General features: G+C 36.1%; 8 protein-coding genes, 2 long non-coding RNA genes and 2 pseudogenes across 11 annotated transcripts; 10 read left to right on the plus strand and 2 right to left on the minus strand.

The window, feature by feature from the left end:
- Positions 1-5,522: 5,522 nt before the first annotated feature.
- LOC113356806 (L-type lectin-domain containing receptor kinase IX.1-like) lies at positions 5,523-7,490 on the plus strand. The gene has a single exon (XM_026600033.1). It carries the CDS (start codon positions 5,523-5,525, stop codon positions 7,488-7,490), a length of 1,968 nt encoding a protein of 655 aa, XP_026455818.1.
- An 11,349-nt stretch (positions 7,491-18,839) lies between these two features.
- On the plus strand, positions 18,840-31,512 carry LOC113356811 (annotated as a pseudogene).
- On the plus strand, positions 26,388-26,780 carry LOC113334754. Its single transcript, XR_003352950.1, has 3 exons — positions 26,388-26,462; positions 26,581-26,625; positions 26,738-26,780. It is a non-coding gene; the product is annotated as an uncharacterized LOC113334754 (long non-coding RNA).
- A 6,461-nt stretch (positions 31,513-37,973) lies between the features above and the next one.
- Positions 37,974-40,004, plus strand: LOC113356822 (annotated as a pseudogene).
- A 9,724-nt stretch (positions 40,005-49,728) lies between these two features.
- Positions 49,729-56,377, minus strand: LOC113310939. The gene is made up of 4 exons (XR_003341473.1): positions 56,241-56,377; positions 55,480-55,549; positions 52,489-52,658; positions 49,729-50,365 (listed from the first exon to the last, which is right to left on the minus strand). It is a non-coding gene; the product is annotated as an uncharacterized LOC113310939 (long non-coding RNA).
- On the plus strand, positions 51,064-55,320 carry LOC113310931 (probable rhamnogalacturonate lyase B). Its single transcript, XM_026559749.1, has 15 exons — positions 51,064-51,240; positions 51,319-51,440; positions 51,574-51,624; positions 51,728-51,844; positions 51,932-52,051; positions 52,198-52,339; positions 52,474-52,644; positions 53,140-53,295; positions 53,408-53,514; positions 53,636-53,726; positions 53,809-53,950; positions 54,055-54,211; positions 54,417-54,533; positions 54,644-54,770; positions 54,897-55,320. Exons 1-15 carry the CDS (start codon positions 51,199-51,201, stop codon positions 55,143-55,145), a joined length of 1,911 nt encoding a protein of 636 aa, XP_026415534.1. The 5' UTR covers positions 51,064-51,198; the 3' UTR covers positions 55,146-55,320.
- A 3,878-nt stretch (positions 56,378-60,255) lies between the features above and the next one.
- Positions 60,256-62,078, plus strand: LOC113334761 (ethylene-responsive transcription factor ERF118-like). The gene is made up of 3 exons (XM_026580966.1): positions 60,256-60,347; positions 60,446-60,632; positions 60,740-62,078. Exon 3 carries the CDS (start codon positions 60,912-60,914, stop codon positions 61,896-61,898), a length of 987 nt encoding a protein of 328 aa, XP_026436751.1. The 5' UTR covers positions 60,256-60,347; positions 60,446-60,632; positions 60,740-60,911; the 3' UTR covers positions 61,899-62,078.
- A 17,758-nt stretch (positions 62,079-79,836) lies between these two features.
- On the plus strand, positions 79,837-87,546 carry LOC113310944 (probable rhamnogalacturonate lyase B). 2 transcript variants are annotated; one of them, XM_026559768.1, is made up of 16 exons: positions 79,837-79,947; positions 80,503-80,727; positions 80,808-80,932; positions 83,094-83,144; positions 83,254-83,373; positions 83,500-83,619; positions 83,895-84,030; positions 84,210-84,380; positions 84,697-84,858; positions 85,342-85,448; positions 85,535-85,625; positions 85,718-85,859; positions 85,954-86,110; positions 86,193-86,309; positions 86,783-86,906; positions 86,996-87,546. In XM_026559768.1, the coding sequence occupies exons 1-16, from the start codon at positions 79,924-79,926 to the stop codon at positions 87,239-87,241; spliced, it is 2,118 nt and encodes a 705-aa protein (XP_026415553.1). In that variant the 5' UTR covers positions 79,837-79,923; the 3' UTR covers positions 87,242-87,546. The 2 variants fall into 2 exon arrangements, with proteins under 2 accessions (XP_026415553.1, XP_026415560.1); XM_026559775.1 differs by lacking the exon at positions 79,837-79,947 and adding an exon at positions 80,091-80,396 and having other exon boundaries at positions 86,996-87,241.
- A 16,947-nt stretch (positions 87,547-104,493) lies between these two features.
- On the plus strand, positions 104,494-107,341 carry LOC113356833. Its single transcript, XM_026600061.1, has 10 exons — positions 104,494-104,552; positions 104,695-104,745; positions 104,856-104,975; positions 105,092-105,211; positions 105,435-105,570; positions 105,797-105,938; positions 106,023-106,179; positions 106,262-106,378; positions 106,712-106,835; positions 106,941-107,341. Exons 1-10 carry the CDS (start codon positions 104,494-104,496, stop codon positions 107,055-107,057), a joined length of 1,143 nt encoding a protein of 380 aa, XP_026455846.1. The 3' UTR covers positions 107,058-107,341.
- Positions 107,342-108,288: 947 nt separating this feature from the next.
- On the plus strand, positions 108,289-112,040 carry LOC113310967. Its single transcript, XM_026559794.1, has 7 exons — positions 108,289-108,635; positions 109,050-109,135; positions 109,253-109,372; positions 109,543-109,773; positions 109,895-110,019; positions 110,198-111,084; positions 111,543-112,040. Exons 1-7 carry the CDS (start codon positions 108,564-108,566, stop codon positions 111,813-111,815), a joined length of 1,794 nt encoding a protein of 597 aa, XP_026415579.1. The 5' UTR covers positions 108,289-108,563; the 3' UTR covers positions 111,816-112,040.
- Positions 112,041-112,538: 498 nt separating this feature from the next.
- LOC113310959 (probable rhamnogalacturonate lyase B) lies at positions 112,539-116,713 on the plus strand. The gene is made up of 17 exons (XM_026559787.1): positions 112,539-112,681; positions 113,160-113,312; positions 113,420-113,447; positions 113,528-113,618; positions 113,719-113,843; positions 113,959-114,009; positions 114,095-114,214; positions 114,314-114,433; positions 114,538-114,673; positions 114,749-114,919; positions 115,021-115,182; positions 115,280-115,386; positions 115,484-115,574; positions 115,662-115,803; positions 115,892-116,048; positions 116,127-116,367; positions 116,468-116,713. The coding sequence occupies exons 2-17, from the start codon at positions 113,192-113,194 to the stop codon at positions 116,711-116,713; spliced, it is 2,109 nt and encodes a 702-aa protein (XP_026415572.1). The 5' UTR covers positions 112,539-112,681; positions 113,160-113,191.
- A 24,954-nt stretch (positions 116,714-141,667) lies between these two features.
- On the minus strand, positions 141,668-143,827 carry LOC113334771 (trihelix transcription factor GT-2-like). Its single transcript, XM_026580975.1, has 2 exons — positions 143,369-143,827; positions 141,668-143,108 (listed from the first exon to the last, which is right to left on the minus strand). Exons 1-2 carry the CDS (start codon positions 143,740-143,742, stop codon positions 142,115-142,117), a joined length of 1,368 nt encoding a protein of 455 aa, XP_026436760.1. The 5' UTR covers positions 143,743-143,827; the 3' UTR covers positions 141,668-142,114.
- Between the last annotated feature and the right edge of the window lie 352 nt (positions 143,828-144,179).

The raw sequence follows: 144,179 nt of genomic DNA on the forward strand, positions 1-144,179 counted from the left end.
ATAGAAAGGAGATTTAGCTCTTATACAAACCCTTTCGCCTTTATCACCATTTTATGTACCATCTTCTTCCTCCATTTACATCACCTTGTTGTTGAATTCAACCATTATCCAGTACGAGCCTTGTTAATATCAATGCATAAACCACAATCAGTCCGTAGGAACAAATTCTCATGAAGATGAACTTCGGGAATTTTTGGGCGCGAGCTATAAATTATAGTAGATTCTTAAAAATAATCCAGAAAATACAAATTCCGTCAGTTACACATGTACTGTAATATTCAATAAGTACTTCGTCAAATGAAATAAATAATGTGGATTACATATGTGTACTCAGCAATTACACATGCATATAGCTTGTGTAATCAAAAGGTACATGCACCTGACTTCTGTAATCAAAATTTGAACATCCATATAGCATGTGTAACTAGAAGCTACACATGCATATTTTTTATGTACCTGCCAAGTATACAACTATCAAAAAACAGAGAATTATCCCTTTAAGCGATGCTTTTGGATAAAACTAGCCAGTGCCAGTTAATCTCTTGGATTAGTCAGCTGCTTGCTTTGGGGACGCTACAATGTTGGTATCAGAGCTCACTATTATATCTTATATGGGAAACAATAGAACTAGCCAGTGCCAGTTAGTGAAATAGATTGGTTTAGAACTGGGTTGGGTTTGAGAGATAAATCTTAATCACTAAAAACTATCAATAACTAAAAGATTTGTTTGGTGTATTAAATTTGTTTGCTTATTTATGTTTATATTTTTGAAGTAAAATTTTTAGGTGACACCAGTTGTGATAGAAGTTTAGTGATTCGTTAATATTAGTAAGTTAAGATTTTGTTAATCCAGCACTGGGGAATACCAAAGGTTGTGTTTTCTCTGTTCGTAGGAAGACATTGTTGGGATGGGCCAACCTTGACAGGGCAACTGCATTCAGTGCTGACCGATCATAGAAGTTTGGTTTAATTCTTTAGTAAACTTATAGATACAATTTCACCTAGAAAGATCCGGAGGATTCTTCCTTATAGTTAGAAACACATATGTTATAAAATAGAAACTTGTGAAGACAGCTTAAAGACTAAAATTTATAGTTTTCCATTATAAATATTAGTATAAGAAACTTAGACTCCCTATCTGATAGAATTTAAATCGGCATAGTTGAACCTAGTGCCACAAATTTTAGTTATAGAAAGCCATATAGGTTTGTGGTATGTTTTATTTTATTTGCGCTTGGATAAGAGATATTATTATTCTATAAGGTGGAGAGTTTTGAAAACTAGAAGGATGATTCGATTTTCGAGGACGAAAATGTATAAGGTGGGGAGAATATAAGGACCCTCAAGCTCGTCAACGCTATTAGAATAGTCGAGTGACGAATTATCCGATAGTAACTCGACTAGTTTAAAACGAACGTTAATTAATAGAAATTAATCTAACAACGATCTAGATACAAACCTAGTACCGTTAGATAGAACTCGAGAAGTTATGCGGAATGGACTACTCGAACGTGTCATTCGGACACCAGACAAAGAAGATATTACTTGATGAGTATGAAGGGAAGATTAGTCAATTTATAGACAAACCGACTTGGCAGCCCTTATCAAGAGCTTTCTCATTGGCCTTATCACCATCTGAATCGAGCAGATAAGCTCATTCTTTCTTTTCCTTCTTTTCTCTTATTCTTCCTTCTGTTTCTTTCCTTCTCTTCTGCCTGAGTTTCTGATGAACGCAACAGACGCTGTTGAGATGGTCTTGTGATGATAAAGATCAAATTAAGTATTAGGTGTTGCTGCTGGTGTTGACGCGGTGATTTAAAAAGAGGATAATTAGAGATTGAGGTAGTAAATCACAGAGAAGCATAATTTAAGGGTTTAAGGTTGGTTTTATGTGAAATTAAGAAGTAAAGAGAGTTGTTGATGGATGAATAAGAAGAGGGTTGTTGTTTATTAGCCGTTTTTGAGTTGTTCTGATGATTGAATCAAAGTTAGGGTTTTCATAAGGGTTCAAAGAAGAATCTGAAGATGAAATTGAGAGTTTAAATGGAAGACTTGAGATGGGTTTTGATCAGGTATGAAGTATAATTATTGGTATAAGTTTAATTTTGATTTCACAGGAATTAGGGTTCCTCATGTTCTTCCCCAAATTGATTTAGTTAGGGTTTCATCTACTTGAATCTGTTTAAGTAGAATTGAGTAGGAATTCAAGAATATTATATGGGTTTTGTGTTAATTGAAATAGTTAGGTTGAAATTATAAGGGGATTTAATCCGAGAATTAAATTAGAGTTTGAGTAAATGGGTCTGTTGTTAAACTGATGCTGAGGTTCTGGTAGAACAGAGAAAAGATATAAGAGGGGATCGAGTGCATTTGAATCAATTGTGAATGATTTTTAGAATGTAAATGATGTCAATTTGAGCCTGAGATGGTCATGATGGTGCAACGTCAATGTTAATGGAAGTAGTGATGTTGTTGTTGGAGTTATGGCAGAAGTGAGGCTATGAAGTACAAATTGTAAGAGTAATTGCAGAACTAGTGATATTGATGGTGCAGATGCAGGGTAAATGTAATTGTGTAAGTGAGATGGTGTTAGTGTTTGGTATTTGAGTGCATGACTTGGAGGTGGTGATAGTAGGTTGTGCTGGTGGTTTGTAGTGGCAGATGAAATAGAGATGAGTTTGAATATATATGAGTGATGATTGTGTGAACTGCAGTTTGTGGTACTAATGATAAAATGAGGGTTGTAACTAATGATGGTGTGAAAAGAATGGGATTGTAGTGCAGTTCAAGGGATGAGCTGAACTCAGTGTTATTGTAATATGTGGTGGTGTTACAGTTGTTGGAACTTGAATGCTAATATGATGTATGAAGATAAGTTGAATCTCTGTGAGATATCATTGCTATTGAGGCTAGGAGGATATGGTAGAAGTTTAGTTGAATGTGAAGAAGTTGTGGCTTAATGTTGCAATTGCAGGTAAAGCTTAATTACAATTGTATTGAATTTATAGAATTCTGTTATTATGGATTATTTGTGTAATGATCAAATGAATAGAATCAGGTTGTGTTCTTGAAGCTGTAATAGAATTAGGATGTTAGTCATCCCAATCAAGCATCTGACTGACTTACCTTAGCTGATTTACCTAACTCAGATATCTGACTGAGTTGAATCGGTATAGACTCACCAAGTTCCCCGTTTAGACCCGAATTGACTCAGTGACCGATTCTTGTGTGACTTTGACCTTGACTGTTAACCTGACTTTAGACGTTGATTGTTAGTTGACACCATTGACTGTTAGTGACCGTTAGTTGACTCTGGTGGACTGGACCTTAGGTTAATGGGCTGGAGTAGTGGACTTGGGCTTCAGGCCAGTTTTATTAATTAGACATTTTGGACCTCTTGTGGTCCGAATTGGCATCCGGTTTGTTCGACATAGTTGTAGATGTTCATTAATTAGACTTAGCTAATAGACTATAAAACCAAACTAATTGAATTAGTAAACCTTAGATTTACTAAAGATAGATAAATAAAAGATGTAGAATTTTAAATGAGCCTTGCGTGAGCCTTTTTAGCTAGATTCTTCGACTGCTTGTGTGATTAACAATTAGTCTATATTGGCAACAATCAATTCAACGGATGAACCAGTGGATCGTGGATCTCGAGGTAGGCGTGACTTGTCATCAAAAGAGGTGGGAATACTTTTAACTCTTTTGAAACAATTGTTTGTTTCTTTTACAAAAATTTATGTTTAACAAACTCATGTATTGTCTGTTCGTGCTTTTCATGCATTGTTTAATTTGTGTTATGATTGTTCTGTTGATTCTTTGAATCTTTCCATGAATTGGAAAGGACTTGTAATGTTGTCGTCATTATGATTTGTTATGGGAAAAGATAATTTCCACGTGTGGTATATAGGATACGCTCCTTCATATTTATATCTACATGAATTCAGCTTTTATGCTTATTAGGTGTGGAACAACCCGGCATCAATATAGCTATGTAGGTGTGGAAGAAGGAGTTTGTCCATATACATGTTTGTGCATTTCCAGTGACTTTGTCACTTTGATGTTTGGGAAAACATGAGTTGTTTTCCAAATCTTGCTCATGATTTCTTTAAAGTTAAATGTTGTTCCTGCGGGGCACCCCTTTTAGGGATGATGTGCTCACCCATTCCCACTTTCAGTTGCAGAGACAGATCAGAGTTACGCAAATGAAAGCTCGAGGAGTTGACTCCGTTAATTAGTTAACTTCTGTTATGTCCATTATGTTTGTCTATTTCTTTTCGCAAACAAAATAACTATTGTATATGTATCATTTGCGAGAAGTTCTTTTATATATATTTCTGAGCGGGATTAGTTTTGGGATAAGTTTTATAGCAGATTTCTTAATTGATTGTTTAAATAAATGATCTAGATTCTTAGTACCTCTTTGTTTAGTTAATCTTTTGGAATAGACAGCGCTCAAAAAATAACCTTAACGCTGTTTGGTTCAGCGCTCTGTTTTTAAGTAAACATTTCCATTGGACGGAGGAACGTATAAAGTAAGGAAACTAAACTTGTTGTCCCCAAAAAGAAGACTATGTCAGCGAGTCAGTGTGGTGATTTTTTAATGGTCCATGACCATGATATACATATGAGTCCTATATACACGTCATGGCCTCTGAAATTTGGTGATTAAAAAATGTGAAAGAAGGAGAGTAAGCACGTGAAATGGAAAGAGGACTCTGATTTTATAGCATGTCATTGGTTGATTATACTTTCCATGATATTTATTGTTCTAATATGCAGGAATATAAAGAGTACTGTGACGGAGAGAAGTTAAAATACAATACAATTTTGAGGCGTTGTTTGGTTCAGCACAGTCATCTAGTTGACTGGTCAAACGTTATACTGTTCAGCGCTCAGCATTGTTTTATTTAATGATTAGCTGTTATATTAGCACTGCCATAAGACTTAGAAGATTATTCTTGTTGATATGGATTGTCAATTTAACTGTTAGATTAGAAGACCATAAGACTTAGCCTTAGAGTCTGGTCTGGTCAATGTTGAGCAACTAGATAGCGAGCAACTAGATAGCGAGCTGCCCATTTATTACGATCCTTAGAGTCTGGTCTGGTCAATAAAATTAAGCAGTTTTTGGAACTTTTCGAACATACATTTATTATACATCCCCCAGTGGTCCCCAAGTCTATCAGCCATTGATTTTTTTTCTTTTCCCGTAAGAAGAATTTTATTTGAGGAAAATATATGGAAGATTCAAGGAAAGGCTTTTTCTTTTCTCGTACTGATTTTTCTCCTTTCACACAAAAAGAATTATTTGACCCTTCAGGAGTGATGTCAACAGATTGACGTGCATGAAAGAAATCAAATGCTCTGGCTCTCCAATCTTTCATCATGCCTACTATAAATCTATCACTTGCTCTTTTGAAAGAAATTCATTCATATAACCAATGGGTTTCAACTGCAAAGCATCAACAAACTATCATCTCCATTCTTCAATATTATTCTTTCAAATCATCACGATAATGTTAGTTCTTCCTAAACCTACAAATTCGATCTCCTTTAACTTCCCAAATTTCGCAAACAATGATCCACGAATAAATTTCCAAGGAGATTCAATCAGGAATGGTAGCTTCATTGAAGTTACCAGGAACAACGCTGGCCTTTACAAAATTAGTAGTGTAGGCCGTGCCATTTACTCAGAAGCTATACAACTTTGGGATGCAACCACTGGAAGGATGACAGATTTTGAGACACACTTCTCATTCATCATCGATGCACATAATGCGACTATGGCTGGTGATGGTATGGCTTTTTTTCTTGCACCTTTCGGGTCTATACTTCCTCCATATTCTTGGGGTGGCTCTCTTGCCTTGTTGACTTCGAACGTATCGCAAAAGAATTTGGCTACCAATCAAATTGTTGCGGTTGAGTTTGACACTTATAAAAACACATGGGATGCAAGTTCAGATCATATAGGTATCAACGTTAACTCGGTAGTATCTGTGGCTACTGAGCCATTGGCACATCGTAGTATAAGGGACGGAAGAAAAGCTAATGCTTGGGTAACTTATAATTCTGCTACAACTAACTTGAGTGTTCTTCTAAGTTATGATGAAAAACCCATTTTCATTGGGAGTTGGGAGAGTTCTAGTTTGTATCATGTTGTTGATCTAAGCAAAGTTCTACCAGAGCAGGTTACAGTTGGATTTTCAGCCGCCACCGGCGTGTGGTTTGAAGATCATAAAATCCTTTCTTGGAAATTTAATTCCACTTTAGAACTTATCCATAAAAGAAGAGACAATAAAACTGGTGAAGGACAACCTGATATTAATGGAGAAGGTAATAAAACTGGATTGGCGGTTGGTCTTGGTGTTGGCTTTGGTGTTTTCGGATTTGGGATTGGTTTTGTTTTGTTTATCTGGTGGAAGAACAGGCACAACTCAAGGAAATTTCCGGATGATGCAGGAAATAATGCCGAATTTTCTATGAACGATATATTTGAGAAAACAACAGGACCGAAGAGGTTCTCGTATAGGGAACTGGTTAACGCAACGAATAACTTCGATGAAGGAGGAAAACTTGGAGAGGGAGGATTTGGAGGAGTTTACAAAGGTTTCTTGAGCGACATAAGCTTGAATATTGCCGTCAAGAAAATCTCGAGTGAATCAAAACAAGGTAAAAGGGAATACCAAGCGGAAGTACAGATCATTAGCCAGTTACGACATAGAAATCTGGTTCAGCTAAGAGGCTGGTGCCATGAAAAAAAAGAGTTACTTCTTGTATACGAGTTCATGCCTTACAGGAGCCTCGATAAGCATTTATTTCGAAGAGAAACTGTTCTCACTTGGGATGTCAGGTACAAAATTGCTCTTGGTTTAGCTTCTGCATTGTCATATCTACACGAAGCAGGGGAACAATGTGTAGTTCATAGAGATATCAAATCAAGTAACGTAATGTTGGATACATACTTTAACGCCAAACTTGGCGATTTCGGTTTAGCTCGGCTTGTTGATCATGGGAAAAGATCAGAAACAACCAAGGTAGCAGGAACAAGGGGTTACTTAGCACCAGAATGTTATACCACAGGTAAATTTAGTAAGGAATCAGACATTTACAGTTTCGGAATCGTAGCACTTGAGATTGCTTGTGGGAGGAAACCAGTGGAAACAGATAAGGTGGATCTAGTAGAGTGGGTTCGGGGTCTTTACCGAAGTGGAAAGATTATTGAAGCTGCCGATGAGATATTAAAATTGGAGTTCAATGAGTTAGAAATGGAACACTTATTGGTTGTAGGATTATGGTGTTCTCATCCTGATTCTGAATTAAGACCTTCAGCTACTCAAGTGATTAATGTTCTTAAATTTGAATCTCCATTGCCTAAACTTCCACTCGAGTTACCGACTTTCGCATATCAAGTTCCAGCAGCACCATCTGTGCCTAATCTTTCGTCATCAGCTGGTCTTAACAATAGTTCACTCACGGGGAGATAGTTATCTAGTATTATTGCTCTAATGCATATGTGATTTCTTTATTACTTTGTTTAATCAATTTAATTTAGTATTCCCTCCGTTTCTGAAAAATAGGCGTGTATGATTTGCACAAAAATTGAGAAATCCAATCATTGTAACCACTTTTTCATGCTTTTCCTAATCTATCCTTTGCTCTCCACACGTTTCATATGAGCGAGAGAGAAAGTGGAGAGAGAAGTGATCCATTTTTTGTATTAAGAGAGAAAATGGGGGGAGAGAGAATTGGTTTCTCTACCAGTATAATATGAAACTCATAATATTTGACTTTTCACATGCCTATTTTTTCGACATACCCAAATAATGAAACAAACCTATTTTTTAGAAACGAACGGAATAGTATATCACTTGACTGCATTATGTTAAATTGGGGGCATTTTCTATACGTTTTAGCTTGGGCGTATGGGTCTGGGGTATTGATAAAATCATAAAGTCGACTGACTATCAACTTGCGAATTCGGTCACCGGACAACATCAAGGGGATGCATGATTTTTAAATGTTTTACGTGCATCAATCCAGTTTGATTATGAAGTTAACCAAAGTTTCCATAATTTAACGTATTTTTTTTTTGTTTATTTTTCTTCAAGAGAAGGTTATATTAAAAGAAAAAAAAGAGAAAATTGTGTACATCTGATCACCCACACATGCGTGCTTCCTAATTGCTCCAAACGAGATTAGAGGTGAAAAATTTAAGAATATCGGGATTGGAAGACCAAAGGACTACTAATTATTTTACAAGATCAATACTTTCAACATTACATTTCCGTCGACCACCAGACACTCTCACATTCCTCTCCTTCCACAAAATCCAACAAATTGCTTAATGAATAATTTCGGAAATAGTTTTACCTCTTCCGTACATCATGTCCATAGTCCAAGCTTCGAAAAATGAAACAACATTCTCGGCATTGGCCATGAAATCTTGAAGCTTTAATAACATAGTCCAAAATCTCGAATGAATAAGAGCAATGCATAAACATGTGACCAGTGGTTTCTTTTTCGCGATCACAAAACGTACTCACCTTCTATTCGGGTACCTATATGAGTACAGCATATCTCTTGTTGGCATTGTTTCGTGAAAAGTAACCCAAAGAATGACGCTTGTACCTTGTTAGGAATGGTCCGCTCCAAAGATGTCTTTCGTAGTTGCAGGTACTGTATTCTCCAGACAATACTTCATAGCATCTGTGGGTGCTAAAATTCTCCATAATATTCACATCATCTTCACCGGCTACCAGCGTAGGTACAACAGTATCACGTCTCAGCAGGTCCCATTCAAGTTTCTCGTTAGCATTCAGTTTTCTCTTGAAAGTGAAGTTCAAACTCCCATTCACAATCATGTCGTCTATGGAAGTTTCTTTCTCCTTAGTTTCTTGAAACACAATTGGAAATAAGTTTTGCAGGCGTCCCTTTTCTGACCATTTATCTTTAAAAACCGAGTTCCCCTTCTGTTCTCACTGTGAATTGAGCCAAGTCATGAACTGTAGGACCTGATTTACCACGTTCTTCCACTGGCTCTGGCTTTGTGGATTTTTATCTACATCCGGCATTAACAACTCGTTGTTCTTTTTAAATTTTTGGTTCACAATCTTCCTCTAGAGGTTATTCTTGTTTCTTGAGAATGTCCAAATCCACTTAACTAGCAATGATTTATTGGTTTTTCTCAGATTTTTACACCTAATACTCTATTCTCTTTAGGGTACTAACTTTTTTCAAGAGACCCAAACACTCCTTTTCTTTCTTTCCACTGCGCCCTACAAAAAATTTGGCATGATCTTCACCATTCTTTTCTCCATACTCATGGAAAAATGAAATAAAGATAAATAATAAATAAGTAAACTCGCAAGACAACTCGTGATTAGAACAAGTTTTACCATTCTTCACCATTATTTTCTTCATACTTACCTGCTTTGTTTAATATTTTTTTCTTTCATGATGCCAACTTTTTCTCCATTCTTTACAAAACATGTTCCTATACTATAGTACCACGCCAACCTTCACCAATTGGCATTCCTAGGTATGTGAAAGGAGACTTCTCTGTCTTACATCCAAGCTATTTTGACAACACCTCAATCACCGCCTCTGCTCTCACACTAGTCATAGTACTTTTATCCAATTCAACTACATGTGAGTAATAGATTCAAAAACCGTCAATTAAAGAGTCATCTAACTTCTACTACACTTGCATCTAAGAAAATCAATGTATCATCCGTGAATTGAAGATGCAAGATAATAGTACCATGATCCACAACTTGAAACCCGGAAAGATGACCTCTTTCTACAGCATCATTCATTAACTTGAAAACTGAAATAATATATTTATTAGGGTATTAACGTAAAATTAAATACTTATTTAGGGTTTGGGAAATATTAAGTGACTACTAGAGAAAGAGGGGACCGATAGAGGAGAAAAACATGCTGCTGAGATCTATTCTAAATTACGCATAACGATGCTATCAAGCAATAGTGATATTCCTGGATTGGACTACGGACATCAAGAAGGAATTTAACGGATGTGAAGATTGGTACTCTTTATTGGGGTAAATTTCATTTTCATCCATCCTTACACAATGATGATGCTGATGTTTCCACCGAAAAGTTCTTACCTAAAGAAGAATTTTATAAACAATATAAACAGAAGAAGATGCCTTATATGTGAGTACTATAGTATATCTTTACTCATAAGAAGAATATCCAAACAGGGATGTTGAATCAGATGATGAAGATGACGGATATGACGAAGATTATTCAGATGAAGACGGTGAGTGAGAAATAGGTATAGCCGATTCAACACCAACAAAAGAAAAATAAAGAATTTGGCACGATTCAAAAATGTACAACTCTTCCTGACTGGAAAAGTGGAAAGGTCGACATTGATAGAAGTACTCCTAGTCACCTAGTGTGTCTCGTGATGATAAATGGCCATACAAGGATGAATGTGTTGCTTCATGGAAAGATTTGTATGTGCTACAATATCGGACTTGGATTAATGTGTATAGTTACTTCAAGAAGGACAAAGGCTACGAAAAGTATGGAGTTATTTTACTCAATGCTTCTGCGAAGCTAATCACTGCTTCAAAAAAGTTCTCGAATGATGGAATTTTTTTTATCAAGTATGGGAATTAAGGTTGAAGTCACACTTTCTGAGAAACATGAGCATTCTTTTTTCTTTTCTTTTTTTTTTGATAAAAACTAATAATTTATTGCCTCATTTAATGAGAATGTGGTTGATCTTTAGCCAAAAGGCTATAGACCTCAAAATTGAAGGTATCATAAGCTTCAACATTTGAAGCGTTTTCTCTAACTGACTTAGCTATATTTTCAGCTACCTGATTATCATCGTACTAAAGAAAGATATATAAGTTATAATAAATAAAACAAGATTTTAGACTTAGTCTAATTCTATTCAGCAAATCTTAGCCACATGATTCAATAGCAGATAACAGTTGTACATCTGAAATAACAGAAATTTCTTGTTTCCTGCAGTCTCAGCTTGGTACTTCGCTTCTAATGCATTCCATAAATCAAAAGCATTGAAGTTTTCCTTAGCATTATAAAAATTATACATTGCATCATCTAAACAATTCATAATATGATTTTTAGCCATATAATTTTGTCCGTTCCAATCATCAAGTTCAGCTTCATTTCCATCTTCATTCATGGCGGCATCAAAAGGAGTCACAACATAATGATCCAACTCATGGCAACTCAGGAAAAATAGCATTTTGGATTGTCACCTCTTAAAATCCTTTCGGTTGAACTTTTGTGGTCTTTCAACATCATTTTTTCCCATTGTTACAAAAATATTATCGTGTTAAGATTGTTGGAACTGCAACAATGAAATACTGAAAAATGATGTTAAAATTAAATTTCTAAAAATGAAATAAAACACTCAAATATTTAATTACACACTGAGGACAGAGTCACCTTATCATCAAGCTGTCCTTAACACGATAGTTCACCGGTACGCCTCAAAAATGAGTGATGCCAATACCCTGTGATGAAGTCGTATCCAGGATAAAACTGTCTGTTGCAAGTACTATTAGCACTACAACACTTGCCCACTTACGAACTCAACAACAAAGCTCAGGAATGTAAAAAATCACACACAGGAGAAAGACAACAAGAAGAAGGAGCTTCTTCTAGACACCCTTTAGAATGAAGAAATCCATTTGCTTTTATAGGCAGTGAAAATGAATTTGACATAAATTGTATTTGGTAACTTCCCTCATTGAATATAAATATATTAAAGGAATTAAAACCTTGTTTTAATTTTAACAAAAACAGTAGAACTTAAAATTTGTTTTAGTTATAAACTTATTCAAATAATACCTTGAGAAATTAAAAGCTTGTTTTATCCGTTTAGGAATTAAAACTTGTTTTAACTTTAATCTTGGTTAACTCATGCATGTGCATATATGCACTAGGCATGGAAAGTGTCTCATGTCCACCCATATTTGCATTTCATTCACTCATAGAAAATGAGTAAGCATCCTTAGACCTTTAGGTCATTAGATCAATTCTAACCGAGACATAAAAATTAAAACATATTAAAAATACTCATTTTCTCCAACAGAACACTGGTTAGAGGCCACTCTTATGACACAATAGGTCATGAGTTCGAACCTCCCCGAACATTCATTTTTCATTCATAATATTGGAATTAATGCCACATGTATTGGAATTAATGCCACATGTCCGAGTTGTAGGGGGTGGTCAGAAGACCCACAACCCTTGATTTATCTTTATCTTGATAAATCCTGACCACTAACAAAGGCAAACTTAGCCTAGCTTTGTTTTGTACTAATGACGAGGTCAAGGCTTATATTATATGAGACGCGCATAAATTCCAAGTGGCAAGTGCGGTAACGAACACCAAATTGTTTAATTATTATTCTCTACCCCAGTAAGTCTAAAGTGGCCCATTGTTTATTTTCCTTCTTTTTTTCCCCTTTTATGTTATTTTTTTTCCGGAAAATGGGTCATTTGTCCAAATATTTTTAAAACATGGTTTTCATGGACGAGTAAAAATTAATATGGGTGAAATGGACACCAAAAAAAAATAGCAAGGATGAAACTGGATTTATCTTGGCTTGAACTTAAAATATAGCGAGGATGAATCTGGATGCATCCTGATGTAAATTAAAAATAAGAAAAAATATTTGAAAATGGCTGGGATAAAACTGTTTACCTCCTGGTTATTTTTGCATTTTTGTCCATTTAGACAGTCAAATTTATTCTATTGTTACCTTCATCAACTAAATGCCCTGGTTTCTTGCAAATTTGACATGTATCTTGCTGAGAAGAACCACCAAAATAAGAACGAGATGGACCACTGCCATTGTAATTAGGTCTGAAATTGGGATTGAATCCATTAAAAGGTGGTCTAAAATTACTTACCCAGTTGTGATTGAAGTTGCCTCCATTATTGTAGAAATTATTAAATCCCTGAGATCTAAGGAACCAGAATTATAGCACGACAAAAATGCTTTAGAATCAGCCCCAAAATGCAATGATTTAGTCTTCGCGAATAGAATAATTTCTTTACTTAAAAGTAAATTATGAAAGTATTTAATATCATTTTATCTTACTTTAACAGATGTACAGAATGCATCGTATTCAGAAGGAGGACCATTCAGAGTCGTAACAACGATCTCTTCATCACTAACAGATTCACCACAAGCAGATTCATGATCCGTGATAAGTTTGATTTCACTTACATAAGTGTTGACAAAGGTAGATCCCTTTTTTAAACTAGATAGCTTGGTTTGTAACTGGAGTGTGTGAGCAGTGGAAAGAGATCCAAAACGTTTTTCAAGATTAGTCCATAGTTCAACTGATGTTTTGCAACAGGCAACATGTTAGATTATAGATGCTGATATTGATCCATGAAGTAGGAGAAGTAAGGTATGATCCTTATCTTTCCATTTGATATATGCTGGATTTACTGTATTAGGTTGAAGAAATTTTGGCGGACAAATCGATTCACCAGTAACGATTTCTTCGACATGAAATTTCATCAAAGCTTTGCAAGTGAAACAGTTGTTATCCTGAAGCTTGAGAGGGATAATGTTAGATAGAGTATGTAGGGGAACATTAATGATAGAGGAATTTGAAGTCGCCATTACCAGAAGAAATTGAAAATAAATTTTGATTGGAATTGGAAAATTGTGACAGACTTTGTATGATCTTGATTACTTATTAAGAAGATTGGAGTTTAAATCTTCAGACTCTGAGCGGAAACAAGGCTATGGATCGAGGATGAAACTGAGGTTTTCACCTCTGATGCCATAACAACATAGAGAATAAGAGTCTTCATTACAGAATTAGATAAGATATACAGACGTAGTTAATGCAGGTGAGAATGAGCAGTCACCAATGTTAAATAGTAACGCATCGCCTAGGGCAACCTAGGATCCATGCTTAATAAGTCATGGGCAATCCTAATCTTGCAAGCCGGTTTTCGAGGTTAGTTAGGCCCGAGGATTTCTAACATGGTATCAGAGTCAGGCCTCTCTCAACCCACCCATGTCCATCCGTGTGTCCGTGATTTCCGTATCACCCATCAGTGTAGCCAGTCAGCGGCCGTTGTGGAGGTGTTAAATAGTACCACATCGTCTAGGACAACCTAGGATCCATGCTTAATAAGTCATGTACAACCCTAACCTTGCAAGCCGGTTTTCGAGGTTAGTTAGACCCGACAATTTCTAACAACCAACACACAAGACAAATAACAACCAATACATAGACTGACATGAGACAGCAGATGACACATCAGATGTCAGAGCTGCTGTTATTGAATCCTTCTGTCATATTGGCAACTTACCGTTTTTATGTTTCCTTTTTTTAGGATCGGGTGGGTCCTCCAGAAGAAACAAAAGGATTTGGGTGTCATTATACTTACATCAGAAGCCAAAAAACTTAGCGGCATACACATAATTATTCTTCACTGTTGCCGGCCTCAACAAGAAGCGTCTCTACTCTCCGAACTCAACCATATTAAGCAGCAAATTCCCTAACCAGATTTCAATTCCCTGCACCAAGAAATGTCTCCTAATTCTCCATCATTTCACTTCATAATCAGCCCAAAACTACTCCAGAAACAATTTTCAGTTACTCATCTTTTCCTCGTACTTTGCCGAACATAGTATGCTCCGGATGGGGTTGTAAATCGGGTTAGGCTGTAGGCCAGCTATCGAAAAAGCCCATCGAGCCGGGCAGGCCAGGTAAAAACACATATTTTGGAGTCCAAAGCCCGCCCAAACCTATTCTATTAAGCAGACCACGCAGGCCAACAAGCTTCAAGCTTTTTGTACTTTGAAAGTTGTGTTATGACTGAATTAGTTCTTCTTTTGAATTTGGAGATTGAATGAAGTCTAGTTTAAGTAATTAATCTTCTAACTGGAAAATAAAAATAAGAATTTTAACTCCAAAAATAACTGAACCACATAACAATTTACTCCTTAAGAAATTTCAATCAGATACCAGTCGGGGTTGTTTGGGCAGATACCAGGCCAGGTTATTAAATTGTAGGAAGAACCCGAACCTACCAATATGAGCTAACCAGGCTGGGTTGACCACGACGGGCCGTAACAGGCTTCGGACTCATGTGGGTACAAGCAGGCTCGGGCGAGTAAAGGGAGGCCGAATATTCTCGGGTGTTATTTACAACCCTGGCTCTGAGGATGCATTCCCTTCAACTGATAATGTCATTCAGCAATAAGTCACATATCTACTGCAAATCATCAAACTATAATTAGAAGCTGAAAACACCAACCTAAAATCTCAAAAACCATTGACAAAGTGATCACCACGAAACTTTCGTTTTTTTGGAGATTTTTTTTCTTTAATAGCCCACAACTAAAAAAAAATGTAAATGAAAGTGTATAAATCTTTAAGCTATCAAAGAAACCTATTATAGGGGCTCCAAAAATTTGGTTTTGAGGGTTCTTATTTATAATAAAAGTGCAAAATTATCCTTTGATAACTAACCTAATTACTTAACCTAAACCTAACAAAAAAAGAAAGCCTCTAAGCCGAAATAAAAACACGGCTTCTGTTAGAGCATTGCTCGGTCGAACTCGCATGCGTTGCTATCTCAAGCATGTTTGTCAATGTTAGTGATCTTTACTATAAGTCTTGATTTCTAGTCTACTATAGCTAAGTCTCGGACTAGGATAGTAAGTGTAGTTGAGCTCAAGGACTCCATGGCGATTCATCAAACAAGACGAAGATCTACCCAAGGAACCGGTGGAACTTCTCGACAAAAAGGTATGTGGAGACTTGAACTTACATGTCACTCAAAAGTCTATTTATTCTATCTCCTACTCTTTGAGACAAAAAGTCGTATGCTATATATATATACTATGATTATACACATTTCGTATTTCGAGCCGAGTATACCTCGCCTATCTATATCTCGAAATATGTGTTGGTAAGCTTTTCGCTTCGACCAAGTTTATCTTTACCTAGTGACGAAAGTCATGATATTATTCAATCACTTTGAAAATTGCTTTGACCAGAAATGGTGTAACAACTATATAACGTCCTCTAAGAATGTTTCAATGATTGGAATGAGAGTTTAGATTACATAACCAATTGTGGACATAAACATTGTTGTGGAAACACAGTTATGTATAAGTCTTATTCCTTGAACCAAAGTTTTCGAACTTTGTTGATGAAGAGAACCGAAAGAATGGCAAGTGCCAAGTCCGCGAACTCAGTCCGAGAACTGCCGAATTTCTCATCCCGAGAAATTCTGCTGGAGTTGAAAAACTAGTTGCATGAGTACCAGTCGGCGAACCCAGTCCGCGAACTGGCGGAAGGTCTTTTGTCGAGATTTTCTGCTGGAGTTTGTAAACTCTGGCCGATTGCTTAAGTCCGCGAACCTAGTGTACGAACTTGAGAAGGTTATATATCTAAAGATGATTTCTGAACTTAAACTTAAAAAGACTAAGGAATGTTATTTGCAAACCATTGTCTATAAAAGTTCTTGAACCGATTCAAGTGAATCAAATCATCTTTTCTTCAATTGTGTCTTGTGTAGTTACAGAAGATTTCCTTGCAATTGAACAACTCTATAACTAGTTCTATTGAGTCATTTGAAATAGTTATGGTGAAGAAGAACATGGTTGATATGAAATGCTCATATGGCTAACCTTTTGGTTGACTATTGTTGAACCAACAATGTACACATTTGGGTACGATTAACAAACCTAGAAGCGTGCATTTCATTTGTGTCAAACAAGCTAAGTTTTTGATCTAACTATTGAGAAATATTAGCTTGAATCTAAATCAGGTTTTCATCTAATGGTGGATATTGATTGCTTTGTTACCAAGGAAAAACCCTTATTTGAAAGACTATATAAGGGGATACCTAGCAACTCTGCAAAACTAATCCCCACACCTTATGTGTGATACTCACTACAAGAAAATATGGCTTTGGTGACGATAGTTTTTGCGGTGAAGAATATTTCATCGCTGAAGCTTAGTTATTGTGACCAAATTAATTTTTGTCACTGTTGTTCGGTTTTCAGCAACGAGACTCGGGTTTCGTCACTCATATGTTTTTAGTGACCTTATTTAAAGACGAAATAATGTCTAGTCACTAATGAATTTTTTGTGATTATATATGTTTGTCACCATTCAATGCTATTGTGATTATGCTTAAAAATTGACATAAAATCTTTTTGGTGATAATCTATAAATTTCTTTACAAAAGAAAAGTTTATACTAACAAAATTAATTCGTCACTAACTAATTTTATAATGACGAAACTAAATGTTTGACGCTATATTTATTTTTAGTGAGCATCAACTTGTTTGGTTGCAAATATTTATATAGTAACAACTTCTAATCGTCACAAGACAGAACATTTGCAACGAACTAGATTTTGTCGCTTTAATCATTTTCAGTGACACTATAACTTCACCGCAGTTCGTGATTTCAGTGATTACTGAAATGTTGTCACAAAGATTTCTTTATGGAGAGAATAAAAATACGTAGCTGCTAAAGAATAAGTTTTTGGTAACAATATATTTTATCATGTAAAACATAATACTTAAAAATAATGTAATAAATTAGAGAGAATCAATTCACTTGTCATAGTAATTTTTCATTAGGGGAAACATACAAGTCGTCATTTTTTTACGTCGTTTAATGGGAAAAGATCGAAAAGAATGCTCTAGACCAAAGATTGATTCTATAAGATTGAATCAAAAGTGTGTCGGGTGCAACGACGAGCCTTCCTTTTCCCGGACAACAATTCCGTGTTTTGCCATTTCCAGTTTGAACCGGGGAAACTTGGCAGGATCACCAGTTGTTTGAGCACTTTAAGAAAAGATCACCATGCACAAGGAGAACAGAAAAGACACAAAAATCACATGAAGAAACTGGATTCCCAGACTGCATTAAAAAAAATTTGAATTTGAGACAAAGAATATTGTTGAAATCCAACCAACAACAAAAATAACTAATCCCTTTGTTCAAAAAAAAAAAAACAATCTCTGAATCATTGAAAGATAAAGAGCTGATGTTCTAATCAAAATAATTATCAAACCAAACAACTATTTTTAAGTAAATAAAATGCAAATAGCTTTCTGTACACTTCTCCGAATTAGAAGGAAAGCCGGACTGTGAAAATGCCAATCCACTCGCAAGCGAGTGTAGGGTGATTGTTCTGTCCCTTACCCCGTTACAATATAAGTCATGGACCAAAATACTTCTCCGTGAGAGAGATGCGTTGATTGAAAGACTCAAAGTGATGCATTTCTGTTAAGAATAATTCAGTTAGAATTAATACGTGTCGCTGGAAGATTGGGACTGGTTGTACGACCGCGTGTTTTCCAGTGAAAGTTTCAAGGTATTGTCTTTATCATCTTCTTCTTTTGGAACATGTTTTTAATTGTAGTACAATATGTTTACGTAAGTTGTTAATTTACTTTTGTTTTATTTAAAATTTGCAGAAGCGCTCTGCAGCAGGTGCAAAAGCACGAGAAGTTGTTCTGTTCAACCATTGTGGAGGTTCTAAGTCACATATGGTCCATAGGGCGGAGGTGGTTCCTTTATGAATAAGAATATGATTTTCTCTTATAGTGATGTTTAGTGATGTTTGTTCATATGTATAAATTTTTTAAGTCATTTAGAAGCTTATGATGAAATGTGGAATGTGATTGTCTAATGTTTACTTTTTTTCTGTTCCAACATCAACTCACTTGTTTTTCATTTCCTGTGTAAAACAGAAACGGAAAGCTGGATTCGAGGAAGGTGAAATTTAAACATTCTATGACACCCATACATCTACCAATAAAGAAATGGGCGAAGTTCTTTGGATTTCTGATGAAGCTCGCATCAAATGGGTGAGTATTGACAGTATTAATGTTACAATTTGTGTTGTATATGTCTAAACCAATAGGATTCAGAAACACACCACACCCAGTAAGTTTTTGTAATCTCTTACTTATACAATTTTATATCACTAGAATTAACCTACTGTTTTGACATTCTGGTGCAGTTGCTAATTATTCTCTCTATTATGCATCTCTATATAGGAAACGATGATTGAGATAATGCAGCAAGGCAGCGAAGCGGGAGCTATACCACCCACTGAGGCAGAAGTATGTGCTCAGGTTTTAAAGAAAAAGCAAAGACGACGTCGTTCTGCGACCACTGTTTCTAACAATGAAGGAGTTCATGAAATGCTGCAAGCGCAGGCTGATAGAATTCAAGCTCAGGAAGAGAAAATACGCGCCCGGAATGAGGTTATCAAAAAGATGAAGGAAGGCAGCGAAAATGTCATAAGAAACATGCAGGATATGATGATACGTTCTCTCGGGTTGAACAATATTACCGCTAATGAAACTTAACAACATAATGTTTTAGTCTTAGTATAGTTTTTTATCTTTTCTAGTAGTGATGTTTATTTATTGGTAGAGTTTATTTATCAAGTTTTTTCTAGTTTGGATTTTGTCTAAACAATTTATTTTAATGGGAAATTATTTTTTATTCAATTTTTTGTGACGAATTTGTTTCTTCACGATAAGTATATTTTGAGACGAACAAATTTCACGGCTAAAACTATTTTATGTGACAAATTTGTTTCTTCACGATAAGTATATTTCGAGACGAACAAATTTCACGGCTAAAGCTATTTTAAGTGATAAAATATTTTCCTCGCCAATGATACCTAGAGTGACAAAATTCTTCATCACAAAATTAGTGAACAGTGTCAATTTTATTTTCTCACAAAAAGAGAGTTTTGGTGGCAAAAAGACTTATGTCGCTAATTAAAAAATTCGGTGACGATTTCTTAAGGACGTCACATAACACTTTCAACGACTCACTATAGGTGATGAAACTTTTTGCGCCGCTGAATTCTTTTTGCAACGAAGAAATTGATTTTCGTGACACAATATTTTACCACTAAAAGTGACTTTTATTGTAGTGACTAATTTGCGTGCTAGAGTCGGTTCTCCTTTAACCTTTGGTTTTCTTCTTCTAAAACCCGGTTAAACGACTTAAAGACTTCATTGGGATTGTGAAGCCAGACCGATACTACTTTTATCGTAGTTGTGTGATCTGATATTGCATCTTCTGTCGTACGAGTACAATCATATTGGTTGGCTTGAGATTGATATCTCCGATAGGCAAGATATAAAAAGTAATCACAAACATCTTCGTCTCATTGTTCGTGATTCCGTAACATCTTGTTTCGCTACCATACGATTAATATTGTTGTGAGGTGATTGATTAATCTAGGTTGTTCTTCGGGAATATAAGACCAGATCATCAATTGGTTCCTATTCACCTTGATTATTATCAAAAGACGGAACAAAAACTTTAGGATTTTTCTGTGGGAGACAGATTGATCCTTTGATAGAGTTGTCTGTGTGAGACAAATTAGTTTATTATCAAAGCCTGCGATTTTGGGTCGTAGCTACTCTTAGTTGTGGGTGAGATCAGCTAAGGGAATCAAGTGCACAGTATCCTGCTGGGATCAGAGGCGTAGGGAGTACAACTGTACCTTGGATCAGTGGGAGACTGATTGAGGTTCAACTATAGTCCAGTCCGAAGTTAGCTTGGAGTAGGCTAGTGTCTGTAGCGGCTTAATACAGTGGGTATTCAATCTGGACTAGGTCCCGGAGTTTTTCTGCATTTGCGGTTTCCTCGTTAACAAAATTTCTGGTGTCTATGTTATTTCAGTTTTCGCATTATATTGTTTTATCTTTATAATTGAAATAATACAGGTTGTGCGTTTAGATCATCAATTAGCATAATCCAACCTTTGGTTGTTGATTGTCATTGATTGATCCTTGGACATTGGTCTTTGGTACCGTCCAAGTTATTCATTGTATTTGATTAGAACTCGCAGGATCTGCTTGAGTACATCAAATCAAGAGAGAGATATAAACTCGTTGATATAATTTTAATTGATTGAGTCTTGTTGATTCTCTTGAAAGTATATTCGAGTTTGTCCATACAGACTGCTATGCGAAATATGGGGTGGTGTTGTTAGACCCCCCGCCTTTTCAACTTCTTCTTCTTCTTCTTTTCGTCTTCTTCTTTTATTTTTCTTTCTTCAACGATGATTATCATCTTAGCCAATAATAACTTTAATTACGTATGAATTGAAAAACCCATCCTTCGGTTTTGATTTTTGATCGATGAATAGATTAGATTTGATTATACAAGGTATTTAGAAAAAATTTACAGTTGGGAAACGATGAACTCCCAACTGTATTTATGGCATACAGTTTGGATTTGTCTGTGATTGGGAAAGCACTAACTCCCACTCTTATGTAAGGTTTACGGTGGGGAAACCCAACCATATTTGAATTTTGAAGTTTTTTTTTTCAAATTTTCTGAATCGTAAGTTACCTCGGATCTGTCTACGGTTGGAAAAAGATGAACTCCCAACTGTAAATTCAGTTTTCAAAACAAAAAAAGAAAAAAAAAATTGATCTTTGATTTTCAAACACTAATTATAAATCTAACTAATTGGCCTGATTTAGTCACTAGTATTATTTAGTTTAGTTAATTTAATCATTGATAATAATTAATCGAGGGCATTTTAACAATTAGCATAAACAGTAGGATATGGGAATTTGTAGATTACTATTTGATGACATGATTTTGTCATTTTGTGATCCCTCTAAACCAAAAACTTAGCGCCCTATAATAGGTTTAAATTGACTTTTTCTTGTAAAATTGCATGCATTATATGACCTAATCTTTTTCTACGTCAAAATGGAAGAGATGGGACAGAAAAAGCGGCAGATGCATCAGTAATGATGGGGAAAATAACAAATAAATATAGGGAAAATAATCGTTTGGTCCTTTTTTAGGTGGTCCCAAGTCAGTTTAGTCCTTTGAGAAAACGCATTTACTGTTTGGTCCATAATTATTTAAAAATATAAAACAGACAATAATACCTTTCCATATTAATTTTTACTTATTTTCTTGTAGCAGTTCATTCTGTGTGATGAACCATCAAAGTCCATTCTTACAAATGAAAACCAAATTAAATCTCATATGAATGAACTTCATTATTTCATTAAAATTCTGCAAAAATTTCGTTATTAAGAACAAAAAGTCAGAGTTCATTCGTCAAATGAACTCCTAATAAAAACCTATATAAACCAGAGTTCATTTCTGGAATGAACTCCTGATAAAAACCTATATAAACCAGAGTTCATTCCAGAAATGAACTCCTGATAAAAACCTATGCAAACCAGAATTCATTCGTCAAATGAACTCCTGATAAAAACATATAAACCATAGTTCATTCGTCAAATGAACTCCTGATAAATGTTCATCTTCTTCATCATCTTCATCGACATCAACAGCAGCAACAACATCAAAATCTTCATTAACAAAAGCAACATCAAATCGCCTTCGTCATCTTCATTTCAATCTACATCTTCTTTGACAACAACGGCAACAAAACAGAGTTCATCTTCATCATAAAACAGCAGAAAAACAGAATTCATCATCTTCATCTTCAACACGAGCAGCAGCAGCAACAACATGAGTTTCTTATGAAGACGGCATTGTTACAGCAGCATGAAGAAATCAAAACAAATTAAAACACATCCAGAAAAAGAAAAAAAAATTCAAATCTACTTTCACCTTCAAATCGTCTTCAACAAAAACAACATCTTCGTCATCTTCTTCAACTTCAACACCATCATCTTCATCAAAAAGAGAAAGAAAACACAAGAACAGAAAGTATATATGAATCTAGAGAGGAGACAGAAAAGAAATCTGAAAATGATTTCTTTTTTGCTAATAAATCCTATATATATTTTTCTGATAGGGTATTATTGTCACTCCAAGATGAAAATTACGTCATCCATGACGTCATCCCGCGTGGGTATTGTACATCCTACGACCAAACGATAATTTTTAGGACCAAACTATAATATATTTTCCCAAAAAGGACTAAACAAACACATGACTGAGTCAACTGGACTAGACTCTCTCTAATATATTATTCCTAGGACTAAATGGTATTTCCTACATAAATATATAGGTAGCTGACAAATCAATCACAGACACCCACAGTTAGTCGCCATAGGCCCATCGAAAAGTTAAGGCTAGGGTTCTATAATCCTATGATTTTTATATGAAATTAACGCAGCTTGATTAAAAAGAGTCGGCGGAATTTCTTTCCATTTTTCCCTGCAGGTGTAGCAGCGTTGATATTTGCAAGTGAAGCCCAACCAGAGCCGGTAGGCCAGCGGCTACAATTGCTGACAATAAATAGCCTAGACGTAAAACTTCTGTAGTGAGGGCCAAAACAAGTGATTGTTCTTGTTCCTGACGTGAAGAAGATGAAAATAATTTAGGACCAAATTTATGACTTTGAATTCAATGAATTTGTAGTTTACGCGTAGAATCTCGTTTTAAAATATATATTTTTCACTTAGTAGTGAATAAAACACTAGCAAAGGAAACGTATATCCACTGCACTATAGCTACACATATTAACAGGCATCCTCATTTCTATCCAGTTTTTATTCCTCCCTAAACTCAATTAGCTTCATCAACCATGGGATTCTTCTCTCATTTCTCAATCTTCTGCTGCGCCATGATATTATCCATTCTTCCGAGTGGAACTACTTCAGTTTCTTTTAACTATCAGAATTTCACGACAAACAGTCTTAAAATCAACTTAGAAAATGATTCGTACTTGTAGAATGATGTGATCGAACTTACTAAGAATGAAGCTGACGAAAATCTTAATAAATTCTGTGTTGGTCGTGCAACTTATCCAGAACCGGTACAGCTTTGGGATGCAACCACCGGAAGAGTAACGGATTTTAATACAAGATTCTATTTTAAAATAAGAGCTGTTAACCCGGCTCCGGTATGTGGTGATGGTATGACTTTCTTTCTTGCACCTTTCGGTTCTAAAGCTCTTCTAGATTCCTATGGGTTAGCTCTTGGCTTATTTACTCAAAAGCAAGCTGAGAGTTTGGTACCCGCAATCAGATTGTTGCGGTGGAGTTTGACACGGTTCAGAACGCATGGGATCCGAGTAACAATTATGTTGGTATCAACGTTAACTCAATTGAATCTGTAGCGAACATCACATGGAATACTAGTATGACTGATGGAAGAACGGCTCATTCTTGGGTAACCTATAACTCTACTTCGAAAAACTTGAGTGTTTTTTTAAGGATTATAAACAGATGTACCCCTATATTTACACCCGACTTAACTATGTACCCCCGGTTTTTTTTCCATTTACAAATATGCCTCTGTTGGATGTTTTCCATCCAAAAACGTTAAAAAAGTCAATTTCTCGGTCACATGTCAATTTATCTTGACCGAGATGAGAAAATGATGCCACGTATTTGTGAAAATGAGGCCACATGTTTGTTATAATTAAGTATTACGTGTCACAGATCTCGGACACACATCTAGGTCTAGGAGATCCCTAAGATATCTGATGGTATCAACTATGTAACTATGGTTTTTCTGCCAACACGTGTAGTTACTTTGTTTTCTCCGCCAACACGTGTGGGCTTGCTGGACCAGAAACGAAACACGTGGATGTGTGATGACCATAGATCTGAATTTCAGCACATCTCTATGAAAATTAACGGTATTCGATGGAAGAGTTTTAGATGAAGATTGGGGGAAAATAAGAGAGAAGCGTCATAATCTCGTAAAACCTTTCTTCTTCTTCCCTTTTTTCCTCTCTGTTGCTCTTCCCCCTTCTCTGTTCCTCTCTCTTTTTCAGATAGAAACGTCGATTTTCCACTCTCTGTTTGTAAACGAGTAAGTAAATATGGTGAAGTTAAGACGCGGAAAGAAGAAGGAGAAGAAGAAACCAGAAAAAGAAGAAGAAGGAGAAGAAAGGTAACTGAAAAACATCATTGGGTTCTTCTGTGTGTTCGATTGATTAAACTTTTTTCTAGGGTTTCTGTTTTTTTTTTCGATTTTGGGTTTGTTTGTTTGATTTTGGGTTGCTGTAAATGTTTGATTTTAGGGTTTTCAGTTCTTAAGGATATGGGTTTTGTTTCTGCAGTAATTGATGATTGGGTTTCGATTGTGTGGATTGATTAAAGTTTTTTGAATAGATTTTAGGGTTTCTGTTTTTTTGAAGTTTAAGTTTCAATTGATATTGTGGTTTGAAATACAGTCAGTAGCAATGAAATGAATCCTAAAAGCATCAATTCTGCAACAACAAATCAAAAAATTACAGTCTTTAAGACCCATTGGGTAGAATCGAGTAAAGAGATGATAAGTGGTGGTTTACCTTCTTTGATTTTCATTAAAGCTTCAAAAAGAGGCCTTTGATTTTTCCTCTTCAAATGTTGTAAATCGTCAAAAAACCAAAGACAACAAATGATTTATCATCAAAAAATATCAGTGGGTTTCCATTAATTTACGAAATTAAGCTAAAAAGAACGAGAGACATGCATTCAAATAAGGAAAACAGTGGGGGAAAAACAACATGAGAATGGAAATAAGATGAGAGTAGCTACCTGTATTGGTCATGTTAGGACTATATGTCTCTAATTGGTTGATTTGTGAGGTTAGTTTGAAGTAAATGATCCTTGTATATGTATGTTTGAGCTAATACTATGTATTCATTTGGTGCAGACCTGAAGTTGAAGATAAGTTTCCTAAGAGAGACATAAAGGTGAAGGTTATGAACACTGTGATGAGTTTTGAATTCAAAGGGTTGGCTAGAGCAGATATGGGTCTCCTTCAATTGAAAGAAAAGATCAAGCCCCTACTTAGATTGCATCCTAATGAGGAAGTGGATTTAGTATGGTATAGTGACCCCTGTTTACCAGATTCATTACTTATTGAAGAAGAATTTTGGAGGTTTTGGGATAATGCAGAAGTACATGAGAATTGGACTACACTGCATATGCAAGTTATCATTCCACATGAGTATTCTGAAGGGTTAACAGAGGTAGCTATTCCACACAAGTATTTGACACCAACAAAGTCTTCAACACCAAAGAAACCAGTGAGCAAAACCAAGCAAATTCCTACAAGAACAAGTCTTAGACTATCTAAGAAGAAGAACCAAAGTCAGGCAGCGAACAAGAAGTTATTCATTGACTTAGATAAAGAAGAAGTATATGTTCCTCAATTTACACAACAAACACAGTCTAGTGTAGCTGCTAACATACCTGAAGAACAGTTTGAAACATTTAATCCTGACTTTTGGTTTGAAGCAACACAGGCAGCAAGCGTTGTTGAGGATGATCAGTATGTTGTACAACTTCCAAATGAAGAACCTGATGAGTGTCACCCTGAGCAGGATTTATAAAACTTCAACTGTGGGTATGATAATGAAGAACAACATGCAAAGGACTATGAGGAATTTTTGATGAAGGCTGCGGATGGTGGCTTGGCAGATAATTTTGATGATCCTAACTTTGGTGAGGTGGAGGTTGATAATGACAATGAAGGTAATGTTCTCTTTTCTTGGGTATTTGATTGTTTGTTTTGTTTTTGTTTTGTGTTTGTTATAGTATCTCAAGTATCTTAAAAATGAATTTTGTATGGTTGTTTTGTGTGTTGTTTCAGAGGATCATTATGGGGATATAGTGAGTTCTGATGGAGAAGATGAAGGTAATAATATGCTTGTTTAATTTGTTTCAGTTCATTATTGTTAGTTATTGTATTTTCAAAACAAGTTAAGATGAAGGTACTGACAAACACAATTTGTTTGTTTGTTTTTTAGGTGGACAAGAACAAGCTAAACCAGGTGGGCCTGAATGTAATGCACCTCACCAGTTTAATGGACCTCAAGCTAATGAGCCCTGTCCCACAGCAGAGTTCGAGAAAGAATATGCAGAGCACTTTAGGCAAGAAGAAGAGGAAGACTTGTTCCAAGAGGAGATAGGTGAGGAATTTAATCCTACTAAACTTGTAGTTGGTACCAAATATGTTAATAAAAATGAATTTAAGAAACATGTTAGGCATTTCTGTGTAATAAATGGACATGAATTTGTATGGAATAAATGTGATAATAAGCAACAAAGAGCAGTATGTGTTAATTGTGAGAAGACGGAATGTAAGTTCTTTATATATGGTATCAAGCGAAAAGGTGAAGGAGACACCTTTACACTCAGAGGGTATAATATACAACACAACCACCAAGGTCGTGGAGATGGGTACAACAGAAGTGCAATTCCTCCTTATGTAGCTGATTGGTACATGGAAAAAAGAAAGGAGTCAGGTTGTGATGCAGAAATACCTTGTCCATATGACTTAGCAGCACAATTTAAAAGGGACACAAAGGTCACCATTGCATACCATACTGCATGGAGGGCAAGGGTTATGGTGTTGGAGAAGCTATATGGGAGTTATCAGAAGAGTTACCAACAAGTTCCTAACTTTTGTGAAATGGTTAAGGTAATGTTACTCTTATCTCTGACATTATTTTTTCTTGTTAGTTGTTTTTGCAAATAATATTCATTTTTTTATTCTTGTTAGTTATTAATTCTACTATGTTGTATGCAGAGGAGAAACCCAGGAAGCCATTGTTCTTTCTCATATGGCACTCTAGACAATACTTTCCTTTCTTTAACCATATCATTTGCTCCTGCAATAAAGGGGTGGAAGGCTGGCTGTAGAAGGGTCATTGGCTTGGATGCTTGTCACTTGAATGGAAAGTTTGGTGGTGTGATGCTATGTGCAACAGGTAAATTCTTCTTTTTCTTCACTTATACATTCTTGTAATTCAATTTATATGTCATTTTGGATTATAATTCACTTTTTATATGCAATCAGGTCTGGATGGTCAGAATGGCTTAGTTATGCTAGGTATAATGGTGTGTAGGAATGAAACCATAGAAAATTGGAAGATTTTCCTTGGAGATTTGAAGCCTCTGGTAGATGAAGATGGTGTGCGTATCTGTTTCATCTCAGACAAGCAAAAGGGAATCTTGGAGGGTGTTGACTATCACTTTCCTTTTGATGAACACAAATATTGTTTTAGGTATAATGTGTATGATTTCAGATTACTATTCCCTTTTTTCTTTCTAGATCACTTGTAATAATCCTATAATGTATTTGAATTTACATGTGACAGGCACTTGCTTGCAAACTTCAAGAAGACCTACAAGAGTTTTAGTTTGCAGAATCATCTTTGGAATGCAGCTAAATGTTACAAGAAAAAACATTTTGAGGTAATGCATAAGCACATTTCACTTGTTTAAGTATATTTCCTCAAAATTCTTAAGTTATGTAACCATAAGCATTGTTTTTGTGTTAGGAACATATGGCCAAGATGAAGGATGAGAATGTTGATGCTGCTTGGTATCTCTTGAAAGAAGAAAAACCACAAACCTGGTCCAGGTCCCATTTCGAAAAAGACAGCAAATGTGAGCACCTTAATAATAACTTTTCTGAGTCCTTCAACAATATGGCAAAGAAGATGAGGGATAAGCCCATCTGCAAGTTAGGCCTGATGTATGGAGATCTGGTGATGAATACTTGGTATAAGAGAAGAAATGAGTCTGCAAAATGGAGAGATGGTGACATAGTTCCTAAAGCAATGAAGTTGATAGAAAAGATGATAGCTTTGAATCCTAATTTTAAGTTGGTTCCAGCTGTGAAGTACAAAATCTATGAAGTGATTAGTGTGCATGAAGCAGTTTTTATTGTGGATCTTGAGAAGAAAATTTGTAGTTGTTTGCAATGGGAGTTAAGGGGATTTCCATGCCAGCATGCTGTATGTGCTTTGGCTCCAATGAGACCTAACTGGGCTGAGTTAGTTTCCTAAACTTGAACCCCTTTGTACATTTTGGTTTGTATTACATTTTTGCTTGGACATTGTTTAACCAAAGCCATTTTGTTTTGTTATATATTGTAGGTACTGTAGCCCTTACTACACAGTGGACTACTACAAGAAGACATATGCTCTTGAATTCAATCCACTAGAGGGTCTAGCTGACTGGATAGAGGTACATTTAATTTTAAATATTTTTTGTTTAAAATATATGTTTTGTCTTTATTGTTTGTTGTGCAATAAATCAGGGTAATAAAGTAGATTCCTTTAGGGTTTCATTGTACTAGTATAACAGCCTCCACAAGTTTTCTAACTCTTATCTTCTTCTTCTTCTTCTTACTTCTTTGCAGCCAGAAAAACCAGAAATGATGAAGCCACCAGTAGACATTAGAAAGCCAGGCCGGCCAAGGAAGAAGAGGATATTGTCATATGATGAACCAAGAGGTCAGAAGAAGGCTAGAAGATGTAGTAGGTGTAAAAATGAAGGTCACTACTCATCAACTTGTGTTGGTGGTCCAGTTGGAGGAAATCCTAAGGGATTTAAGCCTAGAACATGTGTTGATGGCACAAAGCAGACAACAGTTGAAGCTCCACCAAAGAGAAAGTACAAAGCTAAAGCTGCTGCAAATTCTGGAGGTGCATCTGCTGCAAATTCTCAACCTTGTGCTAGCAGATCTAAGACGCAAACAAGCGTTGCTCAATCTTCCCAACCAGCTGCAACATCTTCTGCAAAATCCAAAGGTGTCATGAGAAAGGCAGGTGATGAATCTTGTTCTCAGCCCAGTTTCAGTCAGCACAACACCCATGTTGGATCTGTTAGCAACAACATAACCTTTACAGCTCCAAACCCAAAAGGAAAGAAGAGAGCAAAGAAGTATATGAAGCTTTAGATGTACCTATTTTATGTTGAGTTGTGTTTATGAGGACTCTATTTTATATTTGAATGTTAAGACAATTTCTGGAATGTTATGTTAAGACAGTGTAGAGTTACTGAAATAGATAGTCTTTTATTACTATTGCAGTTACATTTGCAGATTTTTCTTGAATTCCTTGCATACTTCATATACTATTGTTTCTATAACTATTGCATCTTACACAAGTTCAATTTGAGTTTGGAATTACAATTCTCTTTGGAGCACTGTTGATTGTTAAGGGACCAGCCACGTGTACACAACTTACGTGGAAGAATAGACGAGTTGGCAAGTGAGTTGGAAGATTTAACTGTTGACATGGAGGTTAACTTTCCGTTAGCCGTTTTTTCAAAAAAACGGTCAAAACAGGAGTACATTTGTAAATGTGAAAAAAACGGGGGTACATCTGTATGCGCCCAAAAAAACAGGGGTACATCAGTATTTCACCCTTTTTCTAACTTATGATGAGAATCCTGTTTTCATTGGGAATTCAAGTCTATCTCATATCGTTGATCTAAGCAAGATTCTACCTGAAAAGGTTACTGTTGGATTTTCGGCTTCCACGGGGAGTTCGATTGAAATTCATCACCTGCTTTCCTGGCAATTCAACTCTACTTTGGAAATTATGGATGAAGGAAATACTGACCAAATCATACCAACAGATATTACAGAAGGGAAAGGTAATAAAATTGGATTGGCGGTGGGTGTTGCTGTAGGTTTGGGTGTATTAGGTTGTGCACTTGGTTGTGGTTTGTTCATTTGGTTCAAGAAAAGGGTCAGCTTAAAGAAGAGTACTGATGCATTGAGAGCAGATTCCGATGTGCCAGTGGATGATGAATTTGAGAATGGAACGGGTCCGAGGGATCATATGAAGACCTGGTTTGTGCAACGAGTAACTTTAACGAAGAATGAAAACTTGGACATGGAGGAGTTTACAAAGGGTTTTTAAGTGATCTGAGATTGACTGTAGCAGTTAAAAGGGTCTCACAAGGTTCGCAGCAAGGAAAGAAAGAGTACCAGTCAGAAGTGAAGATTATTAGCCAACTACGACACAGAAATCTAGTTCAGCTCATAGGTCGGTGCCACGAAAGAGATGAATTACTTCTTGTGTATGAGTTCATGCCAAACCGTAGCCTCGATAAACATTTATTTGGAGGGGTAAATGTTCTCACCTGGGAAGTTAGGTACAAAATAAATCTTGGGTTAGCTTCTGCATTGCTGTACTTACATGAAGAATGGGAACAATGTGTAGTTCACAGAGATATTAAATCAAGTAATGTCATGCTGGATTCACATTTTAATGCCAAACTTGGTGATTTCGGTTTAGCCAGGCTTGTTGGTCATGATGTAAGTTCTCCAATAACGGTCTTAGCCGGAACCATGGGTTACTTAGCACCTGAATGTGCTACTGGTAAATCAAGTAAAGAATCTGATATTTATAGTTTTGGAATTGTTGCACTTGAGATTGCTTGTGGGAGGAAGCCATTCGAAGAAGTTAGGGGTGTGTTAGTAGATTTGGTTTGGGAACTCTATGGAAGTGGAAAGATCGTTGAAGCTGCCGATGAGCGACTAAATATGGAGTTCGATAAACAACAAATGGAACATCTGTTGGTTTTAGGATTATGGTGTTCTCATCCTGATCCTGCAACTAGACCTTCCATTTGGCAAGTCATCAGTATTTTGAACTACAAATCCCCAGTGTCGAGTCTCCCAACAAAGTTGCCTTCTCCGGTATATAATTATAGTGCGCCACGACTAAATATGAGTAAGCATGTTTATGCTTCAGATTTTGGTGATTCCTCGAATTCGTAGACAGATATTAGCAGTAGCTGTTCCACGAACACCAATTTGTCTCAGATGTCGAACAAACTCCTGTTAATTAATTATTTCTTGTCAGACTATTTCTTATATTCTTCTTAATCTTATACTCTAACATTTCAATAAATATATATATTTGAAAATTTCAAGAACTCAAGCAACAAGTTTTTCCATTGGGTTTTGAGTGTAAAATAGAAGTTTGAAGAATAAAAATGAGGATTTGGTGATGATTTCTTATAGAAAACCCATTGGCAATTAATGGATATGTGAAACACTTAGAGCATGCATGCATGAAGACGCCGAAAACGTGCTCGGTTTATAAGGGAAAACATGTAGGAGTGAAATATCGCACGATTATAAATTACGTGATATCAACATAGTCATGAGTAAAGTGTGAAGATCTACGCGAAGCAAGTAGAGTTTGCGAATGTAACTGATATATGTGTGCGATAATAGCGCACGGTCATTCCGAAATAAGGGGAGATCTTAACTGTCATCTACTATGTAATACCCTATATGAAGGGTAGACTGGCCTTGTGAAAAGGGAGATCTTTTAGAATCCTTGGTCAAGAAATTAGGAGAGAGAAAGTCTGTGTAAAATAAACTTAGGGTTTCATATCATCTTGTAATTGGGTGTAAGATCTTCATATAATAAAAAGATAATTTCTACCATGATTACCTAGTAGTTCATAGATTCTTACATCTTGTGTAGTTGTGGGATTTCCTGCAACTACATCTGACGCTAGAAACAGGGATGAGGATATATCATGTTGGTGAAACTATAGGAATTTTGAAAACTTAGATCTGGAAATTTTGAAGAAAACAAACAGAAAGAAAGGAAAATCTATGGAGACAGTAAAAATTGTGAAAATTCGAGGAAGAGATAGAAATATACAATGTAATTCTATAAGTAAAGTACCGGTTTCCGAGGCGGATTTTCAATCAAAATTAACAGGAAGATTACATAAACGAGATTACAACGGAAAGAAAGTAGAAACGGTGGATAAAGAATCTCCATTAAAATAATGGGAAAAAAGAGAGATAACATTTATATCGGATGAAATCTCGGAAGACAACTTGAGACGAACAAATCCATTAGTGGTCACATTAACTGCTGAGCTAAAACAAAATGATGAAGAAATGAAGGAATCAGAAGTATGGGCAATTAATAGAACGTTGGTAGATACAGGAAGTGCAGTTGACATCTTATTTTATCCAAAGCTATGGGATACAAGGATGCATAAATGACGATTCCAGCTTATAATATACATGGATTTAACAAAGCAGTTACAAATCCAAAGGGAGAGATAATCTTGCGAATATTGTTGGGAGAAATAGAAACGGATGTGAAATTATCTGTGGTTGATATAGAATCGACCTATAATATGTTATTGGGAAGACCCTGGATGCACACGATAAAAGTTGTGGCATCAACATTACATCACTGCATAAGATTTCCATCTCCGAGTGGGATAGGTGAGATCCAAGGGGATGTTGATGATGCGAAGTTCTATAACAAGATGTATGTAAAGAACTATGAAGAACGTGCGAAGAAGCGAAAGAATCGTTGGAAAAGGGCGAAAGAGTTACAGAAAGAAGAAGAATTTCGCATATATATGATCAGAGCGAAAGAAGGAAGAGGGATTCCGAATGAAATACTGGATGAAGAATGAAAACCGATTCAAGAGATAAAAGAACCAACACCTATGGGAGAACCAAAACCGAATTTCATTGCAGCAGAACCTATGAAGGAAATAAATGTCGGTACGGAAGAAGAACCAAAGATATTGAAAATTGGAACTAAGATGGGTAAATAAGAAGAATAAAGAACAGTAGATATCTTGCGAAAGTATAATGATGTCTTCGCATGGAGTATGGAAGAAATGCCAGGAATCGACCCATCTGTCCCATGTCATAAATTGGATATTAAAAAGAGTGAAAGACCATTCAAGCAAAGAATAAGAAAGATCGCAACAACACATCATCCGCAAATAGAAGCAGAACTACAAAAAATGTTAAAAGTACGGATTATAAAGCTTGCAAAGTATCCAGAATAGATAGCAAATATGGTGGTAGTACCAAAAAAAGAATAAGGGGATCCGAATTTGTATAGATTTTACCGATCTAAATAAGGCATGCCCGACAGACAGTTTTCCATTACCAGATATTCCGCAAATGGTAGAATCTGCATCGGGAAACAAAAGGGTCTCACTAATGGATGGATATAAAGGTTACAATCAAATTCCTCTAGCGCAGGAGGATCTAGAGCATACAGCTTTCTTTACACCTAGAGGATTATATTTTTATACAAAAATGCCTTTTCGATTAAAAAATGTTGGTGCGACTTATCAGAGGATGGTGGAGAAAGTATTCGCAAAGTGGATATATAAAACATTGGAGATCTATGTAGATGATATGCTGGTAAAAAGAAAGGAAGCAGAAGATTATTTTAATGATTTGGAAGAAATTTTTGAACAAATGCAAAGATTTAATATCAAAGTAAATCCAGAAAAGTGTCTTCGGAGTGTCTTCAGGAAAATTTCTGGGTTATATAATATCACAAGAAGCAATAGAAGTTGATCCAGATAAAGTGCAAGCAGTCCGGGATATGCCACAGCCTGTGACAATAAAAGATGTTCAAAAATTGAATGGATTAATAGCTTCATTACAAGATTTATTTCGCGTTCTTCAGATAAATGAAAACATTTTTTCAACATACTAAAAAAAGGAACAAAATTCGAATGGACGGAGGAATGTGATAAAGCATAAAATATTACTTAGTGAACTTATCAATTATGCAGAAGCCAATACTGGGAGAAGAATTTTTGTTATATTTGGCGTCAACACCATATGCTTTAAGTGATGTTCTAATACGTTCGTATCATGGGGTGGATAAACCAATTTACTACATAAGTAAGACATACAATTCAGCAGAGAAAAATTATTCAAAGATCGAGAAATTAATTCCCGCACCGGTTTATGCTTCGTTCAAACTTCGCATTTATTTCCATGCCCACAAGATTAAAGTGTTAACTAAAGTACCAATAGAACCTACAATGAAGAATTCGACAAAATTCGGTAGAATTGAAAGATGAAGCGCACAGATAGGGAACTTTGAAATCAGTTATGAGGTATTGTCATCACCAAAATCACAAGTTATCGTAGAGTTCCTTGCATAATTTCCATTAGAAGAAGATGAATATGTTGAAGAAATGATGGATGTGGACGAAGAATATGGGAACCCAAAAGATCTATTAACAGACCATAATCCAAATAGATGGGAAATACTAGTGGAAGGATCATCTAACGAAGATTGAAATGGAATTGGAATTGTCTTCATTTCACCGAACGGTGTGCGAATAGCTTATTCATTCAGATTGAAATCCGCATCAACAAATAATTAAACTGAATATGAAGCGGTAGTGCATGCGTTGAAATTGGCAATTGAAATGCAGAAAAAAGAAGCCAGAATAACTAGTGATTCACAATTAGTAATTCAGCAAATAGAAGGAAAGTATAGTACAAATGAACCGTCTTTACAAAAATATAATAAGTTGGTATTGGAATTAGCATCTCAAATCAACAAAGTAAACTGGAGAGATATAGGTAGAAAAGACAACAGATTCGCAGATGCACTAGATTTTATCCCATCCATGTTGGTAGATCCTGTCGCGCGAAATCTAAAAATCCAAACACTCTATTGGCCCTCTGTAAAGAAGCAAGAAGAAGAAACTTTAGCTGCAATGGTGGTAGAAAATATTGAGGACGAACAATCAACTGAAGATGGAGAATTGAACTTCATTCGTACTTAAAGGAAGGGATTGTACCAAAGAATAGATTAGAGGCTCATAAGCTAAAGAGTCGTGCTACAAATTATGAATTAAGGGATGGAATTTTATATAAAAGATCATTCCTTGGGCCTTCGCTTAGATGTCTGACGAGGAAAGAGGGTGAAGAAATATTAAAAGCATTATATTATGGGGATGTTGGAAATCATAGCGGGGGAAGATCGCTTGCACACAAAACAAAAACACAAGGATATTATTGGTCGTATATGCATGAAGATGCAAAGAGAGTATCAAGGCGATGTGAAGAATGTCAACGTCATGGAAAGAAGATACATGCACTTGGAGCGATGTTAAACAATTCAGTAAATGCATGGCCATTTGGAAAGTGGGGCATAAATATAGTTGGTCCGTTCATACCAGGATTCACAAAGAAGATATCTGATTATCGCAACGGATTATTTCACAAAGTGGCCAGAAGTGAAAGCAATACAACATATTCGGGATAAGGATATATTTACATTCATATTTGGGAATATAATTTGCATATTTATGATCCTATCACAGTTAGTATCCGATAATGGAAAACAATTTGAAGGAGAAAATATAGGAATGCTACTTAATGCATTTAAAATACAATGTGGAAAATCTGCTCCTCTATATCCGCAAAGTAATGGGCAAGTAGAGGCAACAAACAAGACAATCGCAGACAATCTGAAGAAGAAGCTAATAGGACATAATAAGGGATGGTGCGAACAAGTACATAATGTGGTATGGGCATATAGGACAACAAGGAGAGAAGGGATGGTGCGAACAAGTACATAATAAGGGATGGTGCGAACAAGTACATAATGTGCGAACAAGTACTTATAAATTCTATTCTTTAAGGGTATAATTATTAAAACAAATTAAATATAATAGTCTCACAAGTCATACGCATGAATTTGACAAATTTTATAAATTTTAAAAGTTTTTCGAAAGACCTACACAACAATCGTAAATACAAATATCAAATATTCGTCTTTCTAGAAATTTTTACATCTTAAATGATTTTCAAAATTTTCTTCTTTTTTTATATTGTGCAGATATTATTCATATAATTTTTCAGCACTATTATTCACCATATTTTTTTAGTATACAGATATTATCTATAACGTTTTTTATTGTGCAGCTATTATCCATTCGTAACAGTAACTGTTTCAGGTTCATGAGAATAATTAGTATAATTGAAGACCCATGCTTTCTAGGGTAATAAGTATAATTAACCACACAAAAAAATCCATAATTTTTTTAGTGGGAAACGACTAGATAGGCAGCTTAAAATTGGCATAATTGAAGATCCATGTTTTCTAGGGTCATAAGTATTACTAACGACTAGATAGGCAGTAGGGATGTTCATGGTCGGTTTTGGTTCGGTTTCTAGCCAAACCAAAACCGAAACCAATACTATTGGTTTCTAAAAATCTAAACCAAACCAATCCATTAACCATTGGTTCGGTTTCCAAATGGTTCCAGTTGGTTTCGGTTTGTCCCAGTGGTTTTTGGTTAACCAATAATTATGTAAAAGCAAAAAAAAAAACACAAATTTACAGATATAAAAATCATAGTTGCCAATAGTAGTGGTTTACACAAATTTACAGACAAAAAAAAATAAAAAAAATATCAAGAATAGTTAAAGCTTACTCTAATTCTAGATATCAAAAGAAGATATATAATATATCTTAATTTAGTTATTGACAAATAAAAAAAAAAAAAAAAAAGACGGGAAGAAAAAAGTCGAGTAGCAGCGGCTGTAGTTGGCGGTGGAGAAGGGAGGCGACTTAGAGAAGGAGAAAGAGAAAGAGGGAGAGTATCATAATGAAATATTAGATTTAGGGTTTCTATTTATCCTCTAAATCAATGGGTAGAATCTAATACTTGTAAATCAACGGTAGAAATTAAGTTTAAAAATTAATCGGTTTTCCAATGGTTTTTGGTTCGGTTTTAGAGGTCAAACCAAACCAAAACCAACATTATCGGTTTTTCACTTTCTACACCGTAACCAACCCATTAGGAAATGGTTCGGTTTGGTTTCTTTCTAATTGGTCTGGTTTGGTCCGGTTCCAGCGAAAAACCGAAACCATGTTCAGCCCTAATAGGCAGCTTCATTAGCTTTCGATACGCCCGCGCCCGAGAACTTAATGAGTAGATAGATAGCTTCATAAGCTTTCGATACGCTCGTGCCCGAGAACTTTTCCTTAGAGTCTGGTCTGGTCAGGTCAATGTTGAGCAACTAGATAGGCAGCTTCATTGGAGATTCTGTATTTAGACAGATAATATTTTTGGTGGGCAGCGACTAGATAGGTCGCTGCCCATCCATTACGATCCTTAGCGTCTGGTCTGGTCAATAAGTTTTTGGAACTTTTCAACATACAGCCCCCAGTGGTCCCCCAGTCTATCAGCCTTTGATTTTTTTTTTCTTTTCCCGAAAGAAGAATTTTATTTGAGGAAAAAATATGAAAGATTCAAGGAAAGGCTTTTTCTTTTCTCGTACTGATTTTTTTCCTTTCACACAAGAATTATTTGACCCTTCAGTAGTGATGTCATCAGATTGACGTGCATGAAAGAAATCAAATGCTCTATTATAAATCTATTACTTGCTCTTTTGGAAGAAATTCATTCATATAACCAATGGGTTTCAACTGCAAAGCATCAACAAACTCTCATCTCCATTCTTCAATATTATTCTTTCAAATCATCACGATACTGTTAGTTCTTCCTAAACCTACAAATTCGATCTCCTTTAACTTCCCAAATTTCGCAAACAATGATCCACGGATAAATTTCCAAGGAGATTCAATCAGGAACGGTAGCTTCATTCAAGTTACCAGGAACAACGCTAGTCTTTACAGAATTGATGGTAGTGTAGGCCGTGCCATTTACTCAGGAGCTATACAACTTTGGGATGCAACCACTGGAAGGATGACAGATTTTGAGACACACTTCTCATTCATCATTGATGCACATAATGCGACTAGGGCTGGTGATGGTATGGCTTTTTTTCTTGCACCTTTCGGGTCTATACTTCCTCCAAATTCTTCGGGTGGCGATCTTGGCTTGTTGACTCGGAACATATCGCAAAAGAATTTGGCTGCCAATCAAATTGTTGCGGTTGAGTTTGACAGTTATAAAAACCTATATGATCCAAGTTCAGATCATGTCGGTATCAACGTTAATTCGGTAGTATCTGTGGCTACTGAGCCATTGGCACATCGTAGTATAAGGGACGGAAGAAAAGCTAATGCTTGGGTAACTTATAATTCTGCTACAACTAACTTGAGTGTTCTTCTAAGTTATGATGAAAAACCCATTTTCATTGGGAGTTGGGAGAGTTCTAGTTTGTATCATGTTGTTGATCTAAGCAAAGTTCTACCAGAGCAGATTACAGTTGGATTTTCAGCCGCCACCGGCGCGGATTTTTAAGATCATAAAATCCTTTCTTGGCAATTCAATTCCACTTTAGAACTTATCCATAAAAGAAGAGACAACAAAACTGATGAAGGACAACCTGATATTAATGGAGAAGGTAATAAAACTGGATTGGCGGTTGGTCTTGGTGTTGGCTTTGGTGTTCTCGGATTTGGGATTGGTTTTGTTTTGTTTATCTGGTGGAAGAAGAGGCACAACTCAAGGAAATTTCCGGATGATGCAGGAAATAATGCCGAATTCTCTATGAACGATATATTTGAGAAAACAACAGGACCGAAGAGGTTCTCGTATAGCGAACTGGTTAAAGCAACAAGTAACTTCGATGAAGGAGGAAAACTTGGAGAGGGAGGATTTGGAGGAGTTTACAAAGGCTTCTTGAGCGATACAAGCTTGCATGTTGCCGTCAAGAGGATCTCGAGCGAATCAAAACAAGGTAAAACGGAATACCAAGCGGAAGTACAGATCATTAGCCAGTTACGACATAGAAATCTGGTTCAGCTTATAGGCTGGTGCCATGAAAAAAATGACTTACTTCTTGTATACGAGTTCATGCGTCACAGGAGCCTCGATAAGCATTTGTTTCGAAGAGAAACTGTTCTCACTTGGGATGTCAGGTACAAAATTGCTCTTGGTTTAGCTTCTGCATTGTCATATCTACACGAAGCAGGGGAACAATGTGTAGTTCATAGAGATATCAAATCAAGTAACGTCATGTTGGATACATATTTTAACGCCAAACTTGGCGATTTCGGTTTAGCTCGGCTTGTTGATCATGGGAAAAGATCAGAAACAACGAAGGTGGCAGGAACAAGGGGTTACTTAGCACCAGAATGTTATAGCACAGGTAAATTTAGTAAGGAATCAGACATTTACAGTTTCGGAATCGTAGCACTTGAGATTGCTTGTGGGAGGAAACCAGTGGAAACAGATAAGGTGGATCTAGTAGAGTGGGTTCGGGGTCTTTACGGAAGTGGAAAGATTATTGAAGCTGCCGATGAGATATTAAAATTGGAGTTCAATGAGTTAGAAATGGAACACTTATTGATTGTAGGATTATGGTGTTCTCATCCTGATTCTAAATTAAGACCTTCAGCTACTCAAGTGATTAGTGTTCTTAAATTTGAATCTCCACTCGAATTACCGACTCCCGTATATCAAGTTCCAGCAGCACCATCTGTGCCTAATCTTTCGTCATCAGCTAGTCTTACCAATAGTACACTCACGGGGAGATAGGTATCTAGTATTGCTCTAATGCATATGTGACTTCTTTATTTCTTTATTGAGTCAATTTAATTTATTACTCCCTATGTTTCTAAAAAATAGGATTTGTTTGGTCTGCACAAAGATTAAGCAATTTGATCACTTTTTCATTTTTTTATTAATGTATCTTTTGGTCCCAACTCATTTCAAATTAGAGAAAGAGGAGAAAGAATTGATCCTCTTTTTGTATTAAGAGAGAAAATGAGGACCGGAGAGAGAGAGAGTTGGTCACTCGTGTATATTAGTAAAATCATAATATTTGATTCTCCGTATATGAAAATAAATCTATTTTTTCGACATACTCAAATATGGAAACAAGCCTATCTTTTAGAAACGGAAGGAGTAGTTATACCACTTGACTGGTTTATGTTAAATTGGGGGCATTTTCCATGCGTTTTAGCTTGGACGTATGGGCCCGAGACATGATAAAATCATTCAAAGTCGACTGGCATGATTATCAACTTGTGAATTCCGTCACCGGATAACATCAAGAAGATGCAGAATTTTTAAATGTTTTACGTGCATTCATCCCGTTTGATTATGAAGTTAACCAAAGGTTCCACACTTTAACGTATTCTTTTTTTTTACTTTAAGAAAAGGTTATATTAAAAGATAAAAAAGAAAAGCGCCTACATTTGATCATTCACACATGAGTGCTTCCCAATTCCTCCAAACGAGACTAGAGGTAACAAATATAAGAATATCGGGATTGGAAGACTAAAGGACTATTAATTGTTTTACAATATCAATACTTTCAACATTACATTTCGTCGATCACCAAAAACTCCCCCATTCCTCTCCTTCCACAAAATCCAACAAATTGTGTAATGAATAATTTTAGAAATAACTTTACCTCTTCCATACATCATGTTCGCAGTCCAAGCTTCGAAAAAATGAAACGGCGTTCTCGGCATTGGCCATGAAATCTTGAAGCTTTAATAAAATATTCATAAATCTGGAATGAATAAGAGCAATACATAAACTGACATGTGACCAGCGGTTTCTTTTTCGCGATCACACAACGCACTCACCTTATATTTGGCATCGATTCGTCGAAAGTAACCCATAGAATGACGATTACCTTGTTAGGAATGGTCCGCTGCCAAAGATGTCTTTCGTAATTGCAGGTACTGTATTCGCCAGACAATACTTCATAGCATCCGTGGGATAAAATTCTCCACAATATTCACATCATCTTACCAAGCTACCAGCGAAGGTACAGGAGAATCACGTCTCAGCAGGTATCATTCAAATTTCTCGTTAGCATTCAGTTTTCTCTTGAAATTGAAGTTCCAACTCCCATTCACAATCATGTCGGCTGTTGAAGCTTCCTTCTCCATAATCGCTTGAAACACAATCGGGAATAAGTTTTGCAGACGTCCATTTCTGACCATTTATCTTTCAAAACCGAGTTCCCCTTCTGTTCTCACTCTGAATTGAGCCAAGTCATGAACTGTAGGACTTGATTTACCATGTTCTTCCACTGGATATGGCTTTGTGGATTGTCATCGACATCGGCATTAACAACTCGTTGTTCCTATTGAACTTTCGGTTCACAATATTCCTCTAGAGGCTATTCTTCTCTTGAGAATCTCCAAATCCACTTAATTAGCAATGATTTATTGGTTTTTTCTCAGATTTTTACACCTAATACTCCATTCTTTTTACGGGTACTAACTTTTTTCAAGCTAACTCCTACTATACTTGCATCTAAAAAAAGTCAATGTATCATCCGTGAATTGAAGATGCAAGATAATAATACCGTGATCCACAACTTGAAACCCGGAAAGTTGTACTCTTTCTAAAGCATCATTCATTAACTTGAAAATTGAAATAATATAATTATTTAGGGTATGGAAATTAACGTAAATTTAAATACTTATTTAGGGTTTGATAGAGGTGTAAACTGGGTTGTGCCAGCACGAGCACAGCCCAACGCAGCACGCTAAAATTTGAGCACAGCCCAACCCAGCACGGCCCAGCCCAGTACGGCCCAACACTTTAGTTAAATGGGGCGTGCTAGGTTTGACTAATTGACACAATAGCACAACACAACACGCAGCACGGATAAGCACGTGGCACAGCCCAGCACGTTAAGAAAGCATGTCATTACGTGTACAAATATACCATATAACAAGGCGTAATACATCACATTTTTTGTATATTTCACAAAAGAGTCACTATTCTAGCTAGTTTTTAACATTTTATGCTGCCTTATTTATAACAACACATAAAATACCTTAATATTTGGAAAATATATTTCAATATCGTTGTTACAATGTCTTCACCCATATTTAACTAGAACATTAATTTACATGACAATAGTACAATTTTATATTTGATGGGCTATTTCTTTTTATTGAATAAACTTGTTAATTTTACTTGAAATAATTTCAAATTATATGTTGTCTAATTAAATTCTTGTGATAATGTCCGACTTAGCGTATACATTAAGTGATTTCAAATTGTTTATAGCACATGTGCCAGCACGGCACAGCACGACACGTTTATTCGTGTGTTGTGCCCGTGGGCTGTGTTGTGCCTAGATTTTGACTAGTAAAGCACAGCACGGCACAACACGTTTAAATCGTTGGCACAGCACGGCACATAGCACGTGAAGCACGCGACTTCGTGTGCCGAGCTGTGTCGGGCCGGAACGTTTTATACCTCTAGGGTTTGAGATTTATTAAGTGTCTACTGGAGAAAGGGGAGATCGATAGGGGAGAAATACCTGCTGCTACTGAGATCTAATCTAAATTACGCATAACGATGTTATCAGGCAATAGTGATAATCCTGGATTGGACTATGGACATCAAGAAAGAATTTTAACGGATGTGAATTTGGTACTATTTATAGGGGTAAACTTCGTTTTCATCCATCGCTACACGGTGATGATGTTGTTGTTGCCACCGACAAGTTCTTACCTAAAGAAGAATTTTATAAAAAAATATAAACAGAAGAAGATGCCTTATATGTGAGTATTATAATATATCTTTACTCAGAAGAAGAATATCCAAGAACGGATGTTGATTCAGATGATGAAGACGACGAGTATGACGAAGATTATTTAGGTGAAGACAGTGAGTTAGAAGTAGGTATAGCCGATTTAACACCAACAAAAGAAAATAAACAATTTGGCATGATTCAAAAATGTACATCTCTTCCTGATTGGAAAAGTGGAAGCGTCGACATTGATAGTAATATGGAACAAGGTAAAAGAAAGCAATACTAGATTGCTATAGTATTGCTATGTATAAGATAATTATGCCACTGCTTAAGAGATTGAACAAGAGCCAATAACTCTAATTCATATGTAGACCATTTCTTTTGTGCATATGAATTCTTCTCACTGTAATATGCAATTGGATGACCCTCCTGTGATAATACTGCACCAATACCAACAACAGATGCATCACAATCTATTTCAAAAGGATTTGAAATTCGGAAGTGCAAGAATTGGTGCCGCACAAAGCTTTTCTTTAAGAAGAATAAAGCTTTTATCCATTGCTTCCGTCCACTCAAACTTCTCCTTCTTGAGACATTCAGTCAAAGGTGCAGAAATAGAGCTAAAGTTCTTCACAAATCTTCGATAGAAAGAAGCCAAACCATGAAAACTAAGAACATCACGAATAGAAGTAGGAACTGGCCAATCTTCAATTGCTTGAACTTTAGAAGGATCGACATGAATACCATCAGTAGAAATCACATATCCCAAAAATGTTACTGAAGAAGCCATGAAGGTACACTTCTTCAGATTAACATATAAAGAGTTGTCAGCAAGAACTTGAAACACTTGTGAAAGATGTTGGAGGTGTTCTGGCTCACTGCGACTAAAAATTAGTATGTCATCAAAATAGACAATAACAAATTTACTGAGAAAGGTTTGGAGAACCTGATTCATAAGTCGCATAAAAGTACTATGTGCATTAGATAACCCAAATGGCATGACCAGCCATTCATATAAACCTTCACGTGTCTTGAATGTTGTTTTCCACTCATCTCCACCTCGAATGCGTATTTGGTGGTAACCACTACGTAAATCCAACTTAGTAAAAATAATAGATCCCGACAGTAAATCAATCATATCATCAATACGCGGGATCGGAAATCTATAAGGAATGGTGATGCGATTTAATGCTCTGCAATCGATACACATCCTCCATCCATTGTCTTCTTTACTAACCAAGAAGGCAGGACTGGCACAAGGACTGTTGCTAGGTCGTATCAAACCCTTTGTAAGCAAATCATTTACCTGTCCCTGTAATATTTCATGCTCAGCAGGACTCAAGCGATAGTGTGCTTGGTTTGGTAAAGAGGCTCCAGGAATAAAATCGATGCAGTGTTGAATATTCCGTAAAAGAGGTAATGCAGTTGGTAGTTCATCTGGAAATAAAACATTATATTGAAATAATAAGGGCTTCACCTTTGCAGGCAACTCAATCATAGGCTTAGAATCTTCATGGGAATGTAAAGAATGTTGTGGGTGCAAAGAACGAATAACAGTGGCTACGACATCATCAGTCTGCGCACAAGAGTTTAAAGTGGAATTGGATGGACTAATAACCTTGGTTTTCCCATTATGAACAAAAGTGTAAGTATTCTCGAATCCATTGTGAATCGCGTGAAGATCGTATTTCCAAGGTCTGCCAAGAAGAAGATGGGTTGCCGTCATATTAATGACATCACATAGAACTGTGTCTTCATAACCCACAAAAGAGAATGACACATAACACTGAAGAGTAATCTTCTGTGTGCTAGAGGCATTAACCCATCCTACAGTGTAAGGTTCTGGATGAGAAGTTATTGGTAGTTCAAGCTTCTTAACTACGTGATCATCAATATAATTATCCACACTGCCACTATCAATTATCATCTTGCAGATTTTACCCCCAATATAACATCTTGATTTAAAAATACTGTGTCTCTGAGACTTGCATTGTTGAGTAAGAAATAAGGGACGAATCATCCCAACAAACTCGTCGTCATCACCAGGTGAGTCTTCATCTTCGAACTCATTAAGCGCACCAGTGACTTCATTAATGAACTGAGGTTCACCAATCAAAGCATTGAATTTCCGACTATCACTAGAAGTGTGCCCCGATTGCTGACATTTATTGCACTTATCTCCACGAAATTTTGTATAAGCATTATTAGCTCGCTGTTGCGGTGGAAATTGTTGTTGCCTGTCATGAAACCGATTCCCTGTAGTAGGAGGAGTTGGTTGCAGAGAGTGAGACTGCTGACCCGGCTGAAGATCAACTGGATTGGCTAAAATAGGTGTATCCAGAGGTGGAGTATAAGGCACAATATGGCTAGGTTGTCGATGTGAATGGCTAACATCATCATAAGGAGGCCTGGGAATATTCAAAACAGTATCTGGAGAAAAGTTTTGAGATGAATTGGTACCCCTGTAAGTATTTTGATAACGCCCTTGTCTGGATGGATAAATCCTAGAATAACGAATAAGACGATTTTCTATCTTAATAGCTTGCTGCACAGCTTCGACCATAGTAAAAACTGAATGAGTCATACCATTTTGTATTAATCTATTCAGTCCCTCAATGAATCTTGCAACTAACTGTTCTTCATATTCTTTGAGTTGATTTCGTGCGACCAAATTATAAAAATCTGACACATATTCTTCAATAGTTCGTGCCCCCTGCTGAATGTTTTGTAATTTGATGAAAAGTTGATTCTGCATGGTTTCAAGCTTGGTATCTCTTAACCCTAATTTGTCCTCCATGGACTTCTCAAGATCTTTAGTAATTTTTTTTGCCAAAATCTCGGTATGAGATTTGATGAAAGCTTCGATTGCTGCTAGAGTAACTGGTTGAGCAGTCATATTTTTTTTTTTGTTTTTTATTTTTGTATACGAAAAGGAACTAAAAAAGGACTGAAAGGTGTTGCGGAAGCGATGTAAAGGATCAATCTATAGGATGAAAACCTAAAACTAAGCGGTTGATACCAACTAATGTGGAACAAGGTAAAAGAAAGCAATACTAGATTGCTATAAGCAAGAAGAGAAAGATAAGTTTTGTGTTTAATAATTTGATTGAGTAATAGATAGCTCTTACAAGACTTAATCTATCCTTTATATAGGCTTGAAGAATAACCAAATTAGGAAACAGAAAACTAAAAGGAAATCTAAAAGAATCCTAAAAATAAGAAAGACTGAAATTAGGAAACCATGGAAGCCAAACCTCTAAGCGGAATCTTCTGGAATTGTAGTATGCCCTGCATCAGATAGCAGCACTCCTAGTCACCTAGCGTGTCTTGCGATGATGAATGGTCGGCAAGGATGAATGTGTTGCTGCATGGAAAGAATTATATATTCTATAACATTGGACTTGGATTAATGTGTATGGTTATTTCAATAAGGACAAAGGCTACAAAGATTATGGAGTTGTTTTACGCAATTCCTCTGCCAAGCCAATCACTTCTTCAAAAAAGTTCTCCAATTACGGATTTTTTTTATCAAGTATGGATGGGAATTAAGGTTGGAGTCGCACTTTCTGAGAAACATGGGCGTTTTTTTTTTCTTTTCTTTTTTATTGTTAAGAATAATAATTTATTGCCTCTATTGATGAGAATGTGGTTGATCTTTAGCCAAAAGGCTATAGACATCAAAACCGGAGGTTTCATAAGCTTCAACATTTGAAACGTTCTCTCTAACTGACTTGGATATATTTTCAGCTACCTGATTATCATTGTACTAAAAATATATATATATATAAGTTACAATAAATAAAACAAGATGCTAGACTTAGTCAAGTATACGTACACTGTACGGACCAATTCTATGCAACAAATGTTAGCCACATGATTTAAAAGGAGATAACATATATACATATGAAATAACAGAAACTGTATTATTACAGTTGTTTCGGTTCACCTCCTGTAATTCTTTACTTTATGTTGAGTCAATAAGTCTATATATAGACCGAGTCCTGTGACTTTGTTTTTTTAACTTTGTCACTTCAATAACTCACATTTCTTACACGGTATCACATACCAAAGGGGAATCTTGAATTCCTTCGATATTATTAATTTAACTTTTTTCAATCACCATTAAACCTGCAACTAACCCTATCAATGGTAAGAACTATTCAAACAACTACTGCTTTTTCTCCGGTTGTTAACACCATAATCCCAAACATCAAAAATTCACATCTCTTTCCACCATTATCTTCACCGCAACATCATCAACAACAATCTTATTAACCTTCTTCTTCTACTCAACCACCAAAACCACTACCATCAACACAGCAACGTTCTCCTTCACCTTCACAGCCTTTAAAACACACCACATCGTACTTCACCTCAACAACAACATCAACAAAAATAATTTACCAACAATTCTCTAATTTTTACTTTCAACAACCACAACTACATCATTTACAATATTTTTTTTTAAAATCAATTTCAATTTCATAGTAGATTTACAATTCCTTTTCAGAATATTTCAAACTTCATTTATGGAAAACTTGATGGATCAAAATAACCTTATGTGGAAAGATCAGATCTTATCGATTCTTATTTGTACTAATCTTTATGGTTTTGTTGATGGATCGGTTCCTCCTGAGACTCCTATTATGATGATTAATCACATTCAGATTCCAAATCCAAATTATCTTGAGTGGTTGCATATTGAAAAATTTGTTGGATCTTGTATCAATGCTACTGTCAATCGATCTTTTTCTTCCAAACTTCTTGGTAAACAAACATCAAGAGAAAAATCGCTGCATCTGGCAAAGATTTTTAGTGACCAATTTCTTGCTCAAAATTCTTTGTTGCGATCTCAACATCATTCTATCAAGAAAGGTTCTTCAACGATCTATGATTTTGTTCATCAAATTAAGACAACTGGAAATTCTCTTGCAGAGATTAGTGAACCAGTTCAAGACTCAGATCTTGTTATGTACAGTCTAAATGGTCTAGGTCGAGAATTTATTCATTTTGTTGTTAATTAGTGTTCAAAACAGGGAACCTCCATTATCGTTTCGGAACTTTGCTCTCGTCTTATTAGTCTTGAACAATTTCTAAAGGAGCAAGATTCAGATTATTTCTCTTCTCTAGTCTCATATCCAACACACTCTGCTTTCTTTTTCAAGAAGCTGAATTCATCTTCTCAATCTCATTTCCGAAAACCTTTACCTTCATTTAATCTCTAATCCAAAAAAGTTCATTCCTAAAATGAAGACCTTCTTCTTAAAAAAAATAACTTCATTCTTACAGAGAAAAGAGCTTATTCTAACAAATGAAGCCTTAAAAGAAAAACTGCATTCATTTACATTGCTCTTAAAATTCAAAAAACAAACTAATCAACAAAAACTTACTACAATGCATAAATGTAAACATGATTAAAACACATTAGATTTCGTTAGTTCACTAAACTTGATGAACTAATGGTAGGAATTGAAAGAGATCCACGGAAATTACTCCAAATAAAAATACAATCAGAAAAAAAAATTTAGTATGAAAACTCATTTGAAACAAGAAAGATTCCGAAAATCACTTCAAATGAAACTCTGCCCAAATCAAAATCTTCGTAACAAAAATCAATTCGTCTTCAGCTCTGTAATTCAATCAATCTTGGAATATCAAATCTTCGTAAATCAGCTCTGTAATTCCAAATCAATCTTCGAAAACCAAATCAACCTCGTAAAATGATGAAAAATCATCTCCATAAATCAAATCGGTCTTAGTAACGAATTTAATCCGCTATAAATCAAATCAATTTTCATATTAAAACAAATTCGATCTTCATAACTCTAGAAAAATTAATCTGCATCAGCAGAAAAAATATCAACAGCAGTCGGAGGTAGGAGAGAGAAATAAACTAAAGTTGATTCTGTTCTTTCTGGTTATATAAGGTATTGAAAGGAAAATTTAGTTACGGAAAAAGTATATTCCGCGTGGGTGGACAAAACCCTTAGACCAAACAGTAAAAAATAATTTTAAAATGGACCAAACAGACAGTTGACTCGGAATGAACTCTAATATATTATTATTCTCATGACTAATTGGTATTTCCTACTTTTGAAAATTGGTGGGAAAGTGACTCCAGACCTAAACTATAGTTAAAGTTGGTCCTGTACGTTTGAGCTTTTGAAAATTCACGGCCGGGCCATGACTTTGTGTGGCAGACGCTACCGGAGACTTAATATGTGATGTCTTGAAATTTAGAAATTATACTATGTATGACGAGATCAAAGATGATGGCTGTGTTATATTAAATGAGATTGCTAACATGATCCCGTGTGGCGTCTGTTAGAATTGGGAAATAAACATGAAATTGTTTAATTCTCAACTGGTCCAACGCCACCAACAAGACGCAAGTTTTTTGGGCCCGTAGTTTTGTCTTAGTTGCTGCTTGGCCATTTTTATTTAGGATAGTATTAGTGGGATAGGAGCAAATCTATTGAGAATCTTATCAGCACTAATAAAAAGTATGGAATGGCAAGTTTAATGGCGGTTAAGTTGGATCATTCAAAAAAAAATTATGGCATGTTTAAAGGTTTCATAAAGATAGCCTGAAATTCAAACTAATATGCAAAGGTTTCGTAAAGATAGCCTGAAATTCAAACTAATATGCCAATCCGGAATAGCTCCAGAATGTGTTACAACTTACAACATGATGGACAAGTAAAGAATCTGGCGTAAACAGAGATTATAAACCAAGGTGTAATCAAGAACTTCAACAAAGCAAGCAATTCAAGTACTAAATCAAGAAGCAACGTTGCCTAATTTACCAGGGAAAATGTGTGCCAGTGTATTATACACCTCCCATGGAACTGTCAGATTTTGCATACAAGAATTATACTGGTTATTAATTCTTCCATGGCTTCTTCCACAAAGTCGCTTTTAATGAATACACAAGAACTAAAACTCATACACAAAAACTGTAACTCATAAAATGTGTTCTTGAGAATATTTGATTAGGCTGATTAGTGGTACCAAAATTTGTGTGATTGTATTATTAACATAGAGAGAGATAATTAAATCTTTATGTTTTGGTGAAGTAACTCTGTTCTTAAACCTATTTCACCAACCTTGATACCGGCTTCCTGGCAACATTTGTTCATCATTCTGCAGCATCCTACGAGATGAGCAGCTAGACTGATCAGAGAATATGTCTGGACAAACAGTTATGTTCTGACATGTATGTTCTTTTCACTTAAGGGAATCAGATTTGGCCGGTTAAACCACATCTATTCTCTTCTTTGTTGGTTGTATGATATTCGTGGAAGGCTACGTCAGGATCCTTCTGGCTTTGGAGTCTTCATCAAATTATAGACGATAAATTGTTATGTTGAGACTTTCACCGAGTTGCCTGGACATCAAAAATAAGATAAAGAAAGAGATAAAAGAACGGTTAGTTACATTGGAGGTAAATAGATAAGGAAACACATACTGAAAAATAGATACGGAAACACATACTGGAAACATAGAAGTTTTTAGAGAAATTTTTTGGTTTAGCCGACTAATCTGACTCGAGTTTGAGTCAGGATAAACTGTCGGGCACAAGTAATTCTGACTAATCAAACAAGGAGCAGGTTATATTTTGGAAACTTCATCAAAACAATGGGAAGGTCATAAGAAACTACATATCGAAACACTATGACCCCCATTGTTTTGTGTCAGCTAAGAGCCTCCTATGACTCATATACAACGCCAACGGTTGCCACTTGTTTCTTGAAGAGTCAAACAAAAACCTTTGACTATCAAAGAAAAACACACCTATAAATTTGAAGAGGTTACAGAGTTGGTAAATAAATCTCAAAACCCTGGAAAAGAAAAGAAAAAGGAAGTGCGTGGTCCATGAGCATCCAAATCCACATCTAACAAAATCTTGCAAGGCAATATATCTCTCCCAAAAGCTAAGGTTAGTGCACTAAATTAGGTAATTGCTAAGTAAAGATAACTACTTCACACCCAAATATAACAACTCATCAATAAATAGCTGATTTCTAATTTAAGTAAGCAGAAATCTTTTCCTTAAAAATTCAACATCAATTATAGCAATTCAGATATGAACGTATAAATAGAAATTTGTACTTGAATAGTTATTAAGTATACAGTTCTGTGCACTCTTGCAGTATAAGCAGAGAATTTCCAAAGACTTTTCGATACTAAAAGAAAGCAAGAATTCTTTTAGCTGAACCAATGTCACCTATATGCGTTCAGCTGAACCAACAAGATAAGCATGTACATATTCCAAAGGATATTTCATTTTCATATCCAATTCTCATAATGTTATATTTAACTGAATCATGAGTTTTGCAGGTGGTGTTGGATAATGGAATTCTACAAGTTACCCTATCGAATCCTGAAGGAATTGTTACAGGAGTACGATATAATGGTGTTGATAACTTACTTGAAACTCAAAATGAAGAAGTTAATAGAGGGTATGTATATTGGTTTAGAATCATTTCACATGCTTGAAAAGCTTATAGATTAATTTCGTTGGCCAACATAACCAAATTCATTCTAATATACAGAAAACTAATTGAGATTCTCTATTGGTATTAAACTGAGTAGGTATTGGGATCTCGTTTGGGGTGGACCTGGAGGTAAAGGAGGATTTGATGTGTAAGTTTCCTCTGTTAAGATTAAAGAATCCTTCTATCTTTCTTTAACGACAACAATGATCTTCTCACTGCATTATATCATCTTCCTCTGACAAAAATTGCAGAATAAAGGGAACAAGTTTTGAGGTAATACAGGAAGACGAGGAACAGGTAGAGTTATCATTCAAAAGGACATGGGACGCATCCCAAACAGATAGAGTTCCACTAAACATAGACAAAAGGTCTATATCTTCTTCCCATCTTAAACTGATTATAAAACCCTAGCTTGCCATATTCAGTTGATTAATCAGCTACTCCTGTCCCCTCAGGTTTGTTATGCTGCGAGGTTGTTCTGGTATCTACTCTTATGCAATTTATGAGCATATGGATACTTGGCCTGCTTTCAGTCTAGCTGAAACCAGAATCGCCTTTAAACTCAGAAAGGACAAGTGAGTACTCTTAAGCATAGTTTTCATACTTAACTACAAACTGGGAATCAGATTCAGGGTGATTCAAGAGCTAACCTTCAGTCAGGAATCTGATTACTCATTTGAAAAGTTCAAATCTTATTCACAATGGGGGTTACTATGTACAGGTTTCACTACATGGCTATTGCAGATAACAGGCAAAGGGTCATGCCCATGCCAGATGACCGTCAGCCTGGTCATGGTCAACCACTGGCTTATCCAGAAGCTGTTCTTTTGGTTAATCCTATCAACCCTGACCTGAAAGGGGAGGTACTTATACTGAAGACCCTAATCTATCGACGGCAGAACACTTGTAGTATACACATCCAAGTTTGTGTAATTCATAAGCCTGACAATGGTAATAAATATACTATTAAGTAACCCTATTATACTACATTGAGCAGGTTGATGATAAGTACCAGTACTCGTTCGATAATAAGGATAACAAGGTTCATGGTTGGATATGCTCCAACCCACCTGTTGGTTTCTGGCAAATCACACCAAGTGACGAGTTCCGAACTGGCGGACCTGTAAAGCAGAACCTTTCTTCCCATGTTGGACCCACGACTCTCGCAGTAAGTATCTACCGCTGCACAGATTGTAGTGTACATTAAAATGAATTGATAGACTTTATGACAATGAAGGATTCATCAACAAAAATAATAAAAAAGTTCTACAAGTATCATGCCCATAGTAAAATATGAAAACATAATCTGCTTGAAACACAACTGTCAACATCCAAACGAAGTTAATGCAAAACAATTGCTGTAAAAAAGCTTGCATATTTGCCCTGAAAATATGATAAGGAATTTGACAATTTTAAATCACATATAGAACTAACTATTGCATCAAAATAAACATCACAATCTGAGCGTCAGGGTAACACATCTTTGTGACTGCACCAAATTGTACCCAGCGTTTAAAAGAATTAAATAAAGTCCAAACCCATCTTGGTTCAGGAAAAGAAACAGAAAATTACTTAATTGCCCCAACCTAAAATAACCTTAAACAGGTTTTTCCTAGCTTTGAAAATTGTAATAAGTATCTGAATCTACTTCATTCAACTTCAGATGTTCCAGAGTGCACATTACACAGGGGATGCTCTAAACCCAAGAATTCAAGATGGAGAGCCATGGAAAAAAGTTTTTGGGCCTGTTTTTATCTACCTCAATTCAACGTTTGACGACGAAGATCCACTCTCACTTTGGCAAGACGCCAAAGAACAGGTATCAAATTATTTATAGTCCAACTTGTTTCCCTATTTTATAATATTCCAACTTCTAAGCTAACTTAAATTATGTTGAACACAGATAATCATGCATTTTACGTGTTTTGTAGATGTTGATTGAAGTACAGAGTTGGCCATACAATTTCCCAGCTTCGGAGGACTTCCCTTCTTCTGATCAACGGGGAAATGTTAGCGGCAGATTACTAGTCCATGACAGGTATAACAATACATGTTATTAACTGTTACTCTATAAGGAAACCAATTTCAGATTCGCAGTTGAACCAGTATATTACTCTGGGGCCTATATATTCCTTTTATAATTTGACACAATCTAATAGGTATGTTGATGAAGAGCCCACATCCGCCATCTCAGCATATGTGGGGTTAGCTCCACGAGGGGCTGCTGGATCATGGCAAACAGAATGCAAGGTAATCTATCAAAGTCTTTTAACTTAAAGAAAATTATTCTATTTACGCATGCTATGCTAATATCTGCTTACTTCAACTTCAGGGCTACCAATTCTGGACAAGAACTGACGAGGATGGGTATTTCTCGGTGTTTGACATTCGAAATGGAGATTATAATCTTTATGCCTGGGTTCCTGGGGTTATTGGAGATTATAAATGTGATATGGATATAACCATCACACCAGGTCTTTAATACATATACTTTCGATCTTTTCATTCTCTGGTTTGATAAATTACAACCTATAAACAACTACCTAAGTTGTTAACTAGTATTACTATGTAAAATCAGGATGTGATATCGACCTGGGTGATCTTGTATATGAGCCTCCACGAAATGGTCCTACCTTATGGGAGATTGGTATTCCTGACCGTTCTGCTGCTGAATTTTATGTTCCAGATCCTAATCCTAAGTACATCAATAAACTTTTCGTCAATCACCCCGACAGGTAAGCTGTTTAACCGTTTTATGTCATAATTATATACATGCTGGTTAATAAAAGATTCCACATCATTTATGTGAGCCCAAATACAGGTAGTTTTCATCAAAATGCATAACAAAGATTCTCATATATATTCAATTAAATACAAAAAAGGCTAGTTAAACACAGAGCAACATTCTTAGAATACTAAATCCTTAACTTCTATGGACAGGTTTCGACAGTATGGATTGTGGGAGAGGTACGCAGAGTTATACCCTGATAAAGATCTTGAATACACAGTTGGTGTCAGCGACTACCGAAAAGATTGGTTTTACGCACAAGTTACTAGGTATGATGCATTCATTACTACATAAATATTAGATTCAAACTGATAATATTCAGATTCGAACTGATGACTCTGAAAGATAATCTAAATCTTCGTCTGTGTTTGCATTACAGGAAGAAAGAAGAAAAGGTATATGAAAGCACCACATGGAAGATTATATTTAAGCTCGACAACGTGGACAAATCAGGAACTTATAAGCTTCGATTAGCAATTGCATCTGCAACATACGCCGAATTACAAGTACGAAACGTCAACAGCAGAACAAAAGCTTTGTTTTTCAATTATTCTGGTTATCCATTATCCATATTATTTATACTATGTTCTGCATGTGACAATTAATATTCATGTTGCAATTGGATTTATAAGGTACGAGTCAACGACGAAAAAGCCAATCCACCTCATTTCACAAGTGGGCTAATAGGGAAGGACAACTCAATCGCAAGACATGGAATTCATGGATTACATTGGCTGTTCAATGTGGATGTTACAGGCTCTAGACTCATTGAAGGAGACAACACCATATTTCTGACTCAGCCAAGATACGGCAGCCCCTTCTTTGGAATTATGTACGACTACATCCGCTTAGAAGGGCCTCCTCCAACTTCTATATGTTAACTCGTTCATAAACATTAAGTGACTCTCCATGGAACAAGGATTTAGTAAGAACTAAGCATTAATTTAGCTTACATGTAATTCTGTTATTTCATTGCAATTACTACACTACTCACGGGCTTATGTACTTTATAATAAGAAAACCCTTAGATTTAAGATTCATAATCATATATATATATATATAAATCATTAACATAACATCAATGCTTAATATGGTTATTATTCTGAGGGTAGTACGTGAGTTCCACAAGTGGACCTCCATTATGTTTATCACAATAACCAAAAATTTAAAATTGGAATCAGAATTTAGCACTCAATAATAAATGATACTACGTACCACCTGATATCAGAAACCCATCATGCCAACCTTCCATACTTGCAGAATCTATGCATAATTCTGGAACAACCTAATAAATGAACAAATTATGAGTATACGTATCAAGGCATGAAGAATTCTCAATATATCTGAAACATAAAAAGATTTAATCAGAACAATGGACAAAACGTAATTCATTCTCTATTATCACGCAAAGCTCATTTTTACTTTGCCAAAACAACTGAAATGTGAAGATACTCTCAACAAATGTTGACATTTATTTTCAAATCAGGCAATCAAATCTTCAAAACCCAAACCGTTTCTTGTTTTCCCTTTCATATGAAACCTTATAGCGACATTTCAACATAACTTCAATCCAACCCTTCTCTCATTTCCTCAAGGACTAAATGCTCAAAAATCATAACAAGATAATGACAGGAAATCAACATTATAGGAAGCATTATTCGAAACAATGTCCACTATCAAATCTGTGGACACAACGTTCAATTACAATTTGCAATTTGATTTAGCACAAAAATGTATCAAATCTGTGTCCATAGTAGATCCAATGTTTATATTATTGTCTGGAATCAAATTCCAAGTTCAATTACAACAACAAAAATGGAGCATTCTTCAGATACACACTTGAGAGAAACCCAAAATCATACTAATTCAAGACCAAAACCAGATCTCATACCTAGATTTCAGTTTTTTAAAATTGAAAAAAACTTTAAACTAGGGTTTCAAGCAAAAAGAGATACTGAGATGATAAACCAACTAACCGGTCAAGATTGAGAGAAGATCGAGCTTAACTCCATCCAGCAACACCGATCGCGGCTTCTAGGACTCAAGAATAGAGAACAGGAAACAAAATGATGAGATCCCCAGATTAGATACACGAATGGGCCGGTCGGGCACTTTAGATGCCAGACCGGGTCAAAACGGTGTGTTGGGGTGGTAAAAAATAATTTTGATTGAAATTAGTAAAAAACAAAAGTTAAAAGTAAAATGGTAACTATTCTATTTTTGATGCGTCCCAAGGAGGCTATATGACCAAGACTAGAAGACACTAGGTACGATGAGCTAGAGCTCAGTTATAGAGTCACACAGTTGAGCTGTGACATGTACATGACTTTAACGCAACAAGTCACTGTTGGTTCCAAGAATGAGTTTCTTTTTTTTTTGTTTGTTTTTTTTTTTTGTGGTAATCCAGGACTCGCATTACTTGAGTCACAAGAGTGGTTTACTTGGGTCCCAAGTAGTTGACTTAGTTCAAAGGTCCATTCATTAATGGGTCATGCGTCATATATATGAGGCCCACGATTTCTTATTGAAGATTAGGTTAGCAATTTCTAGTTTTTTGTTTTTTCTTAAGGTTTTGTTAAGATAACACTCAATCATTGCATCGGGAAAGTGCAAAAACAAATTAAAAAAAATGAGAGATAGTGTAAATTTGCATTGGAGATTGTAAAACTTCACTCTCGATAAATACACATTTGGTAGATTTATGTTTTATTGCATTCTCCAATGCAAATTTGCACTATTTCTCATATTTATTTTATTTATTTTTCACTTTTCTGATGAAATGATTTGGTGTTATCTTGTGCATGGATGTAAAAGATAACAAAACCCTTCCAATTTTGATTGACAATAACAAAAAGGAAAAAAAATGTTGTCACAGAATTTAAACTTGAAAGAACATAGAACTTTTATTCTTTGGAGATAAATTACATCTTTTTTTAGGTTTAAGTTTTTTTTATAGAGACTATACGAAGTAAATCGTGGTTACTTATATATGGGTTACGAACAACGAAGTCCATTTCAGATTTTGGCTTGTCTCGGCTGTGATTGAGACAACTTTAACTCGAAGAAGATCCTCGATGAAATTTTGGAATCTTTATTTCCAATTTCTGTATTTATATTATGTATGCCTAGTATTTTGCAAAATTTATATAATATGTTAAACTCGTTAAGTATAAAATAATAATACAATTTTTAAGAAAATATAAAAATAGATTAAAATTTTTTAAGTTTTTAAGGTTTATTAGATTTTTCGTTACCAAACTTTTTATATGTAAAACTCGTCTCGGCGAGATTGGATGCATCTTGGTAAGCTTCTCGGTTAAATTACGTGTCTCGGAGATTAAAAGACATGTCTCGTCTATGGGATGAAACCAAGATTCCAGGTAAATCGTGGTCGTCTCGGCCAAGATTGTATATATATATTGGTCGCACAAACATGAGCCCAAGAGTTTACAACATTATCAAGTTTAATACTTTACAATACCAGAATTTCAGGTGGCAATTCGGTCTAATGGTTGTTGAGCTTGAGATGTGCCGCCAAATTAGGCTTTACTTTTTTTATTTTTTTGTTTACAAAACTGTAAATAGAATTGGAGGAATTTTTTGACTCCCGATGAATCTTAATCATTCTCGATCAGAAACATAAGCCACCATTTGCGTTTAAGCATGCTAAATACATAATAATTTTTTGCTTTTGACAATAAAAATGATCCAGAATACAATATTTACCGTATGAGTTATATTAAAAATCTATCATTATTCCTCTATTCGTTAGTTATAACTAGTTTATATTGTACTTCAACGATTACTTCTCCCACTCTATGGGCTTAGAGCTTGCACTACTTTAATAGATTTCTACAATTTCTACTTCGATAAGAGTTTGTCAGGTGTTAACTAATACACCTCTTAGATCTAACTTCCATGAGCATTGTTGGTCTATATCCTTCAGTTATTTTCGCATGACCAATTTTACCCATTTATATTTCGATAAGAGCATCATTTTCATGCCCAACAACTTATATGTACCTTGTTTCATGCAAAAAAGATGATTATAATCGCATGGAACTGTCAGGACATTAACCAACAAACAAGAATTCAACACCAAATTAAAAGGTTTAGTATTACTTCACAAGCCAGCAATATTATTTTTTTTCTGAAATTTTCTCTAATGAAAAATCACATGAACATCCTCGCACAATAATTATAGTTCCGAAATCATCTGGTTGTCCTTAAAATTAGAAGGCGATGAGGCTTATACATAATGTGAAGAACAATCTCAACATATAAATTATATTATAGTGACAAAGTTATATCCCTGCGCTCGTTGCTCCGCCTCGCCCTAGTTTTGCATTGGCATCTACGACCCACCACACCGGGATGCAGGAAAGACTTATGGCACGATTTCCCAATAATCTTTCAACACCAACAAAAAAAAGGAGCGATCAAGGAAAAAAAAGAGTTCGATGAGTGATTAGGGCAGACTCAACCATTCCTCAATACGATAGATCAAACGAGCAGATTCATAGATTTGGGATTTCAAGCGATCCATTCACCTGGACAAACAATCAGTAATGAATGATAATGTTATGGAATGACTAGATCGGGTTATTGATACATGTAGATATTGTCGACGAACCAAAAAACATAAAAAAAAAAAATACATCTTTGGATTTCTCATCCACAACTCAAACAAGCGATTGAATCAGCAAGGATCCAACATCATGACATGAAACTTTTATTGGACCTCCAACTAAGATCATTACAAGAAAACAATTTTTTACTAAATGTGACAAAGAAACTTTTAGCCACCTTCCGACAATGATCAAGAAATCAACGACCCTTATAAAATTAGCAAAACAGCCAACACCAGAGTGTTATCCGAAGTTGAAGTAACTTAATGTACTTGCTAATTCGGGAAAAACCACTCAGAAGTCACCATGTGATCCTGCTTTAGTGTCATGCAACTTATTGGTAGCAAAGATCCAGAATTCAGTGGTTGTAATTGCGTGACAACACCACCACATTTTTCCACACGAAAGAAACTATATATCGTGGTTGCAACAACATATATGCAGTATCATCAAAACGATTGGGTCATGTTGTTGCCCATCTCATGCTCGACCACTACATTAAGCAATGCAATTAGAAATTAGATGAAGACTTACTTCTTGCAACAATCACTATTAGGTTAATAATCACATTTTTCTCCTAATTTTGCCACATGGTCTTAAAAATTATGGCTGACATGTTAAATTGCTAAATCAGACATATATTTGAAGTTTTTCTATATAAATTATATAGTTAACACGTTAAAATATAAATCAGACTTCCATTTTAAATTTTTTACAAAAGAGACTCTCCAAATTTTCACAGATTCTTTCAAAAAAAAAATTAACATGTCAACAATAATACTCTTTCTGTTTCGCCAAAAAAGATATCTTCAGTTTTTCCGGAAGCAAAATTCATTAAATCTTTTTAATAACTTGTAGTTGCTTTCTCAGCTTAATTGTGCCGCAAAATTGAACTTATGACTTTTCGATCTAATTAAGCCGAAAAGTAACTTTTCAACCAAACACAATAAATAAACCGCGGTAAATTCTGCCTCTGCTAGTAAAGAGTCTTGTGTAAATAAATACGGAAACTAATTAGTCTACACTGAAATTACTTAAAAAAGGGGATTTGTTAAGATTTTTAAGGAAGAAGAATAAATCACTTTAGATTCATTTACTTAGTTTCCGTTCCTGCAGGACCAAGAATAATTCCATCTTTGATTTTCCTTAATAAACTAACAAAAAAATAAATTCAATCACCGGAATTAACACGTTTTAATTAAATTAAATATTCACAAAATATTAAAATTTACCACTGAGCTCTTGACAAACGTGCATAAAAGCTGTACCGAAACCGGCTCATTAAGTAATTTCCACAAAAATAAATTCTTTCTTTTTATTTTCGAGAATTACTAGCAATATATTTACTTGATTTGGGGCAAGAGTAAAATTCTCAAATACACAGTGAGAAGAGGAAAAAAGGTAGAGTGACTGAGAGAACGAAAGAAAGATCAGCAGAAGAAGAACAGTTCAGAGGTAAATTTCCCTTCTTCTAGTTTATGTCTACTCTTTGATTTCGATTTCTGGGTTTGTTTCTGTGATTTGTTTCATCTAATTTTTTCGATTCTCTCTAGGGAGATTTTTACAGAGAAGAATAGTAGGGGATCGATTTATGTCGTCTAGTTCTTCAATTGATCTGTTGTTGATTTCATCTCTGGTCATAATCTCCTTCCTCTGTTGCTGTATTTGCATGCAATTCTGCTCTCTTCAACCAACGAAAATAGAGTTTCAAACAGCTTCGATGCGTTTGAGATCAATACGGTATGTGGGTTTTCTTTTCTTGATTTGGTTTCTACAAAAGTTTGATTTTTTGTTTTGATTTTGGTTTCGATGATTTTTGATGATGATGAAATTTGGGGGTTTTGCAGGACTGGTTCTGGCGTACAATATTTTGGGGTTTATCACTTAAAACGATTTATACTCAAGAAACAATTTAGGATTTTCACCTGATACTACTAGTAAAAAAGGTTTTTGTTCACTTGATTTTGATTGTCTAATTGAGGATTTTATTTTGAAGATTTTTGTGATTTTGTAAGATAAATGGCTGCACCCCTTAGGAAGATTTTGAGGTTGGAGAAGAATTCCTGTACTAGAAGGGGGAAGAAAAAGAATGTAACTTTTGCGGAATCTGTTACCGCGAAACCACCACCGATGAGAACAATTAGGATTATCTGCCGGGATCCTGATGCTACTGATTCTTCTTCAGACGAAGAAGAAGTAATTGAGAAGATGAAGAAGGGAATTAGGAAATTTATTCAGGAATTTAGAGTCCCATTTCCTAAACCAGCTCCAGCTCCAGCTCCAGCTCTTCAAGCAGCTGATGAGGAGGATAATGGTGGTGCTGTCCCATCATCATCAACAGCCCTTAAGAGAAGCATACTGAAGAGAAGAGTCTTCAAAAAGGAGAATTCTTCTACTGCTGACAGTGCTACTACAACGACTGGTCCTAAAAAATTCAAAGGAGTTCGACAGAGGAAATGGGGTAAATGGGCTGCAGAGATTAGAGACCCTATTCAAGGGGTCCGAAAATGGCTGGGTACATTCGATACAATTGAAGATGCTAAGGATGCTTATGACAAAGCTGCAAGGGAATTTGAATTGCAATTAGAAGGTATTGTCCTCCCAGAGAAGAAGAAACATATCAATAGTGAAAGAGTGCTAAGGCAGTGTTGCAGTCATCAAAAGCCTCCGGAATCAGTTGATCTCCAGCTATCGCCATCATCTGTTCTTGATGTTACTTCTTCAGCTGCAGCAGGTAGTAATTCAGTCATAGCCACCGAAGAAGAAACAAATTTTATTCGGAAAGAATATTATAAGCAGGAACTTGGTTTTCAGATGAATGAAGAATCACCCATGCCTTGGTACTCCTGTGGCGCGGATGGTCTTTTGTATGAAGATGGGTTTGAAGCATTGAATGATGTTCCATTTGAACCTTTTGACTCCTGGAATGATTTCGGAGGATTGGAAAATGGCGGGTTTCCTGAATTGGGTTTTGATTGTTTCAATGATGGGGAGCTTTTCATTTAAAACAATAACAACTAGGACTTGATAGGATACTCTCTAGGGGATTTTTCTGTGCTGTTAGAGCTGTCCCGAGTTCGTTTTTCTTATTTGTTACGCTGTCAAGTTTAAATTTGGTGTGTTTAGTTAAATTTTCCTAAATCAGTACCTGCACACCAAAAACTGGAATTGATTTCTTGTTATTCACCGATTTTGCCAATTTTATCTAGAGATTTTTGATGTGCATTCCGGTCTGCCACCAAAATTCAGCATCCAATTTGTAGAATTAGCTACTTGGCAACCCAAAAAAGAGAAGATCCAATGTACTTGGAGAAAAAATAGTGACTATTTTCCCATCTGATAACTAATTTGATGCTAAAGCTAAAAAATTGTAGTTCACTACAAATCAGAAAACAATGTACAAAAGCTCTCTTCATCTGCCGGAAGAGAAAGAAAACAGTGTTGAAGGTCTATTATCGATGAAACCAGATTAAGACTCGCAAATACGAAATAAACATACGCATACGGAAGGAAGAGGATATTTATGGATCGTTGAAGCTACACTTTTTGTTGAATATTATGCCTATGCATAGGCAGGTTTAGCAGTGAATGTAGTTCCTACATGATCGATCATTATCCAAAATTGAAAATACGTACAACTCAAATGTGATGTACATAATTCCTCTTCAATGGGTTCACGATGCTATGACAAAAGATTCATTTACGAACATTCAACATTAATGAATTCATCCACTGCTTCATAGCCGATAATTAAATATTGTAATGACAACCGTGAAATCCGCATTCACAGAGAAAGAGTAAATCCGCATTCAAATGTAAATGTGAAGAAACACTCTTGCAGTTCTTAAGTTACCTGTCATATGAGATTGCGTCATTAGCTATTCAAAGAAGAAGAAACGAATCAACTATGACAAAAATTAAGGTAGAATTTTTTAAGTAAAAAAAGGTTAAAGTTAACTGTTGATGAAGTATTGATCAATAAGCATATATAATTAAGAATTTGAAGAAACAATTTGTGTGCATCTGAAAGTGTCATCGTTAATTTCCTAGCGTTTGAATTATTACTCGATAACACGACATACAAAAATTTAGATACTTCCACAGAATCTCAGGAACGAAAAATCTCTATACCTTGTGAGTCCTGAAAGGAAAACGATTCGAGTATTGTTGGAGTACCTCAGAGTGCCAACCATTTTATCGTTACAACTTGCGGAACTTCCAAACTCTGATTTTTTGACATCGTATATAGTGCTCACTTACCCTAAACGCCTCTGTTCGTGTTGTTCTTCCTGATTCCAGAAATCACCCGCAATTAGCCAAACCTGAAGAAACCTATCCGAAGATAAACTTCCCCTGAGAGGTGTAAAATGGAACTATGAGTTTTTTTTTTTTAATTTTCCTTTTCTTTTCGTTCTTTATGGAATCATCCCAATAGAATCAGGTTAATCACCGATATCTAAAATTGATCTTGGTATCGCTTCCGCAAACCCTACCTTTTGTTTCTTCTTTCAGATAAACTCTGAATCGATATGTATTGCTGTAACTTTGGATATCTTTGAACGGCCATCATTTTATACAAATTTGACTAAGAGGAATGTCTTTTCGGAATCTTTCTGTAATACCCAACATTACTGTCTTTCCACAATCAGAACAAACGTAACGCTTTAGTTTCTTTTCGGAAAAACACTTCAGAATTTGTTGGCAAATATGGTGTCTTCTCGGAACAGCAACGATTCGTGTCTTGTCGTCCACGTGGCTTACTCACACTGGTGAAAATTATGGTTCCTCCACGTCAGCAAAATCATTCTCCTTTATATTAAGAAGAATTTTCCGACCTCTCTAACAAATACTAAACGGGATCAAACTCTGGACTCAAATTACTTATTCAAGAAAAATTTACACGTGCAAATATATGTTATATGCTAATAATGTATGTCCTGACTTTAACACTTCACTCATATAAAAGATCATATTAACATAACAATGTTCCGACTGATGCAATGGATGGGTGGTTCGATGTTCTCTCTTTCAAAAGGACCTATAATTGTAAAGATATGGGCCTTGTAAGTATTTGACGTGCATGAGAAGCGATATCCATCTAATGCATATTCAGTGCCGAGGATATTTCCGTCATCTACCGTAACTGATATATTCTATATATTGTATTTTGTTTACCAAATTAACTAGCTAGCTTGATTTTAGGTTACAAAATCAATGGCCTCGTCCACTGAAACCAACTCTCTTTACAATCAATGGCGCAAAACTGATGACCTCTTCTCTTCATGGATTAATTCTACCTTGAAAGAACCAATCCTTGCTGGTTTGGATACCGCTGGAGAAGCATGGAGTTCTCTTGAATCATCTTTTGCTTCCAAGAACCACGATGCTCGAAATTTGCAGCAGCTGCGTATCCAATTACATCATATGCAAATAGGGAACTCTACCATTACTGACTATCTCTCTAAAATCAAAAATATTTCGGATTCGCTTGCAGCAGCCTCCCAACCTGTTTCTGGTCTTGATCTGGTTCTCCATGCCTTAAGGGGTCTTGGTCCAGAGTATGATGGTTTTAAGATCGCAATTACTGCTCGTCCTTCGCTTCCTACCTTTAGTGAACTATATGATCTTCTCTTGCAACAAGAGATCCAGATTGATCACGATAATCTTCAACGCATTCCGCCTCCATGCGACAAACCAGTCGGGGAAGAAGAAGAAACGGAAAAGCAGAAGAATGGAGTCCCGTTTACTAAATCAGCTTCATCTATTCTTAAAACAGCTGATCAGGACAATGGTGACGTTCCTAAAAGCATAATTAAGATTACGAGAAGGGTTGTCAAAAAGGATGAAAACATCAATAACGTTACTTCTTCGGTAGCCGCAGCTTGTGATAAAGTTGCTGCAGGTAGTAATTCACTCATAGCCGGCAAAGAAGAAGTAAAAACAAAATTCAAAGGAGTTTTGCAGAGGAAAGGTGGTAAATGGGCTGTAGATATTGTTAGAGAAAATGAGTTTATAAAATAGTTTGGTTTTTGGAAGTTAGGATCTATTGGTCACTAAGGACATTAACTCATTTTCACTATATGTGAATGAACCTTTAGTCCCACATAGGGAAAACTAAAGATGATACCTCTCCATAAGTATTGAAAATTTTGATATTAGAGTGGCCCTTGGGTCATTACACTACGGGTTAAGTATACATCTACAACTGGAGATTTACAACTCTTCGCTAAACATCGTAAAAAGTCATATGTTTTACAACTGGTTTCAAAGGAAGAGTTGTCGTATATCATCACTGCCAACCCTTAGGAAACAAGGGGTTTCGCTAAGAAAACAAACGACAACTCCTTAAGCAAAAAAGTTGTGACGACATTTAGCCATAACAACTCTGTTTCATAAAGGTAGTGACTAAGCCTATCACAATTTTCACAAGAGTTGTTGAAGAACACCAAAATATGATGATGAAAAATAGTGTTAGAGGGGATATTCGAACATGAACCTACTGCATGGAAGTCTGGCTCATCAACCATCCTTACAGTTCACAAGTTTTGTTTTTTTTTTCTTTTTTTTTAATAAAAAAACGTATAACGAAGTAAAAATATAGAATGTTGGAAAAAATGAGATTAGAAGGGAGATTCGAACATGAATCTACTGCATGGAAGTCTAGCTCATCAACCATCCTTACCGTTCACAAGTTTTGGTTGTTTTTTTTTCTTAATAAAAATGCATAACAACACTTATAAGTGTTGTTGAAGTAAAAATATAGAACGTTGGCAGAAATGAGGATGGGGGGATTTGATCCTCAGCCTCCTACATGAAAGTCTACAGCACTAACCATTCCTACACTATCACAAGTTCTATCATGTTTGTGGTTCTTTAATATACTAATTTTAAGACAACCCTTTATAAGAGTTGTGAAACAAAATATAATGTCCAAAAAAAATGCTCAGGTGACTAAGCCGCAAAATATTCTGAAGGAATCTTACTTGTAAATGGATGGATTCGTCGTTCTTACCAAGTTTCCGACTTAAAGTAGTCCACTCACGGCCAGGTTTCAATCTCGGAGCCTGGTTTGCATACAATATGGAGAAATAGGGTTTGTTTAAGGTTTCGTAGAATATTCCGAAGGAATCTTACCTGTAAATTGATGGATTCGTCGTTCTTACCAAGTTTTTGACTTAGAGTAGTCAACTCGCAGCCAGGTTTCGATCTCCGAGCCTGGTTTGCATGCAATATTCATAAACAGGGTTTTTTTAAAGGTTTCGTAGAATATTCCGAAAGAATATTACCTGTAAATGAATTGGTCGTTCGTAACAAGTTTCTGACTTAGAGTAGTCCACTCCCGGCCAGGTTTCGATCTCGGAGCCTGGTATGCATACAATATGCAAAAATATGGTTTGTTTAAGGTTTCGTAGAATATTCCGAAGGAATATTATCTGTAAATGGATGAATTCGTCGTTCTTACCAAGTTTCTGACTTATAGTAGTCTACTCCGGCCAGGTTTCGATCTCGGAGTCTGGTTTGCATACAATATGCAGAAATACGGTTTGTTTAAGGTTTCGTAGAATATGCCGAATGAAGCTTACCTGTAAATAGATGGATTCGTCGTTCTTACCAAGTTTCTGACTTATAGTAGTCAACTCACGGCCAGGTTTCGATCTCGGATCCTGGTATGCATACAATATGCAGAAATAGGGTTTGTTTAAGGTTTCGTAGAATATTCCGATGGAATCTTACCTGTAGATCGATGGATTCGTCGTTCTTACCAAGTTTCTGACTTATAGTAGTCCACTCCCGGCCAGATTTCGATCTCGGAGCCTGGTTTGCATACAATATGGAGAAATAGGGTTTGTTTAAGGTTTCGTAGAATACTCCCAAGGAATCTTACCTGTAAATGGATGGATTCGTCGTTCTTACCAAGTTTCTGACTTAGAGTAGCCCACTCGCGGCCAGGTTTCGATCTCGGAGCCTGGTTTGCATCTAATATGCAAAAATAGGGTTTGTATAAGGTTTCGTAGAATATTCCGAAGGAATCTTACCTGTAAATGGATGGATTCGTCGTTCTTACCAAGTTTCTGACATAGAGTAGTCCACTCCCAGCCAGGTTTCGATCTCGGAGCCTGGTTTGCATACAATATGCATAAATAGGGTTTGTTTAAGGTTTCTTAGAATATTCCGAAGGAATCTTACCTGTAAATGGATGGATTCGTCGTTCTTACCAAGTTTCTGACTTAGAGTAGTCAACTCACGGCCAGGTTTCGATCTCGGAGCCTGGTTTGCATCTAATATGCAGAAATAGGGTTTGTATAAGGTTTCGTAGAATATTCCGAAGGAATCTTACCTGTAAATGGATGGATTCGTCGTTCTTACCAACTTTCTAACTTATAGTAGTCCACTCCCGGCCAGATTTCGATCTCGGAGCCTGGTTTGCATACAATATGGAGAAATAGGGTTTGTTTAAGGTTTCGTAGAATACTCCCAAGGAATCTTACTTGTAAATGGATGGATTCGTCGTTCTTACCAAGTTTCTGACTTAGAATAGCCCATTCACGGCCAGGTTTCGATCTCGGAGCCTGGTTTGCATCTAATATGCAGAAATAGGGTTTGTATAAGGTTTCGTAGAATATTCCGACGGAATCTTACCTGTAAATGGATGGATTCGTCATTCTTACCAAGTTTCTGACTTAGAGTAGCACACTCGCGGACAGGTTTCGATCTCGGAGCCTGGTTTGCATCTAATATGCAGAAATAGGGTTTGTATAAGGTTCGTAGAATATTCCGAAGGAATCTTACCTGTAAATGTATGGATTCGTCGTTCAAAGCTTCTTGGTTCATAGATTGTATGCCATTATACCAAGTTTGAAGCTCGAATCGACATTGATCTTCATACTTATCGATTTTGATGATGTATCATGCTAAGTTTGAATTCAGAACCCTCTCAGAGCTTCTTGGTTCATAGTTTGTATGTTGTTATACCACATTTGAAGTTCGAATCGACACTAAGCTTCATATTCATCAATTTCGATGATGTATCATGCTACTAATGTGAACTAAAGCTACTTCATGACCTGTATGACTAGTCGAAATTACTTCATGACCTATCTAACTAGTCGAAATTCAAACCGGAAGCACAAAGAGAAAGCACAAAAGCACAAAGAAACACACCAATTATCAAATTCACTTCTTAGTTTTCAGCTTCATTCTTATATATTTTTTGGATTTTTTTATATCAGAATGTCGATAACAATGTCCTAAATTTATTAATATTTTTTTTCGATTTTTATGCATATCGAAAGTTGATAATTAAACCGAATACACGAGTTTAAACTAACACAAAGAGAAACACACAAGTTTCTCAATCCGTATGAGCATCTTAAAATTAATCTACACCGTCCCATAATTTATGCAATCCGTATGACCTCCTTATCTACGGTCCAGAGTATTTTGAGTTATCTAAACTAAAGAAGGGAGAGAAAACCTCTACTCGGTCTCCGATTCACCCAGCTGGTGGTACTCCGTGACTTTGCTTACACTGTGGTTCACGTTGGCATCAAACATGAATGCTTCTCCCTTTTCCTATAAGTAACGCGTTTTCACGGCTTCATGCTACAAAAACAACATAAAAGCTTAGTTTGTTACTTAAAAATTGAAAAAGAGTGGATTATGTCGAATTAATCATAAATATACTTACAAGTTGTTGATGGGACAATCTATTTATGGTAGCGTGCTCGATCCGAAGTTTCATTTTTAGATACTCAACCACCGCATTTAGGATGATGTCGTGTCGTTGCTCGATTTGTTGAGCAGTTCTTCCTTTCGGGTTACCGTAATCGTGAATAAACTTGTTAAAAATCTTCAACCACATGGAATCCCGCGTGTTGTTATCTATAGTTGAAGGACGAGTTTCGGCGTATCATGCTTGGGTGATTGCTAAATCTTCCTCGGAGTCGAACGATGCCATTTGTTGTATGTGGGATTAGGTACTATACTAAGCAATTTATAGACGATTATTATAGGGTTTAGGGTTTATAAGTTAAGAGGCTCAAGGAGATATATAAGAACACACGATTTTTAGGCCTTTGGGTCCAAGTATTAGCTCTTTTTATATAGAGATAAACCTCAACGACTAGTTTTTTTGAAATCACACAAACCCCGGCATTGAATTAAATGTGACATACAAAGTCGGCACCAGCTCACGGTATGGTTTAACGTTAGATGTTTACGCCGGTACTAGGGCATTTCTTCATAGAGAAATATGGAACCCTTACCGGCATAGTTGAACAACATGGTTCAGAGCCGGTACCAAGCACCGACATTGCATATATAATTGCGACCATGCCGGTGGTATTGAGTTTCAAAAAAAAAAAGGCTAGCTTTTGAAAAATAAGACCGTTGGATATTCGTTTCCATATAATATCCCCACCCCACCCCACCCCCCCCCCCCCCCACCCCCCCCAATTCCATTGGAAAAATCTACACAAAGCACCCACCAAATAAAAAAAATCCTTCTTTCAAGAAAGCAAGCACAAAAAAATAGATCAATCTAGCACGGTTAAAACTTCTCAACCGATGGGAGATTCATCATCAAGCTCTAACTGCAAAGTAAGTAGATTCAACATTATCAACTATATATGGACAGTTAAAATCTTCTCTACTATGACGTATCACTAATATAATCTTCTCTTACAGAGTCATCATTGCAGCTGTCAAATTTGCAAGTCACCTTCTCATCTAGCAATGGATTGTCCTTTTATTTATTCAAAGTGTAGAAGCTATGATGGGACACGCCGGTTTTGGATTGCAAAAACTGATGATACTGAAAATGGAAGAATGTTTCTAAGGTGTTTGAATTACCCAAAGTGCGACGAGTTTCAATGGTTTGACAAAGCTGTTGCACTAGCACAATCAAAAGAAAACCACAAGGGCCAATGCAAGCCTATTGATGGGTGTGATGGGTGTTATATGAAGGGAAAGGAATATGTTGAAAGAGAAGACGAACCAATGAAGATTGTCCTTGACACCCCCATTCCATACGATGTCTTCGAAAATATTTGCGAAAGGCTCAAAAGATCCGCAATTGTTGAAAAGGGATGAAAATAGATTATGAGATCATCTTTAACAAAGTTGCTCCATTCCATGTTTTTTAGTATGATTTAATTTAAAGTTTCAAATCCAATGTAATGGATTACTTAGGAGTGAAATAAAATAGCATTCAGAACAGATTTATAATCAATACCAGCATTGTAGATTTATCCGAACCAATGCCGGTTTTATGGAATAACTATCAAAGTGTAAGAAAACAAGAATTCCGGCATAGATTCAATAAATATTCTAATGCCGGTTTTATGGAAAAAATAGCAAAGTGTTATAAATACACAGAGTTCCTGCATAGATACGTAAATACTTTCGCGCCGGTACTGTCCAAATTCTATACATGAACTTGAACCCTTTCATCTCCTTGTTCCGGTATAGGTTTACGAAAATATATGAATGCCGGTATCAGTGGAGGCATAGAATTATAATTACATTTACATGCCGGAAGCTGTCCCGACACTGTATAACCTAGATGTTTCTATGCCGACAACTCTGGTGTAAAGAAAACTTGCAAAGAAAACGTTTCACTAGAAATCTAAACATGTTCAACATAAACCAAACAACTGAATTGTGATTAAATGGTCTTTATCACGGTATCATAAACCAAAATTAAACCAAACAACTAAAGAGTTCAACCGAAAACAAGTTACAAATTGTTCAAAACATAACAAACACCATCCAAATAACGAAACACAACTATAAAGTTCATCACTAGGTCATTTTCTTCTTGGCAACAGGAGACTTCCTCGTTTTCCCAAACAAAGATCTTGCATATGGGTCTTCAATTTTATCAAGATTCTCCACCACTTCCTTCACTTCTTCATTGGATAGCCCCTCTCCTTCGTCGTACTTGCAACCTAACATCTTCTTCAACTTGCCAAGCCGACGCCTCTAGTTTCATACATCAAACACATAATTAGTATATATATGCTAATATAAGATTTTGTGTACATTAAACGACTAAGCAACTAACAATACTTACTAGAAATCCAGCGGTCTTATGAATTTTGGCCATTGTAGGCGGTGCCTCAGTAGGATTTGGAACGTGAGGGTTTTTCTGGGGTGGAACTTCGACATCTTCCGGGCGCACGACAAATGGATGTGACCATTCCAAGTAATTATCAATGTAGGCGGGATCAGCTTCATCATCGTTTTTCACAAGATCCCAATTAGTAGCATCTACCAAACAACGTGGTTCCCTATCCCTCCAATGTGTTGGTTCTGGAATTGGATCATACTCTACCCTGAACCTTGTGGAAATTGACATAGACACAGTAAGGTCAAGCGCATACCTTTCATGAGAGGATGTCATGAATAAGGGTAATTTCTTATATCCAAGTTGCCGCATCACACGTCGAGGGTCAGCCATAACATATCCCTTTGGGTGGAACAAAGGCCCATTGTAAAATGCAACGTTATAGTACCTCAAACATTGGCGGTTTTCTCTAGCCTCCCTTTAAAGGTCGAACACAACATCTTTGGTAGTCATCGCATCCAGAGCCAATCACATAGCTATTAGTCGACGATTGTTACCGGGCTTCGGATGGTTGTTGAACTGGAATCTCTTGGCTCTAGGATCCTCGGGGTCATCAATGGGTATAATCTTCAAGAAGGGGTTGCCCTTGAACAATTTTGGGAAATGTTTATAATACCACACCTATACAAATGTGAAATGATACATTTAAAAATCAGTAAATTTTGTTTCTAAGTTCATCATAAGGGTACATAAGAACATAAGTTTAAAAACAAAATTACCTGGTGTAGAGTGAAATTCCCGAAAAATTGGTTTGTAACCGCCTTATAGGCCCTCCCCGTCATCAAATGTGCCATTACCACAGTGCCCCAAGAATAGTTAAAAACCTCTTCCAACGGATCCAAGTATTGAAGGTAGTTTGCACTAACCCTGTTGCCACTAGTGTCAGGGAACACCCTAGTTCCCAAGATGAATAACAGGTACGCAGCGGTTGTATAACGAATCTGTGCGGGGTCCCATCCATCCTTGTCTTTTCTCTACGCCGTGCCTCCAAAGGTCTTCTTAAGATGCGTCAGCTTGATGGTCTTTGTCCTACTATTTTTAGATACATAGAAGCTTTCCACAGAAGTTTTGTAGTCCCAACCCAACAACTTGTTAGTAAGAGCGTGCAAATTCGACCATTCTAGCTCCGGACAATGATCTTCTGCAATTGATTTGCCGGTAACACTCAAGCCTAGAATGTTTTGAGCATCATCAGGGATCAAGGTCATCTCGCCAAACGGGAAGTGCATGGTATCCGTTTCACCATGATACCTTTCCACGAAGCAATTGACTGTCACAATATCCGGCTTCACATAATTTTCAACCAAAGGATATAGACCAGAATCCTTTATTAATGTTTGGACCTCTTCACATTGCTTAGACAAATCCCAATGAGAGGCGGCTTGGTTTCGGAAACAACGCACAACCTTCTTATGATCCTACAATTAGGAGATAATATGATTAATAGGTTTTATATAAATATAAAACAATACATATGCACGAGATAGAAATTTTTACATAGGTTTGATAGATTGTACGAGCCCAAGAGTCCTTGTAGCCAAATAGATTCCCCGGATCAAAAGAAGTTGCACCCCAAATTTTACCACGATCAAGGTCAGGTATCATGTCATCAATATGAGGAAGGTGTAAACCTTTAACTTTTACTCTGCCTGTGCCCTTGCCTTGTGTCGGTTGTTGACTTGACCCAACTTGTTCCACTACCACTTGACTTGGATCAATCTCATTATCTTCCTCCTCACTTTCCTCTTCATCTTGATCGTCTTGCTTCTCTTCCTCATCTTCCTCCTCAATAGCTCCGGCAGATTCACGGATTACGATTTTACTACGATCACGACCACTCTCCCAAATATCCCCTCTTGTCTCAGCACCCAAACACTTTTTGTTATTCCCTCGAGGAAGCAGAGACTGATGAGTATCAAGACCATCCTTCCTTTTTTTCTTAGTGACAACAACTTTAGCTTTTCCTCTGTTAGCCTCCTTTGCTTTGGCTTCCTTTGCTTTAGATCTATTTCAAAAGAAGCACGAAATAAATATAAGAAAACTAACCTTCATTTCTAATACCGGCATAGACCCAACATATTTCGGCATAGAATCATCACTACTAGCATACAAATCGAACATGCCGGCACACGGTTCCGGCATTGAGAAATAGTTATCGAGGATGCTGGTACACTTTGGTAAATTCCTGGAATACAAAATACAAGTACCAGCATAAACGTAAAATAAAAAACCCACGCCGGTACCTAATACCGACATTGAAAAAAAATATCGAAGATGCCGGTACTATTTTTGAAGTTCCTGGATAACAAATCTCTGGTACCGTAATGGAATATAACCAAAAATGTATGCCGGTACACATAACAAAATCATACGGTTTTCTGTTTATTAGAAGCTCACTACCGGCGTACTCGTAGAACTTCAAATAAATGCCGGTACTGAATTAAGAAGTGGTATTCATCCTAAAACTGTGTTCCGGCGTGGTCTTCATCCTAAATCGAATGCCGGTTCTCGTTCTCGGTGTGGTATTCATATTAAATTGAATGCCGGGAAGCAAATTTACATCTTGGCTTTTGTTGCAGCGAGTGTTTGATTTTTACTTTCTTTTCTTTCTTTTTATCGGTAAATAATTTTGATGCTAATAAGTTTGCTTTATAAATGAGAGATTGAGAGTAGATTTTTTCTACATCAACGATATAAGCTCCAAATTTGAAAGCTGGGCATCGATCCAAATGAATCTAGCAGCATAGGTAGTTGGGATGTTTTTTCAGGCAAATAATAAACTAGTACAACCGCTGCCACCACGGGAGGGCCGACCGAAGAAGAATCTGAAGATGGGGTATGTCTGCGACTATTTTCGTCCCGTTTTAGAAAAATTGATATTTTTGTCTTGTTTCAGAAAAAGTGATACTTTCGCTTAGTTTCAGAAAAAATGGTATTTTCGCCTCGTTTAAGAAAACGAAAAATGGGTCATTTGTCCAAATATTTTTAAAACATGGTTCAAATGGACGAGTAAAAATTATTATGGGTGAAATGGACACCAAAAAAATAGCAAGGATGAATAACTTAAACTTAAAAAATAGCAAGGATGAAACTGGATGCATCCTGATGCAAATTTAAAATAAGAAAAAGTATTTGAAAATGGGTAGGATGAAACTGTTTACATCCTGCCTATTTTTACATTTTTGTCCATTTAAACAGTATCAAAATCTAAATGTCCTTTTCACCCAGGAATTGTTGATTTTGGTCTTTTTAACCATTTTAGGTAAGAAAAAGTCATACTTTCGCCTTGTTTCAGAAAAAGTGATACTTTCACCCCGTTTCAGAAACATAGTGAAAGTATCACTTTTACTCAAACGGAGTGAAGGTATCACTTTTCCTGAAACGGAATGTGAAAGTATCACTTTTCCAGAAACGAAAAATTAGTCGATCCATAAACCAAAATATGGTTGCATGATGTGTTATGCATCCTATGTGGTGGTTTGCATAATAACTATGTATTATTTTTTCGAAAATTGTGTTTAAAGTGAAAGTATCATTTTTCTTGAAACGGAGGGAGTAAATACATTTTTTTTGAAGCATATACATACATTTTATTAGTTGCAACGGAAAATTAGTTGATATATAAACCAAAATAGGCTACGTAAAGTATTATGTGTTCTTTGTGGTGGTTTGCATAATGAATATACATTTAATTTTCTAAAATTGTGTTTAAAATGATAAACCCTTCCGAATTTTTCGTAAAAATTCTAAATTTGATATTGTTGTTTGTGCTCGTTTCGTAGATTTTTTTATAACCTTTCAAATGAGATAAAATTTATAAAATTCCAAGGCATGGATTTTTAGATATGTTAAATTAAAGTTTGCTTTCAATTATACCCATAAAGAAAACTAGGATACATAAAGAAAACTAGGATACATAAAGAATTATATGAAAAAGCTTCACCAGAAAAAGAACCCACAATTGAGGGATACTCTCACAAATTGGGGGATACTCAAAAAAAAAAAAAACATTATGAAGTAATTGAAGTGCCCCATATCCAAATAGCTCTCTTAATGGCTAAATTACCCTTGAGTATCCCCAAACAATATATTTTGATTTTAATTTTAATCTTTAGTGTTAGTATAGAGATTAGAGGAAAAAACAAAAGAAGAATTTTGGAAGCACTACCGATTCATGACATGCTAAAAAAAACAACAACAATTGAGTCGGTATTGTGGTATTCACCTTACAACGCAATACCGTCTGATTAACTGCCGGCATTAAACTCATTATGAGAGCAATATCGACCGAACTGTCGATATTGAACTCATCAAGAGAGCAATGCCGACTGAGGCGATGTTACTCAATGGTGCAACAAACACACAGAGTCTGAACATCTCTCCACTCTACTCATTCTAATTTTACAACCTACTATCTTCTATTTATTTTTTCATCCTTTTGTGCCCATCGCAGCAGCATGACATCAAACTGAGAGATTGGAAAGTTTTAGTCGACAATGCCGACTGTAGTCAATTCCATAGAAGTGCGTGTAATTTTGACACAATCTCACACAACACATAAAGCCAACATCCGTCAGGTTCGAACTTAATCGGCATATTGGAAATTAAGTGCTGGTATTGCTAAAATTTGGATCGGCAACATGACTCTTAACATGCAAAATATTCAAATAATTTAATTTCAATCAGTATTGGATTCAACCTAAAAAAACAAAACCGACAGCTACAGTCGGTATTGCGCTCATCTACAAAACTTATTTCCAGTTGCATTCGATTTGTGTTTGAAAACTTGTTTTGCCTTATTTCAGGCAGCAATTCCAATTTCAGATCAATAGTCGCCTTTTGGTGTTGTTTAGTTCTCATTTTTGTAAAAGAAGAAGAACGTATTAATCGTGAGGAAATTAACCGTGAAGATTAAACAAAGAAGTTATGGAAAAAGAGAAAAAGGGGAAGAGAAGAGTCGCCAGTCAAATGGTGAAGGGGGATATTAAAAGAAAATAAGCCCTTAGCTAAAATTATGTCCCATATAACCTTGAGTATCACCAAATTCAATCTTTTAATCAAATTGAACATTTTTGTTAGGTTTCAATTTAGAAAAAGTGACCATAAAAAAAACTCCCTCCGATCGGCCGGCTCAATTAAATGCGCATTCTACTGTCACTGACATGCATTTATGAAGATTTAAATGGGGCAAGTCTTGTGTGATATAGGCTGAGTCAATAAGGTCCCCTATCCAACTTAATTTGGTCGACCGGCGGTCAATTTCATCTACCCCATGCAAAAAATGATAAGCTACAAGAATTAATATGGCAATTCTAATAGTGAAGCTTTTGTCAATCACTAAAAATTCAAACCACTCTTTACGTTCCATTAGCAAACAAAAATTTGTTATAAATTAGCCATGAATTCATTTCACCTTCAACTTATTTTTATCCTCTTTTTCTTCTCTACTCAATTCCTCTTAGTTTACTCATGGGTGTCATGAGAATGAAAGAAATGCTCTTTTGAATTTCCAATCATCCCTTCCTTGTCTTGTCCCTCCAACTCTTTTGCCTTCATTCATCAAAATTGTTATGATTGTGGCATGGAGTTCAATCAATAACCCATACATAAATCTCTCCTTTGATGTATGTGGATTGCACAAGAAAGGTAAAATCTCTCCTTTTCCTATTGAACCTTAGACATCTTGATATCAGTTTAAATGATTTTTAGGGTTCACATATCCCACGCACATCGGTTTAAAAATCTCAAAAAACTCACTTTCTTATTTCATTTTCTTCGTTCTCTGGCCTGAGTACAACCCAGTTCAGCAACCTATGTTCTCTAGAATCTTCTCGATTGTGACAAATATATTGGAAGAAGGTAAATTCACTACTTTACACAAATATATTCCTCATGGCGTGCGCTGAAAATGAACTAACTGTAACTAGAGGTGGGCTAAGCACAATTTTTTTACAAACCTTAACAAAAATTTATTGGGCCGGAAATATAAACGGGCCGTTTCCTGGATTAGCCCTTTTAACAGGTTCGTCTTTTTTTCTTCTAATGAACTATATTATTTTGAGGGGTAGGGGGAGTACTTGTAAGGGCTGACAAGATGACAAAACAGGGTCATGCAATAGTAATTTTAATAACTCATCTTTGATAGTGGCTAAAATGTTTTTGATTAATTTGCATTAATAAATTTAGTTAACTAAACGAAGTGGTTAGATTAAATTTGTAGTTCGTATTAATAAGGCTTGATTTTTTTTTGTTGAAATTTCATAATCATCTACAGCTAGGATTCAAGAGTAACCGACAAGTAGTAAAATCCTACTTATAGGATCACTACGATTAGGAATTTATTTTCCAGCAGTAAGTGGAAAATTTCAGAGTCATCACGGCTAGAATTTTTTTTTTTTCTGGTTGTAAGTAAAAAGATTTAGGATCACTACGGCTAGGAGTTCATTTTTCCAACCGTAATGAAAAATCAAATCTAAGTCACTGCTGAGAATTTTTCATTTCCCAGTCGTAATTGTATAACTATCTAGCATATGACTGGGAATTTAGAGATATTCATTTGTGGATTCCTAAAACTGATTTTTTTGTTCTTTTTTATTGGTAAAGAAGTTGGTGTTAGGAGTTTCGAAATTCGAACTCAGTTCACTGGTATCATCGCCCAATAATTTTACCACTGTACTACAGTGACACTGGCCCTAAAAACAGAAATTTAAAATTGAATTTTGAACAATCTAACCTATATATATAAGCAATTAAAAACAAGAGAACATGGTGGGTTTTCGATCATTACCTAATATAATTACTTCAAAATTTTTTTACCTAATATAAGTCGATTCGATTTGACCATGAATCGTCGTTTTGGAAAAAAAATTGAGCGACAACGAAAAATAGGCCCAAGAAGAAAAGGAAAAGAACATAATTTAGGTTTTTTGTTTTCTCTCTGATAATTATAGATTTAAAAAACGAAAAATATTTTTTTGTTTTACTAATACTATAAATGACGAATAATTATCTACGGATTAGAAGACGATAAATATTTCATAAAATTGGTCAATTAACCCAATAATAAGAATTCTTGGGGTGAAAAGGACATGTAAAATTTGATACTGTTTAAATGGACGAAAATTAAAAAATAGACAGGATGTAAACAATTTCATCCTACCCATTTTCAAATGTTTTTTCTTATTTTTAATTTTACATCAGGATGCATCCAGTTTCATCCTCGCTATTTTTCAAGTTTATGCCAGGATGAATCCAGTTTCATTCTTGCTGTTTTTTTGGTGTCCATTTCACCCAAACTAATTTTTACTCGTCTATTAGAATCATGTTTTAAAAATATTTGGACAAATGACCCATTTTCCATAAATATTTAACCCGAAAAGAAAAGAGAGGAAGAAAGTGAAAAAAAAATTGAAGGTCGATTAATTAATTAAATAAAACATATCACTTCAGACACGATGCATATTTAATACGAAAGTCGAAAGCATATCAAATTTATCTATCAAGAGAAATAATTTACTAGTAAATGTACTTTTTTTTTAAAGATGTTCAAATGCACGTGGAGACACTAAATCAACAACCCTATCACAACCGGAGCGTAGCACGAGCTGCGTAGTGCGTACTAGATGAAAATAGAAAATAAAATACGTCATATTATTTGTACTTAAAAAAAAAAGAAGGTAAATTGAACTTTAAATACATTTGTATTATTTTTATAGCCAAATTATCCCTCAGTTATTCATGTAATATTTCTTTAAAAATAGGAAGGAATAAACAAGAAAGGGAATTATGTCTTCACTTTTGCCTTGGCTTCCGGTGTTTGCTTTACGATTTTTCTTTTTTTTGATCGGTAAAATTTTTGACGTTAACGAATTTCCTATACAGTATTATCATTTCCTATACAATACTATCATTTGATTAGATTTTTTTAGGCCAAGAGAAAATTAGATGCACATGCAGTTATGGGATTTATTAAATGGGGCTGCTAGTCTTGTGTGATATAGATTGAGTCAATAAGGTCCATATCCAACTTAATTTGGCCGACCGGCCGACAATATCATCGACCCCTTGAAAAGAGAAAAATAAGCTACAAGAATTGAAATGGCACTTCTAAGTCAAGCTTTTTTCAATCACTGAAAATTCAAATATTTGACTGAGTTCCATCATTTCTTTCTTATACAAGTCAGTCTTCGCATTCTATCATCAAACAAAAATTTGTTATTAAGTAGCCCTGAATTCATTTCATCTTCATCTTCTTTTTCTTCTCTAGTCAATGAAAGAAATGCTCTTGTGAACTTCAAATCATCCCTTGTCATATTCATCAAGGTTGTCGTGATTGGCATGGAGTTCAATGGTGCCATGACTCTTACATGTCATATCAATCAATCTCTCAGACAAAAGTCGTGAGATTGCGCCGCCAAGTGCATCAACCTATCTTCTCTAGAATTCCTTGATAGATGGACAAATATATTAAAACGAACAAACTTAATGAGGAAAGTGATTTTGAGAAACTAATTTGCATTCTGGTCGGGTGAAATGTACTTGACTTCCAGTTTTGAACTGTTAATCCATGCTCTACCCAAGCACATGATTATGTTAATGCTGCATCCCCAGTTGTACGGGGTGCATGCAGCTTACAAGTGTTCCTTCAAACGGCTGTGTTCTTGACGGCCATAAAATTAGTAAAGCCATAGTAAAGACTATTTTTTCTATCTGATAATAGGCTCATAACTAATTTCGAGCTAAAAACTGCTTTTTACTAATAATATAGGTGCAATAATCATCTTCAGATTAGAAAGCGATCCAAATATTTAACCTGAAGAGAAAAGAGAGGAAGAAAGTAAAAAAAAAAAAAGTACTGAAGGTCGATTATTGAAGAAAAGAAATTAACATTCACAAATCAAAAATATGAACGTACACGAAAGGAAAAAGGTATTTGTGATTCCTCTTCTTATTCTTTCCACCAAATCCTTTTCATTTTTGCATTTCGTTTTGTTTTTTCATATACTATTATGGATCATTGAAGCTACATTCCTACACTTTTGTTGAACATAAATGATCTTTGAGTTTAATTGAATGAATAAGTTCTTTTGAGACTGGTGGTAATGCATGGATATGCATGGGCAGGTTTGAAAATTTATCGTAAAAATAAATTTCCTATGATGAAAAAAAAAAAAGAAAAGAAACTTAAGTTTAGGTAATAAGAAGGTTTTTCATTGTCTTTGTTTTCTTTATCCCTCTCTTCGTACACAAAATACAATTAGGAAGCCAGACGATAACCTTCTTTGCATGGGCTGTACAAATGAATCAAGAAGAAAGAAGACAATCATGTTTGCAATATCTGTAGGCTTGTTGATTCTCTATCCTTGCCATTCGATTTAGTAAGAAAATCAGACATTTTTTTTCCTCGCTTGTGATCATGCACCAGATAATAAATGTTCGTGTATATATATGTCGTCTGATTTGATGTGGGAATTACTATCACAGGTGAAAGCGATGAAGAACTCTATTGATGCTTACGTGCAATATCCATATTCTTGGACGAAGAAGAAAAACTCAGGTGTGGTATTATGGTGGATGGCATTTCTTTCCGTCCTTTCATTATCTATCACATCGGTCGAAAGTTTGGCAGCAAGAAACTTTCCGTCTGTGGCAAATGCTAACGTTAAGGGATCAAACTCAGGACTCAAATTACTCGTTCAAGGAAAATATGTAGGTACCCTTCACTCGAAAAAAAATCATGGTAATTAACATAACATTGCGACTAATGGACGGGTTCATTTGCTTGACAGGTAGTGATGGAAAACAGTTTTGTTCGAGTTAACTTATCCAACCCCGATGGTCTAGTAACTGCTGTACAATACCACGGCATCGATGCTAACTTACTCGAGATTCGCGATACCGAAGACAGCAGAGGGTAAACATAAACATTTATGCTTTCATATATTCTAGCATAACAATCAGCCACAAACTTTCTAGAGGCTCTAGCCTGAGATAAAACCGAATTTTTAACTCTTTCAAAAGAGAATTACAAAAGTACGGGCCTCACGAAATGAATTGGGCTGATATCCCCTTTTTGATCAGACCCATGTATATATAGATTCTCCATGGACCATAGCGCCTTGTGCTCGGAGTCTAATTTTGTACACATTCCTCTACAGAGATTATATCTGACATGCTCATTTGATTGGTTGATCAGTTAACTGCTGTGGCAGTAACACAGATACGGCTGGTGTTGATGCGGTTTAGTTGCCGATTTATAAAACGTAGAATTTCAATGCTCTTTAAGTTAGAATTTCTAATAAGATGTGAAAACAAAATCTTCTTTAAAATGTTTTGTAGTACATATCATCACTCATATTTTTAAAGGATCCAACTATTCGAGATAGAATTTTTCTATCTCGAAATTTAATTATCTTCTATGGCATCAAATATCAGGAAGTCGTAGCGATGTCCAATGATACTGACATAAGATTTATTTAAAGGTTCGGAAGGATTCTTCAACAAAGCTCATATCAGGATTACTTAATTTCACAGGATTGAAAAACCTCTATAAAACAAAACAAACCTCAGCACTACTAAATTGGTAACCCCCCATAAAATTTTGTAACCCTTTTAGCAACGTCAAGAATAGAGTTTGAAACACCAGTACGGGCTGTGCCGCTGTGGAAAAGCCCCATTTCATTTTTCTCCGAAAGGACCGAAACTCTCACTAGAAAATCTTTACTTTCTCTCCTTTCCCTTACTTTGAAAATCTTCTCTCAAATCCTATAATCTTCTCTCAAATCCTATCAGAGAAATCCTTGTGATGGGTATCTGTAATTTGGTGGAAAGGAGTGATTCTCATGATCAGATTTCTTCGTCTTCTCTGCGGGAAAATAAAAGTAGTACATGGGTTTTTGGGGAAACCCCATTTCTGGAATTTCTTGAAACACTAATAGGATGAGCGAAGGGTTGGTTGTTTAGTGTGTGAGGCTAATTTCAGAAAAATTAGGGCTTTCCCCATTTTTCTTTAGGGAAATGATTGCGGTGCTACATTGAATTACCCTAGCAAAGTAAGTGAACTACCAGCTAATTTCCCCCCTAATTTTACTATTACTAGAATCATTGAATGTTCTGTATGTTTCATGTTGTCATTCAATCAATTTGAATTGTAGTGTAGTTCAGTATACAGAAAGTTATTGATTACCTGTTTTAATTAGACTGCATAGGCTGTTGTTTCGTATACCTATCCTTACTGAAATGTCCTTAGGCACACGATTATGTATGTTGTTTAGGATACATTGGACGATTAGTCTATAATTGATTTTGATGCAACTCTGAAGCAATTAGTCTTGGGTATGTAGTTGCTCTTTGTTAATTACGGCTTAAGGCGTAGAGAATTTAGCGATATCACCCACAGGCATGCACGACTCTCCGAGTTATTCCTCCAAAGGGTTACCAGTTCCTAAATCATTTAGAGACCGTTCTCAATTAAGGTAGTGGGTAGGCATCACTAAGTCAAGGTATCTTGTTAATTAACTGATCATTATCATGTGTCGTTTTCCTGGAAGCCTGGTAGCTTGCCTGCACAGAGATAAATATCATGTATGAGTGACCAGGACTGCTTAAAATAGTTGAAGCCAACTCGTATTCTGCTTAGCCTTAATTTTTTCTTAGAAGAAAGGTTAAAGTTTATCAAATGAAGTTACAAAAGTCGATACAAAATGCCACCAGTATGAATATCTGCTCAGCCTTGTCTTGTCTTGTATGGTAATGCAGACACCATCTTTGTATTATAACGTAGACCCATTTTCTAAGAACCGTAGACATTTTGTATTATAACGTAGACCCATTTTCTGTATGGCGTTTACTTTCAATTGTTTTAAATTTCATGGTAGATGTTAAGAAACTTAACTATACTTCTCCACATCCAAGCACAGTCTTTTTGGTAAAGATTGATGGTCTGACAAAATGTCTAGCAGAGATCAATACTTTAGATTTCCGATGGTCTTCAAATGAACCGTTTCTGTGTCCTTATAAGCCATTACGTTGTAGTTTGTACACTTTACTGATATATCCTTACTCTTGGAAATTAGGTACTGGGATGTTGTGTGGGGAGAACCAGGACATAAAGATTATTTTGATAAGTAATCCTTCTCTTTCTTTAGCTCAGTTCATGAATGAAATTTAACTGTTCCTTTCTGTTTTAAACCTCATTTAATACAACTGGTTGGTATTATTAAAATGTGTTTGTAGGTTGAAAGCAACAACTTTTAAGGTTATAGTACAAAACGAGAACCAAATTGAAGTTTCTTTTTCATGGAAATGGGATATTTCTTTGAAAGGCAAACTCGCTCCTATGAATTTGGACAAAAGGTCTGTATGCAATTTTTTTTCTTCGATTATCTGTATGCAACATCTGGTGATTGTTAACGTGAATGACTACCATGATTAGTTACTCGTAACATGTTTTTTTCTTCTATTTGGGGGGTACATATATAGGTACATCATGCTAAAAGATTCCTCTGGTTTCTATACGTATGGTATTTTTGATCACCCTAAAGGATTCCCAGAGTTTAGCCTCGCCGAAGCCAGGGTTGCTTTCAAGCTCAGCTCAGCCATGTAATTCAATCTCTCTTTTTCTTTTGTTTATTACGTAAGCCTGCAGTCTACGTGCAAAATGCATGTAACTTTTCCTAGTATTATGTGAAAAAGAAAGCAGCATTCCATGCTGTGGATTGCTGCGCTTGGTTTGAGCAATGAATTTGCATTTTGGGAGTTGATTGACTTCAAAAGAACCCACAGTAACTTATGCTGTTCTTGTGCTCGACTAACCTGTTTGAGTCCTTTGTTGGGTCATCTTATTCACTCTTTCTCTCTGCACTTAAAATGGCTAGGTTTCACCACATGACCGTATCAGATACAATGCAAAGAGAGATGCCCGCGTATGAGGATCGTCAAAAAGGTCAACCTTTGGCCTATCCTGAAGCAGTTCTGTTAACAAATCCAATCAATCCAGTTCATAAAGGAGAGGTAAGAGCTGCACCATGAAGGCATACATAAGTTTTTCTGTTAATTACAGTATATGGTTATATATTGCGGTAGCCATTGTTTAAATGGGAGAGCCTGTTCTGCTGGCATTTGTAGCCAATAAGGAAAAAACAAAACAACATGATGCTAATTAAGAAATTATTCATATTTTTGTGGCGCAGGTAGATGATAAGTACATGTATTCAGTTGAGAACAAAGATACTGGGGTACATGGATGGATTAGTGCGAATCCACGTGTAGGATTTTGGATTATAACAGCTAGCAGTGAGTTCCTTGTAGGTGGCCCTCACAAACAGGACCTCACCTCCCATGCAGGCCCTATAAGTCTCTCTGTAAGCATCTCACCTCTCCGTCTATCTAAATCATGCATCTCAGTCTAGCCACTCTTAAGCAAAACATCATTCTTTGAGTTTGAGATGGTTTTCTTCTTTTGTGGAATGAGAGAGTAAGGGTTCGTACAAGAGTTATCTGCGTGAAGTGAGTATATCGACTGTTAGGGATGTGTGAATTAGGTCTATGTAAATGAGTGTATTTACGTAAAATAAGCTTACTGTTTTAGTTGTTCATGGTTGAAGCTTGTAAAGGTACTTCCCGTATTTCATGGAGCCAAAATATTCTTACCTGGATTTGTGATATGTTGTGGTTCAGATATTCTTTAGTAGCCATTACACTGGAGATGAGCTATCTCCTAAATTTGGAAATGGAGAACCGTGGAAAAAAGTTTTTGGTCCTGTTTTCGTGTATCTTAACTCAGCCCCCCCAGCAGAAAAAGATCTCTATGCAGCACTGTGGAAGGATGCAAAAGCTCAGGTTATTCATTGTTTCCTTGCCCTTACCTTCCTCTGCACTATATATTAAGCATCATGCTCAAAAGAGTTTTCTCACATCTCCGTATAACACGAAACTAAGGTATTGAGTTAAAGGATCTGAATCCTAGCCACACATATGAAGGTGTTATATGGATGTACTGTCACTGGTATTGTATTAAACTAAGGTTATTGTACTAATGTTACGATACCACCTGATGATTGTATGGACTCTGAAGATTTGTAGGGATATGGTTCTCAAAATTAGATGTTGAAACATGGACCTTGTCTTCAGAGCCATATTTTACCAAATAATAATTTATCATGACATGCTTACGGACCAGAAAGCTTAACCTGAGTCCATTTTTTTAGCTTTACCGATAAAACCCCATACTCAAGAAATATTGCACCTCAAACAATTGAAAGCTATGTTTTGTGACTTCTTTGATCTTTATCTAATGTTTAACCTCTAGTTCTTTCCTTCCAGTTGGCCAAGGAAGTCAAAAGTTGGCCTTACAGTTTCCCTGCTTCGGATGACTTTCCTGCTGCAGATCAACGGGGTACTGTTACAGGCAGCTTGTCAGTTCGGGATAGGTGATTCATCTCATTTCTGTTTTAGATTTTTCAATTGTAGCTGAGCTAAACTAGATTAATTAACTCTTCAAGACTTTTCCCATTAGGTACGTTAATCGGCTTGACATTCCCGGTAATTCTGCTTATGTTGGTTTGGCTCCCCCAGGAGAAGTTGGATCTTGGCAAAGAGAATGCAAGGTTATTCATACATGTTAAGACTTGTTAACTTTTAATTTAACGTCTTGTTAATCAACGAAATGTTAGTAATTCTTGCGTGTCAATTCTTTCAGGGTTATCAGTTTTGGACTAAAGCCAACGCGGATGGGTCATTTTCGATCCCAAATGTTCGTGCCGGAGAATATAATCTTTTTGCTTGGGTTCCTGGTTTTATTGGAGATTTTAAGCACAACATTATCATTAAGATATCCCCAGGTTTTGATTTTTCTCGTTTTGCTCAAGTATTTTCTCTTCTATCCTTCAGTTCTGATGACATCTTACGAGTAGGGTGAACTGAAACATGTTACAGGATCTAATCAGAATGTGGGTAAGCTTGTTTATGAACCTCCAAGAGATGGTCCTACATTGTGGGAGATAGGAGTTGCAGATCGATCAGCAGCTGAATTTCGAGTCCCTGAACCTAATAAAAACCTCATGAACAGACTGTATGTTGATCGTGGGGACTGGTAAGTGTTCACTTCATTCTAAATGATGCTGCATCAGTTAGATCAACATTTTATTACAAACACCCTATCTTTCTGTTTACAGGTTCCGACAGTATGGAACGTGGGAGCAATACTCACAAATGTATCCAACTACAGATCTCGTCTTCACAATTGGTGTTAACCAGCACCAGAGAGATTGGTTCTATGCACACGTTCCAAGGTTAGATTAATCATCACTGCCATACTGTTCAACTGCTAGTCTTTGTCATTTTGCAGGACCTTAGCAACAATTATCTATAAAACCTTCTTCAGCTTGAACGATGCCCGAATTTCTCTGTACTATTTGACCTTGTAATGTAAACGGGCCTGATTTCGTTTTGAGGCATTACAACTAGGATGCTAGAGACTGTCAATTACTCAGGATGCTATAGGTATCAAAGTTCGGTCTTGGGAAGCATTTCCAGAAGATAGAGTTACTGGATTAAAGACATTTAAATATTTTGTTTTGACACGCTTATCACCATTTAGGATGATGTAGGGGTAATTCTGGTATCCTTGTTCTTCTCTTTTGCACCCAAGTGATTCGTGCTGAAAATCTTAAAATGCTAGATTATACGTAACCTGCAGGATCTTTGAACCAAAGCACTTCGTGTTGGTTTCAGATACTAAGTTAATGAAATCATGTGTCTGCAGGAAACTAGGTAACAAGTATGTTCCAACAACATGGAGCATTGTATTCAAAATCGACCAAGTCTTGCCATCCGGAACTTATAAACTCCGAATAGCAATTGCCTCTGCTACTTACGCTGAATTACAGGTATGGTTTATCCCTCAATTCAGCAAAACCTGTAAAGCCTTACTATGTTATACTAATTTACCTGTATCAATGTATAATAATAATAATAGGTTCGGGTCAATGACGAGAAAGCAGTAAGGCCTCTCTTCACAACTGGAAATATTGGAAAAGACAATGCAATTGCAAGACATGGAATCCATGGATTGTACTGGTTATATACAGTTAACGTACCAGGAAACCTACTTCACCCAGGCAAAAACACAATATTCATAACACAAACAAGAACTTCAATGCCATTCAATGGTTTCATGTATGATTACATTCGCTTGGAAGGACCTCCAACCAATGTTGCATAGAAGATATACCATATCCAGTTATCACACACCACAGTAGTCATAGGATCTTTTCAGAGTATTACAAGTACGCGTCAGTATTTATTGATCCAGCTGCGACGATGCTCAAGGGGAGTTTTAAACCTGGAAGCATTAGGTTGTCATAAGCACCACTCTTGTTGTAATAGTGAGAAACATTACGTAGTACACATGTAAGATTCAAACTGAGGCTGACTCGGTGTATACGGTGGGTAGAAATGAATCTCCCCCATACCGAGTCTGGCCCCTGGTTAGTTTTTATATATTTGCCCCTGGTTAGTTTTTATACATGTTCTTTAAAAAATTGTCACCCCTGAAGCATATCTAGGACTGGGATTGCAGGTACCTAGTACAGCAATCAATGAGACATGATTCACATGAAGGTTGTAAATAGTGAAATGGTTTGACCCCAAACCCATGATTGAAATTCAGCCAAATTCATTGGAGGAAAAAAGAATATACACTTGTACATATAATAGGCTTACAACTAACCCTTTCGATCGGCTGTCTTGCAAATAATTTCATGCTGAAAAAATAATAATTTACTAATAACATAACTGCAAAAAATTTCTATAAACTAGAAAATGATCGAAAAGAGAGGAAGAACAAAAAACACAATACTGAAGGTCTGAGTTCTAAAGACCAAAGACCAAAACCCATATTCCAGTAGCAAGTACCGGGTCTGGGTAGAAGACATGCTCCCAAAATATAGATCATAGTTTTTATGCCGGCCTGACCAAGCCTTGCACAACCGCTAGGCAACTGAAGGTCTGAGTTCATCATTGTGAAAATAGTTTTTTTCCCGTGTACTAGGGATCAGTGAAGCTACTTGTAAGTGCATTCTTATATTCTTTTTGTTCAACTGTTTCTTGAATTCTCTCTTTAATTTCCGTTGCATGATATGCATGGACCGGTTTAGAAAGATGATTTTGAATCAAAAAAAAAAAAACAATTGTAAATCAAATCAAAAAAATAAAATATACTAGCATTATATTTTTACCACTCACTTTTATATCTTAATTTCGAACAATGGAAAGTCGTAATCTGCTAAAGTCTACAAAGCTTATATTTTAATTTGGGTTTCCAACATTTTTATTTATTTTCTTTTGTTTGTTAAATCGGGTAACAAGAAGGTTTTGCAAAACATAAAAAAAAAAAATCCTTAGTAAAATTGGGCATTGTCAAGAATTTAATTTTTTCTCTGTTTTCTTGCTCATCCAAGATCATCTTGTTTCCAATGAGATACATAGGCGGTCAATATACTATCCTCACCCTATGAATTTTTAAGAAAAAGGAGATAACAATCTGAATTTTCAATTTGTATACAAGTAAGTATCCAGTTTTTGACCGTAAAACATTCGGGATAACCGGTTTCGTACATTCAAATAACCTTTTTCATACATTCAGATAACATGTTTCATACATCCAGTAATAGAAAGATTGAGAAATATAAAAACTCGATTTTTCTCAAATAGTATTAATAATTGCAAACTTTGGCAATAGAAGTAAAAACGAGTTTCTCGCGTAGATTCAACCATAAAAAATCAATTTAATCAAAAGTGAAAAAGAAAATAAACTAATAGAGATCAAGATTAGATGACTACAAAGCCATCCCCGAGGGAAGTCATTTCCTTAAGGCATGCTTGTAGTTTTTATATGGGATTTTATCGTTAGGAATATTACCATTGTAAGAAGAATTTGCAATTTAAAGACAAAAATGAAGATTAATATTCCTTTTTTTTACTAGGAACCGGGATTAGATGATTACAGAGCCAGTCACGAGACAAAGCCTTGAAGCCTTGCCCATGGTTTTACAAAAGATTTTATTAAGAGAAATATTTTTGGACGACCAAAGGGAGTCCCTATGTGATGAAAAATAACCAATGTTGTTCGTCACAACAAATGTGCAGAGAAATTGAAATTGGTTTTCTGATTTTGCAATTTCATCAAATTTACATTCGAATTGAGATAATCAACTAAATTGATTGCGAATTACATTCAAGTCTTACCAAAGAAACAGAGTTACAGTTTAAGATTTCTTAAGATATCCATGACATCGATCAGAATTGATCAATCAGGAAATCAAAATCACTTTTCCAATTTTCCAATTTTTGCTAAATCAATCATATTTTGATAGTTCAAACATTTATACTTCATTCATTTTCAAAACCCATATTTACAAGTGAATTAATACTGAAGGAATCACTGGCTTGTACCACTGAAAACGCTACATATAAAGAAATTATGTACAATCAGAGTTGATCATCTGTCACTAAAAAACAGAGTTGTTCTTCAGCTTTCAGATTAACAAGATGGAGTTGCGGTTCGGATACAGTCGTGGTTCAGTTAAAACCCGAAATCCATAAACCACTTTTTTATACTTCTTTATACTTTCTCTTTTGCAAGCAGTACTCAGAAGAATTTCAATTACAACGAACACAAGTCAAAATGATAATTTTTTTTTTCTTATGTTGAGCTAAATCTAGGCAAAGGTATGGGGTTGTTAACCAAAATCCTTCTTGATTTCTATTACTATGAACAGTGGAAATGTAATTTGTATCCTAATTTTAAGTGAATGGGTGATTTTGAGAAGTGGGTGTGTTAAGGTTTTAACTAACATGGAACTAATGTGTCAATTTGACTAATACAGATTTTGTATCTCTTCTATCACTTTTTATGTCTCCTTCTAATCAAATTTGCTCTATGTGCCAAAAAAAATAGGAACAAAACAGTATTATCCAACCTGTTTGATAAAATGCCTCACAAAAAAGATTATGACGGACATGTACAAGTATCACTTGTTACTTTTTAGTTTTGTTCTTTTTTTTTTATTTGGTCGTCCCTTTACTGCTGCAGCAGTTATCTAGTTAGGGATGTTATTGGAAGAATCAAAACAAATGAAGGGTGATACTACAATACTAGGATCAACAAATAAATTATGTGTGGTCCCAGCATAAAGTCAATTAAGTACAAATTTTATTATTAAAATTAAAAATAAAAACATGTATACTTCTCTCATTTAAAACATCTTATTCCCTTTCATCGTACCTCACAATAATATTAAATGATTATAAAAAAAACAAAAAAAAACATGCAATTTGGACTTTTTTCCTTATTATAATTGAAGAATTTGAACTATCAAGGCTCTCGCTGATTTATTTTTGTTCTGTGATTAAGATCATCTGATATCTAATTTTAGAATTATAGTGCAACTCCAATAAATTAATCTGCGATAAGTTGATAACCATAACAAATTAATGGTTTTGTCGGTTCTGAGTCGAGGACAATGTGCTAAATTAATAATTCGATAAATTTTTAAATAAATAAAAATTCAAACTATCTATAGGTTCATTCGGATTTGTAGATTAATAACTCTATAATTATGTTATTTTGGTAAAGAAAAATTCTTGCGACATGGTTTTTTTGAAATTAATTGTCGTCACATTAAATACCATCTTGGATTTTTCAACACGAGTATATTTGTTTGTTGATGCAATAAAAAGACTATTCAGTGTCTTCACAACTTCGATAGCTTCTTACGTGAAGGTAGCTGTATATATAACTACAATTTTCACATCATCACTTTCCTCATTTCCCCTGTTACTAAAAAATATTTCCTAATCAGTCAAACTTGAGGGTAGTTCAAAAGGTATTCAACGTCCATTTTATTGTGATAGTTCAATCCTTTGATTAAATTTGGTAGTTATCTAGTGCTTTCATTACCTAATATTTCACTTAAATTTTCGGATGTGGATTGAATGAACATCTATTTTCCAAGTTGAAACGGCAAGATTCGTCGCATCTAAAACATTAATCTTTTCGGGATCTGGTTCTCCCGCTTCATAATCCTCTAAAGACTGCGACAAAATTGACGTCGATAATGAATCTTGAAAGTTCTTATAATCCATGCGTCACAAAAGTTCAATCTTTTATGTAGTGTTCGGTGGCAAGATTTATACAATATTTTGATAAATTAATAATTATTCTTTTAATAATTTAATATCGCGGTAAATTGATAAATTTTTGGATCCCAACTTCCAACACTATTATTTTATAAGGTTGTAGCGTAGTTGAGATATGGACGATCAATTTTGGAGTTAGTTGGTGTATCATCGAGATTAACCAAATAAAAATAAAAAAAATGTATGAACCTTTTGAAAAATCGAAATTAGTCAATGGAGTGATAAGAGAAATAAAACAATCTGATTGCAAAAAGATTATTTATATATCAAAGGCTACGAAGATTACACTTGTCATTGTAAATATATCAAATATGCAAATATTACAGAATATGAAATAAAATTTGGGATCTGATTCGGAATTTAGAACCTCGTGTTTCTCATATTTGTATATAAATCTTAAAATGATAAGTTTGCAAAATATGGAAAGTCAAAACCTTTGATTGGGATCCCTATGAAAAAAATCGACTAATAAAAAGAGATATATACAAATATACTCGTGTTGAAATAATTGCTAGACAAATGTACTCCCGTTTTTTTTGGCATTTGCAAATCCATCTTTGTCGGTGCCATGTTAACCTTCTACATTATTTTTTGTGTTCGTCGAGCTCGGTTCAAGATCGTTTCACCATCTTCAGGTTCGTTACGTCATTCCCAAAAAGGGTTCATAATTCCCAAGTTCAGGGTTCGTCATTCCAAGTCCAGGGTTCACAATTTAAGGTTCATGGTTTTTAGTTCAGGGTTCACATTCACGAATTCAGGGTTCATAGCTTTTAGTTTAGGGTTCATCATTCACAAATTCAGGGTTCATTATTTCCAAGTTCATGGTTTGTTGATTTTATTTCAGGGTTCATCATTCCCAAATTCAGGGTTCCGAGTTTTTAGTTGGTAGAAAATAAACCAAGCACAAAAGAGATGTGGTTCATGGATAAATATGACTTTTTAATAGGTGAGATAACTTCCACCTTGTACATAACTTGATGGAAATCTTTTTTTTCAAAATAAATAAATAGTGGGACCAAGTCAAAACATGAGTGCATGTGACGTAGCTCGATTGATTTAATGATGTCTAATTTAATAACATCGGGAAATTCCAGGTAAAAGAGGAAGTAGGGAATAAAATAGATACGATGAAGAACTCTTATGCATGTATCTTGTATTACCTATCCTCTTGGAGAAAGAAGAAAAATCCGGCTACAATTCTTGCCATTATTTTATTATGTACCGCTGCTTCAGTTGAAAGTCAGTCTCTCCGAAATGATAGATTTAATGGATCAATCTCCGGGCTCAAATTACTTGTCGAAAAAGGGTATGTACGTATATACTTTATGGCTAATAATATCCGGTAGCATTTTTCTAAAACGATTAACTCATTCGGTCTAATGAAAATTAAATCTCTTGATATTTCCACAATCTTTAAGGAAATCACGAGATATATGAAAATCAACTTTTACGGGATGGAATCAACGGATGGATATTAATGAGTGGGTTCATTTGCTCGACAGGTAATGATGGAAAACAATTTTGCTCGAGTTTACTTATCCAACCCCGAAGGTCTAGTTACTGCAATACAATACACGGGCATCAACGGTAACTTACTTGAGCATCGCCGAAAAGAAAACAACCGAGGGTAAAAATAAACATTTATGCTTTAACTTTAACATCTTATAGTTCTTCTTTTGGTTTTGAAGCAACGATCAACTGGGTTAATGAGACCTAAATCTGACAAAACATTAACTAAGAAAATAAGTTTTAAGACATTTATCACCTCTATAATAGTTCTGAGCTCCTCACTTAACTGAGAGAGACTTATTTCCATAAAAGCCTCACTGGGATGTTAAGCAGCCAGCCTATCCGCATCACGATTGGTTTCCATGTACACATGACTGCATCTCACTCTTCTAAACTGTCGTCTTCGATAAGTAATCCACCATCACAAATATATCAAATACCAAGGAGGTTTAGGATCCTTACTCTTAAGAAGGTGATAGATGGACATTGAGTCAATACTAAGTTGGATTTTAGGACAATTATATCTCAAAGTTGTTAGTTAATTGAAGACTAATTAATTATTTCTTAAAGTTAGCCGTGATATTTTAGGAAAGGGGTTTCCTAAATCGGTTATAATTCTTGGTGACCAAGTTTGTAACCTATATAAATAGGTAATTAGGCCTTGTAGAATTGTATTGTGTAGAAAACGATTAAGAGATCGGTGAGAGATTTCTTGTATAGTTTTTAGGGCTAAACCTAGGGTTTCGTTGTGTTAGCATATTGGTTAGGAACAAGAGACAAGGTTATCGTCTCGGGTAATTGTTGCGGTATAACCAAGGGTTTGCTGGGATTTACACGACGTTGTAATCGTTTTTTCTTCATAGTGGATTTGAGTTGGTGCGGCTCAAAGTGGACGTAGACAATATATACAAGTTGTATGTATTGGTCGAACCACTATAAATCTTGTGTCTTGTGAGTTGATTTATCTTTCTCGTATTTCCGTAGTTGCTTGTGCTTGGTTTACTTATTATTCATCATAATATCTCAAGATCCGTTATTCCGCGGTTGTCAGTGATTCCCTAAGAAAATCCTGAAAAAATGGTATCAGAGCTCGGGTTAGAGCTTTAGGGTTCATAGTACGATTGGAGTGGGAGTTATGGGTGATAATAACGAAAGTACGGTAGCTAGGGTTAAATTTTTTAATGGGAAGAACTTTGTGTTTTGGAAGTATCAGATGGAAGACTACTATATGAGAAAGACCTTGCTGATCCATTGGGTGGAGTTGAGACAAAGGGAGCACGCAAAGACGATGAGTGGACAATTCTTGATCGCAAGTGTGTAGCCGTGATCCGTAGATGTCTAACGGAGGAAGTCTACAATAACGTACAAGAGGAAACTAGTACGAATGATCTTATGGACAAACTTGAAAAGTTGTATCAAAAGTCATCAGCCTTGGGGAAGATTATGTTGTGTGAACAATTATTTAATCTGAAGATGCAAGAAGGCAAAGTGATTTCATCACATATTGGGAAGTTTAAATCAATTATTTATCAACTTTCAAAAGTTAGTATTACTTTTGATGATAAAGTTCAAGCTTTACGGTTGTTGTCGTCATTACCAAAGAGTTGGGAGACTGCAAGGACAACCATTAGCAATTCCGCAGGGAGCAAGAAGTTGAAGCTTGATGATGTGCAACAAAGGTTAATTGCTGAAGAGGAAAGAAGAATAGAACAAAGTTATGGTTCTAGTACTTTAAGCTCGACCTTAAGTTTGCAGGAAGAAGATAGAGACAGGAGTTCAAATAGGAACAACAAAAACAAATCCAGATGAAAGTCTAGAGGGAAGTCTAGGGGAGATCTCAATCCCGGCCTAGAGGTGTCGTTGAGTGTTGGGCGTGTAAGAAAGTAGGAGGCTACAAACACGATTGTCCGAAAAATAAATGTGTTAATAATGGTGGAAACAAAGGTAATCAAGAAGAGGTCAACGTAGTTGCAGCTACGGAACCGGTGAAGGTCCTTGTTGATGACAAGAAGGTGATTACATAAGGTTTTCTACTACTCTCTGATGACAAGCAAGATGAGTCTTGGATTATAGACTCGGGAGATTCTTTCCATGCAACGGGTGATAAGAGTATTATGATCTCTTATAAAGAAGGATACTATGGCCAAGTATTCTTAGGTGACGGTGAAGTATGCGACATCATCGGTTTGGGTGATGTGATCTTGAAAGTCAATGGTTCGACATGGAAATTGAAGGATGTACGACACGTTCCAAATTTGAAGAAAAACTTGGTATATGTGGGCCAAGTTAGTGATGATGACTGTGAAGTTGTGCTTACGAAACACAATTGGAAAGTGAAGAAAGGAGCTATGGTATTAGCTCGTAGAGTTAGAGTCGGTACTCTATACCGGACTTCAGATGGAACGTACTTTAGAAGTGGCTAGTAGTGGTGAAGACACTAACTTATGGCATAGAATATTATGGCAAATGAGTGAGAAGAACATGAAGATTCTATGTTTGGGAGGATATCTACCTAAGGTGAAGTCTGTTGATATGAGTTTTTGTGAAGACTATGTTCTTGGAAAGCAAAAACGGGTTTGTTTCAGCAGAGGCGGCAGAGCCTTGAAAAGTGAGAAACTTGATTTGGTTCATACTGATGTATGGGGACCAATTGATATTGCATCTCACAGCAGGTTCCAATATTATGTTACCTTTATTGATGATCACTCAAGGAAGGTGTGGCTTTAGTTCATGAAGAATGAGTTCGAGGTGTATGAAGTGTTTAAGAAAGTGGAAAGCTTTGGTTGAAACAGAAACTGGTCTGAAGTTGAAGTGCTTAAGGTCAGACAACGGCGGTGAGTATGACAAAACATAATTCTTATTACAGTTATGTGCTACGAATGGAATTCGTTTGGAGAGGACAGTTCCAAGGACGCCACAGGATAATGGAGGAGCAGAACGTATGAATTGGACGTTGAATGCACGTGCTAGGTGCATGAGGTTGCAATCTGGTTTGCCCGAGACCTTCTGGGCACATGCAACAGAGACGGATTCTTATCTAATCAATATGACACCTAGTAGTCCATTAGATATGAAGATACCATAGGAGGTTTGGACCGACAAAAAGGTAAATCTTTCATATTTGAAAGTTTTTGGTTGTGTTGGTTATGTTCATCTTAGTCCCGTTGAGAGGTCTAAGATAGGTGCTCAAGCAAAGAAGTTTATATTCCTTGGTTATGGAATTGACGCTTTTGGGTATAAACTTTGGGACTATGAGGGTCACAAAGTTATTAGAAGTAGAGACGTCACTTTTAATGAGAATGAGTTGTACAAGGACAGGAATAAAACACAAGTTGAAGATGTCGGATCAAGCAACGTCGATAAGGAATTGTATATCGATATTGATGATGTTTCTGGAAAAAGTGTGGTACAAGAAGGGCACGGTGTTTCTGATGGCAGAGAAGTACAAGGTGAAGAGACTTCTGTTGTAGTGGGAGTTATGTTGTAGTTTTGAAAGTGGTAGTAAAAGTTCGTTGCTCGGACTTGTAAAGATATAAAAATACAAATATATACAAAAATATTGACAAATTGGTAGAGAGGTAATGGGACTAATGATTCGTCCAATCTTCATAACATAGGGTTCAATGATTTATTCTCAACAATAATCGCTCAAAACATATATGGACTCTTATTTTGCCAAAGTAGATTCTCAAAACATTGGTTGTAAGTGTTAAGCATGGAACATCAAATCATCTAAGCTAAGCATGAACCATCTAATCAAATAACACCCAATTTAATCAAATCATATCTCAATTAATTTTTAATGCAAAAGTCTTAAAAAAGAATTAATAAAATTACCCATGTATGAAGCTCGACCTCCTCCATCGTCCCAGTGTTGGGGTTTAACTCATCATAGTAAAAATGCTCTCAAAAAATAATTATTTATTGCTCAAAAAGTGGTTTACAAATGATGAAAAGGTGTAAAACAATTGAACAAAAAAATCGCAACAGAAATAACTGTTGCAAAGGCGCTGTTCAGCTGTTACAAGAAGAACGATAAATAATAACTGCTGTTGTATGACGAACTACGACCCACGGACTGCGTCTTAGACACTGTTGAAGAACGACGGTCTTTGGCTGTCTGTTCTTCGTGTTCTTCATCTTCATCAATGGCAGCAACAGCAGCAGAGAGAAATCATGGTTCTCGATTCTGCAGCGTTCCTTCTCTCCTCCCAACTCTCGACAGCCATTCTATTCAACCCCATAGACATATTTATACTCAAAAGCACCGAGATAATCCGAGTTAAATGCAAATAATTCTCCCTTAATGATTTTTATTTTCACGGGAATATTTTCTTTCCCTGTTCACCTTTCACGCGTCTTCTGTTAGCTACTTTCCTGTTCTCTTCTCACACGTTTGTTCTGAGATGGATTTCCTTGTTTATCCTGGCTTGATTGGTCGAATCTTGTTGAATAAAGAAGAAAATATTCTCCCATGCAGTTACGTATCATCCAATATCCCGTGATAATCTCTCTTCCCTGTTTAACCAAGACTCGATGTTCTAGCCCAACTGGATCGAGTCCATTAACCATACAATCCCTGTTTAGCCCAAGCAGGTCAATCAAAACAAAATCCAGTGATTGAATCTCGCTCAAATCCCACACAAGATCGAACCCAAATTTCTTCCGTGAACTGCATGAACTTTCCCGCCATTTTGAATTTTCAAATCGTGAAGAAGGGTGTCCCCCTAACCGTCTGTGGAGTGAAAATAACAAATGCCCAACTGAGGGCCCCTTAGTAATTGGGTTTCCCCTTAACCAAAATGAGAGTCCGAATAACAAATTTCCACAGGGGATGCTCCGCATAATTTTTCGAGCCGATTTTTCCAAAATTATTTATTTCCAAAAAATACCTACAAACACGCAAAATACCATAATAAGGACGAAAACAAGTACTAACAATACAGAGAACTGAGAACAAAATAGACACATATATGCGTCTATCAAGTTATTCCTATAGTTCCACAAGAAGTACGAAGATCATCAAGAACTCCAAAACCAAACCTAAGGTATGCTCTGATTATCTATTACTTACGGATGGAGGTGAACCTGAAGATATTAAAGAAGCACTAGAGGCTGATGATTCAGGCAAGTGGCAACTTGCTATGGAAGATGAGATGAATTCACTTGAGGAGAATGGCACTTGGGTGTTAGTAAAATTACCAAGAGGTAATAAGGCGTTGCATAATAAGTGGATTTATCGGATGAAGTATGAAGCAAATGGAGAAATTCGCTACAAGGCGAGGTTGGTTGTGAAAGGTTTCCAGCAAAAACCTGGTGTTGATTACAACGAGATATTTTCTCCAGTTGTGAAGATGACTACTATTCGAGTAGTGTTAAGTCTAGTGGTTTCTGAAGATCTCTACCTTGAACAATTGGATGTAAAGACAACTTTTCTTCATGGTGACCTAGATGAAGAAATTTACATGAAGCAACCAGAAGGATTCATAGTAAAAGGCAAGGAAGAGATGGCGTGCAAGCTAAAGAAGAGTTTGTATGGTTTAAAACAAGCCCCGAGACAGTGGTACAAGAAGTTCGATAACTTCATGCATAGAAGTGGTTACTCACGGTGTAATGCAGATCATTGTTGTTACTTCAAAAGGTATGGTTCTGACTACATCATATTATTACTGTATGTGGATGATATGTTGGTTGCCGGAACATCTCTACAAGAAGTTGAGAATTTGAAGAAACAATTAGCAAGTGAGTTTGCTATGAAAGATCTTGGTGAAGCAAAGCAGATTCTTGGTATGAGGATCATAAGATACAGAGCTAAGGGTGTACTTATGCTTAGTCAGGCTGAATATATTGAACGAGTGTTGAAAAGGTTCAATATGGAGAATGCTAAACCAGTTAGTTCTCCACTTGGAAGTCAAATTCGTCTTTCAAGTATGCAGTGTGCGAAGACAAATGATGAAAAGGAGTACATGTCTAACATACCATATTTTTCGGCTATTGGGAGTCTAATGTATGCTATGGTGTGCACGAGACCGGATATTGCACATGTAGTGGGAGTAGTGAGTAGATATGCAAGCAACCCAGAAAAACAACTTTAGGAAGCTGTGAAGTGGAGTCTCAGGTATTTGAGAGGTAACACAAACGTACCATTGTGTTATGGAAAAGGTGGTTCTATCTTGAGGGGTTATGTGGATGCAGACTTCGCAGGTGATGTAGATAAAATGCGAAGTACGACTGGTTATGTTTATATTATGGGGTCAGCTGCAGTGAGTTGGAACTCACGTTTACAAAAGTTGGTGACATTGTCTACTACGGAAGCGGAGTACGTTGCAATAACAGAAGCGAGCAAGGAGATGATTTGGTTACAAGGTTTGTTAGATGAGTTGGGAAAGGAACAACGAGATAGTGTTCTGTTTATGGACAGTCAAAGCGCTATACATTTAGCCAAGAACTAAGCCTATCATGCTAGGACGAAGCATATAAATATTCGTTATCATTTAATTCAGGATATCTTAGAAGAAGAAGAGTTGAAGCTTGAGAAGATTCTTGGTTCGAAGAATCCGGTGGATATGTTTACCAAGGGAGTTACATCAGACAAGCTAAAGCTCTGCAAGGATTTAGTTGGTCTCTCAGAATGAGGAACTGGGAGGGGAGCCGCACTGACATGAAGATGTTTTAGCACCGTCAATCCAAAGTTGAAGAAAAGAAGAATTGAAGACAATCAATGAGTCTTCAAAGTGGGAGATTGTTAGTTAATTGAAGACTAATTAATTATTTCCTAAAGTTAGCCGTGATATTTTAGGAAAGGGGTTTCCTAAACCGGTTATAATTCTTGTTGGCCAAGTTTGTAACCTATATAAATAGGTAATTAGGCCTTGTAGAATTGTATTGTTTAGAAAACGATTAAGAGATCGGTGAGAGATTTGTTGTATAACTTTTAGGGCTAAAGCTAGGGTTTCGTTGTGTAAGCATATTGGTGAGGAACAAGAGACAAGGTTATCGTCTCGGATAATTGTTGCGGTGTAACCAAGGGTTTGCTGGGATTCACACGACGTTGTAATCGTTTTTTCTTCATAGTGGATTTGAGTTGGTACGGCTCAAAGTGGACGTAGACAATATATACAAGTTGTATGTATTGGTCGAACCACTATAAATCTTGTGTCTTGTGAGTTGATTTATCTTTCTCGTATTTTCGTAGTTGATTGTGCTTGGTTTACTTATTATTCATCATAATATCTCAAGATCCGTTATTCCGCTGTTGTCAGTGATTCCCTAAGAAAATCCTGACAAAAGCCAACTACAAAATTAAGTCAGCTCCCTGCATTTCATGATGGAAGCCGGAACATCAACTTTGTCTCTAGTAATAGCTCCATAACTACATGATGTATCAGTTTTAGGACCATCAATAATTATTATCACCTCGTTCTCAGCAGGATACTTCCATCTATAGGGGATAACCTCCTTCTTTTTAAGTATACAAGAAACATTCCATCTGGTTAAGAATCCTTCACAGAACCACTATCCACATCCATGAACTTTCTAGCCTCCATCTTGAGTTTGACATCAGTAGTAACCAAAAAACTAACAGTAGCTGCAGAACTAGATTTTGAGGAATGCGATCTCTTATTCCACTCCTTCCAAATATGGTATAAACAAAGCTCTTAAAGGTTAATCTTTTTATAATATTCACACCCCCAAAACCTTTGAAAAATGCACCACACTATTGTAACTCTTGAGTCCAATTATAAGAACAATTCCTAGTATACAACAACTTTAGAATGAGTCCTTGCCATATCACATATGAGAATCTACATGGAAAAAATAAGTGATCTTCCTCCTCATCTACCTCCTAGCATAACAAACATTTTGCATCCTCTAAAATACCCCATTATTTCAGCCTACTTCTAGTTTTAAGTCTCATATGAATAACCAACCACCCAATAAAACAATGTCTAGGAATCATACCTTTCAACCACACCAAAATGACCAATTTAACATGGGACCATATTACACAATAGCCTTATAGGTATGCTTCATAGAAAAATCCGCAAAATCACTATCTTTCCATATCTCCATGTCTTCCATATGCATCTTGGTATCAAATTGGACATCCTTCGTTTAATCAAGTAAAATATTACCATCCTCAACTCCCGGAATCATACACCAAGTATCCTCTTAAATAGAGTCAGCCACATCATGGCTACCCTGTTCGACTAAAGAATTTAAAGTATTCATATGGGAAGGCACTCACATAATCTTCCCTTAGGATGCCAAAAATCAAGTAATGACCTTAGCTGACACAAGATCCCAAATGTGTCTCAGATTAACAGAGATATTAGTCAATTATATATAGATTCTTCTCTCCCAAACCTCCCTCATCATAAGGTTGAAAAATATGCATCCAGCTAATTGGATTATGCTTCTTCCCTAGTTCAATACCAGTTAAAAAAAACCTCTTCAAAATGGAGCTCAACTGCTTTTAGGGAGGATAAATCAGGAGAACCAGAAATGAACCATCCCATATAGCACAACCTTAATTACCATAAACCTTCCAGGATAAGCCAAAAATCTTTCCTTCCAAGACTTAATTCTCTTGATCACTTTGGCAATAAGAGGAAAACAATACTTATAAGATAACCTTGTAGAAATGAGGGGTATCCCAAAGTACCTAACATGGAGAACACTCTCATTACATCCAACATATTGAAGGATACCCTCAACTTCCACCGCTGTCACAACAGAATGATACATAACAGATTTTTGAACACTAACTTCCAACCCAGAACAACCACTAAACTGTTCAAGCACCAACTTAATAGTCCCATCAACCTCAACAGAACCTTTAAAGAAAACAAGAACATCATCTGTAAAACATAGATGGGTCAAGCTAGTGGACTTACATTTAGGGTAAAGCCATAGTTACCAAATTAGGGTAAAGCTATAGTTACCAAGAGATACCTGTTTTTGAAATAGAGAACTGAAAATCTCCATAACCATCACAAACAAATAAAGATATAAATGGAAACCTTACCTCAAACCCCTATGAGCTTAAAAAAATCCAAAAGAAGAACCATTAACCATTATAAAAAATTTAGTAGTAGAAATACACAACTCCACCCAATGAACAAAATGAGGAGGAAAACCAAATTTCAAGAAGTAGCAGTAACAGCTTCCCAACTAAAAGAATCATAATGCTTCCTAAAATCAATCTTCAATGCACATGTAGGGGACCCTCTCTTCCTACGATGATTCCTTACCGACTCATGAGAAACATAATGTTGTCATGGATAGATCTTCCAGAAATAAAAGCAGACCGATTTGAAGTAATTTAACCCCTAATAACAAACTTCATCCTAATAGTCAGGGTTTTGGTAATTCACTTAATAGACCACATTAGAACGAGAAACATGTATAAAATCACCAATAGAGGAATGATTATCACATTTATCCATTAAGGTAATAAAAGTACTATTTACCTCCATCAACAGCTTGATTTTAGGATGGGTGCTATGGTCGTTCAAGATTCAACATTCAACATAAAAACCGTTACAAAAGTGTGGTCTTTTCTCCGATTCAACATAAGATTCAAGCATTTGCTTGGATGTTATCTTGAACCAACACATGAGCGACCAACGGTTAGGCGCTCATAAATCTTCCTTAGCGTCCAATGGTTTGGTGCTCAACAACATATTCTCCCAGAATATGCTTTCCGGCGTCTAATGGTTAGGCTCCCGGGACTAACCATTTGGCAAACCCATCTGGGTGTCAAACTATTGATCGCTGGTGTTAAATATTTGTTTGACCTTTTTTTTTGTGTTACACCCCTTTACATTCAGACAACATAACTCACATTGTTAATGGTAACTCGCATTCTGGTCAGGATATGAAGGTTGCGTGAGGAGATTGAACTTCGTAGAGTTTAGCTAAACCCAATAACTTAATTTTCAAATATTATAAATATATCACAAAAGAGTACACCGTTTGAAATTTGGCTACACAATAGTAAATAAGTTATTTTTAATTCAGTTTCGTTGAAAATACAGTTACACTTCGCCCTTGCAACAAGCCTTTAAACCACCAGCCTTCACTCGTTCACGAGTTATGTCTCGTGAGGTTTACAGATAGATATACCCACAAAATCAATTTCATCCTATTATTGGTCGTCATCTACGACGGGCGAGGTTCGTTGAAGACTGGCATACACTGTCTCTGAGATGTGGTGGAGATACTGGCCTCACAAAAGGCTTGAATCTTTCCATCACCTTAAGGATGTTGAAATGATCTTCATACCGGAAATTTGAACCTTTCCATCTACACTATTTCTCCTGAGCTCTCGCTATAACTTCATCATCAGTTTCACCTCTGAGTCGATATTGGTTGACATTCCATACTAAATGGTTTGGCACTCAACAACATATTCTCCGAAATATGCTTTCCAGCATCTAATCAGAGACTACATTATCAAAATTTAACCCCCCAGAACTATGAACATGACTAGGAATCATGGTGAAAAGAAATGAGAAAAAGAGATGGAAACAAGAGATAAACACAAAATCAACCAGCACAAATCATTAAATAACCAGAAAAAGATCCAAATCAGGGAAAATTTCAAAAAAAAAAAAACGAAAAGAAAAATCCCTTGATTCAGGTCAACGCCTCCAGAAAAATCGCCTATTCCGCTCTTGACTTTGAGTATTATTCCGGATCTAATCTTAAATGTGAAGGATCATAACATCTTATAGTTGCGGTTGGCCAAGTCATTACAATTTGGTTATTTTGAGCCCACTATGGCAGTATGGGTTAAACGACGAACCAAACTCAACAATCAAATAATCAAAACTAATGATATAATTATGTAGATCAAGTTACTTATAGTCGCTTTCCTACGTCTGAAGAGAAAAAATTGAAATTCATCATATTTGGCTAAGGTTTTTTTCCTCCCACACACTTGGAGGAGGAGCCGACTGCCGATACATGACAAGGATAAACAGTTGCCTACTCTTTTAAGCTGGCTCCGAAACCTTATTAATTTTTATGATAATGGACTATAAAAATTCTTTTTTTGCCATCTTGATTTTTATTGTACCCTAATTTTTTTCCCTGGTGATAGTTATTAAATTCCTAGCTACCTTGCACTTGTTCCATGAGGTCCGCTAATGTGGCTAATGACAAGGGAATCCACTTATAGAACTTGGAGCTTTAGAGAGAATTATTTTTGAGTGGGGATTCCCATATTCTTAAATTCACAATATCTCACACTGTGAGAAATCATTTTCATGATAAAATATAATTGGAATTAATATTTTGGGATACGCTCGCCGCGCAAAGCTATACGTCCCCACAAAAATGCGCTCATTCCAAAACCAAACCTCTTCATTTACTGGTCTTCTTTTTAACGATCCGAAATTCATTGATTTTTATAATAATGCTCATTTTTTTTTTGAACTTAGACGCTTGGAAATGTGCTCATTTTTTTTACGAGTAGGTACCGTAAAACTTTGGAAGGCGAATATATCACAAAGTATATTAGCTTGAGATACACAAAGTTTGGTTGTTATATAAAAAATTAGTGTCCATAGTACGAGATAATATGAAAATTGGAGTGTGGGAGGACCCTCCCTCATTATTTTTAGGGTAAGAAAACCCAATTCCATATAAAAAGCAAAACAAAACAAAAAAAAACTCTTACAGTTTTTGGCAAGTTGAATGAGAGAGCATAGAAAAACAGGCAAATCTGATATTCGCATAATTTTTTCCTCTTGGTAGTCAATGGATTTCCCTCCAAAGCACATCAATATCTATGTGGACCAGCACGGTTTTTTTGGAAAGTTTATCTAAATTTTTTTCCCGTTTGTAGTTGTAGTGTTCGACAAATTGTCAAGCAGAGATAAATGCTTTAAACTTCTTGTGGTCTTTAAATGCAACATTGTTGGTATCCTCATTTTTGTTTTTTAATTGAATTCCAATTAGGTACTGGGATGTTGTATGGGGAGAACCAGGAAATAAAGGGAATTCCGACGAGTAATCATCTCTTTCTTTAGCTCATTCCATGAATGAATTTCATGTGTATCTGGCTCACCATTGAGTTCTTTATTATGACCCATTTGATGGTATTATGATTTTTTTTGCAGGCTGAAAGCAACAACTTTTAATGTTATAGTACATAATGAGAACCAAATTGAAGTTTCTTTTTCATGGAAATGGGATATTTCTCTTAAAGGCAAACGCCCGCCTATGAATTTAGACAAAAGGTATGCATTGAATGTACTTTTTTTTGTTGATCTGTATTCGACATCTCTTGGTTGTTACCGCAAACAAGTGGCATGATTAGTAACTCGAAATACAATTTTGTGGCAATCATATGTAGGTATATTATGTTGAAAGATTCTTCCGGTTTCTATACGTACACAATTTTGGATCATCGGAGAGAATTCCCAGAGTTAAACCTCGAAGAATCCAGGGTTGCTTTCAATCTCAGATCAGACATGTAATTCAATCTCCCTTTTGTTTTATTTGTTACATAAGCCTTCAGCCAGTAAACCTCCAAAATTGAATATACATTCTCCCAATTTGCATATTTGGAGTTGGTTGCCCTCAAAAGAACCCTGCCCACAGTTAAAATGTGGCCAGGTTTATGTAATTCAATCTCCCTTGTGTTGTTCTTGTACTCGGCTGAACTTGTTTTACTCGCTGCACTTTAAAATGGCCAGGTTTCACCACCTGACCGTATCAGATACAATGCAAAGAGAGATGCCTGCTTACGTGGATCGCCAAAAAGGTCAACCTTTAGCCTATCCTGAAGCAGTTTTGTTAACAAATCCAGTCAATCCAGTTCATAAAGGAGAGGTACATTAACTAGATTAATTAACTCTTCTAGACTTTTCCATTAGGTACATTGACCGGCTTGACATTCCCGGTAATTCTGCTTATGTTGGTTTGGCTCCCCCAGGAGATGTTGGATCTTGGCAAAGAGAATGCAAGGTTATTTATACATGGCCGTCTTATTAAACATTTAGACAATGTTTTGTTAATCAATGAAATTTTAGTAATTGTTGTGTGTCATTTATTTCAGGGCTATCAGTTTTGGACTAAAGCCAACATGGATGGATCGTTTTTGATCCCAAATGTTCGTGCCGGGGAATATAATCTTTTTGCACGGGTTCCTGGTTTTAATGGAGATTTTAAGCACAACATTAGCATTAAGATATCCCCAGGTTTCAACTTCTCATTACGTATCTTCTATTCCATTCTTGAGTTCTGAAGAAATCTTGCTAATAGGGCGAATTGGAAAGTAACAGGAATCAATCAGGATTTGGGTAAGGTTGTATATGAACCTCCAAGAGCTGGTCCAACATTGTGGGAGATAGGCTTTCCTGATAGATCTGCAGCTGAGTTCCGGGTGCCTGAACCTGATGAAAAATACATGATCAAATTGTTTGTTAATCGTGAAGACTGGTAAGTTTTTACTTCATTCCTGATGATGCTGCATCAGTAAATTCAACATTTTATCATAAACACCTTATCTTTCCGTGTACAGGTTCCGGCAGTATGGGACATGGGAGCAGTACTCAGAAATGTATCCAACTACAGATCTCATCTTCACTATTGGTGTTAGCCGGCACCAGAGAGATTGGTTCTACGCGCACGTGCCAAGGTTGGATTATTCACCATTGCCACACTGTTCAACTTCTAATCTTTGTCGTTCGTACAACCTTAGCAGCATTAATTGATAAAATTTTCTTCAGCTTCACCGTTATCCGATTTTTTTTGCACCTTTAGACTACTTAAAGTAAACGGACCTGATTTTTTTTGAGACATCAAAACTAGGAGACTATCAATTACCCAATATGTTAAAGGTATCAAGTTTTGATCTTCGGAAGCATAAAATACTAGATTATACATGATCTGCAGGATTTCTTGAACAGATCACTTTCCGAGGATTTCAGTTAATGAAGTCATATATCTTTTGATTTTACACACTGTGCAGGAAACTGGGTGACAAATATGTTCCAACAACATGGAGCATTGTATTCGAAATCAACAATGTCTTACCATCCGGAACATATAAACTTCGGATAGCAATTGCATCTGCTACTTATGCTGAATTACAGGTAAACCACATCCCCAGTTCAAAGAATTCTTTTGACATAATTTCACGGCGTCTTATTCAATGTTTTCTCAGTGTTAGTTAATTACTCATATCAATGTACTAATAGGTTGGTCTGAATGACGATAAAAAAAGTAAGGCCCCTCTTCACAACTGGAAGATTAGGAAGAGACAATGCTATTGCAAGACACGGCATTCGTGGTCTCTACTGGTTATATACAGTTGACATACCAGGTAATCTACTTCGCCAAGGCGAAAACACAATATTCTTAACACTAGAAAGAATATTGAAATTCAATGGTTTCATGTATGATTACATTCGCTTGGAAGGACCTGGTGGCATCATGTTGTCATGACCACCTCTCTTGTTGTAATAAGTAAAAAACGTTACCGAGTCAGACTCGGTACCAGGGGTAGAAAAGAATCTCCTCAATACTACCGAGACTGGCTCCCTTGGTAATCTGTATATGACCTTCAAATTTCAAATAAGTTTGTGATTCTTTTTAGTTTTTTCCTTCTTTGAACACAACTAAATGGGTGTTTAAGAAGCTGAAGTAATTCTCAAATCCTTTATAAAAACTTCTTTTTAAGAAATATTCTGAATTAACTTTTGGCTTTTCGACTCAATTGAGTCGAAAAATTACTTCCCACACGATATCCAAACACGTTAAGAGCATCGTATACCTCCGAGACCCAAAAATCGATCTCTAAGTTGAATATTTACCAGAGGCAAAAGAGCTGTTTCTTAACCAAGTAGACTCCAATTTCCTAGTGACTTTAGTTACATGACTCACATCTGGCAATCACATGACTCACATCCGGGAATCCTTGAACACAACTATATGGATGTTTAAGAAGCTGAAATAATTTTCAAATCACTTTTTCAGAAATAACCCGAATTAATTTTGGACTCTTCGACTTGATTAAATCAAAAACTTACTTCCCACCGAGCATCCAAGAACACATTCATAGCGATTTAGGAGAATCTTTATACCTCTGCGATCCAAATATCGATATATAAATTTAATATTTACAAGAAACAAAAGAACTTTTATTTTCCCAATACAAAAAATTAACATTTTTCTTTGCTTCTAAAAATCATACTCAAATTCAATTTTCAAACCAACTTTTGAGTTTTGTGACTTTTAACATTAGTCAAACTAACTTCTGGATGGTAACCAAACAGGCTACGATTTCCTAGTGACTTGAAAAATCTTTAGCCACATGGCTCAAATCTGGCACCCCGAGAACCTACCCACATTTTCCCATTCGCACACGCAGAAAACCAAAAGCGAACCGAAATCATCGGACGGCCAAGAATTCTTTAGTATGATGTGGACAAAATCTAAACCGTATATTTTAGTCAAGATTATTTTTCCATTGAAGGGAAATTACAGTAAGTTTTCCTCTGTAGCTCTGAAATTTCCTCAGAAACAAAACAAACAAAACGTTTTGATTCTCCCACTAAATGCTAAACTCAGGTCTGTTTTCACTGTCCATCAGAAAAATGGGTTCCTGACAGACTTGAAGAGGAAGCATCATGATATCATCACTGTCAATTGTACTGTAACCCACACCCCCCACATTCCCTTTTCAGTTTTTTTCTTCCTCCTCCTCTGTTTTATTCTCAAAGGGGTTTCTCTGTTTTTCTAGTTTCTTTTCTCTTTTTTTCTTTGTTGGGAGCTCTAGAAGAAAGGGTTTTGCTTCTTTGTTTGTTTCTTTGCCTCTTGGAATGGAGTCTCTTGGGTTCTTGTCATTATCATCTTCTTCCTCTGCAAAAGGAAAGAAATTTCCGTCAAAATCGGTGAGTTTTTCATCTTGTTATCCATTATTATAAAACCCTTTTCTGATTTTTTAAATCTAGTGATATTTGCAGTTATTGAGTGTCTGGGTATGATTATTATGGCATTTACTTTTCTCGTCTGTTTGAGTTTAAGAAAAAAAGGGTTTTTTATGGGTTTAATTTCTTAATTTTTCAAAAATATTTGGGGATTTTTTCTCTGATGCAATTGGTTGTGTTTTGAATCTGCTTGTGGATGGGAATTTTTCTGTTTTGGGATTCTGCAATGCGATTGTGTTACTTGTGATTTTTGTTATTTTCAAGTGCACATGACGAATTTGGGTACATGATTCGGGATTTTGCTATAATCAATTGGAACCTAATGTAGAGATTGCAATTTGCAAACATCAATCTCATTGTTATCTCTTCATTTTGCAGAACCGGCCATGCCATTTTTGTGGGGAGTCGGCCAATCCAGATATCTGTGTGACCTGTTGCATTTGCAAGGTCTCTCATGTGCATCTGTATGTGCTCTCAATTTTGCAATTGTCTTCAACTACGGCAGCTATTGTTTCTTACTTGCATTTGTAATATTTGAGATACTATTGTTCTGAATGTGCTACTCCGTTTCTTATTGTTAGCTATTGCCTGCATAAGAAGCTTGGGACAGTTTCAGAAAAATGGTATTGCGAAGAATGTAAGACCTTGTTGAGTTTCCAGCAGGAGCTTCCAGATCAGCTTGCTATTCATGCTACATGGAAGTGAGTATTGCATTTCTGTATGGCCTTGTTTGTTTCATTACGGAGAAGTACCTGTCTTGCAGAGGATTTAAGTACAAATTGAGACTTTCGTGTGTATGTTTCCGTAGTTGTGAAGCTTTAATATCGTAATATGGACTAATAGAATGTTTGGTTTGTTAATAATTTGACAGGGGAAGCTTTGAAATTCTCGATTCAGTTCTTCTGGGTGGAACCTATGAAGGACTACAAGCTCATCTTTCATGGAAAGTTCGTCGCAAAGTTTATGAGGTTGCAAATGCAATGCCCAATGTGCTACAGTTAAAGTTGTATCCTCGTGCCGATGTGTGGCCAGAGGAACTCAACAGATTGTCTCCTACTGTGGATGATATTGCCCTTTATTTTCTCCCCGGTGATAATGAGAGGTTTGGTTTACCATTTACATCTAAATTTCTGGTTTCAATTTTGCCATTTGAAATTTCGATTTCCTTTTTTTTTTTTTGGATTTGAGAAGTGAGTTATGTTCTTGTTCTCCTTTCTTTGTAGATTCAGTAAGGCCTATTATTTGCTTTCAAATGTACTCACGACGAGGGATTCAGCCATACAGAGCTCTTTGAATGGTTGCGAGTTGCTGATATTTTCCTCCAAACAATTGCCTGCCAATTCTCAGAGTGAGTTCTTTGGTTGTTTGATATTTCATGAAAATGCACATCTGCTTAAATAGATAAATTTAGATGTTTGAATAGGAAAAAATATTGTCCGTCTTAAAGAATGTGACTCGGGATATATTGTAATCTACGTGGGTGTTCATGCGCATATGCTCAGACTGTTCTTGTCTATTTTGAGCAGGAATCAACAAGCAAGTCTTCCTATGGGGAGTTTTTCAGTCTGTGGGACAACGCTATTCTTCTTCTCAAGCTTCGGTTAGGAATCAGCACAAAACTGTCAGCCCTGCTTTATGCAACAATGACTATGGTACCAATAAAGACTCACTGAACAATTTTAAAGGGGATGATCTTATGGCAGTCAAAATGGAAACTGATATCATGGAAGAAAATACTGATCAGAGAATAGATAAGGCAGACTTGTCAAATTCTTACCATGTGGAGAAAAAAAGAAAAGTTGGTGGAGATCAAGGGCCTTTGTTAACACCTAAAACTGAGCAACCTAGTGAATTCGATTCTCCTCCTGGATTTTTGACACCAATTACCAGTGACGGTTATTCTACTAATCCTTCTTTACTTTTGGAACGTCCTCCTGGATTTACGAGACCAGAAGCCAACATTGGTTATGCTACTAGTCCTGCTTTGCTCTTGGAAACTCCTCCTGGTTTAACACCTAAAGTAGAGCAACCTGGTGAATTTGATTGTCCTCCTGAATTTATGACACCATTTGCTACTAGTCCTGCTTTACTCTCGGGAGCTCCTCCTGGGTTTAAGACACCAAATACCGAAGACTCTTATGCTACTAATTCTGCTCTACTCATGGAAGGTCCTCCTGGTTTTTGTACACCTATACAGCGGAAAGAAAGAGGTGATTCCTCTGATGAAACCAACAAAAAACTTGTAGCTTCTGATACTATGGACGCAGTTGCTCTTTGGGCTTCAAAAAGGCAGAGAAGTGCTAGAGGTACTGCAATTACTAAGTACCTCCATGTCTCGAGTTTTCAGCCTCAGAAACCTGCAAAGGTTACCGAGACACTGGAGCAGGCAGAACTGCTCTTGCGAAATCATCAGGTATGCACCTAAACTCGTCAAGTTAAGTTTCTCTTCGTGTATGTATTACTCATTGCTAGTTAGGAATCTTTTTCAAAAATGATACTTGAACTCCAACTGTACCTGCTGAACAAACTGTGAGAGATTCTGATCATCGAGTATGAGGATAGGCCTGGTGCACCCACATGTTTATGAACTCACCACTGGTTTGGCTAGTGGTATGCGAGGAGGTACTATTAGTCCAAATGATATGAAATTTTTCTTTGTTTTTACTACAAAATGGGTTGACATGGATTATATCTGATAGAAGTTAGTTGATAAGATGCCATTCAGTAAGACCAACGAAAAACGAAGCACCTTTCCTTGTACTTTTTGATGTACACAAGTGAAACTCTGTGCTAACTGTATTAGTCCTTGATCTAACACTTCATGAGTTAGACAAGAATTGAGTTTTACAATCTGAATGTTCCCACCAACAGGTCTCCAATCCTGTTCGCGAAATGCATTCTACCTCGGATTGTAAACCAGTTCCAGTTAAGGTGAAGGAGGAATTTGATGAAGTTTCAAAAGATCTGATCCTGCAGGATACTACGTCAAGCCCAATCCCGTTGCAAATTGAAAATGTAAAAGATGGGGAACGCTGGATCACTGAAGTCTCGAATGAAAATGATCCCAAAGAAGAAGAGCATGATAATGGTTTGAAGTTGACACTAAGGTACGATGAAAATATCGGATGGCGTGCAGATGTGTAGTAGATATATGAGCGCATAGCTAGGAAGAGGAATTAGAAAGTATGTATAGTTTTTGGTGCTAGGCAGAGATACTTGAAACTGTTGCCATGTTTTTTACAGTCAAATTGACAGGAAGTTTTTGTTATGCAACACAGAAGGCTGGTTTTGTATAAAGTCTTGAGTCTGGTCTAAGGTGTGCATCATTGTTCAGGAAAACAAAAGAAAATGAACTTATGTTCAGGCAATTATTCATGACTATTATAATCTTGCATTCGCTTCATTTTTTACTGAAATAGATACAGAACACAATGTCCATCCAGGGAATGTACCCTGCTCAGTTCCACGCGATGGTGCTAATGCCCATTATGGGGCGGCAATATACATCTCCCCTGCATTGTTCAGTCCTATTTTTTTTTGGGTGGCAATGCACATAATGGGGTGACAATTTTGTTATTTTGGAAAAGTAATCTGAATTAGGTCATGATCCAGGTTATAGTCCACTGACCATAATCCTCACCCCGGAAGGCCGCTATTCATCTTAGCATTTTAAATTGAGAAAATTGTCAGTCCCCTTGTGATCCTCTATTAAAATTAGAGCAAAAAATGGTTACCAAAGAAAAAAGAAGAGATGTATCAAGTTTTGTTTCTAATAAAAGGCCTATAACTAACTTTCTTGTAAACGCACATTCTTTACTAATAATATAGCTGCAATTATGTACTAACAAAAATGAAATAGATTTTCTTTTCTCTTTTTTATCGGTGTTAAGCTCCCTCTCTGCCGTCAGTACCAAAGGAGAGGATGAAGAAAAAAATAAGAGTAATGAAGGTCAGATTATTGATGAAAAACATTTGAGCATTCACAAAAATAAAAACACAATCATAAAAAGGTATTCATCTTTCTAGCTCTTTTCATTTGTGTTTGGATCATTGAATCTTGCATTTTGATTGCATAATTATTAAGTTCTTGTGGGCGGCTATGCATGAATGTGCATCCGTCCCTTTATTTATTTAGTCTGAATTCCCTACATTTTTTGTTTTTGGAGAGCTAATTAGAAGAGTTTAGGTAATAAGATGGTTTTTCATTCTCTTTGTTTTGGTTTTCCTCAATATACAATTAGAATTCTAAACAATAACCTTCTTTGCATGGGCACATCAAGAAGAGATAAAACCATAAGATTATCCAAAATCATCGTTGTATACAAAGATAAATAGGTTTAACGAATTCTATAACTATTAATTAATTCACCAACATTTTCAAGAAAATAAAGCATGCGGCATTGAGAAAACTAGCCATCTGATTAACCTTTTGCGCATATGTCTTACTAATTGCTAAACATCTGATTTGATGATCTGAAAGAATTACAGGTAAAAGTGGTGGTAGGAATTTTTTATAAGAGATGAAGAAGACGAACTATAGTTCCATGTTACGGTCGATAACAGCAATTCTTTCCATCCTTTTACTGTCTATTACATCCGTCGAAAGTTCGTTAGCTAAGAACATTCAAGTAAATGTTGCCGGTATGTGGAATTTCTTCCTTGTGATGTCACATATATACGGCGTATACAAGATACAACAATATCAATGACAGTTTTTGTTTTTCTTCATGTTTATGTTTTGGATACAGCAAATGGAGGCATGGACACTACATTAAGGTACGCATAAACATTATTACGTGCACATGTGCGTTTTTTGCTATAATGTGAAATCGATATACAAGTTTCATTTATTGTAGGCATCGGAAAGCTAGACCTTCATCTAGGGGAGATGCTACTACCATTGGTGGATCTAACTCTAAACTCCAATTACTCGTTCAAGAACGACACGTACATATATTAAACACTTACAGTGCCTCAAAACACTTCACTAAGAGAATATCAAATCAACATTACTTAGTTATTAATCGATGGGACAATTTTCCTGCAGGTAGTGTTGGAGAACAACATAGTTCGAGTAAACTTATCGAAACCCGAGGGTCTAATAACTGCAATACAATACAAGGACATCGATGGTAACTTACTCGATCATGGATCCGCAGAAGATAGCAGAGGGTAATGTACAAAGGTTCTCTTCATTGGAGTTCTAATGATCTTCAAATGAACCGTTTTCTTGTATAAGATATCACGTTCAACACTTCGCTAACTAATCTATCAATTCGCCAATTAGGTACTGGGATGTTGTATGGGGAGACCCAGGGAAAAATGGGACGACGGACAAGTAATCTCTCTTTTTAGACCAATGTGATATTAAATATATGTAGCTCCCTCTGGTTTGGGACCAACGTAATATAATATGTTTGTAGGTTGAGGACAACAACATTTAAGGTTGTAGTACAAAATGAGAACCAAATCGAAGTTTCATTTACGATGAGTTGGGATACTTCTCTTAAAGGCAAAGTCATGCCTGTTAATGTAGATAAAAGGTATGTATCTAATGACCCTTTGTTTATCTATATACAACATTATGTTGATTATACCTCTACGAGTAGTAACTAGTACATGTTTTTTGTGCAAACATCTAGGTTTGTTATGCTGAAGGATTCTTCGGGTTTCTATACGTACGCTATTTTTGAACGTTTGAAAGGTTGGCCCGAGCTTAGCATTGCAGAAGCCAGGATTGCTTTCAAGCTCAGCGAAGACAAGTAAATGACTCTACCTTATGAAGTTTTTTGAACTCGGATAAACATGTTTTGAGTTTTTTGTTGCATCAACTTGTTCACTCTCTGCACTTTAAAATGCCGCCTAGGTTTCACCACATGACCATAACAGATACAAGGCAGAGAGAGATGCCTGCGTACCAAGATCGTCAGAAAGGTCAACCTTTAGCCTACCCGGAAGCTGTTCTGTTAACAGATCCAGTCAATCCAGCTCATAAAGGAGAGGTAAATAAGCTGCATGACGGAGGCATATATAGAATATTTTTGGTTTAGTAAATTTGTGTTTGATCTATGGTGCAGGTAGATGATAAGTACCAGTATTCCACTGAGAACAAAGATACTGGGGTACACGGATGGATTAGTGCAAATCCGCCAATAGGATTATGGATGATTGCAGCAAGTAATGAGTTCCGCGCAGGTGGCCCTCACAAACAAGACCTCACCTCCCATGCAGGCCCTATAAGTCTTGCAGTAAGCATCATTCGGATCTCTTTGTCTATCTCGATCATACATCTTAGTCTTCCCACTCTAAGAAAAGCATCTTCATACATGGATTTGTGATTGTTATTCAGATGTTTATTAGTAATCATTACACTGGAGAGGATCTAGCACCGAAATTCGAAAATGGAGAACCGTGGAAAAAGGTTTTTGGCCCGGTTTTTGTGTATGTTAACTCAGCTCCTGAAGCAAAAAAGGATGTCTTTACAACACTCTGGGAAGATGCGAAAGCTCAGGTTTCATCGTCTCTATGCTCTTACTTTTGTCTACACTAAATATAATATACATGCTTAAGAGAGTTTCGCCACATCCCCGTAATACATGTTGTTTCAGTTGGCAAAGGAAATCAAAAGTTGGCCTTACAGTTTCCCTGCTTCGGCTGACTTTCCAGCCTCAGATCAAAGGGGTACTGTTACTGGCAGCTTGTTAGTCCGGGATAGGTATGAATCATCTCATGTCTCCTTTAACATTTTCAGATGTAGCTTAAGTGAAACTCGTTTAATCAATTAATTCACATGTCAAGAATTTTTCCATTAGGTACGTTAACCAGCGTGACATTGCTGGAAAATCTGCTTATGTTGGTTTAGCTCCCCCGGGAGACGTTGGATCTTGGCAAAGGGAGTGCAAGGTTTTTATACATTTCGGCCTTATGAAACTTTAATCGACGTCTTGTTAGCAAATGAAATGAAATGTAGTAATTCCTGGGTTCTTTCAGGGCTATCAGTTTTGGACTAAAGCCAATGCTGATGGATCATTTTTGATCCCAAATGTTCGTGCCGGAGAATATAATCTTTTTGCATGGGTTCCTGGTTTTATTGGAGATTTTAAGCACAACGTTATCATTAAGATATCCCCAGGTTTTGATTTTTCTCATTTCGTATGTTATATTCCATTCTCAAGTTCTGACGAAATCTTACTAGTAGGATGAACTGAAACATTGTACAGGATCTAAACAAAGTTTGGGTAAGCTTGTGTATGAACCTCCAAGATCTGGTCCTACATTGTGGGAGATAGGCTTTCCCGATCGATCTGCAGCTGAATTCCGAGTACCCGAACCTAATAAAAAATACATGAACAAACTGTATGCTAATCGCGAAGACTGGTAAGTTGCTAAGCCATCCCACGCGATGCTGCCTAAGTTCAACAACGATTTATTCTAAACACATCTTTCTGTCTACAGGTTCCGTCAGTATGGAACATGGGAGCGATACTCAGAAATGTATCCAACAAGAGATCTAGTCTTTACAATTGGTGTTAGCCAGCACCAGAGAGATTGGTTCTACGCGCACGTCCCAAGGAAACTAGGCAACAAAGGTGTACCAACAACATGGAGCATTGTGTTCAAAATCAACAAAATCTTACCATCTGGAACTTATAAACTCCGATTAGCACTTGCGTCTGCTACTTATGCAGAATTACAGGTATACTATATCCCGAAGTCCAAAAGTTCTTTCGATATAGTCTTACGACGCTCACTCAATATTTTCTCGGGTCACTAACTCACCTGTCAATGTATAATAGGTTCGTGTGAATGACCAAAAAGCAGCAAAACCTCTCTTCACAACTGGCAGAATAGGAAAAGACAATGCAATTGCAAGACATGGAATTCACGGGTTGTACTGGTTATACACAGTCGACGTACCAGGAAATCTACTTCGCCCAGGCCAGAATACAATATTTCTAACACAAACAAGAACTTCAAGCGCATTTTATGGCTTCATGTATGATTATATTCGGTTGGAAGGTCCTCCAAGCAATGTTGCATAGAAGAAAAAACATATCCGAGTTGGTTTTTACATGCTTAACCGGATGTTCGTAGGATGTTACCACAGTTTTGTTATCTTACTTGTAAATATAAACTTTTAAGTATATGTTTGCTCATTACTATGACGCCCTAGGGGAGTTTAAAGCCTGGTGGTGTGTAGGTTTGCATTTATGTCTTGTTGTAAAGGTGAAAGTTATGTTATACTTACAGGCTGCAGCTTGTGATCCAAAAAGGATGGTTTATATTATAGGACGCAGGAACTGAATTTGAGTTGACGTCTTACTCTGTCTGAGTTAGATGTGAGGTCATTTTTAATTTTTGAATTTGATTTTTATGGTATGTTACCCGAGGTATGACATGGCCCATACATATGATTCGTAGGATTTTTTTTTTTTTTTTTTTGAAAAGATGATTCGTAAGAATTTGACAGTTAGACTCAACACTAAATATCATAAAGTTAAAAAATAACACTAGGAACATTTGCAACAAATAAACTGCCATGCTCATTTTGTGCTCAATATTCTCCATTTCAAATAGTATGAAATTAGAAAATAAACAAGGTTCACATGTACACATGCGATCATATATATATATATAGGTATATGCGGGAATAATTGATTCGGTCGGAAATCTTAATAGAAAATTTACCAGGTATAAAACATTTTGCCTCATATAGAGTTGAAAATAAGATGTCCGAGGAAATTGATTTCTATGAGTCCATCAATTTGATGTCTAGTACTTGCACAAGTTAGTCCATCTAGTTTTGAAAAATAAACCAGATATCGATTTTTAAAGGAGCATCATCAAACAAGACATTATACTATATATAATTAGGATTTCTAGAGGATTTATTTTAACTTTTTCAGAAGTATTTGATATGGCAGTTTTTGAATCTTGATGTGAAGTTTAGATGATTTAATTGGGTTTTTGTATTTAATTTTTGAGTTTTATTGCTAAAATATTTTTTAAATTTCGGTAGTGAATACATCATTATGTTTATAATCATTTTCCACATCCACCTAGTTTTTAAAAAGATTATAAGTAAGGTTAGAAATTCAACAAAACAAGATTGGATATGATGCACACTTTTTCAAAAAATAATTCCAAATAATTTTGGAACTATTGTTTAGGTATTCATCGAGGCAGGATCCACACACATTATTCTATATTCCTTGTCTCATATATTGGACAACACATTTCTCAATAAAATTTTAAACATAATCGATTTGAAATTTAAATTTTTGGGATGTTAATTATTTAAAGTTCTATGTTCCTATTAAAAATTAGCACATTCCGTGACATATAACACTACCATCTATGACATTGAAAATCAGCCGTTCAAAATCAACCGACTTTCAACCTTTGGAATGATGATTGATAGATAGTGAGGTTTTGTTTTCAAGAACGTGCTCATTTTCTCGAGTAGTAATTTACGACCAATAGAATATTTATAACATAAGGAAGAACTTTGAGTGCATTTTATGGCTTCATGTATGATTATATTATGTTGGAAGGACCTCAAGAAATGTTGCATAGAATAAAAATCATATCCTACTTGGTTTTTACATTCTAAGCTTGATGTTCGTAGAAAATGTTACGATATTTATCTCACTTGTAAATATGACATGTAAGTATCTTTTGATGTCACTACTATGATTCCTCTAGGTGAGTTTAAACCCTAGTGGTGTACTAGGTTATGAATTGTGATTCGTTTATGTATGTATCATCATTTTTTTTAGAACGGTGAAAGCTAAGTTATACATACTTAGAGCCTTCCTGGTAGACTGGAAATAAATATATATATTTTTATATATATATACATATATACACAATTAAGATTACATGCATTCTTCATGTATATCTGGATGACTTATACTCAACAACCATAAATGAGAAACCAATCTCTACCCTGAAATAATTGTTACAAATGAATTATCATACAGAAAATGGGTTGTTTTCCCAAAGAAGTTTCATATATGGTTCGGTTGCACGGATAACATAGGGGTCTAATTGAAATGGACAGTTAAGAAAAATGATACAAACCATAATACGCCCTCTTCTCTATCTTCTCCCACAGACGAATACACGTAAGTTTCTTAGCCCTAATTCATGTTTTTGATATTAATTTTAGGAAAATCATGTTTTTGGATTGAAATGTTGAAATACAAATGAAATTTAGGTAAAAATGTTGATTGATTAACATTAATATAGAATCCTGTTTGAATATGATCATGAGAATTGAGATTTTTGGTTGTGTGTTGATTTTACAAAGATTTGTGCATAGATATAATCTATTTTGAATAATTTCATCCATGTTATACTAGGATGAAATCCAGTTCATGTTTATTATAGATCTCATATTATTTTCATCCTTGTTATACTAGGATGAAAATGGCCTCATCTTGTTTTGAACTGAGCTGAAATTATTTTCATCCATGTTATATGCTGAAAACCAGTTTTATCCTGTTTTGGGTTGAGCTGAAATTGACTTTATCCATGTTATACTAGGAGAAAACCAGTTTTTAACTTGGATGAAACAGGTATCATCCTGTTTTGGATTGAGCTAAAATTGTTTCATCCAAATTCAAAACAAGGATGAAACTGGTTTTATCTTGCATTTCTATTGGATACCAATGATTATATCTTGTATTATTAATGGATGAAGCTGATTTCATCATGTGTTGCATTAATCAGATTCAAATTCTTCCAACCTTTCACTTTTCTTATTAATATTATTTTCATTGGACCCAGTCTGTGGAAAACAGACTTGGGTCAGCTGGATCTGTTGTTGTTGTGAGTGATTGGTAGTGATTCATACTTGGGTATGTAATGTATTCGATCCCACAATGAATCAAAGAAGGTTTTGGGTTTGTTGTATGTGTCGAATTAGAGAAAAATTGAAATGTTTTTGGTTCCGGTGGAGAAGAGATTGATGGGTTCTTGAACTGAGATTTGACGGTGTTGAAAAACAAAGGAAAGATGAGGAATGAGTGAAATGAAATCAAATAAGATGTTGCTGATTTCAGAAATAAACCAAGAGAATAAGACTTTCGTGGTCATCTTACAAAGTTAAAATGAATTTAGGGTTTGTTGTTGAATAGAGAAGAAATGAGTTCGTATGAATGAATTATGAATAAATTATGAAGAAATGAGATCTCAGAAGAGGGTTTGTGTTTGAAACAGAAAGTGTGGGAGATTTCCAGGTGGAATCGATGATTTTCATGGGTTGGTGGTCTCTGTTCAACAAGGAATGCATCTGAGAAGAATTGAAGTGAATGAGTTATGCTGTAATTGAGAAAATAGGGATATAGGCCGGAGAAGAAATCCTGGCAACATATGGATTGAACTGGAATCTGGTGTCTACCAGTGGGTTTCCCAGTGAGTCGGTATTGTCGATGTAGTGGTGGTGGTTGCGGTTATTAAGAAGACATGGGTTAGATGGTTATGTTTCTTAGTGTGGTTGAGGTGATTGAAGCTGCAAAAAGTGGTCGTGCTTGAGGAAGGAACTAGGTGCTGGTAGTGGTTGAAATCGAGGAGATGATAAGATGCAAAGAGTGGTAAATTGTGTTGAAATGTGGTGATGAGTGTGTTGGTGGTGCAGTTATTAGCCATGGTTCGATAGATGGATACGTGACTAAGGAATTGGTTGTATAGTATGAATGATTACAAGTAATTGGTGGTGGTAGGATATTCCAGGTAAAATTTTTGTTTTTAATTTTATTTTTCTGGGAAGATTACCCAAAATCGTTAATAGAAAAGTATCTTTTTAATTCACGTTCATTCAAACAGTATAAAACTCCACGTGTTTTTTTCATCCAGGAATTATTGTTTTAGGGCTAATTGATCAATTTTGTGATTACCATATCCATTTTTGTTTAATATTCTCTATTTCAAACCGTGTGAAGTTAGAAAACAAGCAAGGTTTACATTACTTCTGTTCCTCGATATGCTTAGAAACAACACAAAATTGGTTAAAAAGACCAAAATCAATAATTTTTGAGTGAAAAAGACTTGTACATTTTGATACTGTTTAAATGGACAAAAATTAAAAAGATACTGTTCAAATGGACAAAAATATAAAAATAGCCAGGATGTAACCAGTTTCATCCTACCCATTTTCAAATATTTTTTCTTATTTTTAATTTATATCAGGATGCATCCAGTTTCATCCTTGTTATTTTTTTAAGTTTAAGCCGCGATGAATCCAGTTTCATCCTTGTTATTTTTTTTTGTCCATTTCACCCATACTAATTTTTACTCGTCCATTTGAACCATGTTTTAAAATTTTTTGGACAAATGACCCATTTTTCCTAGAAATAATTGATTCCATTGAAAACTAAAGAAATTAATCCACATTTTGAACATTTAACAACGGCGTGCGTAAATATAAGCTCGACAAAATAAGAAGTTTGAAGATATGGTATTCACGGGAGTTAGTTTTAATTACTCATATCGTAAATATACATGTACTAGACTTTGGTACATGTATACCATATCTTATAATAATTTTGGTAAGGGATAGAATTGCCTAGCTATCAGTCCATTTAACTTAATTTGAAGCATACATTTTTCAATAAACCTCATCAAAAATATGTTAATATAAGTTTTCCCCAGAATGATGTAGCATTTATGGAAATGTACGTAGTATTATTTTTCTGATATTAGGGTACGATCCGCGAGTTATAACCCCAAAGGAGTCACTATCCATCAACAAAATACCCGCCAAAACAAAAGTAACACAAAAACCTCAAAAAATAAAATTTTGATGAAATCAATTTTTGGTTTCATCATAAAATTTGATGAAACCAATTTTGAAATTTGGGGTTTTTGCATCAAGTTTTTAAAATTTTGGTGTTTTTATATAAGTTAGTTTAAGATGGAGTTTTAATGAATCCCAATATTTGAGTGGGATTTTTGTACCACAAGTTTGATCACCTTGGATTTTTATGACTAGTTTTGATTAGGGTAAGCATATTATTATTATTATATGTTATATAATTACTCAAAAGAACGGCTGAAACAACCTTTCACTTTTCCCTTGAAAAATGCAAAAAATCTCTTTGTGGTGTTCTTGTGAAATCTTCTTCTATTGTTAATAGCGACTTGGATTCTTCTTATATCCGCTCAATCATCTATAAAATTTGCTTATTTGGCTACCAAATATTTGCCAGCAACTGGTGCACCAGCACGAGCTGCTACACAATTGAGTCAGATACTGGGGAGTATGGTAAGCCTATTCAGCTCAAAACCTCCTAATACTGCTTTTACTTCGGCATTTAAAAAGTATTGTGAAGCTTTTAAGGTGATGGCAGATATTGTCAATTCCAAGGCTAAACTCCATGCTCTGTTTTTGAAGTGGTTCTCCTATAATGAACACAATCATTTTGATGTGTGTAGTTGCGAGAAATCTCACAACTACATACTCAGTAAAATCTATAGAATAATCTAAGAAGTCATCATAAGAATCTCAAGAACTTTTATTAAAATCTTAGAACAAGTACAAATATACGAGAAAATTCTGACTTGGGGAGCAAATAATCTTTTTCTCTCCTAAATATCTTGTCCAAGCTCTCTAAAAAGATCTCTCTTTTACAAAGATGATCGACCCCTTATATAGGACAACTAATAAAGCCCCTTATTTGGGATCAGACGTGCGTCACTGTCGCATAGGGATTTCATTGCCGCACGGTTTCTTTACTACCGCACAGATCTTCACACCTTACTCCTGATTAGATGACATGATCTGGTTCGTCATCTTGAATATATTATATATGATCGTATTCGCTTATCACTTATGGAGTTACCTCACATACTAAACGAGTGTGCGGTATTTTGTACCCACATTTTGCCTCTTCTCATATTGTTCTTTTCGTAAAGAGAGCGGAATGAGAAATTTTGATTTATTTTGCCGCACAGGTTCATCTTTTCATATTCCTCTTAATTGTTACTTTATCCGGATTCTCGGCATATTAATCTACACGTGTTGTTTCCGTCACTTGCAATATGACGCGCCTTTATTAACCGCCTCCTCATATCCATACGTTTCTAATCAATGCTTTGAGAGGGATATCCTGGTAACCGGGATAAAATCTTTTATTTATTATCTTACGCTTTTCTTTCCTTCTTTTTACTTCTCTCTTTCAAGCTTTTCTTTTCTATGCAACTTTTGTTTTCTGCTGCTGCTCGTCTCTTTCAGTAGTCTACCTTTCATTCTTCCTTTTCATTATTATTTAGTTCACACTTTCTTCTAGTTATACCACCAATCCTGTTTTCATTTTCTTTTTGACTCTACTCTTCATCATCTTCTTGATCATCTTGATCATCATCCTGATTAGTCTTGACTTTTCGACTTTTGTCGCTTTATTTACATTCCCATTCTAAAAATGCTACTTAAACCAAGTTGGAAGAACGCTAAAGAGTTTAAGACATTGAAATCTGAATTCGAGCGCAAAGGCTTTACATTATCCGTTCCACCTGGATCAGAACCTTCTTATTCTCTTTAACCTAAATGGTTTTCATCTGATCAATTGAATGACCAGAAATTTATCATTTCGCTCGGGCAGTTGCTCACTGGTTGTAGCGCCCCCAAAACTAGCAGCTGACTAATCCAAAAGATTAACTAAATATAGAGGAACTAGAAAACTAAATCATATACTTAAACAATCAATTAATAAATCTGCTACAAAAATTAACCCAAAACTAGCCCCGCTCAGAAATATATACATACCAGAATTCCTCTCAAATGATACATATACAATAGTCATTTGGTTCACAAAGACAATAAGCAATATAATAAACATAGTAGAAGTTATCCGACTAAGGAAATCAACCCTTGAAGCTTTTGCTGCGCAACTCTGATCTGTCTCTGAAACTGAAAGTGGGAATGGGTGAGCACATCACCTAAAACGGGTGCCCCGTAGGAATAAACATTTAACTTTCAAGTAATCATTGAAAATGATTTGAAAACAATTCAAGTTTTTCCTAACACTAAAACACAACTAATTCACAGAGGTAAACAATCATGTATACGGAACTAACTCCTTCTAAATAATATGCTGACTCGTCCCGCACCTAGATAATAATATGGTGACTCGTCCCGCACCTAAATAAAAATATGGTGACTCATCCCGCACCAGTAAATGAAGGAGAAGTACCCTATATAACACAGATGGAAAATCTTATTTTCCAAGCAATCAAATGGAAATTCTTATTTCCCAAACAATTCACAGAGAAAAACAAAGCATTACAGATTCTTTCCAAACGATGGAAAGATTAAAAGAGTCAACAGTACTTTCGTAATTTTAAATAAAACAATGCATGGAATACACAATCAGACAACATGAATTTGTTAACAAAACTAGTCATAAAAACCCAAGGTGACCAAACTTGTGGTACAAAAACCCCACTCAAATGTTGGGATTCATTAAAACTCCATCTTAAACTAAATTATACAAAAACCCCAAAATTTTAAAAAATGGATACAAAAACCCCAAATTTCAAAATTGGTTTCATCAAATTTTATGATGAAACCAAAAATTGGTTTCGTCAAATTCTACGAGGTTTCATCAAATTTTACGATGAAACCAAATTTTGGTTTCATCAAAATTTTATTTTTTGGGGTTTTTGTGTTACTTTTGTTTTGACGGGTTTTTTGTGGATGGATAGTGACTCCTTCGGTGTTATCACTCGCGGACCGATTTGTTAAACATAAACTTTGGTAAAAGAAAACAACAATAATTACTAGAGAGTTAAATATAGATTCCCACCTCTTTTGATGACAAGCCACGCCTACCTCGAGATCCGCGATCCACTGGTTCATCCTTTGAATCGATCATTGTTAATACAAACTAACTGTTAATCACACAAGAACTCTAAGAATCTAGCCAAGATTGATCATGCAAGAATCATACAATTCTATCTAATGATTCTAAGCCCATTTATGACTTTACACCTTTTCATTCTCTACTTTATCCCATCTAAGGTTTACCAATCCAACTAAGTTGGTTCTATAGTTCATAGCTAAGTCTTATGAATATCTACAACTTTGTAGAATAAGTCAAAGGCTAATCCGGACCACAAGAGGTCCAAAAAGTCTACTTAAGAAAACTTTCCTAAGCCCAAGTCCACCAAAGTCAACTAACAGTTACTGACGGTGGAACTAACAGTCAAAGGTCAACTAACAGTCAACGTCCAAGGTCAGGTCAATGTGCTAGGGTCAATGGTCAAGTAAGAATCGGTCAACTGAGTCTACTTAGTCAAGGTCAGGTCAACTGAGTCGAAGTCTGATCCGACTCAGTCAGGTACACTAAGTCAGGTGAAAGGCACAAGACTAAAACCTTGCACATGCCAGAGCCATTGCTCAGGCCAAGGAACACAAATCTACAAGCCAAGACTCTTAACTCCACAATACTTGCTTCTTCTTAATTATCTCAAATTTACCAGATTATACAACTTCATTTCAATCATACATTTAATTCATTCATATATACTTAGTAACTTATTATCAAATAAAAACCCAGCTTACCTTTAGGTAGCAGAAGCAAGCTTCCCTTGAGAATATCTTCAATCTACCATTACAAAAATCCTAAGTTGTATCCACCCCATGCAATATTTCTAGTTCAAAGCACAATTCCATTAGCTACAATTGGCATATAACATAACTCCACAATTATCTATAATCTCATACTTCAACAACTCCCATAACTGCAATACACACCTCATTTCTATGCCTGCCACTTCTACTGTACATCCCTGTCAATTACATTATCTCACAGCCAATACTAACTGCAACTTCAATCCTGCAATTACAACCCCAGTATTTACCAGCTCATCTGCAAGTCTATTCACATCTAAATATATCCATTCAACCACCAACAAAATCTACATTTCATCTCATTCACCCTCCAACAACATCACAGACAACAACAGTTAACAACATATGCACATAACTAATTCAACCATAATTTCTTAACCACCCCAACATCCAGTTCTGCAATTCAACAACACAGACATCTCTAGCCACTCATATCCCCTGCAACTTTTAAGAACATTTCCCAGCTTCGACACATCTTCCTCACATTCATTCATCTGATTTTAATTTCTCTAAACGGAGTCCATCACAAACACATCTTAGTGTTCATTATCATTACAACTTGAAATACTAGTTCTATCACACATACATCTAAATTCTTAATTCAATTATAAAGCACATAAAATCATTCAATAAAACTGAGTAGCTAAGATAAAACATCTCAGGGAATAATTACCTCAATTGTTTCCATTGAAACCAAGGAAATCCATTCTTCTTTACCTTGAACTCAAATTAACATCTTCCTCAGGAAGTTTAGGATTGAATTCTTCTCTACTTCAATTCAGTATTTTAGTTCCACTCAACCAGTATTCACCAATCTTCATCACCTGCATAGTTTCCCAGTGAGCCCTAACTTAATTCCCAACTCATAACTTCTCTAAATCAAACCAAGAACAGTAACCCAATTCTTCATAAGAACGGCTTCACGTCAACAAATCAACATCAACCCTTTTGTTCTTCATCACCAATCACTCAAATCCAACTTTCATTACTCGATCCTTCCATGGTCAGAACCCAGCCTCAAACCCTAAGTTTGTTTAACCATGAATCAACACTAGAGCTTCAATTAAACAAAAACCCTCTCGACCTCCATCTAACAAAAATCCAAATTACTTATTAATTTCAACATGCACCCATAAATCTCAAAACCCTAATTTTTAAATTTAACTTCATAACAACTTCAAATTACCAATTAACAACCACCGGTCCTTCAATATTAAAAATCAACTCAAAATCAACTACAACCTTACTCAAACCTAATTCAATTCATGTCCTCCCGATCAGTTCATGTCCTCCCGATCTAATTCAACCTCATAACTAACATCGTCACCTTCTATTCATCGTACTATCAATTTTCTTTGAATTTATCCCGCAATAACTAACTCAGTTCTTTGAATCGAGATCAACAGGAAGAAAAGAAGAAGAACAGAAGAGATGAGAGAAAAAGAAGAAATAAGAAAGAAATGTGAAGAAATGACTTTTCTTATGAGATGGTGAAGATATGACTTTCTCCTTTACCCCTTCTTATGAGATGGCATCATTGTCATGATTTTCATTAACCTTGACCTTAGCATTGGAGATTAATGTTTGGTTAACAAAGTGTTAAATAAGATGAGAGAAGAAGAGATGAGAAGAAAAAGAAGAAATAAGAAGAAGAACAGAAGAGATGAGAGAAAAAGAAGAAATAAGAAAGAAATGTGAAGAAATGACTTTTCTTCTAGATTTGGTGTCGATGAGACTATGAGCATCTCCAATGCTAAGGGTGGAAGTCATCCTATGGGGGTCTTATTAATATTTTTTTATTTGGGGTGATTACTATGTGACTAAAACAAATGAAAATTTGACATTTTACCTCAACTTTCATCTCCAATGTTAAAGTCTTCTTACATTAAAATTAATTTTGGAAAAGGGTTAAAATTATGGGGAAAAAACATCTTTGAAGTTATCACCCAATAACAATATTTTCTAATTAAAAGAAATTAATTTTGTAATAAAATATTGATGATATGTCAATAGACCCTGTCATGAAGAAGGTGAAGATATGACTTTCTCCTTTACCCCTTCTTATGAGATGGCATCATTGTCATGATTTTCATTAACCTTGACCTTAGCATTGGAGATTAATGTTTGGTTAACAAAGTGTTAAATCCTTTGTGTCATGTCTTTTTAAGACCTTCACGCCTAGCATTGGAGATGCTCTAAGGAGAAAATACCGGGACACACACATGCTTCGATAGGGAAGCCACACGTGTCTGTGTTGCAATAAAATCCTTTACCCCAATAAATGACGATTTTACCCTTCATACTCATGTGGTGATATCATCTTCGTCTGGGGTCCGAATGACACGTTCGAGTAGTCCATTCTGCGTAACTTTTCGAGATCTATCCAACGGTACTAGTCTCGTATCTATATCGTTGTTAGATTAGTTCCTACTAATTAACGTTCGTATCAAACTAATCGAGTCATTATCGGCATAATCGTCTTTTGACTAGTCTAATAACGTTCACGAGCTTTAGGATCCTTACACTGGTCTTCCTATTCCCCTCTATAACCCTCAAATTCCTTTATTCAATGAGCTTCCATCTCATGCGAAGTTTTCGCGCGACATATTCCAGCTGAGCGGCGATCGCATTAGGATTATGGTAGAATACACCCGTCGTGAGGTCGGGTTAGAATCTCTTTAACATGAAGATATAAGGAACCCTCTACATGCTCACAAAGAAATCGTTTCCGCATAGTATAATTTCGAGAATTTCTTTCTCCATTATGATGTTGGTATTATGAAGAACGATTCAACTCGTTGGGGAATTCGTTTGAACCGCGTGGATGGTTACGCAGAGGACCAGAAAATCATGCGTGATGTTGACTAGCATGACACTTCCAATAACGCCGCTCGTAAGTCGAAGGACGCTCGTTGGGTGGATTACCCTCTTATTCTGGAGGGTCCTTATATCTCGGGCGTGGGCGCTGATGGTTCACCTCTTCCTCTTCCTGCGAGATTTGCCGCTTACAAGCCTTGGGAGTTCAAGTGGCCCGAGAAATAGGATGTGGTGCGTTAGTTTTACCTTCATCTTTTCTTCTATTTTTATAGTCTTCTCTTATTTTTTTCTCCACTTTCAGATTAACAAGCAGAATAAGAAGGCTAGGAAAAACGTGTCTCAGGCGTCGAATTCGCACGATAATGAAGTAAGAAATATTTTTTAAAATTTTAACAATATTGTTGCATTTGTTTCTCATTTTATATTGTGTGCGTAGATGGAGATTGAAGACGCTGAGGGCCTTAATGATAAAATTCCTCCTTGTAAAGATGATGGTGTTCCTTCGAAGAGTAAGGGTCAAAAGACTAACTCTAAGAAGAGAAAATTGTCTTCTCCATCTTCTCAGAATACATGTTCCTATGATGACACACTTCCTCTTCCTGATAACTCCGCATCAACATCTTTTATGGAGCAGTTGTCCAGTATCTTTTCCAACTCATTATCTTATGTTGATGATGTAGAACTAACCCGCATTTGCAATGTGATTTCTAAGATTTGCGACGCTCCATATTTGAGTCACGAGTCTTTGCAAGGTGTTGCCTCTGCCTTAACCCCGAATTTTCAATTCGCGCACGGGTCTTTGGTGAGTTTTCTTATCACGCGTAAATTTTCGCTAAGGTTTCGTACTTTACTCATTTTTTCTCTTGTTTTGTGTTTACATAGAATGCTCGAGTGTCCTATGCGGTTACCAATGATTTACATAGGAAGGTTCGTCATCTTGAGACTGAGTAGCAGAGAGTTAGTGATGAGCTTTCTACGTATAAGAACACGGTGGTTGGTCTTTGTGAGAGGAACAATCAACTAATGGGTACGTTTTTTTCATTCCTCCTCCTTTTGATTTCTTCGATTGCCTCTGTCTTCTTTTAATTGCTCGTGTTCGCAGAGATTTACAATTTGACTGACAAGGCGTCTAATCTTTCTGATGATGAGGAGATTCTTCTTGGACACCTTAACTTTTCTTTGAATAACTCCCCAAATGGTGGTCTTGAGAACCTTAGCTTGGAAGAACTTTGCTCAAAGTATAGAATCCTTAATAGAGATCATAGGTCCATGCTTTCTATAAATAACAGTTTTCAGCGTCGCATCCATAGAGATAACGAGGCAATATCAATTTTGGAGGTGAAAAAGAACGCGCTTATTACTGAGAAGGATAAGGCTATTCTTAAACGTGATGAAGATTTAAAAAAGTTTCATGAAGCTCAACTCCAAATTCAGGTGGAAAGAGATCAGGCTATAAGAGAAAAGAATGCTCTTCTCTCACGGGAGAATGAGATTCGCTCTCGATACTTATAGAGAATGATGATGAATTTAAATGGGCTTCTAAGGTCATTGATAGAGCTAGAGCTGATTTAGGTACAAGTGTTAGTCTAAAGTCTGATCATGACGAATTGGTTAGGACCATTATTTCTGAAAAAGAAGGTTGTCTATAATATTTAAGTGATGTCTTCACTTTTATGTTTTCTATTGAATTTTGCTTATGTGTGGTATTGATCTCTTTATTTTTCTTTGCAGATATTGAGAAGGAACATCTTGAGGAGATTAAAAACTTGAAGGCAGAGCTTTCTTCTAGGAATGATAAATGCCGCAGACTTAAGAAAAAGTTGGTGACTACTGTGTCTAATTTAACTAAGGATGCGGTCCGTATTTAAGATGTGTCCATTAAGGAGATCTTCACTGATAATGAAGTCTTTACACTTTCATGTATTGACCCATTTATCTCGCCTTATCATTTCTTGTATTAGTGCCTCTGCAGGATATATTGACGCGCAAATACGACAGGCCTATGCTCTCTTTTGAGTCATATCCCATGATATTTAAGTCTTTTGACACAATTCATCTCCCTAATGGAGGGTGCTGTCCTTATATCCCCTGACTGCTCCTTCAAGGAAGCTTACTCCTACCGGGTTAGGGTGGGCTCTTCCCATCCAGTGATGAAACAATCAGTTGTGTTTGCGGCCTCTTATCCCTCTGCCGATATGGCGTATGGTTACGAGACCACACCCTAAGTGGGGTTTCTTGAGGATCGTGTGCATCATAGTTAGGACTTGTCAAGAGCGTCCAGGTATGCTCCAGGCACTCTTGACTCAACCGTGTACCTCGACGCCCTGATCGAGTTTCTTCACTCCTTAGTAGAGAGCTTCTTACCTTAGTCTTTCGACTAAGGCGCTCTACTGGATGGGCTTTTATTCCACCCCAAATCTCCATGACTCAGGCTCCAGGGTCAGTGTAGCTTTCACATGAGCCATGTTATTTTCTCAGGATTTTCCCCAATTGTGACGCGCGTTAGGTCTTATTTTTTCCTCTTGCTATTATGCGAACTAGGGTGCATGCCACAATTGGATGCCTTTCCTCCATTGTTAGAGGTTTTACTTCTGATGCCTTTTATTAAGGTATTACTTTAAGGTCTTATTTTAGCCTCCCTGTCATATGTAATGTATGTAAAGAATAAGAATTTTTCATTTTCATTTATGCGCTTGATTGATACAATTCCGGTATCTTCTTTCTTCATTTATTCTCTTACATTATAATTACTTCTTAGAAAATTTTAAATTTGGGACGACTTGCTTGCTTCTTTTGCCTTTTGTGCTTCATTAAGTTCGCATATACTTTCAAATATACTTGTTCGCACATTTTCCATTTCTTCTACCGTGCTATTGTTACCACACTTCTTCAAATATACTTGATTCCAAATTTCTCCAACTTGTGTTTCTTCATTATTTTCCACCAATTCATACAGTCCATTACCAATAGCTTTCTTAATGATGAATGGTCCAACCCATGCATCTTTTGAATTTCCTTTTCCCTTTTTCTGGAATGGTGGTTCTTGTCTCAACACCATCTCTCCTATCTGGAATTTATCCTGTCTTACGCACTTGTTATATGCACTTTCTTGTGCGAAAGTTGTCTCCTTGGTAGAAGTCTTGTTGATTTCGCTACTCTTGTCCACAACATCAAGCATTAATGGAGACTCTACATCAACCACGCAAAATACTATTTCTGCTGTTATGCTTTTAAGTGGGATTTGTATCGTTATCTCTCCTTTTAGCTTGTTTGCAGATCCATTAAAACCATAAATATTGTAAGTTGATAGGATGAGTTCATCATCTCTCCTCCCATAGTCTTGTAAGTGTGATAAAAAAGTATATCAACGGAACTGCTAGGATCTATTAGTATCCTATTTATTGCCCACATATCTGTGTCATCCTCTTCTTCTTCACCCGTCTTTGCTTTTGGGTTGATTTCCAGTTTGACTACCAATAGGGTCTCACGCAGTTCTCCACCTCCTGTTACTTCTTCTGCGTTAAATTAAATTTGTTGTCTATGCCAATCCTTCAATGGTGATATCTTTGCGAGGTTGAGTATCTCTTTTCCATCATTATCTCTTGCGTAAACTCTACTTAAGACATTATCGTGAAAACCTTCTATGCTTTTAGATGAATGTATTATGTTTGCTTCCCTGATGCTTTCCCTTCTGGTGGTGGTGGTGGTAAATTTTGTTGTCGCTGCACTAGGAAATGATTTTACTTCCCCTGATATATCATTCTTAGTATGATTTTCTGTATATTTCTGCAGTTATTGGTAGTATGAGCATGAAAACGATGATAAGCACAAAATTCTCTGCTGCTTCTTCCTGATGGTGGTTCATGACCCATATTTGGTGGTTCTGGTATGTCTTCCATTAAGATTACCGCCTCCCAGATTTTGTTTATTGCAGTATTTAAGAGCGGCATCTGGATCTCCTCCCATGCTGTTTTATTTCCTCCTGGGCCTTGATTGTGGTATCTCTTTTGTCCTCCATAGCCTTCCGCTTGGTTATGAAGTCTTTGAACTTTATTATTTCCTGCATTGTTCTTGTATTGCCTTTCTCTACCTTCACTTTCGTACATCTCTTGATCTCTGCTGCCCATAGCTACTAGCTTTTGGTTATCTTCCATCATCATCTTTTCTTGACTGCCTTGAGATGTGCTTGCAACTGTGTTTGTTATCTTTGGGAGTAGACTTGCGTTCCCTTCTTTTGTATTTGTATTCTCAACAGGATAAAATTTCATTTCTCTTTGCTTTTCTTCAAGTGTGATGTACTCTTCCTGGTACTCGCGCAGCTCTGTCATGTAGATGGTATCTTTGATCCTGAATATCTGTGTATACAACAAGTCTGTTGGAAAGAGTGTGTTCATAAAAGCTAGTATAAGATTTTCCTCCTCTATTCTTCCAGCCATTTCACTACACATAGTTCTCCAACGCGTTGTTAAGTTTCACAAGCTCTCATTAGTTCTTCTTCGCGTGATAAAAACCTTCTCTATTCCTGGACGTAGCATATTGTTACTGATGTATGCTCCCAAGAATATAATCTGTAAATGATTGAATGGTCTTATTGTTCCCATGGGTAGGCCTTCAAACCACTTCAAAGCTTATCTTGTTAGACTGACAGGAAAATATTTGCACAAAACTGCATCATTATCTTCCCACTGCAATAAAGATCTGATGTAAGCTTTTATGTGTTGCACTGCACATGTGGTTCCGTCGAAAATATTGGTGAATACTGGTAGAACGCATTTAGTTGGTATCCCTGTTGTTTGGATGTTCCTTGCTAATGATGTTTTTCCCGCTTCTTCTATAGCTTCATCCATTTGTCGTCTACCTCCATCTCTTCACATTGTCATCATCGCTATTACGTCTGTTAATTCTCTTAAGATTTGTTCATTCATGATTTGATCTGTATCTTGTTACATGGGCCTTTTTAACTTTGCTTGTCTTATTCGGTTGTCATGTATGTTTTGACACATTGCCTCTTGTACTTCGCGCTCTTCATCTTCTTCTCCTTAGCCTTTCTATTTCATTCCTTGCATTGTTCTATGCGACATTGTATCTTTCAGCTTCATCTGCGCGGTCACATTGATTTCTTAACATTTCTCTTCCTTGCAATATCATTCTTCCTTTCTCTCCATCAGTTTCATCATCCTGGTCATGATGCGTGCGGTAACGTTCACCTTGTTGTTCATGTCGATTACGTCTATGATTTTCTTGCATGCGGTATTCTTCGCCTTGCTGTACATATCGATCATCATTTTATTGTTTCTACAGGCGGTTACCATCGTGCTGTTCTTGTATATTATCATCTACCTGATTATTTTCAACCATGTTGTTATCTAAAATTTGTTTTTGTCTGGCATCTCTGCAGTTGGATCTGCTACGTCTTGACGTGCTCCTACTTGTTCTATATATTGAGCTTGTACACGTTGTACTTCGTGACCTTTCCTCTTGTAATTTGATATTCTCTTATCTTAACTCATTGTTCTGACGCGTCATATTCGCACGTACCTCTTCTTCTCTCCTTCTTTCTACGACTAATTTTTGTCGGATATCCTCTATGGTCATATTATCTTCATTATCTGTTATTGGTCCTCCATCTCCAGTTCTTTGCTCATCTTCTTCTGTTGAATTTGTATTTGTAGTATGAACGCTTAATTTATCGTAGTCGATGGTGTTATTCTGCACTGGTTCGCGTTGAATCTGAGTTTGAACTTGATTTCCTCAATTGTTTCTTTCTCCCATCCTTGATGATTCAACAATTTCACTTCTTCTTCTTCCAATGATTCTTCTGCTCCTCCTAGTTACTACCGCTTGTTCTTTTGTAGATGCTTGTCTCACTATTTGTTATGTGTGAAGGATTTTCTCTTGAGGAAGGAAAAAGTACTTTCTAATGAATTAAAATCTTTACTAAGAAAATTGTTTTTCTGAGATACAATCTTTGGTTGAAACATTTAGATCTAAACTTCCAAAACTCTCAAACATTATTAATGCAACGATGAAAGACTCTATGAATAATTTGAAACTTGTTTTTAAAGAAATTCACCAACAGGATATATCTTTCCGAGTTGATTTCTAACACCAAAATGTAGTTGCGAGAAATCTCACAACTACACCCTTAGTAAAATCTATAGAACAATCTAAGAAATCATCATCAGAATCTCAAGAACTTTTATCAAAATCTTAGAACAAGTATAAAGATATGAGAAAACCCTAACTTGGGGAGCAAATAATCTTTCTTTCTCCTAAATATCTTGTCTAAGCTCTCCAAAAAAGATCTCTCTCTTTTACAAAGGCGTTCGGCCCCTTATATAGGAGTTTACATAGTGGAGGACAGCTAATAAAGCCATTTATTTCGGATCTGACGTGCGTCACTGTCACATAGAAATTTACCATTGCTGCACGGTTTCTTTACTACCGCACAGATCTTCACACTTTACTCGTGATTAGGTGATGTCATCTGGTTCGTCATCTTGAATATGTTGTATGCGATCGTATTCGCTTATCACTAAAGGAGTTACCTCGCATACTAAACGAGTGTGCGGTATTTTGTACCCACAATGTGGAAGGAGAAAAAACTTTTAAAGAGAGGATTGGTATTTTTAAGGACACCGCTCGGAGATTTTTAACGACTTTTCAAATTTGACCTTTAAGGAATTTGCGCGTCTAGGTTTGCAAGTTATAGCTAGTATTGGCGTATTGTTACATTACGATATGGTTTAAGGGGTTCGATTATTAGTGGATAGTGTCGACAGCGGCATGCTGATGCTAAAAACGTCAAGACTTCTATTATATCTTTGTTTATTTCTAAATTGTACGAGTATTTGGTTTGACACCTTGGTTTTTATAAATTCTGTTGTGCAAATTATAAACAAAAAATTCCCAAGATTCGGTTCCTCAATAAAAAAAAAATAACTATAATTTATAAGTCGTAATTCAAAGTTCAATGAATTAAGAGGATTCACACACTCTTTCCAGAAATCAAGACACTATTGTTTATTTTAATTTCTTTTCGAGGCTTTGTCGTAGAATGTGATTTCTTTTATAGAGCTTATGCCTGAGTACGATTTTAAGGGCAATCGAGTCGAGCTAAAAAGAGAATTGCAAGACCTATATATTCCCAACTGACTCGTCTGACTAACTATTACGTGGCGCTCAAAGATTATCAAATAGTGAAAGCAATACAAAAAAATTGGATGCATTTAGATATGTGACAAATGATTCTAGTACAAAGTGGTTCAAATTGCTTCTATTCAGATGAATAAGTCCAATGAAATATCAAAAAAAAAAGAAAAATGAACTAACATCTAATTCAAATTGTTGAGTAAGATCCATGCAAACAGGGTGCAACGTTAACAAGTATTGAACAAATTTCCCATGAAATGCATGACCGAACTTGCACTCTGTGAGATCAATCCTCATAAAGCAACATCAAAAATAATTTTTTATTACTCATTTACTCAACAAAACAAACAGTGCACAATTTATATTTTTAACATTGTTGTGATCTATTGTTGGTATTGAATTGAACTTGTCACGCATAACTAATGTTCTCCATTTTTGTTGTGCACTTGAGGATAATTAATAGATGAACTGTCATGCTCATTCAGTGTTCTGTATGTTGGAATTTTTGCTTTATATATCCAATAACAGTTTACTCCATTAACCATACGAGATGTCATCTTATTATGATTAAAACCTAAACTAAATCAATCCGCTTTTGACACGTGGTAAACCATCAACGGTCAACACCTGACCAGTTAATAACTCGCAACACCTGACCAATCAATGACTCGTCTAAATTACTGAGGCACTCGGCCAACTAGGATAAGGGAAGACTCCTAAGTATTCTGTCACAGAAGGGATACAACAATGCCTACCCCTAAAGAATGTCCTTGTTTTCAAAGACAAATTTAGGATAGTGTGACTGAATATTTGTGACATCCTCCCATGTAGCATCATCTGATGACGAGTTGGTCCATTGGATAAGGACTTGGCGTACGAATCTGTTGCGTCTGAGGATAGACCTTTTGTTCAAAACTCTCTCTAGCAGCATTATTACGTCACCATGTGTGTCGACTACAGGAAGTATATGAGAAGGAGTGTGTTGCAGGACAATATGCTTCTTTAGCTGGGAGACGTGGAACACATGGTGGATTCTTGAGTGAGATGGCAGTTGTAGTTTGTAGGATACTGTACCAACCTTTTGCATAACCTTGAAAGGACCATAGTACTTTGCAGATAATTTGAAGTTCTTCCCGATGGCAATTGAAGCTTGCCTGTAAGGTTGCATCTTGAGATAAACTAAGTCTCCTTCTGTAAAAGATCTTTCAACCCTTGTGGAGTCAGCATATAGTCTCATCTGCACGTTCATAGATTCTTTGATAGTGTGCAACATGTTGTCCCTGTCTTTTAAGTAAGTTTCTACATCATCAATAGAAGTAGTGGCTTGAGATGGAAAAGCTAAATGAGGAGGTAAATAGCCATACAAAGCTTGAAATGGAGACATCTTCAAGCCTCTGTGAAAGCTAGTGTTGTACCACCACTCTGCAAAGAGATAACCAATTGCTCCAACTGCTTGGTGTGTGACCTGTGAGACATCTCAAGTAGTTTTCCAAGAAAGTATTAATCCTCTCGGTTTTGCCATCTGTTTGTGGCGGCAAGCAGTGCTCAAGTTCAGACTAGTACCCATTTCTTTGAATAAATCATTCCAAAATGTACTGGTAAAAATCTTGTCTCTGTCAGATACTATGGAGGTAGGCAGACCATGCAATTTGAATACCTGGTTAATAAAAAGTTGTACTACAGAGGAAGATGTATATGGGTGTTGTAGGTCAATGAAGTGTCCATATTTGGTTAACCTGTCAACAACCACCAAAATGACACTTTTCTTGTTGTTGATGGGAAGACCCTCAATGAAATCCATAGTAATATGTTTCCAAGAATGATTAGGGATTGACAGAAGTTGTAGCAAACCAGCAGCATTTGTGTGATCACTTTTTTTTCTGTGACAAATGTCACATTGAGACACAAATAGCAGAACATCCTTTTTTAGACCTTGCCAATAAAAATGGCTCTTTGCTCTTGCATAGGCAGCTAGAATGCCCTCCCACAGCTGAGGTGTGAACAGAATGTAAGAGTGATTGTCTAACACCATTTCCAGTACCAAAGTAAAACTTTGTTTTGTATCTCAAAATCCCTTCTTTGTAAGTGACGTGCTCAAGGTTTGAAGGACTGAGAAGAAGTTTTGAAATAAGCAATTGGACCTTGTCATCATTTTTATAACCGAATATTACCTCTTGAGCCCAAGGATGAGTTTAAGTAGATAATAAGTTGCAGCTGGCTGTAGTGTGTGGTCTTCTAGAAATTTCATGAGCTACAATATTTTCAGCATCCTTTTTGTATGTGATGTCATAATCAAATCCTAAGAGATTAATCAACCATCTTTTTTGTAGTGTTATAGTAATTCTTTGTTCCAAGAAATATTTAATGCTTTGATGATATGTTTGAATGGTGAATTTAGCTCCTTGTAAGTAATGCCTCCACCTTTGAACTGCCATGACAATGGCAAGGAGTTCCTTTTCATAAGTAGATAGAGCTCTAGCTCTTGGGCATAGTGGCTTGCTGTAAAAAGCTATTGGCTTTCCCTTCTGCAGTAAGACAACTCCAATGCACAAGTCACTTGCATCACTCTCAACCACAAATGGTTTAGTGAAAACATGTAGAGCTAATATGGGTGTGCTGGTCATTGCTAGCTTGAGCTTCTCAAAAGCTTGTGTGGCAGAGGAAGACCAAAGGAATGAGTTTTTCTTAAGCAAATCAGTGAGTGGCTTACTGATGGCTCCATAATCTTTAACAAACTTCCTATAGTAGCCTACAAAGCCAAGGAAACCCTCAACTCCTTAATAGTTGTAGGTTGTGTCCAAGATTGCATACATGCTATCTTGTTTGGATCATCACAAACCCCTGCACCTGAGATGATGTGGCTAAAAATTCTAGTGAAGCTTGACCAAAATATCATTTGGATATCTTAGCATAAAGTTGATGTTGTCTGAGTAAGGAGAATGTAAATTTTAGATGTTCCAGATGCTCAGACATGGACTTGCTGTAGATTAAGATATCATAAAAAAAAACTAGAATAAACTTCATCAAGGATGGTTGAAATATCTCATTCGTCATGGCTTGAAATGTAGCTGGAGCATTAGTGAGGCCAAATGGCATCACCTTGAACTCATAATGTCCTTGATGTGTTCTGAAAGTTGTTTTGAAAATGTCTGAAATGTGTATTCTGATTTGATGGTAACCATCTCTCAAGTCAATTCTTGTAAAGATAATAACACCATTTAACTCATCCAATAATTCCTCAATAATTGGTATTGGAAATTTATCCTTGATTGTAATGTTATTCAACTTCCTATAATCAACACAAAACCTCCATGTGTTGTCCTTCTTCTTGACCAAAAGAATAGGTGAAGCAAAAGGACTGTGGCTAGGTTGAATGATGCCAGAGTCTAGAATATCCTTAACAAGATGCTCAACAACACCTTTTTGGATATAAGGGAATTTGTAAGCTCTTTGGTTCACAGGAGTTGAGTTTGGTTGTAATGGAATGGTGTGATTTAAAATTCTTTGAGGGGGAAGTTTAGTTGGTTCTGCAAAGATGTCTTGAAACTCTTGAAGTAGAGGAAGTAATTCATGAGGTGTTGAGGGTGGAGTAGAGGGTATAGAAATGGAAAATAGATGACCCACCAACCCATGGGAGTTGTTTGTAAAACATTTCTTGACTGCCTCACCACTCATCATGAATAAGGAAGACTTAGGAGAGATGCCTTGAAGTGTAATATTTTTACCCTTGTATTTAAAAGAAATCGATAACTTAGTGAAGTTAAAAAGGACATCACCTAATGTTCTTAACCAATCTTCTCCAAGTACAATGTGACACCCTCCTAGTGGAAAGATCCTCAAACTTTCCACAAACTGGTGACCTTGCATGCTCCAAGTCAGTTGAGGACAAAACCCAGTGCTGACAGTGTTCTCTCCATTAGCAACTGTGACCATCATTGGCTTAGTAGGTTCAATATGGAACTGAAGTGAACTTGCTAGAGCACTATCAATAAAGCTTGTAGTGTTGCCTGTATCAATTAGAATGAATACTTTCTTGTTAAGGAGAAAACCAGGAATTCTAATAGTGCCACATGTTGCAGTTCCTGTGAGAGCATGGACTGAAATTTCCACATCAGAGTGAACTGGTGATTCATTAATCTCTTCAAACACTTTTTCTTCTTCCTCAATATCTTGTAATTCATTAGTATCCATTTGTAGCATGAAGATCTTCTGTTTTCCCTTACAAAAGTGGCATGTCTTGTATACTTCATCACAGTTATAACACAAACCCTGAGCTCTCCTTCTATTCATTTCATCAGGAGTAAGTCTCTTAATAGTAGGTTTTGGGGATTGAATTTTTGTGGGCATGTTGAAAGAGGACCTAGGAGTGATGGGAGCAGATTTATGAGAAGTTAAAATTGGTTTAGGTAGAAAATTGGTATAAGAAGATTGTCTATTATTGGTGAATGAAGTTTGAAATGATTAATTTTGAAAAGGACTTAGTAGCAGTTGCTGCAAGAGTAAGTTTCTGCTCTTGTAATCTTGCAAGGGAAAAAGCATCTGCTAATGTTTTAGGATGAAACATAGAAATGGGTTTGCCTATTTCATCTTTTAGGCGACTGAGGAAACTCATTATAAAGTATTCCTAACTAAGTGTTGGATTCATCTTCAACATAAAGGTTTTCAACATTTCAAACTCTTCATAACAATCATCCAAAGAAGATGTTTGGGTCAATTTATTAAAGCTGCCAACAAAATTATCCTCAATAGGATTTTCAAAGCGTGCACAAAGATGAATAGCTAGATCTTGCCAGGTAATTCTATGTCGATTAACTTGAAAGTTTAAAAACCAAGTTTCAGCTTTACCTTCAAGATAAATAGCAGCGATATTTACCTTCTTGTGCTCCTCAATATCATTCAGCTCAAAATATCTCTCACTTTTTTTAAATCCAAGCTCTCGGATTCTCCCCATCAAAGCGTGGAAAATCTAGCTTAGGAAGACGATGATGCTGAAAGTGAGGTTGATGTACAATTGAGAAGCGAGGTTTTCCCTGAGGGTCTAGGTGAAAAGTACTAGCTGGCTCTGGAATGAAATCGAATTTCTTGAGCAGTAAATCAAATTTCGAGTTCAGACCTGATGAAAAGGTGGTGAAGTTAGCCTGTAATTTTGCAATTGCAGCGGTGTTGGCTTCAACCTTATCGTTTACATCTTTGAGAGTCATTGTAAAAAAAAAAATTGGAGAAATTTTAGGTGGGTAGAACGGCTCTGATGCCAAATGTTGTATCCCTACAACAATTTAACACATAGATGAAGATAGAATAATGAAGATTCACCTCTTGAATCGAAATTCAAGCCAATTTCTGTGCTCAGAGGCGCTGCCAAAGTTTCATTTCATAACAAAAATCAGATAATGAAGAGATAACTCTTCTTACAACTTAAATGACAAATGATTAAACCCTAATCTAAATCAATCCGCTTTTGACACGTGGTAAACCATCAACGGTGAACACCTGACCAGTTAATAACTCGCAACACCTGACCAATCAATGACTCGGCTAAGTTACTGAGGCACTCGGCCAACTAGGATAAGGGCAGACTCCCGAGTGTTCTATCATAGAGGGGATACAACAGTCCCCTCCTTAACACAACGCTGTTAGTAAGTACGGAAGGGTCATGGCATCTAATATGGTCAAAAATTCATACTCATTTCATGCTTCATATTCTTCTAATATAATTTTACGACTCTTTCGATATTTTCTCGGCTCACTATATTACCTGTCAACGTGTTTTAAGTTAGTATAAATGACCAAAAGAGCAGCAAAGCCTCTCTTTACAAACGGAAGAATAGGAAAAGACAATGCAATTGCAAGACACGGGATTATACATACTGGTTATATACAGTCAGGGAAGGGGAAATCCACTTCGCTGAGGACAAAATGCAATATTTCTAACACAAACAAGAACTTCAAGAGCATTCTATGACCACATGTATGATTGTATTCGGTTGGAAGGACCTCCAAGCAATGTTGTATAGAAGATGAATCATATCCGAGCTGGTTTTCACACGCTTAGACGAATGTTTGTAGGTTGTTGCGTACCACAGTTATCTTATTTGTAAATATAACAAATAAGTATATGTCGATCTGACTGCTATGACGCCCTAGGGGAGTTTAAAGCCTTGTGGCGTATTAGTTTGTGAATTTTGATCCATTTATATGTCATTACCATCTTGTTCAAATGGTGAAAGTTCTGTTGTACTATGAAAGAAAACGCTGAATAAACACAAGGAAACATGGTAGGAAAGCAAAAACGGAACCAACAATCATTCCAACTTTCAACCTTTATCAAAAAGATTTGAGAAACAGCTCCGATCTGAATTAGATGCCAAACATTTCAGTAGATAGAATTTTGGTAACTATGCTATATATTAGAAAACAGATGGCTTACAGAACGGGGGGAAAGCCCTCCCCATCACGTCCTCATACAAAAGAGTACTCAAAAGATCAGCTGATATATACATAGCCTTCTTAGACATAAGATCGGCTACAAAATTACCATGTCCGTAGTGATGACAGATTAAAGCATCCCGAAGAATACTGAAGCAAAAAGGTGCAATCTCTAAGGATGTTAACAAAGTTACCGTCATTGCATCCTCGTACAAAAGAGTAATCAAAAAAGGAGGAGGCTGGTTAATCCAAACTTGATCTACATCAGCTAATATAGCCTCCTCGGACAGAAGAACGGCTACAAAATAAGTTTCTCCGTAATGATGAGAGACTAGAGCATCCTGAAGCAAAATGTGATATCTCTAAGGATGTTAACAAAATTTACCCTCTCGTTATATAGATTCATGCCCTCCCCTCAAAAAAAGATTGATTGATGCTCAGAAGTTGATAATTCATTTGAACTAGTACCGATTTCAGCCTCTGGAGCCTTTTCAATTGCAGCCTCTTGAGCCTTTTGAAGAAGACATTTTTGGTAAAACATATCCAGTTCTTGGAAATATGGGTATGTCTTTGCATTTTCCCCTGGCTGTTTGCTGCTTCCCGCTACTCTCCTGAAGTATCCGTAGATATTCTCCCATTTCTCTCTACACTTCTTTGCAGTCCTAGTAAATCCCATTGAAACCATTCCCAGAGATATCTCTTCCCACATCTGAAATTTTGAGGCACCAATTAGGTATTTTGGCTCCACTGCCATTCGAAGGGAGATTAAGGCTTGTACTTCATGTTTAGGCCATTTCGTAATCTTTTGTTTTTTTTGACCACTCTGATCATCCAAATCTATTTTGGACGAATGCGGAATACTGATTATTTGCTGCCCCGTGGATCCTGGAGTACTAATTACCCGCTGTTCTAAGTGCGAAACGAGAGCTAAACTTCGATGAGTATCGTGAGCCCTCTTCTCCTCCTCTTTCCTCATCAACTCCCTTTCAAGATTCCTCCAAGTTTCTTCTCTCCTAATCCTATCTTTCTCCATCTGCTCTGACTCCTTCCTCATCCTTTCCATTTCCAAATTCTTCCAAGTTTGTTCTCTGGTAATCCTATCTTTCTCCTTCTGCTCTATCTTCTCGAGTAATACCCTGTACATATCCTCTTGCTTCTCGAGGAATACCTTATACATATCCTCTTGCTTGTTCATCATTTTATTCACCAATTCCTCAAAGTGACCTTTAAGTTCGTCGTGGATTTCTCTCTTTCTCTTCTTAATACACAAACTTTCACCCAATTCATCATCCACATTTTCATTTCCAGCAACATCAGAACCAAATTCAGTATCAGAGTGTGTTGGTTTCACAGCAACCTCTTCATTTTTCATTGGACTTGCCTTTGGTTCTTGAATTGTATCATGTAATCTGGTTTCATCAGAAAAAAAAAATTTGCATTCAATAAGAATTATCTAAATTCTTGAGATCACGGAAGCAATAATAGTAAATTTTACCCCTATCACAACACTCAACTTGTAATGATGAGTTAACTGAAAACGTTTCCAAATTTCTGATCACAAATTTTAAGATTTCTCAATCTGTTCAGTTTCCTGGTTAGGGTTTTAGAAATTCTTCATAAAAACCCCTAAAATCACACAAAAACATACCCAATTTTAGAATTTTTTTACCTGGAAACGATTTCCGGAAGAGGGGATTTAGGGTTTGAAGAAACCCTAACCTGAGAATCCAATCCTGAGCGATGATTTTCACCAGTAGCATCTGCACCACCACTTCCGCCGCCTCCATCGTCTTGTTTTTCCGACAAGCAGAACCACTCGTCACTGTTCAGATCAGGCGGAAATGACTCATAATTTGTAGGACATTCTGTAAACTCGGTAACGTTATTTCGAACAGGGAGTAATTTCTGAAGAGATTCTAAATCTGATTGAGATTTGAGTTCTGATGAACAAGGTTTTTGTTGATAAGTGTCTAGTAACTTATTATTCCTCCAGGTTACTGAAAATGGTGAAATTTCTTCAGACAAATCCACTGTTAGTGACATTTGAAGAAGAGGAAGAAGAAAAGAGGAAAATTTCCGAAAGATCAAAGAAAAAAATCAAACTTTTTGAAAGAGGAGTGGAGGAACAAAAGCGGTGAAATTTTGTGAAATCAATTTCTGTTTGAAAGAGTAAAGTGAAAGAGCTTATGAGAATAGGGTTTTGTTTCGGGAAACACGCTTGCTCTAATGACGTGTCTCAATATTCACCGTAATTTCGAAACATAGTTGCGGGCTGTTGATGTTTTACATCTGACGGTTAGGCCTACTTCCCATGGCTGCTAAAAGGGGTGCTAGTTTAGTTGGGGGTGTACCGTGTCCCGAAAACCTTCGTCAGTGACTTGTCAAATCAAGTCAGGATTACCAGTGTTGACCATTTGGCGAAGTAAAAGTCATAAGCGAGATAATATCCTGGGAGGAGATAACCCGTTACGAAAATATGA

This window comes from Papaver somniferum, chromosome 1 (genome assembly GCF_003573695.1).
Source record: "Papaver somniferum cultivar HN1 chromosome 1, ASM357369v1, whole genome shotgun sequence".
Taxonomy (NCBI): domain Eukaryota; kingdom Viridiplantae; phylum Streptophyta; class Magnoliopsida; order Ranunculales; family Papaveraceae; genus Papaver; species Papaver somniferum.

Coding starts and splice junctions, on each gene's coding strand:
- LOC113356833 (XM_026600061.1), top strand. CDS start 104,494: ATGGATTTCCCTCCAAAGCACATCAATATCTATGTGGACCAGCACGGT. Junction 104,553..104,694: donor CAGCACGGTTTTTTTGGAAA/GTTTATCTAAAT, acceptor AATTCCAATTAG/GTACTGGGATGTTGTATGGG. Junction 106,379..106,711: donor TTCTACGCGCACGTGCCAAG/GTTGGATTATTC, acceptor CACACTGTGCAG/GAAACTGGGTGACAAATATG.
- LOC113334761 (XM_026580966.1), top strand. CDS start 60,912: ATGGCTGCACCCCTTAGGAAGATTTTGAGGTTGGAGAAGAATTCCTGT.
- LOC113310967 (XM_026559794.1), top strand. CDS start 108,564: ATGGAGTCTCTTGGGTTCTTGTCATTATCATCTTCTTCCTCTGCAAAA. Junction 108,636..109,049: donor AGAAATTTCCGTCAAAATCG/GTGAGTTTTTCA, acceptor TTCATTTTGCAG/AACCGGCCATGCCATTTTTG. Junction 111,085..111,542: donor TGCTCTTGCGAAATCATCAG/GTATGCACCTAA, acceptor TCCCACCAACAG/GTCTCCAATCCTGTTCGCGA.
- LOC113334771 (XM_026580975.1), bottom strand. CDS start 143,742: ATGTCACTAACAGTGGATTTGTCTGAAGAAATTTCACCATTTTCAGTA. Junction 143,109..143,368: donor CTTCCGGAAATCGTTTCCAG/GTAAAAAAATTC, acceptor TGATGAAACCAG/ATTACATGATACAATTCAAG.
- LOC113356806 (XM_026600033.1), top strand. CDS start 5,523: ATGTTAGTTCTTCCTAAACCTACAAATTCGATCTCCTTTAACTTCCCA.
- LOC113310931 (XM_026559749.1), top strand. CDS start 51,199: ATGTCACCTATATGCGTTCAGCTGAACCAACAAGATAAGCAT. Junction 53,515..53,635: donor AGATTACTAGTCCATGACAG/GTATAACAATAC, acceptor ACAATCTAATAG/GTATGTTGATGAAGAGCCCA. Junction 53,951..54,054: donor GGATATAACCATCACACCAG/GTCTTTAATACA, acceptor ATGTAAAATCAG/GATGTGATATCGACCTGGGT.
- LOC113310959 (XM_026559787.1), top strand. CDS start 113,192: ATGAAGAAGACGAACTATAGTTCCATGTTACGGTCGATAACAGCAATT. Junction 115,804..115,891: donor TATCATTAAGATATCCCCAG/GTTTTGATTTTT, acceptor AACATTGTACAG/GATCTAAACAAAGTTTGGGT. Junction 116,368..116,467: donor CTACTTATGCAGAATTACAG/GTATACTATATC, acceptor AATGTATAATAG/GTTCGTGTGAATGACCAAAA.
- LOC113310944 (XM_026559768.1), top strand. CDS start 79,924: ATGAACGTACACGAAAGGAAAAAG. Junction 85,626..85,717: donor CTTGGCAAAGAGAATGCAAG/GTTATTCATACA, acceptor CAATTCTTTCAG/GGTTATCAGTTTTGGACTAA. Junction 86,907..86,995: donor CTACTTACGCTGAATTACAG/GTATGGTTTATC, acceptor TAATAATAATAG/GTTCGGGTCAATGACGAGAA.